The sequence below is a fragment of the Onychomys torridus genome, chromosome 5, assembly GCF_903995425.1.
Source record: "Onychomys torridus chromosome 5, mOncTor1.1, whole genome shotgun sequence".
In the NCBI taxonomy this organism is placed as follows: Eukaryota; Metazoa; Chordata; class Mammalia; order Rodentia; family Cricetidae; genus Onychomys; species Onychomys torridus.
Genome location: NC_050447.1, coordinates 18,452,659 through 18,588,467, shown reverse-complemented (window position 1 = coordinate 18,588,467; position 135,809 = coordinate 18,452,659). Strand labels below are relative to the sequence as shown.

The 135,809-nt window shown below is 43.7% G+C and overlaps 2 protein-coding genes and 1 long non-coding RNA gene across 4 annotated transcripts; 2 read left to right on the top strand and 1 right to left on the bottom strand.

The window, feature by feature from the left end:
• The first annotated feature begins 73,190 nt into the window (after positions 1-73,190).
• Positions 73,191-83,528, top strand: LOC118583897 (AKT interacting protein). Of its 2 annotated transcripts, none has more exons than XM_036187644.1 (10): positions 73,191-73,318; positions 75,889-75,996; positions 77,251-77,456; positions 80,161-80,225; positions 80,309-80,409; positions 80,807-80,895; positions 80,973-81,071; positions 81,160-81,267; positions 82,162-82,222; positions 82,412-83,528. In XM_036187644.1, exons 2-10 carry the CDS (start codon positions 75,955-75,957, stop codon positions 82,517-82,519), a joined length of 879 nt encoding a protein of 292 aa, XP_036043537.1. In that variant the 5' UTR covers positions 73,191-73,318; positions 75,889-75,954; the 3' UTR covers positions 82,520-83,528. The 2 variants fall into 2 exon arrangements, with proteins under 2 accessions (XP_036043537.1, XP_036043536.1); XM_036187643.1 differs by having other exon boundaries at positions 75,885-75,996.
• Positions 83,529-84,179: 651 nt separating this feature from the next.
• On the bottom strand, positions 84,180-135,343 carry Rbl2 (RB transcriptional corepressor like 2). Its single transcript, XM_036187642.1, has 22 exons — positions 134,997-135,343; positions 134,148-134,278; positions 132,303-132,503; positions 128,653-128,717; positions 124,551-124,679; positions 121,685-121,845; positions 121,539-121,603; positions 120,424-120,610; positions 116,566-116,732; positions 111,224-111,333; positions 109,243-109,346; positions 105,967-106,104; positions 104,600-104,764; positions 104,050-104,161; positions 100,515-100,781; positions 100,076-100,353; positions 99,812-99,988; positions 93,329-93,400; positions 91,859-91,964; positions 90,742-90,944; positions 90,018-90,182; positions 84,180-84,872 (listed from the first exon to the last, which is right to left on the bottom strand). Exons 1-22 carry the CDS (start codon positions 135,225-135,227, stop codon positions 84,702-84,704), a joined length of 3,405 nt encoding a protein of 1,134 aa, XP_036043535.1. The 5' UTR covers positions 135,228-135,343; the 3' UTR covers positions 84,180-84,701.
• Positions 88,995-93,652, top strand: LOC118583898. Its single transcript, XR_004944982.1, has 2 exons — positions 88,995-90,749; positions 93,288-93,652. It is a non-coding gene; the product is annotated as an uncharacterized LOC118583898 (long non-coding RNA).
• Positions 135,344-135,809: the final 466 nt, after the last annotated feature.

Here is a 135,809-nt window from a genome sequence, read left to right as displayed (position 1 = left end):
CTCAGATGGCCAAGACCTGAGACTAGACATGCCCTCGGCCTAGGGGAAAACCAAATACTATTGCTCTTCTAAAGGAGCAAAGCAATGAAATTATGCCTGACACCATTCTCCTATAACTACAGATCAGTGTCTTAGCCATCATTGGAGTAGCTTCCTCATGTAGCAAAGAGGAGCTAACAAAGAGACCCACAATTGGACAATGTGCAGAGAGTGAGAGACTTTGGAGCACTCAGTCCTAAATGGGATGTTTTCATCAAGCCCCTCCCCTCAGAGCTCAGGTAGCTGTGCTGAAGAGGAGATGGAAAGATTGCAAGAGCCAGGGAGATGACTCCAGGGAAACCATGTCTTCCAGACTGTTGCATAGACATGATGGTAGCATATACAGAGCCTGCACAGGTTCAAGCCAGACAGGGTCCCAGTACTGAGAGGGGGAAGTAGACATAAGTTCCCATCCCTAACCAAGACACCATCTCTAATTGACATCCACCTGCAAAGGAAAAGTTCGTTTTCAGTGAAATCTCCCTGGGAATATTGACCACATTTAAGGGCAGGCCCCATGCTCAGTAGTAGATGTCCCACACAAAATGAACTCCATTGTTATGTTTGTAGCTATCTGGTCTCACGTTGCTTTGTTTGGGCACACATAAGCCTCACATAAGCACGGCCTCTTTCTCATCAATCACATGCTTTTTGCCAAGATTACTGGAAAAGTGATCCTCTTACTTTTGGTTTTACTGAAGACCGCTGTTACTAAATCTGGGGATACAGGCATCTAGAGCTGTGAAGACAGGGTCATCTGGAAGCCACCAAGGTGAAGTTTTCCAGCACTGGTATAGGCTGGAAGAGTTGTGTCTGGAGCAAGACTCTTGAGGCAGAAGTTCACAGTCTCAGCAGCAGCAATGGCTGCCTTGTTCCTTCCAGTTGGAGTATGGATATTCTCAAGGCATCCAGAAAGTGTTCAGAGCACCAGGTTGTTATAATGACAGGCTAACCAGTTTCAAAAAGAGGGACAGCTAAGTTAACAGGTCCACTCAAGGCAGCTAGGCACAAGGGAGGGAAGGTCTGACAACTATCAATCAAAGGGTCATGTTCTCGAACATATCCCCCAACAGTTTAGTTTATTTGAAGAAAAAAAAACCTAAAAACTAAGGTTACTTTAAAAAGACTGATCATTCACATTCGCAACAGTGTTTGACAGTGCTGAGCTGCTAGGTGTTGAGTCTCAGAAGCATAAGAAATGGATGACATGTCTTTCAGACCCTACATCTCATTCTTTCCATTCAACTATTCACAAGAATTAACATTACGAGCAAACTCATGACCAATGAGATCAGGATGCCCTGGAAGAGTACGCAGTGGCCTTCTCCATTGTTCTGATGGAATGGAGATGTAGTCTGTGAGGTTCCTCAGAAGGTCTAGCAGTATCAAGCCACTGTCACTCACAGAAGTGATCAACTTAAAAATACAGCTTTACATTGGCTTCTACATCCAACCCTCTAATTCCCCACGGTCCTCCCTCCTGACTCCTTGCAGACTGTCTGCAAGCAAGCCTTGTTGAAGATCTTCCTTCCTTCAGAGAAGCCAGGCTAAGAGGGAAAACACCAGAAGTGACCTAGAAAGTAAGACGTAAGGGTGGGACTCTGAAAATTGGTCACTCACCAACCTGGGATTTCTAAGGTGGCAAATTGGCTTAGGAAAGGAAATGAAGAAAAAGAAAAAAAAATTAAGTTAGAAGTAACAAAGTTACAAGATACCTAAGAAGTGGGGAGAGGGGAATGCAACCAAAATAGACTCAGAAAAGATAGTGGATGGAAATAAGAGACAAGAAAATGATATGAAATGAAGTAGAAGTAATCAGTGAGAAAATAACAGACAGAGACAGGGACACAAAAGTATTATTGGAGATACTAACGATAAAAAACCCACAGACAGTGAATTAGAACTGTATGAAAACTACAGTCAGTGCCCCCAAGAGAAAGTACTGGATCTTGAATGGTGAAGGACCCAGCCTGTAGGAAAGCTGCTTCCAAACAGTCAGCTTTAAACCCTGAGCAGTTGTCCAAGCAAAACTGCTCAAAATTACAGCAAAAGAAAACAGGTCTCCAGCCTTCCAGGCAGGAGAGGAAGCTTTCACGAAGTAGAAATGAGATCTGCGTTAGAGTTCTCTAGATCGAAATGCCAAGCAGACAATAGTGACACCTGTCACGAAGCTCAGGGGCATGACAAGGGTCCAATTCCACCGGTCTCCAATAGAGAGGGTCTAGGGAAATGACTTGCGTTGCCATGAAATTCACATGACATAAAATCAACTCTGTGAAAGCGGACATTGGTGGCACTGGTTCATTCACAATGACATACAACCACCTCTTCCCGCTTTGCAAACACCTCCATCACTCCACAATGGAATAATCATTTACTCCCCGGTACCCACTTCCAGTTTGGGGCCAACCTGCTTTTTGTTTCTATGAATGTGCCTATTCTAGATATTTTATACAAATGGATTTTATATACCTGATTTCTTAAGTGTTTTCATGGTTCATCCACATTGTAGCATGTATCAGTACTTTATTATTTTTATGGCTTAGTAATATGCCATTGTGTGAATATGCTAATGTTTTCTGTCCATCAGTTGATAGACATCTGGGTTGTCTCTGCCTTTGGGATACTAATAGTACTACTATAAACATTTGGGTAGAAGAATCCATTTACTTCTTTTCAACTCTTTTGGGTATATATATCTAGAAGTGGAGTTGCTGGGCCATGTGATGGTTTTATGCCTACCTTAATCTATTTTCCACAGCTTTGAGCCATTTTCTAGTACATTACCAGCACAGTGTGTAAGAGTTCTGACCTCTCCACCTTGAGTGTGAAGTAGTGTTTCCTGTGGTCACATTTGCACTTCCCTACTAACTAATAGTACTAAGCATCTTTTCATGTGCTTCTTAAATGGGGGAGTGTTAGACCAATGACACCCTTTCTGAGAATTTACTGGAAGACAGTCTTCAGCTAAACAACCTTGAGGGTCATGAGCATTTACTATACAACTAAAGATGTTAAGCAAACCATAGATGGAGGTAAGAATAAGGGGAAATGGTCATTGTTTTGTGTTCTGAAAAAATAGAAAAAACTTTATTAACATTTATTAATTTGACCATAGATTATGAATGACCCAGAGGTATCATTTGAAGGAGGTAGAGCACCCCAGTGGGAGAGGGGAAGGGAGAAAGGAAGAGCATGTGAACACCTTCAGTTAGTGGAAAACAGCACAAACAGGAAGATATTCTGATCACCAGAAATTATTTTAATAGATACGGAAGCAGAGACGAGAGAATGGAAAGTGATCCATGGAATCTGCCCAGTAAATATATGCAAATGAGAGGGCTGAGACCAAGCTGTAATTGATAGCAATAATCTTAAATCGTCTCAGCACACTTAAGAAACAAATTTTCAGCTTGACTCACCCTATGAATTCAGCTCTTCACCGTGAAGAGGCACTGCTAAAAGGCAATGACTGAATCAAAAGGATGGCAGGAGTATCAGGCAGATGCTCACGAGGAAGTACTTGATAGAGAGCTCACAGGACCAACTCCATGGATATTCCTATCCATAGGCGCCTAACAGATCTCTGATTCTAAAGGCCATAATTCATAGTAAAGACCACAGCAGCAGCCTGCATGAAGCATAAATATGAGGCTGAGAAGAAAAACACAGGGACACACATTAATTAGAGAGGGTAGTCAGGTCCTGTTCAAGATAGGGCAGTAGGAAGGAGCGGGGGAGGGGAAGAAAGAACAATAGCCGTAAATGTTATAATGCATAAGCAGACCTTATAAATACATACTGAACTCTTCAGTCTTATAAAAGAGAAAGTGGTTTTTTTTAAAAAAAAAAAAATACTTGGGAGCATTCATGTTAATTGGCCATACATGCGGGATCTAGAAAAGTTTAATAAATTTTACCAAGAACTAATGAAATCAACAGTCTTGTTTTACTACAGTTCAATAAAACTGGAAATACATTTTTTAAAGTAGCATGTTTTTCTACCTAAACATTTTAAAATTATTGAACAGCTCATGGAAATAAAAGTCAACCTAAATAGCCAAAGCAGTCCTAAGCAGCAAGAGCAGGCTGACCCTGTAATACCTGATCTTAAATTATACTACAGAACTATAGTAGACATATAAAAAGACATATGAACCAATAGAATAGAATAGAGAACAGAAATAAACCCACACAGCTGTTGCCACATAATTTTGACAACTTTTTTAAAAAACAAACTGAGGGAAAGGTAGCCTCTCCCACAAATGATGCTGGGAAACTGGGTTTCCACAAAAGAAAGAAGACAGATCCCTTCCTATCACCCTGAGCAAAAGTTAAGGTGTAAGCTGGAACTGCAAAACTGCTGGAGAAAACCAGACAAAACCCTTGAAGATGTAAGCAAGGACTATCTATTAACTCCGGTAGCTTAGGAAATAATCCTGAGAATTGACAAAAGAACTGTATGACATTAAAAGGTGTAGCCAAGGAAGCCCTCAGCAGAAAGAAGCAACAGCCTACATAATAGAAAAAAAAAAATACTTGTTGATCATATCTCTGACAGGGGACTCATATCTAGGACATGTAAAGAACGCCAAGCATTAAATTCCAAAAGAAGAAATCATCTGATCAGTAAACAGGCAAACAAATTGAACATATAGTTAGTCCTCAAAAATAAAAATAAAAAAGGGAGAAATACAAAAGGCAATAAATATTTAGAAAGTCTCAACACTCTTAGTGATCAAGGAAATGCAAATTAAAGCTTAGTTGAGATTTCACACATCCCAGTTAGAATGGCCATCATCAAGACAAAAAAAAAAAAAAAAAAAAAAAGCTACAAAAATGTGGAGAAAGGAGTCCTCCACAACCCTGTGGATATGTAAACTGGTTCAGCCATCCCAGAAATCAGTGGGAGAGTTCCTCACAAAACAGGAAATGTACCTATCATATTACCACTTCATAGACCTCAGGTACAGACCCAGAAGACTCTAAGACAGCACACCAGAGAGAGATGCATATCCACGTTTATTGCTACACTGTTCACAACAACCAAGAAATGGAACCAGCCTCGACACTTCCCCACAGGTGACTGAATAAAGAAAATATGGTGGAGCTAGAGAAACAGCTCATCGGTTAAGAGCACTAACTGCTCTTGCAAAGGATCAAGTGAGGTTTGATTCCCAGCACCCACATGGCAGCTCCCAACTGTAACTCCAGTTTCAAAGGATGTGAGAGGCACCAGGCAAGTACACAGTACACAGACATGCATGCAGGCTGCCTTACAATGACCATTGCTGTGATGAAACACCATGACCAACAGCCACTTGTGGAGGAAGGGGCTCATAGCCTTGGTTTACATAGCCTGAGCCACAGTCCACTGAGGGAAACCAGAGCAGGAACTCCAACAGGGCAGGAACCTGAAGGCAGGAGATGACGCACAATCACTAATTTAGAAAATGCCCTCCCGACAGGCCAATCAGAACCTCAAGTGAGCTTCCTTCCTCTCAGATGACTCTAGCTTGTGTCAAGTTGACATAAAACTAGCCAGCACACAGGTAGAACAGTGTGTGAGTGGAATGTAACACTTACACTGGAGGACAACTACTTGGGAGGAGGAAGGGGATCAGCAAGTTGGGGATGGAGACGCAAGTTGGGGAGAGGGAAAATGAACAGGCCCACGAGGCAGCTCACAACCATCTGTAACTCCATTTCCAGGAGACCCATGCTCCTCTTCTGGCCTTCGTAAGTACTGCATGCACACGGTGCACAGACATGCATGAAGGCAAAATAGCCATTCACATGAAATAATTTGTTTTGTTTTATAGCACATGGTATTTGAGAGCAGTGGGGAATTATCCTCTTTGGAAGTAGAGTTCCCTTATAGACACTGTGCAGATGAACTTGGAAAAAAGTACACTTTTTTTCTGTGCTGGGAGTTGAATCAGAGCTTTATGCATGTTAGGGATGCAGTCTACCACTGAGCTACACCCCAGCCCCTGCCTATCTTTTAATCCACTTCCTAGATATTACCCTAAAGGTAACAGATAAGAATGCTGTCATAGCAGTGTTTGAGAAAAATCAAAATTGAAAACACTACATATCCAACAGGGCTCTCACTCACAGAAAACATATGTCGTGAAAGAGAATAGTATACAGCTGTGTAAAACAAAGTGGTACCTTAAATGCACCAATGTGTAACCATGACCAAAGGCCCATGCAGGGAAGCTTGCTTTGTGCTTAAAACAGGAATTTATTCTGTAGTTAGAGTTTTCCTGCCTGGCCCAGTCAGGACAAATCTCTCTTACCCGCCAGTCCCACAGTCGCTCAGACCCAACCAAGAAAGCACACAAAAACTTATATTGTTTACAAACTGTATGGCTGTGGCAGGCTTCTTGTTATCTACTTTTTCTATCTTAAATTAACCCATTTCTGCTTATCTATACTTTGCCACATGGCTTGTGGCTTACCAGTGTCTTTACATGTTGCTTCTCATGGCGGCGGTAGGCGGTGTCTCCCCCCAGCCTTCTACTTCCCAGAATCCTCTTCTCTCTTGTCCCACCTATACTTCCTGCCTAGCCACTGGCCAATCAGAACTTTATTTACACAGAGCGATATCCACAGCACTTCCCCTTTTCTTTTTTTTTTTTTTAAGGAAGGTTTTAACTTTTACATAGTAAAATTACATATAACAAAACAATTATCAAGCAAGAATTATAGTTACATTATTAAAGAAGATATCCTATCTTATATTGGTGAGTCTAAGGTTTTATATCTAACTTATCTTTTATCATAACTAAGCAAAATTATAACTATCTAGTCTTTAACCATATCAAAGACCTCAGAAGGATATAATATTACCTGAGAACCGGGAGAAGGATGTAAGCATTTTTCAGGAGCCTTGCAAGAGTAGACAGAGACAGCTGGCAGCCTGGACAGTCACCTAATGTTCCTTTGTAAAGTTGGGGCATTTGTCTTCAGCCCACAGGGCTAGAGTCTCACGGTCACTTCTCTCAGTGTCCTGTAGAATGTCTGGCAGTTTCCTCTGTGAAGCAGGAACCTGAAGGACCATTTTTTCAAGCAAAGGTCAGTGGTCACCTTTCTATGGGTCCTGCATGTCCAGTTAATCAAGCAGTCCAGGCAAGAACAGTTTCTTGCCCAAATGGCTATTTTTGCCAAGGTGAAGATAAGATATGAAGTGTCTTCAATGCCCATCCTCATCTCTGAAGTAAATCAGTGTTGCCAGGAGCAGACATGTCTCACTGTCCAGAAAGTCTAAATTTTAAAAATATTTTAAATGCCATATTCTGAAGGTCTTTGAAGTGTTTGAAGATTACCTATCTGAAATATCTCTATGTATACCCAGAAGACTTAACTAACATGGCTATGAGTATGATTATCACAGATGATTAATTATTAATCTATTTTTAATTATCCATTACAATTTTAAATGAGCTATACAAACATAGTACCTTAAACATGAGTAGAAATATATACATAGTATAACAACATTAACTTTAACATTAACTTTTGTATCAGTAGACTAAAATCTATACCAATGTAAAACATTTTAAACAAGTTGTTGCTCTTTAGAAGTAAGTTCCCTAATCTACCCTTTCATCCTATTATATCTATATCATATCCCCTTTTCTTCTTTAGAAAGAGATCACATTTATAATCAACCTGGTTTAAATAAAAATATTGTTTTTTTTTCTGTCCCACACCAGAGGGCTCTTCTGATTTGGGACACAAAAATCTCTTAACCTTTTCTTTTAGCAATATGTCTGGGTTTAGAGAAGGAGTGAGCCAATTCCATCTCCAAAGCCAGCTTGATAATTTTGGGAATGTGGGCGTAGTTTCTCTTACTACTTCCTGCTGGAGGGGGGCGCTGTATCTTATGAGGACACAAAGAAAATTTTAGGATTATGGAGTAGTCCATTAGGGTGAACCTCTGAGCCAGTTGCCTTGAAACCATTTTGGATGTTGGATCATCTGGGCCATGGTTTCATTGGAGACCTTTCAGGTGGTCTTGGCTGATCAAACCTGATATATCTTAATCTGGAACAAATCCACAGCCTCTGGATTTCTGTGAAAACAAAAACAGAGACTCTTTTCAAAGCAACATATCCTTATATCCAAATTTTGAAGTCAAGGTACCTTTAAAATTTACATATTTGTTTAACTCAACAGCTTTTACGATCAAATCTTTTTCTGTGGTTAAAAATCCCAAAGACAACATAAACCAGATTCTCTGTGTAATATCCATCTTTGTAAGACTGAAACACCACTGTGGCTGCTGGCTCCGCCCACCTCAGCTTTCCAACATGGCGGTGGTACAGTTTACCGACAGCTCAGGGTCTGGAGCCATGTGTACCATCAACTATCAGAAGCAGTTCTATCAAAGCAGCGCATAGCCCAGAAATCTTTTTTTTTTTTTTTTTAACTAGCAAAGGCTAAATCCACCACACAGCAGAGTAAAGTGTCGCTTATAGATTCCTATTCCCGCCACACTGCAGGTCAGACGCACACGCCAGGAACCCGCCATAGTAGCTCAAACCAGCAGGCTGCTGCTAACTTGAAAGAGACAACTAGGAAGTTCTTTTTAGCTCTGTTTTAGAATCTTTTTTCTCAAGTTTTAGGTGGAAATTCTTGCCAACACATTGGACGCCATTTGTAGTTAGAGTTTTCCTACCTGGCCCAGTCAGGACAAATCTCTCTTATTATTCCTTTTTTTTTTTTTTTTTTTTTTTCAGAGCTGAGGACTGAACCCAGGGCCTTGTGCTTGCTAGGCAAGCACTCTACTAGTGAGCTAAATCCCCAACCTCATGAATTTATTCTTATGTGGTCCTAAAGGCTAGAAGTACTAAAAGTGTCAGCAGGACTATCACCCCTGAGGGTGCTGGAGCAAGAGCTGCCCCTCACCCTTGTACTGGTGATGTCAAACCTTGGTATCCCTTATGCTGTTGGTCCAGCGCTCCAGTCTGCCGCTGTCTTCACCAGGCTTTCTCCTCTGTGTGTGCTCCCACAGCACACTTTGAGGAAAAACTAGAAGGGAAAGGATAATGTGGGGCATGTGAAATAAGTATTTAAGAGGGGGTTTGAGCACAGGATGCAGTGTAAACACGGGTGTCTCTGGAAATGCCACGACAGGAGCAGCAGCTTCTGGAGGAAGGTCCGAGACAGCTGATGACGGAAGTCCGTGAGGACTTGACTGTACTTGCAGCTGTATGTTACGGTTTGTTGAAACATATCTCACATAAAAGATTCATCCATTCAGAGAGTCCAGTGCGTTGATTTTTTAATATAATCCAACTCAGAGTAAAAGCACTTGCCATTCAAGCCTGACAACTTGAGTCCCATCCCTGACCCCTGTAAAAAGCTGGACACTGGGGCACACAGCTGTGACCCCAGCACTTACCACAAGGTGGGAGATAGGGACAGGAGGATGGTCTGAAAGCTCACAGGCCATTACGCGGCTCGGATGCAGGAACAATAAGAAATATCCTGCCTTGAAATATGTGGAAAGGGGGGCTGGAGAGATGGCTCAGAGGTTAAGAGCACTGACTGCTCTTCCAGAGGTCCTGAGTTCAATTTCCAGCAACCACATGGTGGCTCACAACCATCTGTAATGAGATCTGGTGCCCTCTTCTACAGTCATACATGCTGTATACATGATAAATAAATAAATCTTAAAAAAAAAAAGAAATATGTGGAAGGAGAGAGGCAGCCCACCCACCTCTCTCTCTCTCTCTCTCTCTCTCTCTCTCTCTCTCTCTCTCTCTCACACACACACACACACACACACACACACACACACACACACACTAAACTAACAGAAACCTAAACAAGTATCTACCAAAGAAGATACACAGATGACAAAGTATGGATTCAAACAAGAGAGACTTGTGTAGCACAGTGGCAGAGTGCTTGCTTGGCGTGCTCAGGACCTGGGTTCCATCCCATTACCACAAAACAACAAACACACAAAAGTAACCTGAGCCAGCAGAGAAACAGGTGGTGGAGAGTGCCTGTCGGGAGTGCAAAATGGCACGCAACCCTGGAAGATAGCTTGGCAGATAGATAGATAGCCAGACTACACAGTCTTGCCCTAAATTCAGCAATCGAATTATCTGATCCCTATCCAAAGAGACTGAGGACATGGCTACACAAAAAGCTGTGCAGGTCATCCACAGCAGCTCAACCTATACAGTCGTTAGCAGGCAGCATAGAAATGACGCGAGTGCTCAGCACTAAAATCATGCACTGTCAGGCCGCGAAATGACACGGCAGAGCCTTACACACCTAATAGTGAGAAAGGGCCTACTATGTGAAAGATGGCATACTGTGTGCATGACACTCTGTGGAGGGAAAACTCTGAAGGACAGCAAAGGAGAAGTAAGTGCTTACATGAGTTGGAGAGAGTGAACAGCGGCTCACAGAGGGACCCGAAGGCCGCAAGACTGCAGCAAGTGAAGCTAGCTGAGTGCCAGAGACCCTGTCTGTAATGCCAGCACTCAGGAGGCTGAGGCAGGGGATCTCAAGTTTGGGCCAGTATGGGCTACCCTGCATCAAAAGAAAGAGAAAGGAAGGAAGGAAGGAAGGAAGGAAGGAAGGAAGGAAGGAAGGAGGGAGGGAGGGAGGGAGGGAGGGAGGGAGGGAGGGAGGAAGGAAGGAAGGAAGGGAGGAAGGAAGGAAGGAAGGAAAAGAAAGGAAAGATGGGGAAAAGGAAATGCGAAAAAAGACTAGAGTGTTCGTATTGATCAGGAGGATAGAAATATATATTCCAAAATAGTAGGACTAGCTACTTGGGATTATGAGTTAATCCTTTATCTTCATCTTCTGATTCTAATGTGAGCGCATAGTATTTGTGGAACAAGGTTTTTAAACTGAAACAAACAAATGACAATGTTATGAGATATCCTCTCCTGGAGAAATGTAAACAATGTCCACTCCATCCTCATATGGTCCATTCAATGACCAACCAAAGTAAGATTCCACCCTAGAGACTAATGAGTTTGGGAGCTTATTTATTGAGTATGGCGGGGTGGGTGTTTACTGGCAGGAGTGTGGGAGATCCTTCACACAGCACAGATGACTGCTTCCCCACAGACACACATTAACCTCTTCCAGCCTACAACAGCACCTCCAAGCCTGGCCAATTAGGGCAGAATTGCATACAGATGGCTAGGAAGAGTGACTGAAATCTCAGATGAAGATCTGACAATGCCCTCCACCCCTCCTTCTGAGGGAATATCAGCCATCAACAGGCCCCTTGTCTTGGGAGCAGACTGATCTAATGAAGATGGTGGCTGATTGGCTTCAAGGACTGTGCTCTACAGACAACATGAAAAGGTGAGGTCTCTGCAGGCAGAGCCAGGGCTGTGCTGCATCATGGGTGGGAACGAAAGGCTATGCTCTGAGGTGGGAGAATCCTGTATGAATGCAGCCTGGGCTGTTTCTTACCCATTTGGCTGCTTTAGCAGGAGAGGCATGCGTGTTACACCAGAAGAGACACTCGCCTGGCATGCAATTTTCTATAGTCATGATGGTCATGTCAACATTTTTGGAACTGTCATGTGACTGCAGACAGAAGCTGTACTCTTCCCTCACCTTGACACCAACCACAGGTAGATTTTATCTGTGGTTAGGGTTCTTGTTGGGGCAGAACTCTCCTAGCCCTCTGCATGAAGTTGAGGCGTTTGAAAACACATACAACATGAAGGTGAGTGAGGCAGCCTTGGAGGGAAAGAAGCCTCGGATTGTTATTAGTATAAACAAGCCTTGATTATTTTGAGTGATTGTGGTGGCCCTTGTACCATATGCAGTGACAGCTAATGAAATTGCCCTTTTATGCAGCACTTAAGAGAAAAAGAAGTGTCTAGGTTTTGAGTGGTGATCAGTACTGTTTGTCAACTTGACACCTAGGAGGCAGGCCTCTGGGCATGCCTGTAAGGGACTGTCGAGATTAAGGTTAGCCTCTGGGAATATCTGTGAGGGATAATCTTGACTAATTCAGTTGTTGTGAGAGGTGGATGGGCAAGACCACTCCTGGGCAGAGAGCCTACGCTGTATAAGTGCAGAGGAGAGTGGGCCTAGAGTGCATGCATTGACTCATTGCTCTCCTCTTCTGACTCTGGATGTGAACAACTGCTTGAGGCTCATCTGCCTTGACTCCTCTGCCATGGTGGCACGTAACCTGGAAGGTACAAACCCTTTCCCTTTATATTGCATTTTGTCCAGGTGTTTTTCTCACAGCCACAGAAACGAAGCCAAGAGTCACCCTACAAAACATTGCTTATAAAAACGATCCAGTTCCAGCAGCAGCCAACCATCTGATCCAAGACTAAGATCCTCTTCTCTTCACAGCTTCGTTTTCGTGAGGATAGAATGGAGCGTACACAGCTCCGAGGTCAGAATGCTTTAAACCAGTCAGCCTCTAGACAGCAGCCCTCTCCAGGATGTATAGACCTTTCATACAAGTCTGTGGCCTACGCCTCAAATCTTGCTCTAGTTTGTTGCCTTCAGAAAATGATGGCTTGACATGAGCTTTAATAAGTAGACAGTAGGAGAAGCTGGTGTTGTCTAGGATACTAAACAAAATTCATTTGCAGACAAAGCCAGCCCTGTTTAGAGAGGCAATCAGTACTTCCTGCTGGGCCTCCCTTGAAGCCTTGCTCTCCATTTTTCTCACCGGCAGTAAATAGGAACCATTGATTACATGTGTAACAACTTAGTGTTTTTCCTCTAAACTTTTATCCACTGTTCAGCTAGGGATCCCATATTCCTTCCACCTGTCCTGATTGTCACTGATGTTAGTAAAGGAGAAGAAAGAAAACCTTTCCACTTGGGTTTATGCAGAGAGTTAACATCTGATTTTACATGGAACTCTTTAAAAGGAAAAAAAAAAAAAAAAAACTGGGCCTGAAGCACTCCTGGCAGAGGGCGGGGAAGTATTTGATGTCCTAGGGCCTGTGCATAAAGGAATGTTGTTTTTGAAATGTGCAGTGAAGTCAGGGAAAGATCCAAAGAAAGTTCCCATTAAGACAAAATCAAATCAACTCACCACCTCAAATGGACCAGTGGGCCCCTTGGCTAGGTGCCCAGCATCTGCATCCAGGGTCCCTTGAAGCCAGGGTGCATGCAGTGATGTGTGAACATATGCCATGTCCCAGGGCTGAGGCTCTAAGGGGACACTTTTTTTTTTCTCGTAGTAGTCAAAGGGTCTCAGGAAATATCCTAGAGATACCTGGAACTTTCTAACCACCCTTTAAACCTTTAGAGCAATGGTTCTCAACCTTCCTAAAGGTATGACCCTTTAATACAGTTCCTCATGTTGTGGTGAACCCCCCCAACCATAAAATTATTTTGTTGATCCTTCATAACTGTAATTTTGCTACTGTTATGAATCATAATGTAAATATCTGATATGCAAGATATGTGATCTGCAACACCCCCCCCCAAAAGGGGTTGTGACCCACAGGTTGAGAACTACTGCTTTAGTGTCTAAAGATTCCAGAATAAAATCTAAAAATGTATCTTTATTGGACATACAGGAGACCACAAATACAAAATGCAGGGAGAGATGCTGTGGATTAGAAGTTGTTTAAGTGTGTTCCACAAAGCATGGTCCCTGCTGTGGCAGTTCAGAAGCTCGGGTGTTAGGTCATGGAGGGCATGGCCTTGGAAGGAATTAATGTCATTCTCCTGGGAACTTGGTCGGTTCTGAAAGGATGATTATAAAAGAGCAAGCCTGGTTTTTTCCTGGTCGCTCTCAGTTTCCTGTCACTGTGTGGCCTCTCCTGCCATTGATGCCACCCACTCTGGCATCCTCACCAGAACAGGGCTGATATGGGAAGCATGCTCTAGAATTTCCAACTGTGTATCTCTTTCCTTTATGAAGTACTCAGAATCTGATGTTTTATTGTATGTTATAACAGATAATGGGCTCATATATAGGATCTGATGGCTGCAGCTTAAATGCCCCTTGAGGGGAGCAGGAAGTATGGGCCATAGGCAGTTTTGGAGGAGCAGATGAAAGGATGAAGGGCGCTGGGTGGTCAGCGGAAGAGTCATGGGCCATGGTTACCAGCGTTAGAATGGGCTTTATTAGAGGGAAGAGGGGGAAGCCAGGCCTGGTGGAGGGGACAGAGAGAGGAAACACAGGAAGAGAGCCGCAGAGAGAGCGCATGGGGTCCAGAGCATAGTCACCTACTGATGATGTGAGGCGCCAGGCAAGACCCCAAGCAGCGCAAGTACAGAACCCTAACAGGAGTAGGATTTTCAGGGAACAGATGGCCATCTAGGGTAGATGTCTCTTTGGGCTCTGAACATAGAGTTCAACTTTCAATCTCTGACTTTCTTGGTCAATGCAGGGTTCAGGGAAGGGCTTCATTGCAGTCAGTAGTAACACTGCTCTGGGGGAATTTCCCCTAGCCAGGCAAGCAATGCCTCAGGGAAAGTCTGCCTTTTCTTCCTGGAGAGGAGGAGTATCCAGACGCCTGGGGTGGGTGAGGGGTGCGGGTGTGGGGCGTCTGTGGCGGTTCACACGAGAAATGTTCCCATAGGCTCAGGTGTTTGAACACTTGATCCCCAGTGGGTGGTGCTGTTTGCAGAAGTAGCACAGCCTTGTGGAAGAGCATGTAATGCAGGGTGGGCCTTGCCTCTCTTCCAGTTCATCCTCTGCCTTGCATTTGCATTTGAAGATGTGAACTCTCAACTGCCTTCTCAGGCCACCTACTGTCAGGATGCCACTGTTATGGATGCCCCCTTGGGAACCATAAGCCCCAAATAAACACTTCTTTCTGCTCTGGATCATGGTCACGGCAGTGAAGAAATGAATACAAGGGGTGGCACCATCTTTGGCTCAGCATTCTTCACCCAAAGTGTCATATTTGGGGTAGTGTTTTCTGAGCACAACAGTATGCTGCAGGAGTATCACCCAGGTGTCTGCCTTGCCCTACAAACCCACTTAATCATGGGGTTCCTCCTCTACCATTCCTCTCTTCTCCCCCTTTTTCTTCCTTTCTTTTTCCTTTTCTTTTTTTTTGAAAGTGAGCTTTGTTATGTGGCACAGGCTGGCCTGGAACTCTACTTCTCTCTCTCTCTCTCTCTCTCTCTCTCTCTCTCTCTCTCTCTAACTTTTTAATAAAGATAGATTCTATGACACAGCATTGTTCAGCTATATTTGAACCTAAGGCAAAAGTCAATCATGATAACTCTGTCTTTATTTAAATTTTTGCTATTTTATTCATTGTGGATTTTGTATTAGATTTATGTATTTTTCAAATATTGCATTAGAATGTGATCTGTCTTAATTCTCACAAGGGAGTGTCCCACTTGCTGACCCTTGTCCCAGCCCAGCACGGTCATGAGATCTAAGCTCCCATCTTCATCCCACTCTGACAAGGGTGGCCTCTCCAGGATGGTGGAGGGGAGCATTGTTAATGGTCTGTGGTGGGCACAGGCTCTGCGGCCTCTTCTTCCACTGCCATGCATGTTCTGGCCAGCTCTCCCAGACCTGCCTCAGGGGCCCTCTACATGCTGCAAAGTCGCCGTCTTCACAGGCCCTACCATTGCATGGGGACTGTGTTTGGTTTAGGTCATTCAGTTAGGACTTAGCAGCACAAGGGTCTTTAGAGTCAGTTACCACGTTGATTGGATGTAGCAGGAGTCTTAAAGAGGCTTATTGATAAAATCAAACTCAGGGCCAGGTATTGGGGTGAATGCTGGAAGATCAGAGAAGCAGAACAAGCCACAGCCACCTCACCTTGCCAGTTCCTCAGCTGAACCTGTTTCCTCAGACTGGAAGCCTCTAAGTCCTCATATCCGAATGGATCTCAGCTGAACTGGGCTGCTCCAAAGCCTAAAAGCTTAACCAGCCAAGCTTCTAGTTTCTGGTCTTCATGCCTTATATACCTTTCTGTTTTCTACCATCATTCCCTGGGATTAAAGGCGTGAGTCACCATGCTGTATCCTTAAACAGATGGATTTCTGCCTCTGGAATGCTAGGATTAAAGACATGTGCTACCACTGCCTATCCTCTATGTTTAATATTGTGGCTGTTCTGTCTCTGACCCCAGATAAGTTTATTAGGGTGCACAATATTTCGGGAAACACAATACCACCACAGTTGGATGCTTCATGTTCCCTGAGTTGCCAGCTGGGACATTCCTCAGACCTTACACAGACCTGAGCAGTGTAAGACAGTACAGGGGGGTTGGGAGGTGAGGGAGCATTCACCCATATCTCTCTTCCAGGACCTTGAACTTCCTCCCAAGACCTTCCAGATAACTCCAAAAGTCCTCTGAAGACCCTTCAGCCTCTTTTTCTCTAGGACATGGTCTTGGGACAGTGCCTCTAGGACACATCCCTGGAACATTCCTTAGGCTAGCAGACCCATGGGAAAGAATTGGGTCACTAAGTCAACCAGTTCGCCAGCAGCCCATGCTCACCCCCAGTGATTTACACCTAAGCACCTCCCAGTGACTGAACCACCTGTGCACAGGTCTGAGTCACAGTGTAAAGACAATGTCATCGCCATCTCTGTTCTCAGCCTCAAGAGCTGGTTGAGGTTGCAGCAGAGGGGCTGGAGTTTAGTGGAGTGGACACATGCACAGCCATGAGGCAGCATGTCCTGTGTTATTTGCTTCCAGAACCTTAAGAGCTGTCCAGGAAGAACCTAGTCCAGTCCTCTTCCAGAATGTGCTCCTGCCTCATCCACATACCAAGACTCCTCCCGGAAGGTGCTTAGCTTCCCGTTCAGCAGCACAGACCCATGCCCCTGAGTTTGCCCAGCTGGGGAGAGAGAAGAGCCTTGGTGGAGTTCTCCTTTCATTGCCTCCCAGCCTGTGTCCCTCTCTGCAGATAGAATGTCAAGTTCATTTCTTGATAAAAACCATTCTGTAACCCCATGGGGATGGGTGGTACTCACTTCCCCTTCTCTTCTGTCACACTTCTGTAGCCCACATGTATATCAGCAGTTACCACCGTGAAGGGGATAGGATAAGATGTAAGCACTTAAAAGACAAAGTGGCCTGGTGTACATCCTACAGCTATCAGCCGCTCTTATTCCCTCGTGGCCTGTGGGGACTTCATCTTTTAAGGGAAGAGAGGCAGGCAGAGCAGCTGGTCACCAAAAAAGAAAAAAGGAAGGAAAGGAGAAAGAGAGAGAGAGAGAGAGAGAGAGAGAGAGAGAGAGAGAGAGAAGAGAGAGAGAGAAGAGAGAGGAGAGGAAAAGAAAGAAAGTGAGAGAGACAAGAAAGGAAGGAAGGAAGGAAGAAAGAAAGAGAGAGAGAGAGAAAGAGAGAGAATAAAGGAAGGAAGAGAGAGAGAAAGAGAGAAAGAGAGAGAATAAAGGAAGGAAGATGGATGCCTGAAGCACCAGTCACTCCTGGTTACCCCGAGCATTAGAAAATGGAGTTCCTTGGAAAATATCTCTTTGTTCCTTCGGTTCAGATGCAAATGACCCTGAAGGCCTGATGAGTGGGCATCAGGTATGCTAAGAACCCCTCCCTGTAATGGATCCCCACTTCAGAGACAGGAGCTGGTGTGCTGAAGTGACGATAATATAAAGAGACAGGAAGCTGCCTCCTTAAGTGTGTGCATCAAACTTGGACTGGAGAGCCTTCTCTGTCAGCAGAGAAGCCAGCCCTGTGGACACTGGGTCACAGAAGTCTTCCCAACTGTAAAGGCAACTGTAACACCCCAGATGGGACGCGCCCCTCGGGTTTGCACAGAAGGAGGACAAGAGCACTGCTGTTTGCTTCCAGGTCAGTGAGGAATTATTTGCGTCCCCCCCCCCCCCCCGGAAATGATGACTCACTGAAGCCCTTGGGACCTGCCTTGGCTGTAAGATCTGCTCCGCAGTCCACCCGCAGCCTTTCCTTCCTATCCCCCCATCTCCACTGCCTTGAAAAGCCAGAGCCTGCACATGTGCCCCCAGAAGGACTGTCGAAGCCCCTCCAGCAACACTCACATCACCCAGGCAGCAGCCCGACCCTGAGATGCAAGCCGATCGAAGCTTCTCAAAGCTCACAAGCCAGCTGGCTTCACAACCTCACAGCCCAATGCCAGGAGGACCAAGGGGCTGGGGACTTGATGACAGGTGCTTTTACCCCTGCTCTGGCTGGGCTCTTCCCCATCCCTTGCCCAGAACGGCCCATCTCAGCACAGCAGACATCTAGGCAGGTAGTCCTCATTCTGGGAAACCTGCTCCAGATTAGTGGGTTCTGGTGGAGGATGGGTACCAGAAAAACACTGGCTGGTTCTGGGTTCAAATGTGAGGAGATGGATGAGAGGCTGCTGTCCTGAGACCCTTGTCCAAATGGAAGGCAGGACCTCTCTTCCAACCCAAGGTCAAGTTCATTTCCTAACAAAACTCCACAGCCCCCTGCAGATGCACTGTGCTGTCTTCCCCTCTCGTGACTTCTGTGACCCAATGTATCTGATGGTCCCAGTCTGGAATCTGTACAGCAACAACAGGGCCAGATCTCAACAGTCTCCAAGCATCCCACAGCACAGTGTGCAAGGTCACGCCTCTGTCTTGTTCCTCCCACTTTTGCCCTGTCCCCAGACTCCAGCCTCACTCCCCCAGCGCTCAGAACCCCTTTGACATTTTGCCTGAGAAGAGCATGTACTCTGTGCAACACGTTGGTTCTCTCCCTCCAGGAAAGAAGCTTGCCATGGAAATTTCCCTTCTGCATTAAGCCTAGTCGCCCACCACATTCTCAGCTCCAGCCTTACTTAGTCCCTTTTTCAGAATCAAGCATGTTTTCTGTGGATGGAATAGTCCCCTCTGGAATCTTAATGAAGGCCAGTCACTTCTTAGCCGTTAACACTCTGTACCCACATAACTTTCGTTTATATTTGTGGGGAAAACACTCTGCCTAGGAAGGCTTTTCTGTGCTAATTCAGGTAGACAAAAGAAAGCAAGCTCATAGTGCTCACTGGTTTTATGTCAACTTGACACAAACTGAAGTCATTTGGGAAGAGAATAATAGGGAAAATGCCTCTGTAAGACTTGCCTGTATGCAGAGGACCTAGCACAGACCCGTACAGGGTGGTCCGTGTTTGGCGCTTTAGTCTCTGTGAGTTGCTATGAGCCCTGCTTAGATGACTCTGTGGGCTGTGTTCTCATGATGTCCTCAAGCCCTCTGGCTCCTGCCATCCTTCCTCTCCCATCTTCTGTGTGGTTCTCTTGGTGTTCTAGTGGGACACACAATGATGGGAACGGGAGTGTCTCTGGTCTTTTGCCTGCACTTGGGACTCTTCTCCTTCTGGGCTGCCTCCTCCAGCTTTGATAGGAGGCTTTGTGCCCAGTCTTATTGTATCTCATTAGGCCATGTTCAGTGGCTATCCCTGGGAGGCCTGCTCCTTTTTTTTTTTTTTTTTTTTTTTTTTTTTTTTTTTTTTTTTTTTTTTAAGGGAAACAAAGGAGGAGTTGATCTGGGGGAGAGGGGAAGTGAGGAGAGGAACTGGGAGGAGTGGAGGGAGGAGAAACCGAAATGGAGGTGTAGTATATGAGAGAAGAATAAAGGATTTTTTAAAAAAAAATAGCCTATAGGCAAGTCTATGGTGAATTTTCTTAATCCATGATCCAGAGGGCCCAGCCCATTCTGGGTAGTGGTGTCCTTGGGCGGGTAGTGGTCCTGGGATATATAAGAAAGTAGGGTGAGCTAGCAAGAAGTAACATTCCTCCTTGGCCTCTGCATCAGTTCCTGCCTCTAGGTTCCTGTGCTGTTTGAGTTGCTACCCTGACTTCCCTCAGTGATGGACTGGGATAGGGAAGTGTGAGCCAAATAAACCTTTTCCTCCCCAAGGTGCTTTTGGTCATGGTGTTTATCACAGGAATTGACATCCTAGTTCAGACAACTAAGGCCAGTCCCCACATTGGATGTCTTTCCATCAAGGAAATCAAAGAGGAGACTAGGTCCTCTTCACCCTGCCCCTTACACCCCAAGCTTCAATGGCAGGTTTGGGACCCAAGCTCTGCACCCAGCAAAGCCCAGAGCTCGGTCAAGGTCAGGAAGCCCAGGTCAGTGCAGGGCAAGGCACTAACTGTGCTCAAACACCCACTGAGTACCTGGAGGCCTTCCCTAGTCTGAAGATCCCCTGGAAGCCCTTCAGGTGTGGGTAGAAGAGAGCCTTCCCCAGCGCCCAGTAATGCCCTCCCAAGCCCATCAAAGCAGAAAAGCCAAGGATAATGGGGGCTGGCCTGGACATCACAGACTTTGAACCCAAATGAACAGTAGAAAATCCCACACCTGATATTAGGTGAGACAGAATTACCAGTAGGGGCAGGCAGTCAGAAATGTGAGGCCAAAAGACCTATAATGAGCAAATCTTATGCTGAGCAGGGGCACTGCACACCCAAAGGAATTCTAGAACTTTCTATGGTTTGCTGTGTGGGAGCACACTGGTGAAGTCCTAGGAGAGCATTCAAAATCATTTTCTCAGTACTTCGTAAGGAATTTGGTGCATGGGGCCCAGAAAGCCTGGAGAGAAATGAAGAGTGTCGTCACCAGGGCTGGCACTGTGCCGTGCATGCGTGGAGTGGCTGGCCACACACCACACACCCTCTTCTTTGCCCCCAGCTTCTCTCCAGATATGTAAATTCCACTTTTACATTGTTAACGTTTGTAACTAGAAAATATTTCTTCCAAATCCCTCAAAGCTTGAGTTACATTTTTAATAACTTTATATTTTTGAAGAATATAAAGGCATTCTGAGACCAGAATGTTTGTAAGTGTCTATTACAGGGATCCTCAAAATACGTCTGTAATACATACACTAAATTGTCCTTTAAAGATCTTTCTCCTTTTCCCATTTTCTTCTCTCTCTGTCTCTCTCTCTCTCTCTCTCTCTGTCTCTCTCTCTCTCTCTCTCTCTCTCTCTCTCTCTCTCTCTCTCTCTCTGTCTCTCTGTCTCTCTGTCTCTCTCTCTCTCTTTGTGTGTCTCTGTCTCTCTCTCTCTCTCTCTGTGTGTGTGTGTGTGTGTGTGTGTGTGTGTGTGTGTGTATGTATGTATGTATGTATGTTGGGGACTGAACTCAGGACCTTGAAATGTGTTAAGCATATACCCTATCATTAAGCCACACCAAACCAAAGGGTTTTTTTGTTTTTTTGTTTTTTTGTTTTTTTTTTTCCGGTACTTTTTTGTTTGTACATGTAAAATAATTAGTTTCATTATAACATTTTTATATACACATGTCATCATAGTGTGTGTAGTTACATCTAGGCTCAGTATGAAAAGAAACATTTGATAATTATCTCCATTATCTTCTCTTCCCCTCCCTTATACACTTTCCTTCTTAAGAAAGCAGGGTGTACATTGTTTCCACACAGACCAGCGCTGCTGGAGCATGGGGGTCCCTAGAACTGTAGCTTGCCTGCATAAGCCAGGCCACCTCCAGCAACCAGAGAAAGGCCTAGATGGAGATACCCAGGCACTAGCAGCTTAGGTGGGTGTAAGGCCTGCTAGCAAGGAGAAGGCTCAACCTAGGGCTGTGAGGTTAGGCACCCTGCTGTCTCTGCTGTCAAGCCAGACTCAGTGCCCCGAAACCTTCATTACCACAGGCTAAAAAAGTCTACAGGACTCCCAGGCCTTTTCTCCCCAAGCCTAGAGAAGGCAGCCAAGGTCAAGTGGGAGCTGACAGGGTGGAGGGGCAGGGAGTTGGGGGAATAAAGGCTAGCACCCTAATGCCACCCCCAATCTCCCCTCAGGCCCTGTAAGCTGCACAGAGAACACAGAAATGTCTGAGTTTTCTGGTCGTTCACATTCAGAAAGAACAGCCAGAGGGGTGCCAAAGATCTGCCTTTTACAGCCCAGCACCCCCAGTGTGTGCACTCTGATGGCCTTTTGTAATACTATAGCTCCATCTACAGCCTGAGGAGGGAGCATTCTCTAGGAGCAGCTTAGGGGCGGAGCGCAGGCTCATTGCAATTAACACTAATACAGCGTTTTCCTCTCGCTGCACTGTTTATTCAGTGCAGACACAGACTATGCTGGAAGTTATTTATTTTAGACTGCGTCTACAGCAACAGCTGTTCAGAATATACTAGAACCCTTTTAGCCAAAATTGGCTTGGAATCTCTACTTTAAACCACTGTTTGTTATGAATTGAGTTAAATAGCCTTTTACCACTTTGTTTTTCTATTGTAACGATGAAACACATACAAGTCTTTAAAATACCAAGATTGCATGTTCTTTTATTCACTCAACAAACATTTAATTAGCACCTACTGTGACGCTGGTACAGGGTTGAGTCTGAACCCATCCCAATTATCATCAGAGAGGGCTCCTCTTACTGGGTGGAACATTTTCATATGGATGGAGACAGACAGAAAAAGACTCAAACTATAAGAGAGTCCTGAACAGAGACAATGTAGAGACTGCAGACATGGATTCTTTGGTTCATATACACAAGGGAAGGTGGAAGTCAGCCTTGTATATCAGCAAGACGTTCATTTTTTCCCTCAAAAGTCTAGTTAAGCTGGGCATGGTGTTACTCACCTGGAGCAGGGGGACCATGAGGTCAAGGCCAGCGTGGGCTCAATAGCAAGTTTGAGGCCAGCCTGTATCCAAAAATAAGATGCTAGTTAGCTTTTTCCCAAATAATTAACAAGGTGAAAAGAAACCTGTAAAAATCCTACCAAAGCTAAATTGTGCCTTTATAATAAACATGGTGTGGCCTTTCACTGGCCTAGGGAAAGGAGTTTTCTCCTGTCTGCCTGCTCCATATGATGTTGAGTTACTATGGAGCATGTGTGAGCACACCATCACTTAAGCTATATGTGGTCCTTGGGCTTTTCACAGTTGCAGGCTTTGTATAGGTATTGCCACATTCCCAAACAGATCTACAGATCAAGGAACGCACAAGAGTTTCCAGCCCTCTGTCATATGTCCCTCTGCCGGCAAGGCTCAACCTCTTGGACATCATGTCTGAACCAAAGTCTGCCCTCAGGAGCCCTGAGTGCTCAGCCCCAGAGAGACCTGGCTGAGTGGCAAGTGGTGTTCCTTGGGATGGGGAGGGGCATTGGTAGCAACACAGCAGAGGCTGGCTGGAGTAGCCCAGACTGGTGATGTCTCTGGGGAAACAGGGAATGTGGCATGCTTTTGACCTGGTAAGCACTGGGTCAGTGGACAGTTAGCTGGGGTTCAGGAAATTACGGAAGACAGGATTGTTTTTACCTGTCTTCAGCAGCCCCACCCCCACCTGTTGAAATTAATGTCTTCCCCGTTTTGCTTTTCCTTCTCCCATGTCTTCTTCCCACATTCTGCTCCAGAGGCAACTACAGTTGTTCCTCTGAATCTATGGCAACTGGTTCCAAGACCCTAAATCCAAGGTCACTCGTGCCTCTTACAGAAACCCTGAGGGTTTGCATAGAACCCCTGTGTATCCTCCTTCGTCTCTAAGCCACCCCTGGACTTCATAGGACACTCAGACAATGTCAGGGCTATGCAAATGCTTTGTTTTACTCTACATTTAGTGCATAATTACAAGGGGGAAAACATAGTAAATATTCACTTCAGACACAATTTAGTTCAAATGTTTCATATCCATGGTTGGTTGAATCCAAAGGTGTAGAGACTTTGGACATGCAGGACAGGTTCCTCTGGTCTTTGAAAGGACCCAGGCTGTTCTCAGGTTGAGGTAAGATCTTGGGTACCTGGGCACAGCTAAAGGAGGATCTATCTTTGGAATGGAAGCATTTTCCACATTGCCACCTTCAGTCACTGGGTTCCTGTGAGTTGAAAAAGCATCTCACCCGGTTTAGTGAAAGGCAGATCTTACAAGGATGGGACCACAGCAAAACCAAAACCAAAACAACAACAAAGACCCAGGAAGGTCTTAGAGACTCCCAGGAAACTGGAGCCAAATATCCTTTATGAGTAGAAACTGAGGCAGGGCTGTCCCAGGCTGAGGCTGGAGTAAGAAAGCACAAAGCTCTCTACTACTGATCCAGGAATTCCTCCAAAGAAGGTGATTTGCCCTTAGACAGGCACATCAGATCTGGGTGGGACCAAGAGAGTTAGTTATCAGGAGTCTGGAATCTTCAAAGAAACTACCTGCTGTCTAGTTTTCTCCAGCACACTGGACCAGGAAAGTGGAGACCAGACCTCATTCTTCTCTCCCACTCAGACTACTGCTGGTAAACACCACTTAGGAGGAAGATGAGTAGTTACCCTCAAACACACCATCCCAGCCCTAGCCATAATGCAGGGAGGTGGCACAGGTCTAGGCCTGTCATGGTGACATCCTTAGTTCCCCCACAACATGCACGTGACACATTGAGTATGTATGTGACTACATTGGGGTTCAACTTTTCTACCTGAGCCCCATCTTCCATGGGTTTCTTGGGGCCTGGGGTGTAGGAAAGGGGCACAAAGGAGCTGAGTAAGCAAGGGTACTGTCCTACAGGACACCCTTCCTCTATCCTTTGTGCTCCTGGGGGATGGAGCTATCAGGATCTCATCATTCTGATTCTTCCACCCCAGTGGAAAAACTGAAAATGTCTTAAGACAGGGCCGGAGGGAAAGCCCTAGGTGGAGCCTAGCAGCACCACTGTGGGCCATTGAACACACCAGATAAAACAGCAAGGCTGTAACAATGCTGGAAATGACTATCTCCTTCTGTACGCCTCTAAACCGGCTGAGCACTCTTTTTTTTTTTTTTTTTAATGTATGTGAGTGTTTACCTGCATGTGTGTCTATGTACCATGTGAGTGTCTAGTGCCCTTGAGGCTGGAAGGGTCATCAGATCCCCTGGGATTGGAGTAATAGATGGTGAGCCACCATATGGGTGCTGGGAATTGAACCTAGGTCCTCTGGAAGAGCAGGCAGGAGAGGCCATCTCTCCAGCTTGAACTTGAGGCTATTTCTTTATTATGGGGGGCACTTTTCTAATTCTTAAAAGATTAATTTTTATATGTATAAGTATTTTTCTAGTAAAGAGCATTAGATACCCTGGAACCAGAGTTACAGACAGTTGTGAGCTGCCATGTGAGTGCTGGGACTGGAACCCATGTCCTGTGCAAGAACAGCCAATGCTCTTAACCACGGAGCCATCTCTCCAGCCCATAATAGAATATCTGAGACTGGCTTTTCAGTAGATATAACATATAACTTCTGACCGTGTTCCTGGGCCTTGATTTTCCCAGCTGGAAATGAAGGTGAGGAATTGCTCCTGACCTCCACAGCTGTCCTGACCTCTCTCCAAAGGGTTTTCCAGGTTTGTTCAATGCCAAACCTCACCTGGAAACATGGTCACATGTGGAACACATGCTAGGCTCCCTGAGGTCAGAACTGTAGGAAGGGCCTAAGCATCCTTGTGCTGAGGATCCCAGCTAATCCTTGATCCGGTGATCTGACAGAGGGGGAAATGTTGAGTTAATCATGGAGAAGAGACCAAACTGCCCACTCTCAGGAATGCCAATTATCATTATGACAGCACACTTGGCAAATAAAAACACACGTTCGTTTAAATTTTAGCTTCAGACAAACAAGGAATTATTTAAGTCTATCCTGTGTGATTTGGAGGACATACTTATATTAAAAATTGACTTCTACCTGGCAGCCTGGCAGATGCTCTGAGCCTCGTGTTATAGCCCAAGCAAAACCATCTCCCTGTGTTGTCTAGACTGGTCTCAAACTTCTGGGCTCCTATGATGCTCCCTCCCAAGCCCCTCGGGTAGCTGGAACCACACCTGATGTGAAATGTCTAATTTTGGAGGAAAACACACAGCAGCACCAGCCTCTTGGCTCAGCACTTCCGGTGCTCATAGTTCCCCAGGGTCTCGTGATGCTTAGGCTGGCCTCCAACTCAGTATGTAGCCCAGGATGACCTTGAATTCTTGCCCCGCCTACATCCATCTTCCAAGTGCACGGGACAGCCGTGCGCCACCATGCCCAATGCACTCTGCTTGTGTGGTTGCCACACACCTGTCTGCCTAGAAGAGCAAGCCCCAGCCTGCACTCTTCCTCCTCCTCACAGCTACTGTTACTACAGAAAAGACAGAGAAGATGTAGTCCTTGGGATACAGAAGTTTAAAACACACCTCGGCTTTTCAATGAGGCTGTGAGGCGGATTTGAGCATCAGTGCCATTGACTGCCCGGCATGTTTATTACTGTCCAGATGATTTCTTCCTAAGCCATATGCATTTTTTTCCATGACAAAAGTTTTCCAAGCTCCTCAGCCCTTCAGTGTCTACAGCTGTGAGTGATGACACCTGACACCAGGCTGGGGGGCCTCCCAACACAGAGAGGGATGGACCAGTCTCTGCTGCCGAGGTGGGAAGTAGCAAAGATTTGGAAATCTCATAGTCATAATTATAAAGCAGACCTCCCTTGAGGTGAGAGAGAGAAAATTCAGAGACGAATATGAAATTCCATAGCACTGTATGGTCTCAGAATGAAATGTTTTCTAAATCAAATTAAGCTACATGGTGGAAATTGAGGCGAAAGTCCTTAAGGTGACTTTTAAATGAAAATGAAGTGTCGGTTAGTAAGTTACAGGGGTACGGTGATACCATGTGGCAGGCTGGTGTCTCATTAATTTCAAACATAGATTTTTATGTGAGCCTATTTGATTATAATTTGATTATCTGACCCTGTAATTAAAGTTTATTGCCAATTTGGAGGCATACATGTAAAATGAGCTGGTTTTCTTCAAAGCAATATACAGCCTTTTGGACTCATTGACTTCTGCTTTTGCATTTAAATGGAAAAGTCAGTTCTAACGTGACAAACAGGCTGGGGTTTTGATCATTAATCCTGCTAAAGCAATATTCATAAATTCAATTCTGAATCAGTTGGAATACTTTTCTTTTATTAGTTTCTGTGTTATTAAATGAGATTGTTTCTGACTAATATATTTCTGGACTCAAACTGTAGCTCCAAGCTGTTATTCAAATCAAATAACATGCCCCTTACTTGTGCCTCGCACTAATAAATGCCAACTTGTGATACATTTGCAAGAAGCTGTCAGCAATATTAAAGGAGGCAATAATGCCGAAGAGGTCTCAAAGTGAGCTGATTTTTCTAAAGACTGATCTTCCTCGTTTTTCTTCACATACACACAGACACTCAAACCTTTTGTCTTAAAGTAAAAAACGTGCTTTGGGTCACAGGATTATTTCCAGCACTTTCTTGGCCAAGAGATTGGCTTAGAAAACTCTGAACTTGAAGACCCTGAGCATGAGAAGTGGGAAGTGGATTTCAGGGTAGTTATCTTCAGGAAACCAATTGGGGAAGAGGTGGGGGTTTCTTCCAATATGCAAGAGCTAAAAAGAGGCTACATCACTTTTGAAATTAGAAAACTTCTTTACAAGTCACCACTGGGCCCCAGAGCAGAGAGGGATCTCAGACCCTCTTCTCCATTCTGTTTTATAGTAAGGGAGCTGAGCTTGACCCATCGGCAAACGGGGCAAACCCCAAGTGGAACCACTCTTGATCATCCTGTCATTTTCCAGGACTTTCTTTACCAATCAGCCTTGTAATTACTTTTAGAAACTGCACAGGAGCAGAATTCAGATGGCCAGCACTGCTCTTCAGTCTTTTGGAGCCCCAAAAGATGATAGCCTGAACCCCAGAAGCAGCAGCCACTCATTACTGTTCATACCGGTCCTTTCTCCCATTAATAAGACCCTACTATAAAGTTCAAGAGACAAACAGCCTAGACATGCTGATCTTTAAAATACAATATCCTTCCTGGATAATTAGAATGGCGGTGAGGTTAACACTGCTCTGGAAATTTTCCCTGAGCACCCATAGTTGGGCCTCAAAAAAGATCCTCCAGACAAGGATACTGGCTATGCCCTTTTCTTTTCTGAGACACCCCAGTTCCACTTTCTATGGTTCCAGATCCTTCCAAGCTTCCTCCTTGTCTCACCATCACTGTGGGCAAGAATTGTCTCTCTTGCCCCAGAAAGAAAAGATTTCAGAATCTTTGGTAAAATTCAAGTCTCCATATTGTCAGAAGCCTTGGAGTCCATCACCTGCTTTCTAAACCATGCCACCCACTAATAATGTCACCTGGAGCTCAGCCACCCAGCCTGCACACAGCAAGGGCCTGGCCTCCTCTCACTTTGGATCCATGGCTTGGGTGACTGAGTCAACCAGAGAAGCAGTTCGTCCCAGGGGCTGTCTGTTGTTCCCACTGTGAAGCGGGCACACTGCCGAGCACTCCTCCTGATCCCCTAGTACCTCAGCTGGGCCATTTGCAGAAGGATAAGGGAGACAATAAGGCCTGGAGAGCTGGTTTCTGAGAAGCGGGCTTCCTCTATCCCTTTCACCTTGCTGGCAGCTGTACCCCAAGGCTGTGGGTGGCACAGCTCAGGCAGGAGGTGTCTGGTGCCAGCTCTTTTGGTTTTGTCATCAGAAATGGGTCACCTGTCTTTCGTGGTTCTTGCTGGCAGGCAGTGTTGACACCTCTGATAATGTCTGGTAGGGAAGAGGCCCCAGCCTCAGGCTAACCATGCTCCTGGATGTGGCCTCTGGGGCAGGCGCCTCAGCAGCAGGTTGTCGTGGGTGTTGCTGGAGGACAGCTCTAAAGTGATGGCTTCGCATGGCACGGAGCAGAGGTAACTGGATGTGGTGGTTAATCTTGGTTCTCAACTTGACATACTTAGGAAGAGAGAACTTCATCTGAGGAATATCCTCCACCAGATTGGCCTGTGGGAGCATCTGGGGGCATTTTTTTGATTGCTAATTGATGGAGGAGAGGCCCATCCCACTGTGGGCTGTGCCACCCCTGGGCAAGTAAGCGTGGATTGTGTAAGAAAGCTGGCTGTGTGGAAGCTGAGTTAGCCTATGAAGAGCTTCCCCCCCTCCCCCGCCTCCCCGGGGTCCTGCCTCTGCTTCTGCTTGAGTTCCTGCCCTCACTTCCCTCAGATACACTGTTACCTAAGGGTGTAAGATGCAATAAACCCTTTCCTCCCCAAGTTGCTGTTGGTCCTGGTGTTTATGGCATCAACCAAAAGCAAACCAGAACACCGGACTCCGTGGGTCTTGGCCCCTGTTGCTCACTGCGTGCACTGGCAGCTCTGACAGACCGTTGCCTGCAGGCTATTTCAGGTGGGCAAGGGGGAAACTCTTTCCCCAGCTGTGGTGAAGAAGAGGCCCAAGTGTGGAAGCCTTTGGTGCCTACCAAACACACAGGTCCTGCATTTGGCTGCGTGTCTACAGAGTGAGCACTTGCTGTGACTCTCTACCCTGTCTTTGTGTAAAGCTGTGAGTCATGTACCACAAACTCCACCACTGAATGTATAGCATTTAGAAGCAGTGAGGCCATCCTCTCTAATCCCTGAACATTCCATTGCTACCAAAATCACCCTGCCTTCTGAGCAGCTATCAGAGGCAAGGTGGACCGTGACTGTGGGCATGGGTGGTGATAAACAGTGGTACCATAGTGATTATGTGCACTCTGTGGGCAGGGGTGTTGATAAACAGTGGTACCATAGTGATTATTGTGCACTTACTTCCACTTACTAAGTGAGTGCATGGGGGCATACATTTATGAAATATGCGTACATATTCTGTGCAATCAACTACACAACCCAAATAGGTGGATGATATTGTTACATGGTTGGGATCAGGTTCCAGATGGTGTGTTTTTCCTTTCCACTGTCTATTAGATCTGGCTGTATGGATTTAGGGGAAATCTCCCTACAAGTGACATGCCCACTGTACCTACTTTTTTTGTTTGTCTGTTTGTTTGGAGGCAGAGTTTCTTTGTGTAGACTTCACTGTTCTAGAACCAGCTCTGTAGACCAGGCTGGCCTCAAATGCACAGAGATCCACCTGCTTCTGGCTCCTGAGTGCTGGGATTAAAGGCATGTGCCACCACTACCACCCAGTTTACCTAATTCCCTTTTAACAATTTCTTAAATATTTTCAAGACAAGGTCTCACTATGTAACCAGGCTGGCATCAAACTCACAGAGATCCACTTGCCTCTGCCCCTTGTGTGCACCACCATGCTCAGCCATATTAAGATTTTTATTATGACAAAATATGCATAACTTATCACCATTTTTGTCATTTGAACTGTGCACTTTGGTGACATTGAGGACAATTACAATGTCATACATCCATACCACTACCCATTTCAGCATCCTAAATAAAAACTTGGGAGTTGGAGAGGTGATCAGTGATTGAGAATAATAGCGTTCTTGACAAGGACCTGAAGAATGACTCCCATACTCACATTGGGTGGCTCACAACTGCCTATAACTCCAGCTCTAGGGGAATTCAAAGGCTATGACCCTCAGCAGTGCACACTCACACACACATATATACGTTCAAACATACTCACACACTCACACACACTAACACTTACTCATATGCACACTCATACACACATACACACACTCATGGACACACACTCACGCTCACATATACATATACACACTCACAGACACACATACATACACACACTCACATACATACTCACATACACACACACACACACAGTCACATATACACACTCACACACACAGTCACATATACACACTCACACACACACACTCATATACATACTCACATACACATACACACACAGTCACATATACACACTCACACATACACACTCACATACACATACACAATTAAAAAATAAAGAAGAAATTCTGTACTTCTCAAACACTGAGTCTCTTCCTCCCTCCCTCCAGCCCTTGGTTTGGATCTAATTTGTCCCCTAAAGATTTGTGTGATAGAAATTTGACCACAGGGTAACAAGTGTTATAAGATGGTGTGGCACCTCCTGGCAGCCCTGCCCTTGGGAGGGCATGTACAGCCCCAGCCTCTCCAGCCTCCTGGTCCACTATGTGCCCTCTCACTCCCCTTCCTGAGCTGCTGGCCATGAGTGCCTGCCACGAGAAGCCCTCATCGGAGTCAGGACTGCATGGCGCTTGTAACATCCAACCTTCTTGTGAGGCATTTCATTTCAGGGATGAGAAGCAGGCTGCTACAGTGATTCATTAAGCTTTCTTTAAGAATTTCTTATTCTCGTTGCCTCCTCCTCGGTGGAATCATCCAGTAGCCACCCATTTGTACTTAGCTGGCTTTGCTTAACAGGACATTTTCAAGGTTCAGCCATCTTGTAGTTTGTATGAGAATGCCATTCTCTTTATGGTATGTATTCAGCATGCTTTGGGGTTCTTCCCACCACCCCATGTCCCCACTGTGCTGTATGCTGTGGCATACCATCAGCAGTACACTTTCTCTGCATTCTTGTCAACATTATTTTGTGATCACAGCTGTTCCTATACCTAACTTGTGTTCAAAGTTCATAAAATGAAGATGATCCGTGTATTTGTGTTGGGGGTGGTAAGGTGTTATCAGTGCTGGGATTACAGATGCACACTACTATGCACAGCTGAGTTTCTCTTTATTTGGGAGTTCTGTATCCCAGTGCTCACCATTATCCCTGTCTGTAAGACTCCCTGGGGAAATTTTGTTTTTTAAGATTTATTTGTACTTTATGTATTTGGATGTTTTGCCTGTGTGCATTTCTGTGTACCATGGACACGCAGTGTCCATGGAGGCCAGAGGAGGGCTATGACCCCTGGAACTGGAGTTACAGATTGAGCTACCACGTGAACTCTGGCCATCTGTGAAATCAACCAGTGCTCTTAACTGCTGAGTTATTCCTTTGCCCTTGCCAGAGGAAACTGTTAGGACTGTGGAGGCTTGCAACACCAGAACTTCTGCTGTAAAAAGCCTAGGTGGGGTCAGATGGGGACTCTGAAGCCACCCACCATGGTTCTTACATGCATCCAGGCCCACAAGCACTGCTCTATACAAACATCATCAGGATGTGTCACCCGCAACCTGCTCCCCAGGCTCAAGCCCAGCTGATTCACAAAGCTGTTTAGTTTTTTGTAACAACTTTACTCATTCAAACCCCCATGTCATTTACCCATTTAAGTACACCAGTCAATGTAAGACCCTATTGTTGAAGACACCACACACTTTAGAGTTGCAGGCCATACAGAAATTAATCTGGAACTGACTGGAAGCTTCTTCCTGCTTACTGGTGGAAGGAGTTATGCAGGCCACTAGAGCAGAAAAATCAATAGTGTTTTCTTGGGAGCCAGACCGGCCCAAGACCATCTCAGAGGCTCTGATGAAATGATAAAGGGATCTTTAGTTTTCTATCTTTGCTCAGGAGTGGACTTGGCAAGGCCAGTGTGAGGCTGGAGCCAGTGTCTCAAAGGAGTCAAGGCTGTGGTTTCTGGGGACCCGACGCTTCCCCCTGGGCTGTGGTTATCATTCCTATGGCAGCTGAGTCTGAGGTATCCTGTATTCTCTTTGTCAACACTGTCTGACTTAGCTCTGCTGGCCTTAGCCATTTTCCCTGCTAATAGTATATAGAATGCTTGCTTCTTAATAAACTTGCTTGGCGCAAGTCATCAGCTTATGCAAGACCTCCTGGTCCCAGTTAGTGCTTTTGTCTCTTTATTCCCCAGTGCTCGGTCCTCCCGCTCAACACCTCCCACTGAGGACCCTTGTTCCTGTGAGTTTGGGTCAGTATTACCCACATTTGGACCCTGCATGCTATAATACCCATTTTACAGGCAAGGTGTGTTCACTGATACAAACAGTGGCCTGACTGTTAAAAGGGTAGCCAACAACTTTCTGGTTGGATTTGAGGCCTTCTCCATAGGAGGGAGGTCATGCTTGGCACTGTAAATCTAGGCAAAAGCCCATGACTGAGCAGTCATAGGCTCTAGGGGCGTAACTGATATTGTTGTTTCACTAAATTCCCATGTTGACAAATTGCATTCTAAATATGTAAGCATGTACCCACAGACTAGTGACCACAGCCTTGGTCAGAGGGGCTAATTTTTACAATGAAGAGCAGTCAATGCAGAGCCTCAAAGCTGGTGGAGGAGCTGAGAATAAGTGACTATTGAGTGTTCAGTCTACATGGGACATCTATATCAACTCCTCCCCTTCAAGACTTGGGGAACATTATGGAAGAAGGGGAAAGAAAGCATGTAAGGGCTAGAGGATGGAGCAAGTGCTATGATTTCCTGTCCTCTGGACATGCCATGCCCCTGCACTCATGTGGTTGTCAGTATAAGACCTGCATAAATCAAGCCAATCAATATTCCACCTTTGCGGGGAGGAGCACTTAAGGGCCCATTCCTAGCCGAGGAGTTATTGGCGGTTGATGGCTGCTGGGCATAGAGTCAACCTTTTTTTAAGGCTATGGCCTTGTAGGTTGCCCCTGATCCAGTGATTCATTCCACACAAATGCACATGTATGCAACACCAACTGAACTCAGTGAGTTGTTTTTAAAAACGTTCATGGGACAAGGATGTATTGAGAAGGATCTAGGGGAAAAGGATGATAATGGTTAGATATGATCAAGATACATTGTATATGTGTGTGAAATTAATAAGGCTGGAGAGATGGCTCCGGCCATGGCCTCAGAGGGAGAGTTGTTAAGAACATGTACTCCTCTGTCAGAGGACCTGAGTTCAATTCCCAGTACCCACCACCTAAGGGGTAATACCCTCCTCTAGCCTTGGTGGTCATTTGTATTCATGTGCACATACCTACATACACACAATATTAAAATAAACATTTAAATATGTTTGCATAATTTGAATATATGTTTATATACTTAAATATATGTGTATATGTCAGTGGCTTTTAATATATTCAGAGTTTTTGAACCATCATCACAATCAGTGTTAAAACACTTTACTGGAAGGAGAGAAAGAACTCCCACAAGTTCTCCTCTGACCTCCACTTAGGTGCCACAGTATGCTTTCCTCCATGCCCCCCAACACACATACAAAATAAAGAAATGTTATTTTTGATATTTTTAAAGTTTTTGAAATTAGTATATACATCATTTTCCCTCTTCCCTTTCCTCCCTCCAGCCCTTCCCATTGTTGATGTGTGTGTGTGTGTGTGTGTGTGTGTGTGTGTGTATGCGTGTGCATGTGCGCGAGTGCACATGTATGTATTTTGTGTGTAAGTATGTATTCATCATCTCTAAAGGAGATCCTCTGGCCACCACCCCTAATCCCATCCTCCCCACATAGACAGCCGCACCTTGGACCAACACCAGAGGCCAGCTGGCCAACGGTCATTTCCCTCTGCTCTTGACCCGCCTCCCTGAGGCTTAACAGAGCTAAACCCTCTGAGAGGAGGTCAGAGGAGACACCTGGTGGGAATGCAGAGACAATCAACCAAGGTCCACCTGGTTCCTCACTGGGAGCTCAGTGCAGGGAGCAAAAGAATAGATTCATAGATAAATACAAAACATGCCAAAGTCAATGTGTTTGAGTGGGAACGGTTTATCAGCAGCTGACGGGAAGTACCATCAGGAGACACACAGACCAGGCACTGAGCCAAAGCAAGGGGAACATCTCAGTTTGGTGCTGATAGGTCTTTAGGAATACTTAAAGAAAGACTGTCCTAAATTCAAGTCTGCCAGCCTGAACCACTGGCACGCCATTGTGTTTATCTTTCTTTTCCAATTGGCTAGTATTGCTGAGCACTCCCCCAATCCATTTACTATTGTAATATAAAGTTTACTCCTCAAAATACACATTTAATTTTAGGTTTTAAAACCTGAGTTTACTTGAAAACAGCAACAGTAGAGTCGATCTGCCAGATGTTTCCCTAAGGACCTAGAAAGCACCCATGGTGGGCTTCTGGGGCTGAGGATAAACCCAGTTTATCACACAGGAAACCACTTGCTGTAAAACCACAAACTGATGGCTAAGCATCTACAGTGGTGGGGACCTTAGCCATCAGGTCTCAGACACATTCTTTACAGGTAGGGGAGACTAAGGCCCTGAAATCCAGGGTCCTCACCATGTCCCTGAGGGAGCAGCCCCAGGCTCTGTGGCTGTGGACTCTGCAAGGCAGGCATTCTGCTGCCAGTGGCAGCCTGTGTGTCAGAGGGTGTTCCTCTCTTCCCAGCTGTCTCAATAAGATAGCACATTTTGCTTCCAGTAATGTGAATAATGAGTACTGTGAATCCCTGGGCTCTGTCACTGCGGCTTCAGAAAGCTCCACGGACGAGTCTCATTTGTGAGGAATCACAGAACTTTCCTGAAAGTAAGACAGCAGCTTCTACACGCTTCCTTTCCAGATGCTGGGTGGGAGTTTGCTTTCCAGCTCCTGCTGGCTTTAGACATCATTTTAGTGTGCAAGAATAGGCAACAGATAAGAACCTCACCTTTTCTTTTCCCTCTTCAGGTGCTGGGCATTGAACCCATGCTTTGCATATGCCAAGCAACTGCCCCCCCCCAAGACACGCCCCTGCATCCAAAGTCTGCTTTTGTCATTTAGCATACAGTGTGTGAAATCCACCCACATGGCTGCAGAGCAGCAGCTCTTCCTGTTGTTGTCTGGGGTGCCCTGGATGCCAGGGGCACGATGGTTAGCTGCTCTCCAGCTTGAAAATACTTCTCTGCTTTTTCTCTTCTGAAAGTTGTGTTAACTTCAAGTTTAACATGATGTTGATATTTCCTTCCGGTCCTTGAGGCCTGGTGTGAACTGGTTCCACTCACGCCTCTACCAGGATGCTCCCCTCTGTTGCCCATCATTACGTCTGGGCATAGGCTGAGCAGTCCTCAGGGACCTCCTGACACCCATTTAAAGGCCCCTCCTCTTGGGCGCTCACTGGCCCCATGTCCTGTATTTACCTTGTGACTCACTCTGAAATGTCTTGTTCACTTTTTTGTGTCTCCTTTCTAGGATGTACATCTTTGATAAAACTGTCGCAGTTACACCGGTACTTAACGGGTATTTCTCTGATGGAATGAGTAAATGTGTGAATAAGATCCAGAAAGGGGCTTGGGGTTGGGCATCTCCTTGGTCTCCAGGGCTGGGTTACAAGGTTTGACTCCATAGACAATGGGAAACAGAGCTTTCAAGGTTCCTGGGGAAAATGGTCTGTTATCTAAAATGAAGTTTTGGTTTCAGCAGGCCATAAAAGCAAGGATTAGGGGACACATATCTCATAGACATTGAGTATCTGACACTGTGAACCAGGGATGTGTCAGTTAGCATTTCAAATAGGTTAGACTGATTTTAACCCTTAAGATGTTATAGAATTTAGAGGCCTGTTACCCCCAAATATCCAGCTTTATTTCTCCTTTAGACCAGTAGTCAGAATTAAATAAGGGTGGTGATGTCATTATGTATATTCTTGAATTGATGGATTGTAACAAGTATTTCTCTGTCTTGCCAGCCAGTTCCGAAAGACGACATGGAGATTTCTTGTTCATTATAAAAGCTTGGACTTAGCTTAGACTTGTCTCATTAGCTCTTGTAATTTAAATTAACCTGCTTTTATTAATCTACATTTTTTTTACCATGTGACTTTTTACCTTTCTTTCATTCTGTATGTCTGACTCCCTTCATGTCTCACTGGTGTCTCCCCTGCATCTCAATTGTCTCCTCCTACTTCCTCTCTCTGCCCGGAAGTCCCGCCTATACCTCCTGCCTAGCTATTGACTGTTCAGCTCTTTATTAAACCAATCACAGCAATATATCTTCTCACAGTATGCAAATATCCCACAACAATGGATAGAAAATATATTAGTACATGTGTATCTCACTTTTACTGACAGTAACAGGATACATGTAAAGACATGATAAAGAACACACAATACATGTTGTATTGTATGATGAACTATACATTCATTCTGATTTGTTTTTCTTTGATAAGACAGGGTCTGGCTATGTAGCCCAGGCTGTCCTCAAACTTACTTACCTACCTCCATGCCTCCAGAGCACTGGGATTAAGGTCTGTACCACCATGCTTGATTCTGTGAATTCATATTAATTGGTGGGCACCTAAAATACTCATCCAGAACAGTAATGAAAGTGGAGAAAATGTTGTCGACAGAGAAGCTTGGAGGCACTCAGTTTGCCTCAGTTTTCAGCCTGTTGGCAAATTCATAAAGGAATGCACAAATGGTATTTTGGATTTTTACTGATGTGACGAGTTGAGCCCCCAGTCTGAGACACCGTCCCCAGAACCACTACAGAGACATTCAAGAGGTCCGCATTCATTCATTCTTAGCAGCTTTGTCCAGTGCCTACCAAGTGGCCTTGGTTCTTTGGGATGTGGCAAGGGAGACAGACTCTCAGTCTTCTACAGCTTAGTCTAAAGGAGGCAGATGGCAGACAACATCCTGAGGATGGCCCCAACGTTGTCCTGGGAACAGGAACCTACCAGTCATTTGATCTAGTTTTCTTCACAGTCTTGTGGACCTGTGTATTAAAGCATGGGTGGTGCTTGTAGGCATCGAGACAGAGGATGGGACCCTACCTAGTGTAACTCTGAGTTGTTCCCAGGGGCTGTCACATACACTACAGGAGAGGCAGAATCTCAGTACAACAGGTGCAGACAACAAAACACTCCCGAGAGCCTGCAGTAGAAGTCATTAGAAAAACATTAATTACCTTTTCTTTGCCTTTAGAATATGATCTCTCCCTCATTAGCAGGAGGTGTTAGACTTCCTGGGGGAGTGCAAAAGGGTCACAGTCACTTGCAGAGGAAACACAAGAGAAGAAATTATGCTCAGTTTGATGTTCAGAATTGGATTTTGCATGGCAAGCCAGGCTTCTCAGGATGGATCTGTCTATCTATCTATCTATCTATCTATCTATCTATCTATCTATCTATCTATCTATCTATCTAAATATCTATCTATCCATCTATCTATCTACCTGTCTGTCTGTCTGTCTGTCTGTCTGTCTCTCTGTCTATCTATCTATCTATCTATCTATCTGTCTGTCTATCTGTCTGTCTATCTATCTATCTATCTATCTATCTATCTATCTACCTGTCTGTCTGTCTGTCTGTCTGTCTCTCTGTCTATCTATCTGTCTGTCTGTCTATCTATCTATCTATCTATCTATCTATCTATCTATCTATCTATCTACCTGTCTGTCTGTCTGTCTGTCTGTCTGTCTCTCTGTCTATCTATCTATCTATCTATCTATCTATCTATCTATCTATCTATCTATCTATCTATCTATCTCTTCTTCCTTCCCTCCCTCCCCCCCTTCATCAGATCAAGCACACAGCCTGGAAGCCTCAGTCTTTGGACATCTCCCACTATGGAGAAGGTGCTCTACTGCCCTCTGGCATGTAGTATGCCACTCTGTGCTAGCCACGATCCTAGCTCCTCCAGAGGCTGGGGCAGAAGGACATCAAGTTTTAGCCTGTTAGGGATACAGTGTGAGGTTGAGCCATCTCTGCAGGCCCTCTGTTTTATTTCTTATTGATGTTGGCCATGTTCCTACCTCCCCCAGGGCCAGCCTCAGAGTTTGGGAAACATGTGGCCGTGTGGCAGTGAAGGCAGGTGAGGAGGCAGCTGGATGTGTCTCCTGGACCCCGGCCCCTTAGTTGGCCCAGAGAAGGAATGCTGTGACAGAAAGCAGTGTGTGAAGGTAAGGAAAAGGCATTTCTGTTCAGCATCCCCTCAGAATGCAGATGGAAGTCCCTGGGTTAGTCCTCCTGAATTAGGCCACCATGAGGAGCGCTGTGGCTGTCCACTTGACAAGGATGAGGCTGAGACAGTCAGGGAATGACCAGGTCACAAGCCTACTGGGTAGATTGCCATAAGGGACCTGTCCTGCTGAGCAAGGGAGCTGCCAGGGCAGACGGAACACAGAGAACACAAGTTCCTTCACCAATGGGCAGATAATATCTGAGATGCTTTGCAACGGTAATATTCAGCGGGACTTTGTCTAGCCCCCCTGCCCCCTCATTTTGTACCATATTGAATTTCAGAAAGACATATTGGTTCTAGACAAAATAAGCCACGTTCCCACGCCCCTGTGGCATAAGGGTTGGACTGCAGGGACACCGAGACTCAGTGAAGGTAAGCTTTCTTTACCTTGCCCATCACCCACGGGCCAGGGGGATGCTTTATAGTGTTTGCCAATTTCTGTGGTGTAAATTCCTCTCACCATGGTCAACTTTAAGCTTCCAGCGAGTTCAACAAAAGTAGAAAGACCCAACGCTGAGGCACCTGTGGGCTGCGAGGTAACTGGGGCCCATTGGGCTCTTGGCCCACCCCATCTTTGCAGCCTAGGCTCGTCATTCCCTTGAGTGACCACAGACCACATAAACTTTCCAGCACTTAAAAGTTCATTTCTCCAGAAGCGGGTGTTACCGCCTACAGACACGTCTCTCTGGCTCAGAGGAAAGCCCTTAAGTGGGGTGACCAGCCATCATCCCCAGTTCCCATTTTCTTCTCCAAGCTCTTCCCAGGGCCATTTTCAGGTCCCACCCACTTACCTACCCAGGATACTCTTGAGCCAGCCCGCCTGACAGAATCAGAGCAAACCACCCCCTGGGGGAAGCTCCAGAGGTCACCCCAGCTGGCCCCCTGCCTCCAGGCAGGTCTCTCCCTAAATCGTCCTAGACAGAGCCCTGCCTGGGCTGGGCCATTTGCTTGGAGCGCCCCGGTAGCCGGGTAAAGTTTTGTGCTGACGCCGTCTGGGAGGCACCGGTGGCGGCAGCGAGCTCCACCTGCTCAGAAGGGAATCATTAGTGGAACGCAGGCATGCGAGGGCCCGAAGGCCTGTGGCAATTAATCACCTCGCCTCACCAGGCAGCCTCAGCTGTCTCACTGCAGCCGTCCTCAAGGTAGCCCTTTAATTGTCCCTGGAGAGAGGGCAGGTGGGTGAGGGCCAGCTCAGCTGGTGTTAGCCAGCAATCCTCCCAAATAAATAAATAATATATATATATATATATATATATAAAATATAAAAATAAAATAATTTTTTTAGATATTCAAATATTTCTCCCTTACTTCCCAGAGTCTGTTATTGGTATAAAGGTTGAAGCTCAGACAGCTTAACTGTTATGTGGGATGACCTTTAGTTTTAATATTAATATATTATCGTAAAGTCTGTGTGAATCATGAATGCAATTTTGGTATTCATATAAAATGCCACACGCTGAAGCCCATGCAACTTTTCTCCCCTCCCGTCCTCCAGTGGGCTGCAAACTGGGTGAATTAATATGCGTTCTACTCCTCTCCCCTTTATTTGCGGAGCGAGGGTGGCCAGGCAACTTTACCAAGAGTAACATTATCAAGAGCTTTTCTGCAGGCTTCTTTATCATATTCACATCCGCGTCTGCTCGACACTTGTCAGTGTCAATCAAATCGCAATAATACGCAGATGATTTGCTCATTTGGTTTAATAAAATCTTTCTGCTTATTTGCGCTGCCTCCATTACACCACGTAATTGCTGAGCCGCGGAGGTGAAAGGCAGCCGGTTGCCTGGGGGATAAGAGGAGACGATTGCTATATGAAGGATTTGTTTCTTTCCTCTGACTCTCCCCAGTCACTCATATCCCTAAAATTAATATTGTATTTGAATCCAGCCCTGCTATTCTTATGCAGGCTAACATTGTTATTACTTATTATTTGGATGTGAAGTCATTTATTTTTAGTTTTATGTCCAAGCTGTCAAGCTAAATTTCATTGTGAACTGCCACATACAATTTTTAACTGCCATTTAAAACGAGATTCAAACTCTAAATTATGGAGTGAGCTTGTTCAAAGGGTCGGCCTGACAGGAAGTGCAGCAAGGAGTCTCGATGGCCCTGGAAATCAAAGGGGTTTGGTGATTATTTTTTCAGGAACGCACGAGGCTTTAGTACTTTATCACTTCCTTTACTGTGGTTGGATGCCCAAGTGGGCGTTCAGAGGGGAGAGGTGTGCAGGTGGCCGTGGAGCCTGAGGCTGCACTCTGAGCCCACTCAGCGCCCGTACTTGATTTTGCTTGATGCTTGGATAGAGTTGAAAGTCTGGGAGGCCGATGGGGGTCTCTTGCTCCCAGCCAGGGTAACTTCACAGAGGGATTTCGGTGGGCCACAGCTGGGTGCCCTAGGACGATGATGTCTTCGTCGTGGCGATGGGGGGAAGCTATTGTGGGGCCCTCTCGGGAGTCAGGAACCCGGCAGGGTATGGCTGGAGAGACCGCACAGTGAAGGCCAGAGTTGTTCATGGACTCTGGTATTTCCAAAGACTTGTTCTTCATGGAACATAAACAGGTATCTGGAAGCAGGGCTTGTCGCCTGAGACAGTACCCTGCCTGCCTGACGAGAGCCTAGGCATGCGAGCAACAAGGAGCCGGGAGACCACTCTGCTCAAGAATAGCTAGGTGGGACAAACTTACCATCCATAGCCGTCTCTCGGGTCCTGCCCAAAGTGGTGCAAAGGAGAAGGGTCTCACCAGCCAAGGCTGTAAAGATGCCACAAGCAGCTTCGCAACCATATTCTTCCCACTAGGTCACCCCTAAGGACCTAGGCTTTCTTTGCTCTCCCAAAAGGTCCAGTGTTCAAAGGAGCCAGGGTCAGGCCAACCCCAAGGAGGATCCCTGTCAGCCACAGTCTGACAGAACACTAGACCACTGGTTCCTAACCTTTAATGCTGTGACCCTTTAATACGGTTCCTCATGCTGTGGTGACCCTCCAACCATAACATTATTTTTGTTGCTGCTTCATAACTGTATTTTTTTTTAATGATTTATTTATTTATTTATTATGTCTACAGCATGTATGAGTGCAGGCCAGAAGAGGGCGCCAGATCTCATTATAGATAGTTGTGAGCCACCATGCGGTGGTTTTGAACTCAGGACCTCTGGAAGAGCCGTCAATGCTCTTAACCTCCAGCCCCATAACTGTAATTTTTGCTTCTGTGACTTCCAGCCCAGCCAGGGCTACATAGTGAGAGCCTGTCTAGAAGTGCAGAAGCTACTGTACCTGGAATCAGGAAGGAGGAAGAGACTGTCTAGAGTACTGGTTCTCAACCTGTGGGTCTTGAGCCCTATGGGAGGGGGGATTGATTAACCCTTTCCCAAAGGTCACCTAAGACCATCAGAAAACACAAACATGTACATTATGATTCATAACAGGAGCAAAAATTACAGTTATGAAGCAGCAACAAAAATTATGTTGTGGTTGGGGGGTCAGCACAGCATGAGGAACCATATTAAAGGGCCACAGCATCAGGAAGTTTAGGAACCAGTGGTCTAGTGTTATAGGACATACACAGGAAACACTGGGAGTTTCAGCAAAGAAATCCAAGTTAGGTTTTAGCAAGATTCTGTTGACAGTGTTTGCAGAGTGTACTGGTCTTGAACTCACAGAGCTCTGTGGGCCTCTGCCTCCCAACTGATGACATTAAAGGCAGGCACCACCATGCCTGGCTGGCATCTGAACTCTTGCTTGAGTACTCAGAGACAGGACCTTGATGTTTGCTCTGCTCTCTGCCAGGAAGCTCCTTTTTCCAGACTGCTATGAAGCTCGCCTCCTGACTCTCTTCAGACAGCACATCAGAGGTCTTGGGGTGCTCTGCCTATACCCCAAGTCTTCATTTGCTCTGCTCCTCGTCATCTTCACTCACCTTCCCTCCTTTCTGGAAGTCCATCTCAAGCAGGGAGCAAACCACACATTCACTCACCTACCTTGTATATCTTCTGCCTCCGGGACTGGAAAGCCCTCTCTGTGAAGACAGGAAGGCTTGTCTGTTGGCCACAGTGGGTCCTTCGATCTGTAACAGTGCACACACTGAATGAGAAGCTTATCATGCTTTAGTTCTTAACTGCCTTCCAAGGCCCATGTGTTGACGACTTGGTCCCTGAGGGTGATGCTGTGGGGAGGTGGTGGCAATCTTAAGAAGTGGGGCCTAGTAAAATGAATAAAAACAATTCCTAAATTTAAAAAAAGAAAAAAAGAAAGAAAGAAATTCAAAGCCGGGCAGTGGTTTGGCATGCCTGTAATCCCAGCACTTGGGAGGCAGAGGCAGGTGGATCTCTGTGAGTTCGAGGCCAGCCTGGTCTACAAAGTGAGTTCCAGGACAGCCTCCAAAGCTACAGAGAAATCCTGTCTCGAAAAACAAACAAACAAAAAAAAAAATTCATAAAGAATCAATAAAAGTTAAAGAAATTTAAAAAAGAAGAAGAAGACGACGAAGTGGGGCCTAGTTGGAAGAAGTAAGTCACTAGAAACATAATATTGAAGAGTGTCTTGTCCCTAGACCCTTTCTCTGTCTCCTGCTGCCGTGGGGTTAGCGTCTCTGCTCCAACACACACTCCTTCACGATGCTCTGCCTCACTACGGCCCAGGAACAATGGAACCAGTGACCATGGGCTGAAAACTATGAGCCCAAATCTCCTTCCCTTAGGCCGACTTTCTGAAGTGCTCCTGTGACAGAAGGCTGATTAATGCAAGGTCGAAGCGAGCATGGTCCAAGTGAGCAAGACGAGAAGGGAAGATGAGGAGCAGGCTGGGTGGTGAGCGAGCTTGCATTCTGGATGTAGGTAGGGCTGACAATTAAATGTGGGGTGTGAGGGATTAGACCTGCCCAGCTGGCAGAGTGGCACCCCCATGTACCATTCAGGGAGCCATGGAGATAACTGGTTCTGCTTGTTCTGAGATGACAACATCCAAGGGAAGATGTTGAATGAGCCCTTGGTTATGAAAGCCAAGTTCCCGGGGGAGGTTTCAACTGGATACCCCAACTGGAGCCCACCAGTGCACATACTGGCTAAGACCACCAAGCATGTTAACACAGACTGAAAAGAGGTCCCAGAATGAACCCTCTACTCACCAACACACTAGAGGGCCTACATCAGCTCTAAACCCACTGTCGACTGTCATGGAAAATCCACTTGTTTTCCACCATGTCTTCTTCCCTGCCCCTCCCAGGAGATAGCCTTGGAGTTTGATCCCCAGTAAACCTCTCTTTCTACCCATGGAATGGTCCCAAAGTTTGGTGGGTCACTGCACCCTCACTCACAGTTACCAGGGCTCTGTAACTCAGGTTGTCAGGCTTACCCCTCAGCTTTCCCCTCTGAGCAGGGTGTGTGTGTGTCTCAGCATGTTTCTTAAGAGGGTTAACTAAGGAGGGAAGACCCCCCCTGAACGTGAGAGGCACCATCCCCCAGGCTGGGGGCCCAAAATGAAAGGGGGAAAGGGGAAGCCGGCATTTTCTCTCTCCTTGCTTCCTGTCCAGCAAGAGGTGGGTTTCTCCACTGTGCTTCCTGCCATGATGAGCTGAATATTCCACAGCTAGAAGCCAGCGTGAATAATCCCTCCTTTTTGTTGTTTGGTCAGATATCTTGATCACAGATACATAAAATTAACATAGCCATTACGTGACAATAATGGCATGCTCTTACGCAAGCTTAGATGCCTTTTGACATTGCAATATAAAATTATCATCTACAAGTGTGGTGGCTTTATTTATAGCCAACTCAGTATGCACATGGCCTGAAGATCGCAGGTGAGCCACACCAGACCACAGGTGAGCAGTCGCTCAAGTGCTCCTTGATGTAATCGAGAGGTGTGGTGAGTGAACCAGGAGGCTGCTGCTGCCAATAACATGATAGTGCTAGTGTTTTACAGTAGACTTTTTGGAAAAAGTATAAACAGGCATACAGTCAGATGTGATGGCATACATCTGTAATGCCAGCACTCAAGACTGAAGCAAGAAGATTGTGAGTTCAAGGCCAGCCTGGTCCATATAGTAAGTTTCAGGACAGCCTGGATTATACAGAGAGGCCCTGTCTATTAAAAAGCAAGCAAACAAAAACAACAGCTGGGCATGGTGGGTGCACACCTTTAATCCCAGCACTTGGAGGCAGGGGCAGGCAGATCTCTGTGAGTTTGAGGCTAGCCTGGTCTATATAGCAGTTTTCAGGGAGCCAGAGCTATAGAGTGAGACCTTTTCTTTCTGCTTCCTGACCACCAGAGGACTAGTGTTCTTCCTCCATGCATGTGACAATGTCACTCTTCCTCACTACTTGAGTCCTCCAGCCACAGAGCTGAGTGACCATGAATGAAGTCACAAGCCAAAAGAAACCTTTCCTCTCGTTAAGTTGCTTGTTTCAGGCACCTTGTCATAGCAGTGACACAGCTGAGTTGAGGACAGTCTCATTTATACCCTTGCCCTGTTGGGCTTTGAGGAAAGGACAACGTTAATCTGTCTACACTGAGCAGTTAGAATAGCATCATGTGAGTCCCAGCAACTCAAGAAACTGAGGCAGGGGGGATCACTTGAGCCCCAGGGTTAGAACTCAGCCTGGGCAGCAGTCAGACCACAGGTCTGGAATAGAACATTCTGGACTTGTTTATGTTCTATTCCTTCCCTGCCTGCCTGCCTGCCATGGACCTTGTGCATTCTAAACTTATAGCCCTACCCTGATGTGGACCCTCCACATCATGAAACTCCAAGATGTCTGTACCTCTCACCAGAGGGCTGATCTGCTCTTTTCTCCAATGTCCTTCCCACAGCCTGCCTGCCTTTTTTGCAAAGGGGCATAACACAGCCTTAAGTCTTACTTTTCTTTTAACAATGAACTTGGTCTGTTTTTTAAGGTTAATGTCATACATTATTGTGTGGAGAACATCTAGAGCACAGTAGGAAACCCGTCTCTACACACTACTGGCATTTCCCACTCACTGCCTGTCTGCTGCATGTCGACTCTGTCACCATGTGGGTAACCATACCCACTCCATTTTTGCTCCTTTAGTGACCCATTCATTGCCTCTGTGCCGGGAACACCATGCGTGGGAATGGAGGTGCTGGCTCTGTGTCGTTTCCATGTCTAATTTAAGGAAGGGATGAGAAACTGTAAACCATTTTCTCATGTCTCGCCAGCCTTAAAGTGTTGAGATGATTTTGGTCTTTGTTGGCCAACAAATAAGTGAGTTTTCACTTGGGGAAATATCCTTTTGAATGCCTTTCGTTCTGGCCTGGCCCCATCCCACAGCTCGGTTACTAAGGTAACTATCCTCAGTGAGGAGACACTGGAAGCTGTGCATCAGAAATTGTTGGCTAGAGTGGTCAGCAGCATTTCCGCAAGCCACCTGACAACAGCTGGTCACATTTGACCTTCTCAAATCTTCTCGCACAAATTGATTTTTTCAGAGTGTTGTTTTTTGGGTTCTTTTTTTTTTGGGGGGGGGGTTGAGAAAGGGTTTCTCTGTGTAGCTCTGCACCTTTCCTGGAACTCACTTGGTAGCCCAGGCTGGCCTCGAACTCACAGAGATCCACCTGGCTCTGCCTCCCGAGTGCTGGGATTAAAGGCGTGTGCCACCACCACTGCTCGGCTCAGAGTGTTTTTAATACAGGTTTGTCTACCTGGCTAATCCATCTATCCTCAGATCCACCTGTGAAGTCTAGAAAATACTGGAGTGATATTTAGGTGATCTCCTCCACCGTTAGCCCCTCCCCTTGCACACACGCAGGTACACACTGCCTACTCAGCAGACAGCTTCCTTTAGGTATAACTAATTACCAGGGCATGATCCAAACCTCCATCTCCTTCTACAGAATCAGCGAAGTTTCTTTGAAGTCCTTTCTAGCTTGAGATGTTGTCTATGAAGGGACCTACCCAGGTAGCCCACAATGGCCTCAAACTCACAGTCTGCCTGCCTCAGCTTTTCAAGTGCTGAGATTTTAGGTCTAAAATACCATATCTGGTTCTAATTCAGTATCTTTAGAACCAAAGATGATAGAGTATAAGGAATAAAAGAATCTAGACACTCCCAGTTCACTCCCCACAGTGAGAAAACTGGAGCTCTTCCTATGAATGAGGTGACTCATTCGTGGGTCACAGCAGCAATCACGGCAGAACAGCACTGTGACCCCATTTCTCAACTGGGTCTCCCCTTCCTTCGCCTATGAATGTTTTCTAGCATGTTTCTCAAGAGCAGAAAGAGCTTACCTCACAGAAACAGAGACATCTCCCTGCGATCTCCAGCAAGCCGGTCCACTGACAGTCTCAACAATGGCTGCTGGGACAATGGGTTAGCTAGCGAGACATCGAATGAGGAAAAAACGTCTTTTCAAACTATTTAAATCACATATGGAAGATATAAGCAGCTGTGTGAAGAAACTGAATTAGGACTTCACTCTCCTAGACTGCTCCAATCATGGGTGTGTGAAGTAACTACTGGAAACCGAGAAAGCAGGCTTCATGACTCTCACAGTGCACAGTCAGCCTGAGGGTGGATCCGTGATCAGATATATCCAATCTGTGTCTAGCCTCCCACCCTTCTTTGGGTCTAAGCTACCAAGTTAGTGACCCGTGGACCTGGCCCACCTAGGAAGTTGACAGGTCCAGCTCCTTCCGAAATGGCTGCTGATCGCCTGCTTGTGCTAGGAGCCAAAAGGCGTCCTCTCTCGTGATCTCACTTCCAACAGGTTGTCCCTGAAGCCTCTTCCGCTATTGGGTGGGTTTCCTGCGTGAGTGATTTGCAGGAGGGAGGGGACAGTCGGAGGGATGTGCGGCACTGGAGACTTTCCACTGTCCCCTGTCTGTCACAGAGGGCCTTATTGTTACGAAGGCTGTTGTGTGCTGACATTCATCTTCCTCAGCTTCTTTTAACAGAGCTGAGAGCTGTGACCTATGCAGGCAGAAAAGCACCCTGCGGTCTGGGGCCTCCCTGAGGCTCCGAGAAGTTTTCACCAAGCCACCACAGCCTCCCATTAAGACCTGTTAATTGAGAAGTTCCCCTGCATCAGGTCTAGGTGGCAGAGCCCGGCAGGCTGGATGCACAGAAGGCCACAGCTGATTGACAGGCCCTTTTATTCTTCAGTGCACTGTTCTCTCAGTTTTTGTGAGTTGTGTTGTAAATGCCAACAATGGTGCTTTGCCCATGGGTTTGTTTGCATAGTGCAAATTAACAGTCAAATCTGGCCCTGCTCCTGAATGACAGAGAGAGGTCACAAATACCTTTGGGGGGCGGGGGTCACACAGTCAAACCAAGAGAATTATGGTGCAGAGAGCTTGGAAGACTAACAGATGCCTCTCTTCTCTGACAGGTGCTTCCCACCTGGGCAAGACCAACATATCAAATTAAAAGTGTGGCCAGTGTAGCTATCTCTCATGCCTAAAGAGAGCCCAGCATGGGCCCATCCTGGAGGGGCAGCTGTGGTAACTGTTCTCCTCTCTCTCTCTGTCTCTCTCTGTCTCTCTCTGTCTCTCTTCTGTCTCTCTCTCTCTCTCTCTCTCTCTCACACACACACACACACACACACACACACACACACACACACACACGCACGTGCTTATCACTGCTCTCTGACTCAGAACACAAACAAGGTTCTAAAGAAGGCAAATGCTATGCCCACTCCTCCCTTGCATTGAAAGGGCTGATGACTTGGTAAAGGAATGAATGAGTGACACTATTTTTCCTTTTCTGGTCACAGCTATGTGTCAGTCCAGAATTTACACTTACACCACATTGAATGTTTCCTGACTTTATCCAGAGCTAAGAGACTGGTCGATTAGCTGACTGACTGGTTGGTTTATATTTTATTTGTATAGGTATCTCACCTACATGTATATCTGCACCATTTACATACCTTGTACCCACCGAATCTAGAACAGGGCATCAGATCCCCTGGAGCTGGAGTTACAGAGCACTGGGAGCCACCACATGGGTGCTGGGGAACTGAACCCAGGCCTGCAATGGCAGCCAGAACTCTTAGTCACTGAACCATCTCTCCAGCCGCCTAGTTTTTATTTTCTTCTTTGTTTGTTCTTTGGCATGTTTGTTTTTAGTTTGTTGAGACAAAACCTTGTAGCTCAAGGTGGCCTTGAACCTAATCCTCCTGCCTCAACTTCCTGAGTGCTGGGACTGTAGATGAGATTCACATGCCCAGCTGGCCTGTGTTAGTTAAGAGGTGGTGTTCATACATGGCCTGGCTCACCACTGGCTGGCTTCACACATTCTCATTACTGGTGGGGCTCCCATAGGCGGGTGCCTTTGCCTGCCATTTGGATATAGGCAGAGACCATGAGGAGACCCAGTTTTACTCTCTGAGGGGTGGCCATCTTGCCCGTCATTGTATCATTCTGTGGTTTTGTAGCATGGGTCTTGATGCTAAGTGGAGCTCTAACTCAGTGACTTTTCTGTTGCTGTGATAACACACCATGACCGGGGCAAACTCACAAAAAGAAAGAGTTTGATTGGAAGTTTATGGTTTCAGAGGGTTAGAGTCCAGGGTGGTAGAATAAAGGCATGGTACAGGAATAGTTGAGAGCTCACATCTTGATCTGCAGGTTGAAGACACAGGGCGACACACTGGGGATTGCTTAAGTCTTTTGAAACCTCAAATGCCTGCCCCCAGTGACACACCTCCTCCAACAAGGCCACACCTCCTAATCCTTCCCAAAGAGTTCCACCACCTGGGGACCAAGAATTCAAACATATGATGAGCCTATGGGGCCATTCTCTTTCAAATCACCATAGGCTGTATGTGTGCTACCCTATCCTCACATAGTTATGGACAGTGGGGGATAATGGGAGCCCCTCACATGGGGTATAGCCATTAGATTCTCCTTCCCAGAACTGGTGCTACCAGCCTGAAGATGGTCCAGTCTGTTGAATGGAGTCCTTTTACTTTACATGGGAGAGACTGTGGCAGGTGGAGGGAGCTTTTCTACTGCATTCTTCAGAAGGTTTTGTAAGCTTGGCTCCTTGGCAGCGGTGGAGTGGAGCAGGGGTGGGTGGAGTAAGGAGGGGGCATCGGTGAGGAGGGGGGCAGCAATGGGTGGAGCCCCCAGGACAACCAGGAACACAGGCATTTAGCCCTACAGTAATGAGTGTGTAAGCCTAGACAGACAAGTGTTGCTGCTCCCGGGCCACCACGGCCGTAGCTGAGGTGTCTGCCACTGCCATTGCTGACATGCCGTCACTGTCTTCTCCACCACTCTGCTACGCTGTGGCTGGTGTCACTGCTTCTCTGCTGTCTCTCTTTCCAGCCCCAGCTCTGCCCTATCAAGGCCACCAGCAGTTGCCGTAGTTCTACTGCGACTGCCATCTTGGCTCACGACTCCCATGGCACCAGCTCTGTGGCCATCGAGGTCACTAGCCAGTCCCAGTATTTCTGCACCTGTCAAAGACACAAACTCAAGCTCTGCTTCTTCGGTAGCTCTCCAGCCAGATGTTCTGCCGTCACTCCAGCATCTGCACCACCACCGCTGCTTCCGTCTGTTTATCAGATCCCCCCACTATAGGTGGCCATCGATAGTAGAGAAGAAAGACCCACTTGAGAGGATCAGTTTGTTGGGGGGAGTGTCACAACACCAGGAGCCGAACAGACAACTTACTGGCTCACACCAATCACCAAGAGGCCCTTGTGCAAATGAAGGGTTGTGTTTACACTGGTCATGATGAAGTCACAACCATCCCTCTGCTAGGCCGCCAGAGCCTATTTCCCCTTTGCCTGGCGTGAGAATGGCTTCAGGGAAATTCCGTGCAGCCATCGTAGCTGGGGCAACTTGTCAGCAGTAAGTAGCTGCAATTGTTGTGCAGCTTCGTCAAGACAGCTGTGGAATGTTCAGAACAGCTGGAGCTGTAGTGTTAGTCTAGCTGCCTGCTTGATCGGCACGCCTTGGTTCAAGGCAGCCAGGGTACCAGGATAAGAGTGTGTACAGCTGTCAATTAGGAAGTCAAATCACCTCATCCCCCACTATAATAAACATCAGAAGGCATGCTTACAAGAAGGACTTATCATTAACACTAACTTAACAGTCCTTTTAGCACCAGGAAGAGGTGGATCCCCTGGTGGTTGGAATATGAAATGTCCCTCATAGGTTTATGTGTTGAACACTTGTCCCCCAGCAGGTGGTGCTGTTTGGGAAAGTTGTTGGAATCTTTAAGGGGTGGAGCCTTACTGGAAGAAGTAGACCGCTGGGAAAAAAGGGGGGCCCTGGAGCTTTATAACCCCGCCCCACTTCCCATTCATTCACTCTGTTTCCTAAGTGTCGCTGCAGTGAGTATAACCAGCCACCCTCCTGCGCCTGCCACCATGCTCTCTCGGCCATGTCTTTCTGACCATGGTGGACTATATCCCCCTGGGATTGTCAGCTGAAATAAACTCCTTCTCTTTTGAGTTGCTTTGTCATGGTATTGTAGGTGTAAGGGTCTTATTAAATAAGAACCACAGAGCCAAATGCAGAGTTAAAAGCCCAAGAGGTCAGAGCAGTAGTAAGAGCTGAGACTTAAAGCCTCCTTCTTACCCTTCCTGCGGCTGCCGTTCTTCCCCTCAGCAAAGAGGCCTACTTCCTGTGTGTCTGTCCTTTTATTGACTTTCTGTTCTGCCTTCTCATTGGTTGTAAACCCAACCACATGACCTCCTCATCACTGCCCATCTCTACAGACCTCCAGGTCTTCTATGGTTGGTATTGAGATTAAAGGAATGTGTCTCCATGCTGGCTGTATCCTTAAACACACAGAGATCTGCCTGTCATGTGATCAGGATTAAAGGTGTATGCCATCACCGCCCAGCTCTTGCTATGGCTTGCTATTAGCTCTGACCCCCGGGCAACTTTATTTATTAACATACAAATAAAATCACATTTCAGTACAAATAAAATATCACCGTGGGGCATTTTATGACATCAATAAGAGAATAACCAAGACACTCCTCATCTGTCTCAAAGATGTGAAGAACTAAGTCTTGCTGAAAGTCACGTTCAGGGCTAACAGTCTAGCAACTTAGTGATGGGAGTCTCTTGACCCTAAAGCTCCTGCCACACTACAGATGGTCCCCAGCGTACAAGTGTTGAAGCTAAAAATCCTCAGCGGCTGCTTCTCTGGCTTGGCCACCAGATCATTCTGTCTCGGTTGCCTTTCACCTGTTACTTCACATCACCAGTTCGGCCTAGTCTACTGCTGATGGTTAGCAAGAGAAGACAATGCAGGGCTGGAGAGATGTCTCTCTAGTTAGAGTGCTTGCTGCTCTTCCAGAGGACCTGGGTTCAGTTTCCAGCACCCACATGTGGTTTACCACTGTCTGTAACTCCAGTTCTAGGAGATCTGACGCCCTCTTCTGGCCTCTGCTGGTACTGCATGGGCATTGGTTGGGATTTTTGTGGTTGGTTTTTTTTTTTTTTTTTTTTTTTTTTAAATTTTACATCCCGACTGCAACCTCCCTTCCCTCCTACCCTCCCAACTCCCTCCCTTCTGCCCCCCTCAATCCACCCCTCCTCCATATTCACTCAGAAAGGGGCATGTAGGCAGAGTTTTCCTGTGCCAGCAGCTACTCTTGAATAATTACTCAGAGTGTTAATATTAATTCTAAATACTTTGCCAATAGCTCAGACTTATTACTAACTAGCTCTTACAACTTAAATTAACCCATTTCTGTTCATCTACATTCTGCCACATGGCTCATTGCTTTACTTGTCCTCCAGTATGTCCTGCTCCCTCTGTGGCTCCTGGTAACTCCAGACTCCAACCTTCTTCTGACCAGCATTCTCCTAGTCTGGCTCTCCTGCCTAACCTTATTCTGTTCAGCTATTAGCCAGTCAGCTTCTTTATTAAACCAATCACAGTGACATATATTTACAAAGTGTAAAGGAATATTTCATAGCAGGAACAGGCCTCCCATGGGCACCAGCAAAGCATGGCACACCATGCTGCCATAAGACCAATCACCTCCCCCTGCATTCAGGCTGGGCAAGGCAACCCAGCATGAGGAATAGGTTCCCAAGAGCCAGCAGCCAAAACACCGGGGACAGCCTCTGCTCCCACTGCCAGGAGTCCCACTAATCCACCAAGTTACACAACTGTCACATATATGTAGAGGGTGTAGGTCGGTCCCATGCAAGCTCCCTGGTTGTCAATTCAAACTCTGAGTTCCCATGAACCAGGCTAGCCATTTCTGTGGGTTTTTCTACAATGTCCCTGACCCCCACCCCTGTCTCCTACAATCCCTCCTCCCTTGTGGAGGTCCATAAAGGTTTCCTAGTGAGATCTTAGCTTGCTTTACCCAGCAGGGCTGCATTAGAGGATCACTTGACCATGTGCATGGTTACTAGGTGATTGGAAGGGTCTGCACTTGGCTGAGCTACAGGGAGATTTTTTTGCTCCACCCCTTGGCATTCCTATAAATAGCCTTTTAGAAGAGACAGGAGGGGACAATGGACAAGGATCCAGGCCCTTCCGAGGCTATCCTGTGTTTCTATCTGTTTCTCTGAAGCTATCCTGTGTTTCTGTTTCTCTCCCCTCTATCTTTCTATCTAAATCTCTTATCCCTCTCTCCTCAAAAGCACCCTGGAGTAAAATGTGGAAGCCTGTCTCCCAGCTGGCCTCCCACACTCCCTCTCCTCAGCAGGACTACCTGAGCTCAGCCCAATGTTTGGCCATGGGTCTCTGAATCTGCTTCCATCAGTCACTGGATGAAGGCTCCCCAATGACAACTGGGGTAGTCACCAATCCAATCACAGGGGATGGCTAGTTCAGACTACTTATTCACTGCTACCAGGAGTCTTAGTTGGGGCCATTATTGTAGATTTGTATAGATTTTCTTTGCATCAGGCTTCTACCTGACCCTATAAGCGTGCACACACACACACACACACACACACACACACACACACACACACACACACTTTCCAGTCATCTCTCAGCACTCTCCCCTTCTGTACCCACCCTCTAATCCAATCCCTCAAGTTCCCATGCCCACCCACTCCCAGTCTACCCAGGAGATCTCTATTTCCCTTTCCCAAGGATATCCGAGTGTCCCCACTTGGGTCCTCCTTGTTACCTGGCCTCTCTGGATCTGTGGATTGTAGGTTGGTTATCCTTTACTTCACAGTTAATATCCACTTATAAGTGGGTACATACCATGTTTGTCTTTCTGAGTCTGGGTTACCTCATCAGGATGATTTTTTTCTAGTTCTGTCCATTTGCCTGCAAATTTCCTGATACCATTGTTTTTAACAGCTGAGTAATACTCCATTGTGTAAATGTAGCATATTTTCTTTATCCATTAGTTGGTTCAGAGGCATCTAGGTTGTTTCCAGGTTCTGGCTATTACAAATAAAGCTGTTATGAACATAGTTGGGTGTCCTTGTGGTATGATTGAGTATGATTGACAGTTTTCCAGCATGAACTGTCACTTGTGTGTAGTGGGTAGCCATCCCAGCCTTGGCCTGGAAGTTACAACCCCCACTGAGGCTTTGGTAATGGTCACGCCCACAACGCGGGGCTGAGGGAGGAAGCAGAAGACCCAGGATTGAGAGGAGAGGTCTCTCTTGGTTCTGGGACCCTGGAGGCTGGAGGTAAACCGAGCAGAGTTCTCCAGAGAACACCGCCGGACTGTGCACCATACCTTTGCCAAACCCTACAGCCTATCCCTTCATTTGTAAGTTACCACAAAATAAACCTCCCTTTTAACTACGTGGAGTGGCCTTAATAATTTCACCAATACTTGTGTTTTTGATCTTAGCCATTCTGACATAAAAGACAGATAAAATCTCAGAGTCATTTTGAATTGCATTTCCCTGATGGCTAAGGATGATGAACAATTCTTTAAATATTTCTCTGCCATTTGAGATTCTTCTATTGAGAATTCTTTGTTTAGGTCTATATCCCATTTTTCAAATTGGATTATTTGGGGGTTTTTATGTCTAGTTTCCTGGTTTCTTTATATATTTTAGAGATCAGCTCTCTGTCAGATGTGGGGTTAGTGAAGTTTTTTTTTCCCATTCTGTAGGCTGTCATTTTGTCCTATTTACAGTGTCCTTTGCCTTACAGAAGCTTTTCAGTTTCATGGGGTCCCATTTATTAAGCATTGATCTTAGTGTCTGTGCTATTGGTGTCCTGTTCAGGAAGTTGTCTCCTGTTCCATTGTGTTCAAGGCTATTTCCCACTTTCTCTTCTATAAGGTTCAGTGTAATGGATTTATGTTGAAGTCTTTGATCCACTTGGACTTGAGTTTTGTGCAAGTTTTTTTGTTCAGTTTCCATGAGTATATGGGCTTTCTGTAGTTTGTGTTGTTGTTGAATTCCAACTTTAATCCATGGGTGATCTGATAAGACACAGGGGGTTATTCCATTTTTTGTGTCTGTTAAGACTTGCTTTGTGACTGAGTATGTGGTCAGTTTTGAAGAAGGTTTCATGAGGTGCTGAGAAGAAAGGATATTCTTTGGTGTTTGGATGAAACATTTTGTAGATATCTGTTAGGTACATTTCAGTCATAACATCTGTTAGTTCCATTATTTTTCTGTTTAGTTTCTGTCTGAATGACCTTTCCTTTGGTGAAAGTGGGATGTTGGAGTCTCCTGCAACTAATGTGTGGGGTTCAATACGTGATTTTAGCTTTAGGAATGTTTCTTTTACAAATGTGGGTGCCCTAGTATTTGGGGCATAGATGTTCAGAATTGAGACATCATCTTGGTGAATTTTTCCTTTGATGAAATATGAAATGTCCTTCTCCATCTCTTTTGATTAATTTTGGTTTGAAGTCTATTTTGTTAGATATTAGGATAGCTACATCAGCTTGCTTCTTCAGTCTGTTTGATTGGAAAATCTTTTTCCAACCCTTTACTCTGAGGTAATGTCTGTCTTTGATGTTGAGGTGTGTTTCTTGTATGCAGCAGCAGGATGGAATCTGTTTTCATATTCATCCTGTTACCTTGTTTTGTTACAGTTCCACTGCAATGTGGGTCACTCATGGATTCTGGCTTGTGTGGCCTGGGCTTGCTTGGTAGATGTCTTCTGGGGTTGGGAGGAGAGCTCAGCTGTGGGGCTGGGGATTAGCTGGGGCAGCATGGCCTTGGGGAATCCAGCATGCACACTGTACAAAGCCTAACATGCAGGCAAAATATCCAGAAACATGAAATGAAAATAAATGAATAAAAACTTCTAAAAAGAAGGCAGTACAAAAACAAAACACTGCCAGGTGGTGGTGGTACACGCCTTTAATCCCAGCACTTGGGAGGCAGAAACAAGCAGATATCTGTGAGTTCAAGGCCAGCCTGGTCTACAAAGTGAGTTCCAGAACAGCCAGGGCTACACTGAGAAACCCTGTCAAAAAAAAAAAAAAAATGAAGACAACTTAATTTGTTTTTCTCTTGTTATCAAACACTGACCAAAACCAACTAGGGAGGCAAGGGATTATTTTAGTTCACACTTCCATGTCACAGTCCATCCTCCAGGAAGGCCAAGGCAGAATCTGAAGCAGACCCTGGAGGAACACTGCTTGCTTCCCTGGCTTGCTCAACTACCTTTCTTATACTTCCCAGGCCCACCTGCCCATGGATGCCACTGCCCACAGTGGTCTGGACCTTCTCATATCAATTGGCAATCAAGAAAATGCTCATAGGCCCACTTGATGATTGTGTCAACCTGATGGAAGCTAACTATGGCACAGGGCTAGTGATAGGTAGCCCAGTCTGCCCTCTCACTGCTGGGCAGTGGCAGTGCTGCAGTGGGCTGTGTTGTCCAATGGACGTTCAATAGGTTATGTGTAAGAAATTCACTGTGTACTTCTACTTCCTACTTACAGTGGGTTGGCCTGGATAAGCATGTATTAGTTAGTGTTTTGTTGCTGTGACAAAATGCTTGACATTAACAATTTGGAGTTATTTCAGCTCATGAGCTTGGAGGTGTCAGTTCACAGTCACTTACGGCCTGCAGGGACACAGAACATAACAAAAGGAGCAGATCTGCTCACTTCATGGTAACCAGGAATCAAAGAGTGAAAAGGAAGGAATGTATTGGGGATGTCCCCAGGGACCGACTCCCTCCAATTGGGCCCCCTTTCTAATAGCCCATTTGCTAATGAACTCATCAATGAGTTAATCCATAGTGAATTTAGCACCCCTACGAGCCAGTCACCTCTCAATAGTGCTACCAGTTGGGAACCAAGGCTTCAACTCCAAAGGCTCTAGTCATCATAAGTCATAGGGTATGACAGTCCTTGAGCCAATGAGGGGTTGGGAAGAAGATGGATGGAATATACAACTGATTGGTCAGTTCTTGTTTGTGTAGGACCAGAGCTGAGAGTGCAATGGAGTCCACGAGCATGGTGGCACCTGTAATCTAGTACTCTGGGGGTGGAGGCAGGAGGACTGAAGCATAAGGTCATCCTCAACTACATATCGAGTTTTGACATAGCCTGAGCTACATGATGCCCCCATCTCAAATGAAGAGCAGCTGGAGAGATGGACCAGGACCAAGAGTATTGATTACTCTCATAGAGGACCTGGGTTCAATTTCCAGCACCCATATGATGGCTCACAACTATCTGAACTCCAGTGCTGGGGGAATCTAGTGCCCTCTTTTGACCTCCAAGGGCACAGCATGCTTGTATATGGTGCACAGACACACATGCAGGCAAAACACCCATACACCTAATATCAATCAATCAAACAACAAGCCGGAAGCTAGGGAGCATGGTTCTCCAGGGGAGGTCAGAAGGGTGTGATCTGGAGGAGGAGGAGCAGGATGAGAGAGGAAAAAAAAGAAATGATTCGATTTCTGCTTCCTCTTATAGTCAGCTGCCTCCTTCCTTGAGCCTAGTTTTTCCTTTCACACACAGATGAATCCCAGCAACGGAGATGATAAATAGTCAACGTGTGTGTCAGCTATGACCGCTGGTGGTGTTGCAGCCACCAAGACAGTGACCATTATGGGTCCTCTGACTCGTGGGTACAGTCAGAATGATCATACACAAAGCTAACTCCACCGACCCTGCAGGCCGGTAGCGTAGTCATTCTGAGACCCTCCAACATGATTGCCCTACACTGTGTACAGAGTTTGAAATGGAGGGGAAAACATCTGCATTTCAAACCAGCTTTTCCCGGTGAGAAGGCTACCCAGTGGGTACCCTTCATCCTACAGAGAACAAACCATAAGGCTGGTCCACTGTAGTGAATGAGTGAAGTCCTGACTGAACACGTGTTTTTAACATAGACATAGCAGTGTCAAGGACCTCAGACCCATGGGAGTGACAATCCTTCCCTGGTAAGGCTTAGAGGGAGGGCAAAACCTCTGGTATGAATGTCAATGTTGATGGTGTGAGCAGAGAATGCCCATCTAGCTCTCTCCCTCAGATGTTTACAGCCTGAAGACCGCTCCCCTGCAGAGATAGCCCCTACCGAGATCATCTAAGCACACCTCCTTTTCAGCTGCATAGAATAAACTGAGCTTCCAGGGTGCTGCCCCTCTCCATCGGAGAGCCCAGTTTACCCCAGCCCAGCTTTCCTGGGTCTGTGTGTCTGTCCTTTCTTCATTCTCTCGCTGCCCCAGTTAGGTCAATCCCCGGAGCCATGCATCACTGTTTCTGATCTCCCCAAGGCAGCCATCAGCCACCAAGTACAAACAGGGTGTGTGACTCCCTTAGTTAGGGTTGCTATTGCTGCGATGAAGCACCATGACCCAACTTGGGGAGGGAAGGGTTTATTTGGCTTATACTTCCATAGCACTGTTCATTTTTGAAGGAAGTCAGGAAAGGAACTCAAACAGAGCAGGAACCTGGAGGCAGGTGCTGATACCACTGAGGAGTACTTACTGGCTTGCTCCTTATGGCCTACTCAGCCCGCTTTCTTATAGAACCCAAGACCACATGCCCAGGGCTGACTCCATCCACAATGGACTGGGCCCTCCCTCATCAATCACTAATTAAGAAAATGTGGGCCAGGTGGTGGTGGCGCACGCCTTTAATCCCAGCACTCGGGAGGCAGAGTCAGGCGAATCTGTGAGTTCGAGGCCCTCCTGGGCTACAGAGTGAGTTCCAGAACAGCCAGGGCTACACAGAGAAGCCCTGTCTCAAAACAAAACAAAACAAAACAAACAAACAAACAAACCCAAAAGAAAACGCTCTACAGGCTTACCTACAGCCTCATCTTATGGAGACATTTCCTCAGTTGAGGTCCCTCCTCTCAGGTGACTTTAGTTCGCGCCAAGTTGACATAAAACTAGCCAGCACAATGACTTTACTGACTTCCTCTCACATGGGTGTCCTCCTGTGGGAACAGCCTGATGCCACTCAGTACTCAGATATTTTCTTCCAACAAGGACATCAGTCAATATAGACCTGGCCCACCCACTTGACCCTGATGTAGCCATAACTGCTCTATAAATGCCTTGTCTCCAGACATAGTCATGCTCTGAGGAACCAGGGACTAGGCCTCACATGTGAACTCTGAGGGCAGGGTCAAAGTTCAACCAAAAATGTGTGTCTGTCTTGCTCCATGATTGTTGCATGTTCCTTGAATGAATGTTAAAACTAGATAGGGTAGGTTTGAGGAGGCTGAGGCAGGAGGATTACAAGTCACAGGCCAGGCAGAGCTGTAACTGGGACCCTGTCTCAGAAAGTCAAAGCAGATAAGCAGAAAAAGCAAAACTAGACAGGTCTGCACGGCCGCCTCCAGAGCGGTTTCTGCACTGGGTGATAGCAGAGCAACGTTTTAGACAGAAGTGCGGTGGGGACAGGTGCAAAACAAAAGGAAAGGCCAACGTGAAAACCCGCACCCTTTGCCTTTTCATGCTTTGTGGGTGAGGAAGACAGATCATGAACTATTCCGTGTGCTCCAGGGTGATAAATGCTGCAGAGAGACATAAAACACGTATTAGAGAGGGGGCAGGGCGGCTCTTCTTAGTCAAGTGATCAGGAAATCTGAACGTGCTTTGGGACTGAGGGGATGGTCAGTACACAGGCCTGGGGCAGGAGTGTGTCTGGCACGCTGCAGTAACAGCCGAGGCTATGGGCTGGAGGAAAGACGTGCCAGGGCAAGCGCTGAGACGGAGCAAGGGACACGTGGCAGGTGACGTAGGGATGGGCTTCCAGGACCTCATGGGTCTTTGGTCCACTTGTGATAGGAAATCACTGGCTGTTTTGAGGAAGGCATGGGCCACCTAACCAAGGTGCGTGGAGGACTGAGAAGAGCTGAGCAGCTGCAGATAGAATCCAGGGAGAAGGCAGAGGTCAGAGGCCTTAGTGGCAGAAGTCAGTGACTTTCCCCGAGTTGACTCTTGTTCCCCCCAGAATCCATGTCTGGCTGGCCTTGTACTTTGGCATTTCTGGTCAGGAAGCAAGAGCCACATGCCATCTTATCAGCCCACATTTATGGAAGGGCGGGGCCTGGCACAGCTGGCTCAGGGTTAAATGACTATGGTTCTTCCAGAAGGTTGCAGAAGCTAATTGGGGCCTTGTGCCGCGCCCTGCCCTATGATTTATGGTAGAAAGCCCCAGTAACTCTGGCAGCCATCCTGAAGCTGTGGGTGGAAGGTGGCCTGGGGGTGAGGACTCTTCTTAGGCCCTCCTGGAAGCTATGACAGCTGTCTCTATCTGGACTGATGAGCTCCAATTAGCCAATGATTAAAGCAACCATTTGTCCTAAGAAGCTGGGTCACATGACCTACATGCCTATCACATGGTAGTCAGAGCTACCATGCCAGCTTACAAACCTCTTTCTCACTCTGGCAAACAGGTCCAGGGCCAACGTCACCCTAGGTGATACCAATACACTCCCACAAAGTTCAGTGTGGGAGCCAGAGAAGAGGGTAGCCACCCCGCCCCCTTCATCCCTCCCACCTACATCTCTCCAGGGTAGAACCCCTGATCTGCTACGGGTGACCCATCATTAACACTACTCTGTCCCTTTGATTAGTGGCTTGGGCCCGGGTGTGTGTTGACTAGTGAACTCTAATGTTATTTGTATCTAAGGGAGTAAAAATTGTTAGTCGTCTGGTTTGGGTAATTAAAGAAAAAAAGTGGAGATGGGAAAGCTAAAAAGTCATGAACCTCCTTAGGCAGTTGTGGGGAATGAGTTTTGAGATAGGCTGTTTAGAGTGGCTTAGGAGGCAGGCTTGGTGAAGACTTCCCTTGAATCCACCTTGTACCTCCGTTACTGGAACAATTGCCCCATAGAGGTGCTGCCCTGTTTAGGACTTTTTTTTTTCTTTCTTTCTTTTCTTTTCTTCAGGACAGGGTTTCTCTGTGTATCTTTGGTGCCTGTCCTGGAACTCACTCTGTAGACCAGGCTGGCCTCGAACTCACAGAGATCTGCCTGCCTCTGCCTCCCGAGTGCTGGGATTAAAGGCGTGTGCCACCACTGCCCGGCCTGCTTAGGACTCTTAAACACCTTGCTTAACCAAAATTCAAAGCATGAATTTTCAGGAACTCAAATGTAAGTTTTATTTTTATTTTTTTACTTAATTTTTATTCCATGTGCATTGGTGTTCCATCTGCATGTGTGTCTGTGTGAGGGAGTCGGATCCCCTGGAACTAGAGTTACAGACAGGTGTGAGCCACCATGTAAGTACTGGGAATTAAACCCAGGTCTTCTGAAACAGCAGCCAGTGCTCTTAACCACTGAGCTAGCTATCCAGCCCATTGGGATTTTTTTTTTAAAGCATTTTTTGTTTTGTTTTTGAGACAGGCTCTCGCCCAATAGCTCAGACTTGCCTTGAGCTTGTAATTCTTTTACCTCGACCTTCCCAAGTGCTGAGACTGCAGGTTTCCGCTGCCATCCTCTGCACACAGATTTAAGATTTTCTATGAGAAATACTCGGGTACATTGATTTTTGCTTTGCTGCTTGCATTCTTCCTGACGCCCACCAGAGGGCACTCAGCGATTCAGGAGAAGCAGCTGTCAGCAGCTCTTTGGCTCTAGAGACTCACCCAGGGTTTTTTGCAGACCCAGTTAGACAAGTAGGGGAAGCATTACCTGTTACCTGCCAGCTGGAAAGGGAGGAGCTGTATAAACAGCTGCAGCCATCGCTGGGAAAATACAAATTACATACCGAGGGGCTCATGAAGGTGCACACAAAGAGCAAAGAGTATGAGCGTGTCAAGAAATACTCACCTCCTTTTTCTGAACACACTGTCACATCAGAGAGATAAACAACAGCAACGGGCATTCTTTAGACAGTTCACAGTGTGCCAATTATCAGGGACCAACGGGATCAGCTCAGTTACCTACGGGGCGGGGGCGTGTGGTAAATGTTTGAGTGCGGAATGCGTGACCCCGCCCCTTGCGTCCTGCTGTTTCCCGTTCACAGATGTTGTTAATACTGTAACTCGTGACCGCTGTTTTTAAACTGGATGCAACTTGACTGGCATAAACTACTGAGCAGTGGCCATGGGAACAAGTCTGATTTGCGGGCTCACTGATATTTGCAAGAACAAACTAGTTGGAAGTAAATCAGCATTAGAGTGGGGTAGAAATGCCCACAGTTTCCAATGGGATGCTTCAAACTTACTAATCTGTACAGTCCTTGGGTAGTGAAGTAACTTCTGTTAGCACAGAGTGTGCCCAAGAGGCAGATCTGTTCAAGGAAGTGTTAGGGACTGATGAAGATAGGTGGTTGTTCTAGAACACAGAGTAAAGTGAGATAACAGTTAATCAATGGCTGAATCTTGGCTGGATCCTGATTTAGAAAACTAGAATATTCCAAGCTTATTTGGGATCAATAATGAAATACTATACAGTCAGCTCTTGCCAGAGGGACTGCAGACTGGAAAATAGGTCGGTGGTAAAGTGCTGGCTAAGCAAGCCTGAGGACCAGAGTTCAATTCCCAGCCCCCACAAACCTGCAGGGCACAAGTGGTGTGTGTATGCCTAGAGTTCCAGCTCTGGGGAAGTGGAAGCAGGAGGATGCCTGTAGCTTGCTGATGACCAGCCACAGACCAATCAACAAGCTCCGGGTCCCAGTGAAACGCCTTGTCTCAAAAACAAAGTAGCCAACTCCTGAGGAATGATACCTGAGGTTGATGCCCACGTGTGTACATGCATGTCCACACACATACACAAGAATAGAACTTCCTCACAGTTTGGAGGCTGAGAAGTTTAAGGTCCTGTGTGTGGTGTGCCTACTTGTTCATGCATAGCTGCCTTCTCCTTGGGTCTTTACGGAGTAAATTGATTGGGTGGAGAACATTTCAAGCTAGCAAAGTATTCGAGCTGTGGCACAGTTGTTGTTTGCTCTTCTTAGCCCAATTTACAGAGAGAAAGAGGGAGATGGGGAGGGAGAAAGTGGGGGCTTTAACAAGGCTGCCTAGAGCATGGGTTCTCAACCTCCCTAACACTGGGACTCTTTAATACAGTTCCTCATGTTGTGGTGACCTCAACCATAAACTTATTCTGTTGCTACTTCATAAGTGTAATTTTGTTACTGTTATGAACCATAATGTAAATATCTGATATGCAGGCTATCTGATATGCGGCCCCCGTGAAAGGGTTATTCATCCCCCCTAAGTGGTTGTGACCCACAGGTTGAGAGCTTCTGGCCTAGAGAAATGTTTGCCCTGTTCAGCCACATAGGTGCTCAGAGGCTTCTCTAATCTAGTCCCAAGTGAGCTATGTAACACCTTGAGCTGGCAGGAAATTTGAGGCAGTGGCCACATGGTGCTCTTTGGCAGGTATGCAGGATGAAGAACTACAGGGTCCTGCCAGCTTGCTGTTGAGGTGAAGCAATGTGTATTTGGGGTCAATGTGAATGCATGGAGCTCTTGAGTGGGCCATGCCTGAAACTGTGACATCTAGATTGCCATGCAGACCCCAGGACACCAGAGATGCAGGGATGTGGGATTCCTGCCAAAGGCAATTTCAGGCGTTTACTGGACAACTCAAGAAAGAGTCAGCATGTGCTGCAGGTATCAGTGTTGGGAAGGACAGGGCAAGCAAGGACATTCAAGCCCAGGTAATTCCACCATGAGACTCAGGTGCCAGATGTGGAGTTGTAGGGTGTGATGTCTGCCCTGCTCAGCTTTTGTTTTTGTTGAGTTCTGGTTCTGCTATCTGGTTCTTAGGTCTGCTCTCCTCCTATGCCACCTATTTGGAACAGCAGTGTTTACCCTGCACTATTATATATTGGAAGTATGTGACTTGTTTTTTTTTTTATTTTAATTTTTTAAAATTTTTTAATTTAATTTCATTTGTTTTTATAATTTTTTTAAACAGGGCTCACAGTTAAAAAGCAACTGTTAGTGTTAGAAGACACTGGAGTTTTGAACACTATTTGAAGTTGATTTAAAAGCATTTCGCATTATGAAATGCCCATGACCCAAAGGGGACCAGAGTATGTTTGGATATAGAATGTCCACGAGTGGCTCATGGGTTTGAACACTGGGCCCTCAGCTGGTAAGATCTCTAGAAGATGGGGTCTAGGAAGTGGGCCAATGGGAGACGGCACTAAGGACTATGGCCTGGTTCAACTTCGGTCCAAGCTGCTTCCTGACCCACCAAGACGTGAGCGAGCAACCTCATGCCTCTACCTCTGTGGACAGAGGCGGGCTCTGCTGCCACACTTTCCACACTGTGATGAATTACATCCCCCTCAAACTGTGAGCCAAGTTAATGCTCTCTTCCCTGGAGCTCTTTCTTTTGGGTAATGAGATGAGCAAAATATCTAGGCACTAACCTCATGACCAGCTCACCTCCCTAAGTCCCCAGCCCTATACCCATTATATTGGTGATTAAAATTTCAATGTATAAGTTTTAATGAGGGACATACATATTCATCCCATACCAATGACTAAAAGCACTTGGCGTGTGGCAATGAAAATTTGTCTGCTCTTCAACTGTCCAGACGTGTTGAGCAAATGTTGTCAGGTGTGGCTGTGGGGAATACCCTTGTTTTTGGGTGATCCACACTGGAAAAGTGTTTAGAGCTGAGGCTCATGATGATTATAGTGTATTTTTAAATAAACCAAGAGAAAAAAATATCAGATGAGAAATTAGTCCTATTTTTGGTAGGACTCAAAACTTCCCCACTAAGATGTTGCTGTTGCGTCATCCCCATTAGTTGGTGACTTTCAAAATCAGGTGATGACCCTAATGCAAGACAGAAGTTTCTGGACTATGCTGGGAACAGGCTTCCCACGTAGGCCTTTTATCCATGAGTGAATGTTTCCTGTAGTTGGGTTTTTGTTATTGTTGTCGTTTTTGTTTTTTAGTCTTTGGGGGCCCACCACCCAGCTCCCAAATAAATACATGGAGACTTACTCTTTCTTATAAATGCCTGGCCTTAACTTGCTTGGCTTGTTTCTAGCTAGCTTTTCTAACAAATTATTCTGTTTCTCTTTAATTACATTTTAACTCTGGACTTTTTAACCTTTCTTTATTCTATATATCTTTCTTTCCTTCTTACTCCATGGCTGGCCATGTGGTTGTGTGGCTGTGTGGCTGGCCCCTGGTGTCCTCCTTTCTTTCTCCTTTTCTCCCTCCTCACTACTCTCCTCTCAAGCCCAGATTTCTCCTCCTATTTATTCTCTCTGCCTGGCAGCCCTGCCTATCCCTCTCCTGCCTTGCTATTGACCATCAAACTCTTCATTAGACCAACAGGGTGTTTTAGACAGGCAAAGTAACACAGCTTTACAGAGTTAAACAAATGCAACATAAAAGAATGCAACACATCTCTGCATCATTAAACAAATATTCCACAGCATAAACAAATTAACACATCTTAAACTAACAGTCCACAACAGTTCTCTCTCTCCTCCTCTCTTTCTCCCCATTCATTTGTTTGTTTGTTTTGAGATAGGGTCTTACTCTGGCCCAGGCTGGCCTTGAACAGCAATGATTCTCCTACTTCAGCCTCCCACATGCAGAGATTACAGGCAGGAGCCACCATGCCCAGTTTTCTGTTTCTTACTCTTCAGGTTTGGTTATATGCACACTAAGCGCTTAACATTTTAAAAGCTCTAAACCACAGACGGAGGTGGTTTCCACAAAATAAAGTCAACCAGCAGATTGCTCCTGTGGCTAGTGATACAGTTGTCAGCATTGAAAGAGAGGGTGGTTATTTGCAAGCATTATGTCATGTTCAAGATGCTGTTTGATTACAAAGGGAAATTGATTCTCTTCCAGCCTAGTTGAGCATCAGTATTGTATGTGGGTTGCTTTTCTTTAAGCCACAAATATTCAATTGTCCATAAGCTACTCTAACTTAAAAAAAACAATGCTGTTGTCTGTAAATTTGTTTTTTCAACTCTCCATTCAGCAGTCCACCTACTCACTCAAACCTGGGGGTCGTGGGGACTATTGTAGTGATATAGAAAGAACAACCATGGCATGATCTCCCCATAGCAGTGCTTCTCAGATCTGTGGTTTCCTTTGCATCTGAAGACCATTACTGTTGGCTTCTGAATTCCTATAGAAAAATACCTGACATAAAGTGACCTAAGGGTCTTAGGGTTTCTATTGCTGTGAAGAGACACCATGACCATGACAACTCTTATAAAGGAAAACATTTAATTGGGGCTTGCTTACAGTTTTAGAGGTCTAGTCAATTATCTTCATGGTAAGAGGCAAGGCAGCATGCAGGCAGACACAGTGCTGGAGAAGGAGCTGAGAGTTCTACATCTTAATCCATAGGCAACAGGAAGTGAACTGTCACACTGGGCATGACTTGAGCATATGAGACCTCAAAGCCCACCTCCATAGTGACACACTTCCTCCAACAAGGCCACACCTACTCTAACAAAGCCACACCTCCTAATAGTGCCACACTCTATGGGCTAAGCATGCAAACACATGAGTCTATAAGGGCCATACCTATTCAAACCACCAGGAGAAGGAAGGATTTGTTTTGCTTATGGATTCGCTTTATCATGGTGTGATGGTTTCAATGAGAATGGTCCCCATAGGTTCATATGTTTGAATGCTTGATCCCCAGTTAGTGGAACTGTTTAGGAAAGATAAGGAGGTGTGACCTTGTTGAAGGAGATGTGTCATTGGGGATAGGCTTTGATATTTCCAAAGCCTGTACTAGGCTCAACCTCACTCTTTCTGCCTACAACTTATGGATCAGATGTAAGCCTTCAGCTACTGTTCCAGTGCCATGTCTGACTTCCTGCTACCATGCTTCCTGCCATGATGGTCATAGACTAATCCTCAGAAACTATAAATAAGTCCTCAATTAAATGCTTTGTTTTATAAGTTGCTTTGGTCATGGTATTTTATCTGAGAGATAGAACAGTAACTAAGACACATGACAAAGAGAGTCTAATGGAACACAGCTGTTTAACCTATATTTGTTAGAAATCAGGAATGAGCTCTGGCAGGGAAGGGTCAGGGCAAACTGTAAACCTCAACACACCTCCAGCAAGGTACTTCTTCCAGTCAGACCACACCTCCTATAATTTAGTCAATGTTGAGATTTTTACATTTCTATTTATTTACTGTGTGTGTGTGTGTGTGTGTGTGTGTGTGTGTGTGTGTGTGTGTGCACATCCATGCATGCACCCATGCCATGGCACACGTGTGGAAGTCAGAAGACAACTCACAGGAGCCAGTTCTCTCCTGCTACTATGTGGGTTCTGGAACTCTAACTGAAGGTCATCAGGCTTGGCAGCAAGCACCCTTAGCCACTGAACCATCTCAACAGCCCAGCATGAGGTATTTCTTAATCCAACTAACTTGTCAGTCAAAACTGGTCATTACAATTATTAACAAGAGATTCATTGCTTATTTAATATCCTCCTATAAATCCATTCAGTTAAAAAAAAAAAAAGAAAAGCTAAATGCCTACTCTGATCTCACTATCCATAAAGTCTTTGATGTCTTAATTTTATTTTTTGCAAGCTGTTAACTGATTGTCTGGCGTGTACTAAACAAATGTGTAATCAGCAGTACAGACATCAGGCTCCACACTTCATGGAGAGCTAGGGGCAAATGGCCCTAGGGAGAAAACCAACTCATCATTTCCCTTCTTCTTTCTGTTAAGATCTTAGATAGGAAATGAGAGATTTAAATTATTTGTACAATTAACTTCTGGTGACCTGAGTTCCATCCCCAGGACCCACGGTAGAAGGAGAGATCCTACTCTACCCATTCCCACATAAATGAATGTAAAAAGGGTTTCCTAAGAGAACTTCTTTTGAAATAGGTGTCTTGGTTGCTTGTCCTTGCTGTGATAAAATACTGAGCAATAGCAACTCAGGGAGAATGTGTTCTGTCTCATCCACCATGGCAGCGGAGTAAAGCCAGCGAAAGCTTGACTCGGCTGGGCCTGCTCTGTGAGCAATGAATGCTTGCTTCTGCTCAGCCCCTTTCCCCGTTTCTATAGTCCAGGATGCCCGTCAGGGAATGGGGCCAGCCACAGTGACCAGGCAAGCTCACCTCAGTTAATATAATCAAGATAATCCCACACAGGCATACCAAGAGGGCTGTCTCCCAGGTGATTCTAGCCTGGTCGAGGTAATGATTAGCTCTAATTGGCCCAACAGGCAAAGTCTAGGATGGATTGTTTTCTGAGCTCAACATTTTATGACAATTTAATGTTATTTGAGACTGCCTCCTTATTTGACGCTCTTTAAATAAGCCATCCTGGCTTTTGTTTTCTTTTGTTTTTGAGACAATACATAGCCCAGGCTGACCCCAAACTTTTGATCCATTTGTCCAGATGACAGTCATGCACATCTGTAGCCACTGTCCTTTCTGAGTGCCTTCTGTCTTCGTTTGCTTGCTGTTACTGTAATGCCATGCCTGAGACTGGGTGATTTGTATAGGGTAGATTACCTTCCTCGTGGGTCCTTAGGCTGAAATCCAAGAGTGTGGTTGGTGCTGGTGGCTGAGGAGAGCTGGCACTGCTTTGTTTCATGGCAGAAAGCACAAAGGCAATCAGGACAGTATAGAAAAAAGACATGCGGCCACACTGTGTAACAATACATCATTGTGGTGGCTGTAAAGGAACACAACTGATAGGGTGAGCACACACACACACACACACACACACACACACACACACTTTATGATACCCCATATCTCTATATATAACATAATACACACACACAGATATATTTATGATACCCCATATCTCTATAACACACACACACACACACACACACACACATAGTTACTCCATAGCTAATGTATACATTTACCTTGCAGTTTTGGACATCCGACAATGGCTGTCTCGCACTGGAGAAGCTAAGAACCCAGTGGTTGTTCAGCCCTCAGGCTGTGTCTCCGCAGCCCAGATCTGGATCTGTGGTACTGGGGAAAGCAAGGCTGGCTTACCATGAAGAGTGAGGAATTGCAGGCAAGACAACAGTTTCCTCCTTCCCCGTCCTTTTATCTGAGCTGCCAAATGTGGCCCAGATTTAGGGTGGGTCTTCCAGTTTCAAATGATCTGACAGAGGGAAACGTGCCCCCAGCGTGTGGTTTAGTGGACTGCAGATGTAGCCATGCTAACAACACAGTCCACCATGGAGTGGCTAATGGAGTCCCACAGGAACTGTGCCCCTCTGAACGGTGCCTCCCCTCCGGACACAGTCCCTTTGGGAATCAATTTCCTGCAGAATTTCAGAAGGACAAGCCATTTCCACCCATTTTTGGCTCAGCGAAGAGTGCACAAACACACTTCACTCGGTTGTTCCTTGGCGGTTTTTGTGTCTCTACTCCATCAGCACGAGGCTGGATACAGGAAAGCAATGGAGAGCCCAACAGTCATGGTCCTCCCTCACAGAGCTCACTGATTAGTGTGAGAGATGGACACTTGTCATGGCAGCAAACAAAGAAACAGCATTGCATTGCTCTGCAACAAACTACTGAGAGAGAAGGAAGAACATAGTACAGCAGCCCCTCTTGTGGAGAGCAGCACATCTCCAGGTACTGGAGGAGGGGAGAGCCGTGCCAGACACAGCCATCATGAGAAGTCTAGGCTTTTCCTATTAGGAAACCAATGGAAAATCTCAGAAGGGCTTAAACTCAACAAAAGCAAAGCTGTGTTAGCGACAAAGGAGGAGGGAATAGTATGTAAACAGATGTTTCCTGCCCTGTCCACCTTGTCCCAAATAAATACTCGGCTGATAGCTCAGGTTTGTTACTAGCTAACTCTTACACTTAAATTAACGTATTTCTATTTTTGCTTTGCCACATGGCTCATGGCTTGTTAACTCTTTTTTTTTTTCTTCCAGTTTTTCGAGACAGGGTTTCTCTGTGTAGTTTTGGTGCTTGTCCTAGACCTCACTCTATAGACCAGACTGGCCTTGAACTCACAAAGATCTGCTTGGCTCTGCCTCCAAGTGCTGGTATTAAAGGCGTGTACCACCACCATCTGGCATGTAGTTACCTCATATTTACACATCCTGCTTGCTTGGTGGCTGGCTGGCGTCTCCATACCCCCCTCCCCTGACTCTGCCCTTCTTGTCAGCATTCTCTCTGTATCAGGCTGTCCTGCTCAATCTCTTCTTGCCCTACTGTCAGCCAATCAGCTTTTTATTAACAGTGAGCATAATCCACAGCAATGATAACCACTCATTTCTTTCCCACCCCTACCAAACCCCTCAACCCCCAACCAAACCCCACACTCCCCCACCAACCCTGTTCCACTTCTCATTTCACAGAGAGGTCTGACCAGCCAGTAACTTATCCAAACATCCACATCAGTGGTTCTCAGCCTTCCTAATGCTGCAGCCCTTTAATACAGTTCCTTATGTGGTGGTGACCCCCAACCATAACATTATTTTTGTTTCTACTTCATAAGTGTAATTTTGCTACTGTTGTGAATTGTAAATATCTGTGTTTCCCGGTGGTCTTAGGTGACCCCTGTGAAAAGGTCATTCAACCCTTCAGGGGGGTCTTGACCCACAGGTGAGAACCACTGATCTAGATCACCACCCTTGAAGCCCCCTTTCATGGCTCTGTATCTAATCCATGGCTTACTTTTCTCCACTCTAGCTCTTAAATACTCGGGAACTGATTCAGCTCTCCAGCTCTGTCATTAAACTCATGTGATTGTCTCCTGCTGGCCTCAGGTTGCCCCTACATCTGCTCTCCACAGAAAGTGACAAGTTCTGAACTCCAGTGGCATTGTGTCTCTCCTTTCCCTGAAGTCCAGGGATCCAAGGTAAAATGACTCTGCCCCTGATTGTGGCAGCTTAGTCCCTGGCTTTTGACTCCTTTGGGCTGTATTCAGAAACCCAGTGACTCCTGTCTGGTCAACTGAGATATTCCGGCATTTCTTCTGATGAAAGGTGTTTATGTCCATCAGAAGAGACTCCTAGAAGACATATTCACTTTATATTTTGCTAGACCTTGGAACCCTCCTGGCTACGGCCATTTTACTAAGAGCCACACCGTGAGAAGTATAGTACCATTTTTAGTGCCTGCCCATCTCACAGCAGAAGGAGCTCTCTTGCTATGTAAAGTAGCTGGAGTTGGTGGCTGTTCAGCATATTCAGGAATAAGCACTCTGGCATTGGAATTATGTGTCTGGGCATCCAATGTGAGATGGGCAGGTGGATACATGCAGAAAGAAACTCAGTGGAGAGATCTGCACTGAGGAATGTTTGTGAATTGACTCTCAGTGAACGGTAAATTGGGAAAGCTGGAAACCAGAGATAGTCTCGGAGGAGGATGGCGCCCTGGGAAAAACTGGGCTAAAGAGATTCCGAAGGAGATTTTCTGTGGCCAGGGAATCCAGCTCTCCTTCCTTTTAAGACCAGTACTAAGGGGACCACAACATTCTTAAATGTATCCAAACTGATGAGAGGAAGCTGCTCAGGGTTGTTTTCAGCTGGGGGAGGAAGTTGGAGATCTGAACCGATCTTTGGGATTGCCATCATGTGTTTGGCTTCCTGCCACTTAGTAAGTCATTTACCAGAATCTCAGTGGCAACCGAAATGGAAGAAGTGAACTACTCAAACAAGACTTCTCCTGAGTGGAAGGCAATCCCTGAGGCCACAGAAAAGACCACGTCTAAAAAGGGGTGTGTGTGTAGGAGAGAATGGCCGGGATTGTTCAGTACTGTGTGATGATGGATTTGGAGGCATTAAAGCCAATGGCAGCCTTCACAGAATTGGAGAGACCAGAGAGAAGCCCGAAGAGGGTGCCTTGAAAGCCAAAGGAGTTTGGGGTTTTACTGAGCTTGAAATGTGCCCAGGAGGAGGCATTTGAGCTGGAAAAGTCACAAGTGTTTCAGGTCAAAATGAGAGCCACATGCAGGAGCTATGCAGGAGTGGGCTACACAGTGCCATGGAGACCTCTGACACTGTTGTTGCCTGGTTCTCAAGGTGCCCTAACAGGTCAGTGGAGGGGCTCCTACTGGGGGCTAGAACCACCAGCTCCCCTGCCTCACCTGCCAGAAATGGGTGTGCCTCCGGAAGCAGAAGAATATGCTCTCCAGTGAGAACTGACTCTATACACTCAGGAAAAACACAGAAAAGCGGTTTCATAATAGTGTGCTTGTGGCCCTGGCTAATGCTCAAAGAGAAACTTGCCTCCAACAGAAAATGTTACTAACTTCTGTAGGCCTTAGGCTTATACGTTTCGTTTATGCTGTCATCCTTAACTCTCTTTCAGGTCCTGGCACCAGGGTTACATTGTAAACAATTTAAACAGAGACTATAGGCTACAAGTCTGGCCACTTAGCCAGATGGGAGATTTACACAGCGAAATAATACCAGAATTATTTTTCCTTCCTTCTTTTCCTCTTTCCTTTCCTTTCCTTTCCTTTCCTCTTTCTTTCCCTTCCCCTTTTCCCCCCTTCCCTTCCTTTCCCTTCCCTTTCCTTCTTTTTTGTCTGCCTCCCGAGGCACCACCACCCATAGTTGTTACCCAGGGTCATCTTGTCCACCTGGCAGAGTTATGCTTCTCCAGAAGAGAAACCGGGCTTTATTTCAGGCCAGTCCTTAAGGACGTTTGTCCCTCTGCCCTACCTCCCTTGAACTGCCTGTTAGAGGCGTGTTCTCTGATATGGCAATGGGCTTAATGGCTGATTTACAATGGGTTGTAAATCAGAGTTGTCTTTTTGGGTTATGGGCAATCCCAGGGAACAAACATTGATAGAATTATTTCTAACAAGTCTGATTAGTATAGTACTGCTCTTGGAGTTAGTTTATTAATAAATCCAGTATATCATCAATTCTACTACTTCGAGTTTCTCCTACATCACTCCCACCAGGGAGCTACCAGCCCTCCCACTCCAGCCACTGGCTCAGAGTCCCCGGACGTGGAGGTCCAGCCCCTTCCAGGGTACCAGGCAGCGCCCCGCAGAGCCAGGAGCTAGCTGCAATCACTGCCAGAGAATGGCGCCAGTGGCTGCCGCATAAACCTCTGGGCGGATCTCCATGGTGACTGGCACACGCCGTGTCCAATGGTGGCCCCGGGTGCCTATTGTTCCCCCCCCCCCCCCCCTCCCGACACACACACCCACACACACACACACACCTCCCCAGGGATGGAAGCTTCTTTGATTGACAGCTTGCCTTGAGCACTGTTACGTAAGGGGAGGGACGAGCGCGGCCCCACCCGAGCGGCGCTGATTTGATTGGCAGGACGGAGCACCGACCCCCAGCGCCTTCCGGAAGCACGTCCTTGATGGACATCGAGAGAGCCACTTGGCATGGGTGTCCAAGCGGAAGGTCCCAGGCTGGGGGCGTGTCCAGGGCGTGTCCCGCCGAGGGCAGGGCGGGGCGGGGCGCTGCGGGAGAGGAGCGGCAGGGGCCGGCCTGCGCTGCGGCCGGAGATGCTGTCGGGTCGCGGTGGCGCTCGGCCGCCGGAGCTCCGCAACGAGGGCGTCCAGGTGAGAGTTCTGCCTCTTGGCCCGTGGCTGCTGAGCCGTCCAGGCTGAGGGGCGCTGTCCGCGGCCCGGCGTTCGGTTCCCTGCGGAGCGCTAGGGACTCGGGCGACGGCGGCCGCGCGGGGACACGGGGGCGGGGCCGCACCTGTGCGCTCCAGGCACCTGCTGCGCGGCCCCGGCGGACGACCGTGGAAGAAAAGGGAGGCAGGCTCGGTGGCTCTCCCGTCGGGCCTCCGGGCCCGCTCTGAGTCCCGTCGCCCCGCCGAGGGGCTGCCGCGAAGCCCCAGGCCTTTTGGCCTCAGCTGCAGACTCGCGGGCCCGGCCGGCCTCCAGCCAGCTTAGAGGCTAGGGCCGGGCACCAGCCTTGCATCACCTCGGGACAGGTTTGTCCAGATTCTCTACGTGCTCCGAGACGGGTTTGTGCCCCGGGCGAAGGTGCCCGGCCCAGCTAGCTGCCCGGCCGGACTGTCCGAGGCCCGGGCTGTTTACTTTCCTTGGTTCTTCCTGGTGGTCTCTTAACGTTAGATTTCGTAAACCCTGTTTTGCGGTGATACTTTCATTAGTTAGTGCCCATATTAACTCTGTGTCACAGAGGAGGAACGACAGTAGCCAGGTCTCATTTGCCCTCTGCGGTATACCTTCGTCGCACAGGGTATACCGCAGAGGTTTGTCAACTTCGCTCAGCTGTGCGCTGTAAAGCCACGCAAATCATTTTTTATTCTTAGAGCCAAAAGAGCAGAAAGTCTGATGGTGTTTTCTGAGAACAAGAATGGAGCCTGTTTTCCTTACATCTGTCGTTACTATTGGACGATGTCATGCTATGACTATGGTAGATTGCTCATCTAGCAAACTATGTAGTTTCTGAAAAGTTGGCTACAGTTCCCTGTGCTTATGTTGCTACTGGAACCATTTAGTTAAAAATATCGCTGCGATGGATGGCATATGGTACCTCTTGGAGGAACCGAGGACAGTGTACCGAATTTTTAAAGGCAAAAGGTACAGACTTGAAATGTACCTGCTGCCTGTATATTTACAAGTAGGAAACGCCAAGTCGTAAAGGACCCCGGCAAAACAGGTGTACCTAAACAGTGGAGTCCTGGTCCTGAAAATCCAGTGTGGTTTTCGTTTGAGCCAAACAGGAACATACCCCCTCCCCCATTTTTGATATACTGTTGTGTCAGCCACCTTTAAAAGCAGGTTTGTAAAGTCTATTAACTGGCACCAAGCCAGCAGGTTAGTGGGGGAAATGGGATCCCTGTCCTCTGATTTAATTATTGGGTGACATTGTCTCCTGGAAAGCACAACAGCACTTACAGGCACTGGCTGGGATGGTAGAGCTAGTACTCACCCATGGATGCTGTAGGCACACCAGAGAAAATAAATCACTGCTGATTAGAGATATTAGGTACAGCATTGCCTCTTAGGAATTTGAGGAAATGTTGCTAAGTTTTGACCCTTTTCACTGATAAACATAATTCAGATAAGGAGCCATACTTTAAAACACAGCAGAGCCTCGGAGCAGTTTACACCTGGGCTGGCTATATCTTCCTGTGAGTCTTTGTATGTTTAGTGTGTGACCCACTGACCCTGTGACCTTTGAAACCTGCTTTCTTATCCACTATCTGACGCTTCAAGCATAAGGTTCAGGAATTGTCTCACTTGAACCCTCCCTCAATTTATACGTTCACAATTCTTCGAGTACCTAATCCTACAGAATTCCCATATTTTTAGTACTTTAAACAAACCTCCTTTTGCTATGAACCTTTGCCTGTAACCTGTACTCCTAGTACTTTAAGACAGAGGCAGGGAGATTGGGAGTTTGAGGGCAGTCTGAACTGTATAATGAATTCCTGACCAACCTGGACCATATAATGAGCTCGTCTTTCCTCTTCTTTCTTTGTTTTGTTGTTGTTTAAGGGGAATTTCTTGGGGTAATAGGGACAGGATTCAATCCCCCTTTCCTGATGTAGGTATACTTGATCTCCCATGTTTTTTCTTACCTTGTTGGCTATTAGTTTAGTACTGGACACAGCTCATTCAGGACATTCTAGTCACCACCCTTGACCCTGGGAATAGTGAACACAGCATTTGTGTAGGTGGTCAGTGCATCCTGAATACAGCCTTCCCATCAGTCAGGTGCCTGGATACAGTGCCAGCAATGATGGCTGGGTGCTAAAGCAAAGCTCAATCTTGTTCTTGACTATTCTAAATGCTGGTCAGGAACCTGGTACACAGATGATGTTTTCGTTTGCTTGTTTTTATGTGTGTCAGTGGGTACCACTGTGTAATCCAAACTGGCCTCAAACTCTGGATCCTCCTGCCTCAGCCTCCCCAGTACTGGGCTTGGCATGCTTGGCTATGGTGCACACTTTCATATAGCTATCTGATGGTGTGAGAGGAACTGGAGCCTGCAGTGGAAAGGTGTGGAGAGGGATTGTTACCGTTGAGCTCTCAGATGCCATTCCCAGGCCTCTCCATCTGTGGAGAGTTGGCATGATGTGTGTCCAGGGTGCTAGGCTCTGCCTTAACTGTTGGTGTTGGTGTGTTGTATTCTTTCCATTTGTTCAAGGCAGCGTGAATGCTAAGGACAGAAGAGTTGGATGCCACAGCGCTGAAGTTCTTTGTTTGGAGTACACGTTATGAACCCTTTGTGGAGCATGTCTGCAGGCTCTGTGCGCAAAGTAGGTACAGTCAATAAATAACAATCTGATAGAAAGGAAGTCTAACAGTCTCTATCAAGGTCGCCTGTAATCTTTAGCGAAAGTTACCAGGTTTTATTTCTGAGAAATCACTTTGTCCATTAAAATCAGTTTCTCAGGCTGAGTTCACATCAGCAGGAGTTCTGATGAATCACTATGCTAAGATTAGTTCATTTAACTTGTATGTATACTTGATGAAATTTGTGACATATTCTAATGTTTTTCTGTTGAAGTTTCAGGATTTGGTTTCTAGAGAGGCTGCAGTCAAGTCACCTAAAAGTTGGTCGTTAAATAAGTTACCTAAATAAAATGTCTTTATTTTTTGGAGAAGTCTTACTGTATAGCCCAGAATAGTCTGGTATTCTGTAGCCTACTTTGCCTCAAAACAGCATTCTTCTTGCCTTAGCCTACTGAGTGTTGGGATTATAAGTGTGAGCTATCATGCACAGTTTTATTATATATTATATATATCATAATTATAAGCTGGCAAAATGGCTCAGTGGATAAAGGAACTTGTTGCCAAGTCTGAGTTTGTCCTCTGATCATGGCACACATGCATCCCAAATAATGTAATAAAAAATCTTTAAAAAATATATTTTCCTCTTATGAAAGATTAAAATATACAAGCAATAATTTAAAAGCTCAGTTCTACCTGTAGATCAACATCATTATTACCTTTTTTCCTATGCACATAAGAGTTTTTGTACAACAAATTAAATAGGCTCTGTTGTATTGGAGGTTAGGAAGCACCAGTGAGATGCTAGTTTTCTGGTCATTCCGAGTTCTGACTGAGGATAGCAGTGTATGCTAGTGATGCAAGTGTGGGAACCAGGGTCATATGAGACCTAAGCAAGTGAGATAATTGCTTCATTTCCTTGTTCCTAGCCCTGTGCTTGCGTCAGGGAGCAACTCATTTCAGTCACCTACACTACTTATTTTGAACTCCGTTTCTACAGTGTCTGCATGCACATGAGGCCTCTCTAGTCTGTTGTTAATGGCTTTCCTGCTTCAGTTGCTTGGAAAGGCTTGACTACAGTGTTCTGATGGGATTCTTACTGCTTTAGTCATGCTTCAGTCTTACTTGCTCCTTCTCTGACTGCCTTCTCAAGGGATTTGAAGGCATCTTGATCATGGTGTGAGAATTCCTATGTAAAGAGTAACTCTAGCTAGGAGGGAGTTCTCACTGTGCTGTTTTCGGAGTTGCTATAAATCCTGTTACAATTTCATTCCGAACAGCGAGCTGAAGGCGAAGAGAAGACGTTAGCAGGGGATGTGAAAACCAGTCCTCCACGAACTGCACCCAAAAAGCAGCTGCCATCTATTCCCAAAAATGCTCTGCCCATAACGAAGCCTGCATCTCCGGCCCCAGCAGCACAGTCAACAAATGGCACCCATGCTTCTTATGGACCCTTCTACCTGGAATATTCGCTTCTTGCAGAATTGTGAGTCCTTCATGGATGATTGGTCAGTTATGAATGATTCCCTGAAAGTTACGAATGAAATCATGTCTCATAGATTCATAGACTTGTGAATTATTCAGACTTATCTCCAGCTTGCTCCTCTTTGGAGAATAGGAAGGAAGGCAGGATTTTTGAGAACATCCAGTGGATTAGGGACTTGGTAGATTAATTTCAGTCTTCCTTTCTGTGAGGCATTTCACTGGAATAGGTTTCTGTATCAAGTGGGCAGAAGCTGGGTGGCATTCTCTTGAGTCACACACATTGGGAAGTTTAGGCTCCATGTTGGCCCTCACTGTTTTAGGAAGCATCCTGACAGGCCTCATTGCAGTAGGAAAGGTCAGGAAGCCAGCCAGGAGGTGGAGGGACTACAGACATTGACTTGAAGAAAAAACTCAAAAGAGCGCTTACAACTTTAAATTACATTTTAATTATTATATATGTGTTGGGGCGGGGGGGGGGTAAGAGATCAGAGGACGTCTTTGTAGTCAATTCTCTTTTTCTATCATGTGGGTCCCAGGGATTGAACTCAGATCATCATGCTGGGTGCCAGGTGCCTTTACCGACTGAGCCATCTTGCCAGCCCTCAGGAAAGTACTTAGAATGTTGTTTTGTATGTTGGAAAGTCTGTTATTAGAAGATTTACTTGGTACAACCCTCAAAGATCCATATGAGGAGAAAGGAGAGAAAGGTTAGGCTGCATGTCACGAGCCCACCCTCACACTGGAGGTATGCCTGTCTGAGGAGAGCGAGCTAAGCACTGTGTGCCATGCCACTAGTGATGACACACTGCTCGGCACATACAAGAGTTCAAGTACCATGTAGTTTTGGATTCTTTTTTTGTTTTTGTTTTTTTGTTTTTCGAGACAGGGTTTCTCTGTGAAGCTTTGCGCCTTTCCTGGAACTCACTTTGGAGACCAGGCTGGATCATTTTTTAAAGGGACAGAAAGTCTGGAGAATTCTTAACTTCCATAATCTTGAAGTTTCTCTGTAGTTGAGTTCTTTTCAAAGCATCTGATCACTCTTCCCAGGGTACTGATGCCAGAATGGTCAGAGGGAGTGAGGCCCAGTGTAGTATAGCAATGGTCTGTCTCTTCAGCTCTGTAATGGATGCCTTGTGTTTTGTGGCTGAGCAGTGAGGTAGACAGGCTCCTACTGTGGTGACTGAAAGTTGGCTGTGTGTTAACACAGAACTGCCTTCTCTGACAAACGGCTCTGTGGGTAGCCATGTTTCTATAGACCTGCTAAGTCTCAGGGACTTGAAAAGGTAATGGACTTACCTGGTACGCTTGCAGTAAGATTCACCCTGCATTCAAGGTCAGCCTGGAGTACATAAGTAATTTAGAAAATGTTTGTAAGTAAATGTGAGGTAGTTAGGGAGTAAACAAGACCCCAGGGGCTAGAGAGATGCCTTAGCACCTAAGAGCATTTGACACTTTTGCAGATAACCTGAGTTCAGTTCCCAGCACCCACATGGTAGATCATAACCATTTGTTTCTTCAGTTCCAGAGGATCTGATGCCCCTTTCTGGCCTTTGTGGGGATCAGGGACTCACATGGTGCATTTACATACATGGCAGGCAAAATGCTCATACATGTAAAAATCAATCTTAAAAGAAGTCCCTTAAACTATTTCTCTGTACATTTTGGGGTTTGCAGGTGACTTTGTTTAGAGTACTTTGGTCAATACTGTTCTTTTCAGTGTCAGGTCATAGCTCATAGCTGCAGCTTCAGGGAATCAATGAAAATGGCTGCAAGTGGGTCACTGGGTCCCAGAATAAAAACAGTAGCTTCTTTCTGCCACGATCCTGTGTCTTGCTTTGTAGCAGCATGCACCTTCCCTAGTAAGGCCCAAAGAGTCTGAGTTGAGGGTGTTTGGGAGCTCAGAATGATGTCTGCTTCCACAAGCAACACTGTACACCCAGAAACTCACCCTCCCACTGAGCCAGTGAGGCTAACTCAAAAGGACTGACTGCGCCAGGCGGTGGTGGTGCACGCCTGTAATCCCAGCACTCGGGAGGCAGAGGCAGGTGGATCTCTGTGAGTTCAAGGCCAGCCTGGGTTCCAGGAAAGGCGCAAAGCTACATAGAGAAACCCTGTCTCGAAAAACCAAAACCAAAACAAAACAAAAAGGATGGGCTGCTAAGTGATGGCAGCTCTGGACTCTGATTCAGTACCTGTGACTGCACTGAAAACAGTTTGCTCTTCATTCAGTAGTACAAATGTAGGATGCTGAAGCCCAAAAGGAAAATACCACATTTTTAATAGTGAAAAATAATTTTTGAATGTGTGAACTCTAATTTATAATGATAAAAGCATATGTAGAAACTTGACTCATAAAGATCTATCATTCTCTACCCCTAAGTGCTGGGACTAAATGTGGGGGCTACCACATCAGCTCATTTACCTCAATCTAATGTTCAGAATTACCTGTTTCTGAGAGTAAAACTCAATTCTTGGTCCCTGTTTGGCTTTCTGAGTCTGAGACCATGTGTTGGCTCGAGTTTCTCTGGGCTGGTTTGGAAGTAAGTGGGTGGGTGGTGATCTAGGAGACTTGGGCGTAAGACTGGAATGACTGTTTATATAGTTTGAGCACCGGCTGCTGCTTGTCTCGGAAAATGTGGGAGGGATGCTCTGACTTCTGTGTATCACTGGCCTCTGCACAATCTGTTACCCGGCTCTTGTTTTAGTACGTTGGTGGTGAAGCAGAAGCTACCAGGAGTCTATGTACAGCCATCGTATCGCTCCGCATTAGGTAAGATGTGGGTTGGACCTTCCATTTTGGTGTGGGGTCTTCTGACACAGATGGGACTCTAGCGTGTGTATGTTCTCCTGCAGTGTGGTTTGGAGTAATATTCATACGACACGGGCTGTATCAGGATGGCGTGTTCAAGTTTACAGTGTATATTCCCGATAACTATCCAGATGGCGACTGTCCAGTAAGTGGAACTGCAGCTGAGCAGTGCAGACAGAGCTTCAGTCACTGAGGGGAAGTCAAGGCTTACAGGCTTCTTGATTCTTCTCCTGACCTTACATGTTAGAATGACGTTTCCTCAGGTGTCTGTCTCCCACCGCCAACAGGGGTGGCGCTGTTACCTGGGGTCCTGCTCCCTGCCTGCAGCGTCATCCTTTCTCTGCTGGGGGGTGTGGGTGAGGTTGGGGGCTGTGCTGCACCATTCACTGCATGCCTGGCGATGCCATGCTGCAGGAGGAGAGCAGTATCTCTCCCGTCGCCAATCTGTTCACAGGAAGTGGTTGTAGTTAGGGCCCTTGCTGGGCCTGATCTGACTAGCAGCATGGCATCACTCCCACTGAAGTGTTTCTCTCTCCATACAGCGCCTGCTGTTTGATATCCCCGTCTTTCACCCGCTTGTTGATTCCACCTCAGGTGAACTGGATGTGAAGAGAGCATTTGCAAAGTGGAGGTTAGTGTATCCAAGTTTCGTGTAGTGGCTTAGCCATCAGGAACAAGGTGAAGTAACTGTGCCTGGTTTCCTTGCAGGCGGAACCATAATCATATATGGCAGGTCTTAATGTATGCAAGGAGAGTCTTCTACAAGATCGACACAACAAGCCCTCTGAACCCAGAGGCTGCAGTACTGTATGTGGTTTTTACCTTGTTACTTAGGATAAGCTTATTGTTTACTAGTAGTTCAGATAAATTGGTAAATTTTTGAAACTTTTAACAGGTATGAAAAAGACATTCAGCTTTTTAAAAGTAAAGTGGTCGACAGTGTTAACATATGTACTGCTCGTTTATTTGACCAGCCGAAAATAGAAGACCCCTATGCAATCAGGTAAGTGGTGTGTCACCTGGTCCCTTATGTGTCTGCTTTAGAGGAACATATGTAATGTCAGCCTGGAGCTTTTCACTTTGTCACCTCAACTCCTAATGCCACTTGGGCTCTTGACCTTACACCAAAGGCTTTGTGTGTCATAATGAGGTATTTAGTGACTGGTTTCCTGAGAATCTGTGTCAGGTGCTCATTCATTTTTTCGTGTGAGGACTTTTCAGAAGGCAGTGTGAGTTGCTCTCTACCCTTCTTCATGGCCTAACATGCATTTGCCCAAAACCACCAACTTCAAACTATTACACAGTGCTCATTTCTCTCTGCTTTGTTAGTTTAAGGAAACACAACTTACCTCTAACGTATTCAGAAAAAGACATCTCAAGGTGCATAGTAGTTTGGAGTACTGAACTAGATTCAGCCTAACTCCTCAGCATTTAGATTTGGTGGAGAGAACACGTTAGAATAGAGTGAAGGGTCCTAAGTCCGAAGCACACTGCAGTGCCTTTATGGGCTCAGCTGATGGACTGCTTGGATGACTCTGCTTTGTTTTCTTCATCTTTAACATTTCAGGGTGCTATGAGGTTTGCAGGGCTAAGTCTGTTTACAAGAGGTAATTATGATAGGAAAAACTTTAAAGATTGTTCTTTAGCCAGGGTGGAGGGGGTGGGTGGTGGGGTGGTGCACACCTTAAATCCCAGCAGTCGGAAGGCAGAGGCAGGTGGATCTCTGAATTTGAGGCCAGCCTGGTCTACAGAGTGAGTTCCAGGACAGCAGGGGCTACACAGAGAAACCTTAAAACAAATTCTTCCCTCTTAAGTTTTATTAGAATTGTCTTACTTGTTGAGATGCTGTACATGTTTTAAAGCTGTGAACTATTTTTAATATTTTCTGCCCTTCAAGTTTTTCTCCATGGAATCCTTCTGTACATGATGAGGCCAGAGAGAAGATGTTGACTCAGAAAGTAAGTACATAACCGTTTTTGAAATGGCTATCCTGGTTTCTCAACGGTCTGCATTTGAGGCCACTGGATACATACAGCTATCTTGGGGAAACTAGTCAGTATGATTCTAAACTTGCTCATCAGTCCTTTGTTTTTTGTTTTTTGTTTTTGTTTTTGTTTTTTTTAATGTCTGTTTTTGATTGTGCCTAGAAGCCTGATGAACAGCACAATAAAAGTGTTCATGTTGCTGGCCTGTCATGGGTAAAGCCTGGCTCAGTACAACCTTTCAGTAAAGAAGAGAAAACAGTAGCAACCTAAGAGATGGTGGATCTGGTGCACCATGCACTTTCCTGCTGGACTCTGGCCTAGTTAAAGCTGACTAATGGCAAAGGACTGCCTGAAGAGTAAACGGCGTGACCAGTGACTGCCTCAGTGTTGTGTATGCGTAGGCTCTAACAGCAGGTTGTGGAGACCTCATTAAGTAATGCCTTACTTCTGTCAGAAGTGTCAGGGGGATCTAGTTCAGTACTCCAAATGATTGGGGACCTTGAGGCTTAAGTATTTTTCTGAATATGTTAGAGGTAAGTTGTGTGTACTTTACCAGAGAGAAATGAGCACTGTGTAGTAGTTGGAAGTTGGTGGTTTCAGCTGTACCTATGTTAGGCCATGAAGCAGGTGTAGAGAAGAGATTTCCAGAGGGCAGCACTTTCAAGTAGAAGACTGGCTGTCCAGCTTCAGCCTGCTGACTTGCTGTAAACGTCTATCTCAGAAGCATTAGGAAAGTAGGCAGAACCAGGATGCTTGTTCTTTTTTTTTTTTTTTTTTTTTTTTTTTGAAGCAAATTACTGTATTTTTATGGCAGGAGGAAGAGAAAAGTGTTCAGTTTCTAATGAAGTCAGGTATTTAAATGGTGAATGACCGATGTGTTAGTAGAGATGAAATAAACCAATAAATGATTGTCATTTATGCAGGAAACACATGCTCTTTTTCAATATAACTAGACAGAGACTAACTTATAAGTGCTTTATTGAAAAATACACATATTTTCATATAAAATTACTGTAGCGGTACCAAGAGGTTTTATAAGTACTTTGCACAGCACTACTCTAGTGGACAGTGCAAGGTCTATTTAGAGCAGTATGAAGTTACCTAGTAACTTTGCTTATAACGATCCAATTTACAATTGAATTTTCTCCTTAGGATTATTAATCCAACTTAAAAACAACTGGAACAATAGTGATTAATAAAGATATGTGTAGGTAATCAATAGCTGTTAAATAATTTTCTAATTTGTATAAATGTACTAATAAAAACCTAAATTCTCCAACCTATTTTTTTTTTTTTAACTTCCAGGAATATCCTTAAAGATAACTTTCCTTTGGATAGTAACTACCTCCAAAAAGAAGTAGTCATAATTTTTCAAATTCTCAATTCAACTTGATTCAAAAATCTTTACTTAGTCAGATGATCCCTATGTTTATGCCTCTACCACAAATTGGAGCGTTTTATACATGGCCAGAACTTATAGCTACATCAAGTCCTTTAAGAAAACATTGGCTGTTTAGCCTAGAAGTCTTGTACCTACTAAAGTCCACACTATAGAAAGTGCCATCATAAATATACAGCAAACTCTGGTTACAGCGCCATGCATTTTACAGCCCTAAAGTGCCACCAGTTACACAGGTTCATTCAGACATTGCACAACTTTCGCACTGTACCATATCTACTGGGGAAGGGATAGTGCACAAAGGGAACAGGAGCTTTAGGCAAGTGCCTGGAGACTTCCAGGTCTGGGCCATCCCCTCTGTTCTGTTTCATGAATGTAAATGTCTCAGGGGTTTTCATCCTAAAACATATGGTTGGACCTAACCATATACAAGTGGGAATGAAAGAGACAGGGTTTAACTGTGTCACAGCCCTGGCTGTCCTGGAACTCACTCTGTAGACCAGGCTAGCCTCTAGCTCACAGAGATCCGCCTGCCTCTGCCTCCCGAGTGCTGGGGTTAAAGGTGTGCACCACCACCCAACTAGGAATGAATTTAAAAACAGTTCCTCTGCTGGGGCATACCTACACAGGCATTTACTAAAGATTTGTTTTCTGTGGTACTTGTAAAAGCTTACCAGAGTTAAAATCCAGGTTTAGATTCTGGGCAGTGTTGAAGGATAGGCATTAAATAGTAGGGGAGAAGCAATTGGGATGAATAAAACTATCCCAAAGTAGTCTAATTTCTCACCAAAACGTCCTTCCTTTTTTTGCTTTTGAGTCAGGGTTACATATAGCCCAAGTTGGCCTCAGACATGCTATGTAACCAGGAGGGCCTCAAACTCCTGGTCCTCTTGGGTGCTGGAATAACAGGTATATACCGCTACACCCAGTCAGAGCTTCCCTTTCCTGCCAGGCTCTAATAATTGCTGGATTAAGGAGCAAGGTTCCATAATCCTGCATGCATTAACTGCTAAGCAGTTCCTGTGAAGACAGTTTCCATACTGGAGACTAATCTCAGTGTGCCCCTCGGTCATTTGCTACATCTTGGAGACGACGTAACAGAGCAGAATGGTTTTCTGGACAGATTCTCTTTGCCGGTGACTCACTGCCATCATCTAGGAGAATCCCTCTCTTTTTAGTTGGAGTCTCTCCTGTCCGTATCATACTGTTGATTTCTCTCAGTCTCTGTGGGGAGGAAGAAATAGATACAAAAACTTTAAAATGCTAAAAGCACATTGCTCAGTATTAAGTTAAAGAGTCTCAAGTGAATTCAGCAGTTTAAGCATTTGAACACCTTTGCAGAAAGAAAACCTAAGCAGATCCGGCCAGGACATTGATGACTCCAGGTCCCACAGAGCATTTCCATTTTTAACAAACTTCCTTGGTGACTGTGATATCTACAATACACATGCTCAACAACTTGTGATTGATAGTTCTAGAGTATCATAGTTAGGCCATGTTTAGTCACACATCCACTTTGAGATTTGTGTGGGTGCTTGTGCATGGATACATGGAGGTCAGAGGACAACTGTGGAGTTTTTTCCTTCTACCTTTATGTGGGCCTCCACCCACAGGCATCTCGACAGCCTCACGTACACTCTTTAAAAAACAGCATGACTTGAAAGTTCAGTGGCTCACTCCTGTGATCTCACCACTTGGGAGGCAGAAGCAAGAGGGTTGCTGTAGGTTCAAAGTCAACCTAGCCTACATATTGAGGACAAGGTCAGCTGGAGTTATACAGGAAGACCTTGTCTCAAGCTCGACCCACCTCTTTTCTTGTTTTGAGACAGGTACCACTATAACCCAGGCCATCTTGTTACACACTTTATAACCTAAGCTGGCCTCAAACTCACAGCATCCCTCCTGCATCAGCCTCATTCATGCTAGAATTAAAAGTGTGAGCCACTATGCCAAGTTTCTTTTTCATTTTGAGACTAGCTTTGAACTCTCAGGACTTGACCTTGTGATTTTCCTGCCTCCGTGTCCCCAGTAGCTGGGATAACATGCTTGAGCCACTTGTTTTCTGGCAGTCCTTCTCAACTACAGTGTCACTAGACAAATACCCTTAGTTCCTGAAGGCATTCTTTACAGGTAATGCATCAGCGGCCTCTGGGGGCATAGGTTCTTCTAGGGAGAACTGGGGAGTTATTAAAATTATTTCTCATGTTCAGTGGCTTCGGTGAGCAATCCAGTGAAGAAAGGCATCGCCAGAATATGTCATCAGCATTGTCTCTCAGGGCCTCAATGTCTGCTCAGAAACTATTTTCTTCTGGTGCCTGTTGGCTAGAATTTTGTTCATGTTTTTGATTTAAAAGGGATATTGAGAATGTTAGTATACACATAGTTTAAGCAATATCAGAGTAGTGAATGAATAGTGAATCCTCACACCACCCTGGTTGGACAATTCTGGTCACTTCTCATTCCTCAGATTTTAAAATGTATATCCTAGGGCTAAGGCTCTAGTGCAGTTGATAGCATGCTTTAGCCTAGCATGGAAAAAGACCCGTGTTCAATTCCCAACACTGCATAAATGGTATGCAACACCAGCACTCCCAAGGTGGAGGCAGAAGGATCAGAAGTTCAAGGCTATTCTCAACTACACAGCAAGGTTGAGGCCAGCCTGGGCTACATGAATGAGACTAAAGTCAAAAGAATAGTATATCCTAGACATAATTCACTTACCTTCCCCCCACCCCACGTTGTGGGGATTAAACCAAGGGCATAATGCATTCCAGATAAACATTCTACTACTGAACTATACTCTAGCCCATCATTTTAATTCTTTACTCTGAAATAAATTGAAATTTTAAGTTAAATCAGTGTTTTTTTTGTCAGCATATGTATTTCCAAAAATTTAAGTGTCATAAGCAAAGCTTCCTTTGATCTCTTCTACCCTTTCCCTTCTTAAAAGAAGTCTAGTCTGCATTTGCTGTCTCTGTGGGTCTCCAATTTACCTCAATATTCCTCACAGTTCAAACATTCAAATTTTAACATTTTTTGGTGGGGGAGGGGTACCAAGTTGTATATGTGGGATCAGAGGGAAACTTTCATACTTCTTGGTGGTTTTTCTATAAATGGTGCATACATGGCTTCTTTATTGTGCCTTATTACAATGACAGAATCTCCAGCCAGAGATAAACAGCAGTGAGAATGGACACTGGAAGGGAGGCTTTCAGGGTCTCACCGTTAGAGATGATGTGTTGGCAAATCTGCACCAAATCACTTCTTCCAAAGATGTTTCTATTGAACTACAAAATGATTTATCTTTACATTTTTTTGAAGAGTTTATATAGAACTGGCATTATTTCTTCCTTTAATGTCTTATAGAATTCACCATTACAGCCGCCTGCAGCTACAGTTTTATTTGAAATGTTTTTTTTAAACTAGAAATTTAAGACTGGTATGGTAGCCCTGCTTGTTATCCCTCCACTTAGGAGGCTGAGGCAGGAAAATTGGCAGGAGTTTGAGGTCAGCTTGGACTAGTGTGTGAGATCCTGTTTCAAAAACGAGTGGGCTGGAGGGATGGCTCAGAGTTTATCTTGCAGAGGACCTGGGTTTGATTCCCAACACCCACATGGTGACTCAACCATCTTTAACTCCAATTCTAGGGGATCTGATGCCCACTTCAGACTTCCCCAGGCACCAGGCACACAAATGGTATACATACACAAATAAAGGCAAAATACTCATACACATCTAAAAGCAAACAAATTTAACATCTAAAAGCAAACAAATCTAATCAATACCAGGCTCCTAAGGCTACTTCTTAGTGTAGGTACATCACAGAGTCTGTCTATTTCTTCTGTGCCTCCACATTATAGGTATGAAAGTTACTCCTTAACCCTCAGCTACTTTTCGTGTATTGGCAGTGTGTCGTTTAGAAATGTTGAGTGATATAACATTTACCTGTAAGCACTATTTCAGCTATAACCTACTGCGGTGGTTGGAATGAGAATGGCCCCCAGAGACTCATAAATTTGAAAGCTTGGTCACCGGAGAATGGCTTTCTTTGAAAGGATTAGAAGGTGTGGCCTTGTTGGAGGAAATGTGTCACTGTAGGTGAGCTTTGAGTTTCAAAACCCGATGTCAAGTCATACCACGCCCCCTTCCCCTGGGTGCCCCCCCCATGGCTCATGATGTAGAACTCTTAACTACTTCTCCAGCACCATGTCTGCCTGTGTACTGCCATGCTCTCTCCATGATGAGAATGGACTACCCTGTGAACCCCAAATTAAATGCTTTCCTTTATAAGAATTGCTTGGTCATGGTGTCTCTTCACAGCAATAGAACAATGACTAGACACATTCAATTTTAATATTGTGGATTCTCATTAATATAAAATGCTTTCCATTTTTCTTGTGATATCTTCTTTGACCCACAGAAATCTGATGTTTAGCTTCCAAAACTTTGGAAGTTTCCAGATAGCATTCTTGTTAATAATTTCTGATTCATTGCCATCATGGCCAGAAAAAAAAAAGGTATTATTTGAAACCTTTAATCTACTAAGAATGTGGGGATGTGATTCAGTGGTAGAGCACCTGCCTAGCATGGCCAAGTCACTAGACTGGTCCTCAGCACTGTATTAAGACCTGTCTTTATAGAGTATGGTCTATGTTGGTAAAAATGTTCTAATGCAACTGGTGCTGTTAGTTATGTTCCCATCTTTTTTATATTTATTAATTTTCTCTACTCTTAAATCTCCCCTCTCATCTCACGTCTCTCCTAATTGAACGTAGAGCTTCATACATGCTAGGCCAATGCTTTAGCACTGAGCAATATTCCCATCCCAGGAAATGAATCTCTTGTACATGTATTCATTGCTCTGAAGTCCAGTTTTTCTGTTACATAGCTACCCCAGTTCTCTTTTTACTTGGTGTTAGTATGGTATTTTAAACATTTTCTTTAAAACAGCCTTATCAAGATATAATTTATGTACCATATAGTTCACCCATTTGAAGTGTGACTCCAGTGATGTCTGCATAGTACAACCATCTCCACACTCAACCTTGTTGCTCCTAGAGAAATCTTTCCCACTAGGAGAAATGCTTCCTTTTCTCCTAGGCAATCACTAATCTACTTTCAGCCTCTGCAAATATGTACCTAAGTAGAATCATATGTAGTCTTTTATAACTAATCTCACTTACTGACATGTTTTCAAGGCTCACCCACACTGAATCATGTACTAGTACTTCATCTTTGGGGGCCACATATTTTATTCATCAACTGCTAGACATTTGGATTGCCATCTTGGAACTTGCTCTGTAGAGTAGGCTGGCCTCAAACTCAGAGATCTGCCAGCCTCAGCCTCCTGAGTGCTGGGATTAAAGGTATACACCACCACTGCCACACAGGATTACCATCCTTTAAACTGTTTGTGTCTTTACATTTGAAGCAATTGCATTAAGTTTTTACATCTAACTTCAGGTTGTCTTAGTGGGGTTATTTGTGAAATCTACAAACAGATTGACAGCAGTTGATCACAAAAGCAATTGCAGTGGGATGATCTTTTGATATTGGGACAATATTTCCTATAAAACTGGGTTTGCAGTTTTAACCAAATACATTCCCAAATGGATTATGGGGGGGGGGGGATGAATAAAACAAGTAAAAGGGCTGGGGAGACGGCTCAGTCAGCAGAGCTGTAACAAGCCAAATATGGTGTCTGACCTCCAGTGTCAACAATGTAGGCACCACGCCTGCCTTGTATAGTAGTACGGTTCCCCAGCACAACCCAGTCAAGAGGGCGCATTTGCATTTGGTTCGTCCTAGCCCCTTCAGTCCCCTCTGAGCCTGTCTACGCTACAACCAATGAGATAGCCTTTTCCTTAAGGATGTCACTTTCTCCCTCTTCTCTGCTTGTTGGCTGCATTTCTACTTCTCAGGAAATATGTAATTCTTCACCGTCAAGCCTCAAGCTTCCCAGCTCTCAGACTGAGGCAGATGCTACCATATGTCTAACAATGAGCTCTCCATTTTTTCCTCAAATAGAGTCCAAAAGACAGACACTCTGTTGCAGAAACAGAACTTGGTAACCAGTTTAGGGGTCCAGTGTTTCTATTCTGAATAGAAAAATAAAATCTTACAAATAAACAAAACTCCAAAATAGGAATAGGAAAGGAATCCATAAGAATGGACTTGGTTCCCCTACTTTATTTCTAACCCTGATGTCCTCAAAACTCAAGGCAGTTCACCCTGGGTTTTTTCCTTTGTGACTTTCTGCCTTCTGTTGCCCGGCAGTTGCTAATGCTCTAGGAAGTACTTACACTTAGCAAAAACTCCCAGCTTCCTAATGCATGTTAGAGCTAGTGAAAGCCATTCATGTAGTCTTACCTTTGATGGGCTGTCGCTGAAGTAGTAAAAAATCTTCTCTCGCGGAGAAAGCATGGCTTCGTTTTTATGTGGGGAAATGTAGATAGGATGATTTTGAGATAACTGTATTCGGCGAGGGGAGCCTGTTCTTACAAATGGATAGGGAGAGAGGGGAGGAGTGTCCATCTGTTGAAAATAAAATAGTAATTCTGAGAAAAAACCTTCTCTAGCCAAGTTGTATTAAAAGTCATCTATTTTATGGAATGAAAAGGCATAATAAAGCAGAAGCTGACCAGCAGTGGATCAGCAACAACAAAAGAAACTTATAACAGCTAACACCTATGGGGCTTGGTTTCTGCCAGTTCCTCTGTTGAGCATTTTAATACATCATTTAAGCCTTACAACAACCAGATAAACTATTAACTACTAGTCTCTTAATATATGAGGTGACAGAAAGCAGAGTTTAGTAATTTGCAAGGCCATCGCTGTTAAATCCTGCACAATCTAAGCCCATGTGGTTGCTGTCTCCTGTTCTACTAGATGTAGAGAATGCTACACATTCTTATTCATACTACTGAGCATCAGCAGAAATTATGTTGATTAGGCAAGGTACTTGGGTTGGAGACTTCCTTAGTTTTATTTAATGAAAGAATTATCTGTTTATAGTTTGTGATGGAAAAGGTCAAACGAATGATTCCTCCCCCTCAAGAGTAAAGCAGCATCCAGTGGTCCCTGATGCACTTACGTTTGCCTGTGAGTACTTCATGGCAAATGTTTGGATTTGTTTTATGTAGATGTTGTTGTAGAACTGAATGAGGTCTCCTCTTTCCTCCTCCTCAATGTCACTGTTGGCACCTGTGAGCCGAGTTGGTGTAGGAGGGGCACTGCTGGGCTGTGGAACTGGTAAGGTGCTGTTTGACCTCATAACTGGACTGGAGTCTCTACTGGCTGCAGCCAAAAAAACAAAGGATGTTGGTCTGGATTGTTTGAAAAGACACTTCACTAGGAAAAGGGGGAAACAGCTCTATGTGTGCATTAGTCATCAATGGCAATAAGCAGGCACTCTGGGTTTAGGGGTTTGGTGTGTGTCATTCATGTGTATGCAGGTGTACATATGTGTGGAGGCCACAGGCCAACCTTGGGTACCATTCCTTGGGAGCTGTCTACCTTCTTTTTTTGAGCCAAGGTCTCTCAGTGGGACCTGGGGCTCACCAACTGCACTAGCTGGCCAACCAGCAAATCCCAGTGATCCACTTGTCTCTGCCTCTCAAGAACTAGGATTACAGTGCTTGCTATCATGCTGGCTTCTTCCGTGGGGACTAGGGATCAAATGGGTCCACACCCTTGTGTAGTACATAATTTACTGACCGGGCTATCTCCTCAGCCCTTGGTTGTATCATCATCATCATCCAATGAGAGAAGGTCTCACTTTACAGTCCAGGCAGGTCTGGAGCTTACAGTCCTTCTGCCTTAAACTTAGTATAGATGAGATTACAGGCATGGGCCTCCACTACTGGATTTTGAGCTCTGTTCTTTATATTGAGAAACAAAGCTCAAAATACTAATAACTTTATTCCCTTATCATAACTGCACCACAGGTTGACTGTGTAGTTACACAGAGAGTTTCTATATCACAGGTCTAACCAACAGGCAGGCTCTTTGTGGAATTCAGGCTAGAAATTCCTGTCTGAAACATGTTATTCTCTAAGTGCCTCAAAGCACTGGAATAAAGGACAACTGACCACTAAGTTTATTCCAACAAAAAATTTGAGATAAACTACTTCTATGCATATTTTTTTATTTTATTTTCTTAGTCTTCTTGGCCTAAAAATTAAATGTTCCTAAAGATCTGTCTTATTTACCTCGGTCTTTACTTAGTTCTGTTGGAGAATTCTGGTGGCTTCTGCTGTCACTGCTGCCAGAATTTCTTCTTTTCCTTTTCCCTTTGATCAGAACACTTCTGTACACCTTTAAAGAGACAGGGAGAAGAGGACAGAAGCTAGCATTTACTGACTCTACGCTAGAGGGTAGGACCTTAACATATGACACTTGCTTCTCATGAAAATATACTTAGTGATGGCTGTCTTCAGGGAATGTTAGAACTGCAGCCAACTTAGGCATTGTGCATGTCTGTCATGCCAGCACTCACAAGGCTAAGGGAGAAGTGTTGCAAGTTCAAGGCCAATTTGGGCTACTATCTCAAAAGAGAATAAAATAACAAAACCTTTGATCTAGCCAGACAGACATGGGTATATGTTCGCACACACACACTACTTGCTAAAAGCAATAAATACTCTGATTCTCTAGAATTTGGTGTGAGTACACCCTTTAATATCAACACTTGGGAGGATGAGGCAGGCAAAGCCCTGTGGATTCAAGACCAGCCTGATCTACTCAGTGTGTTCAGGCCAGCCAGGGCTATATAGCCTGTCTCAATAACAGTAACAAAACCTTGTGATCTGGGTCACAGAAGCTATTCACTAACAGTTGGCACTTATATTGGAGCCTATCTCACTTCCAGTTCAAATACTGCCTAAAACACTACAGAGCAGTATTAATACCAACTATTAATTCAAGTCATTTTAAGAAACAAAGATCTAGGGTTGGGGATTTAGCTCAGTGGCAGAGCGCTTGCCTAGCAAGCTCAAGGCCCTGGGTTCGATCCTCAGCTCAAAAAACAAAAACAAACAAACAAACAAAAAACAAAAACAAAGATCTAACAACATTCTTGGGTCAGTGACAAAGAGCCATGTACAAGATAAAGTGGGAGTTTAATTTTCAGTCGTCATTGTCTTAGTTTTATTACTGTGCTTTTACTAAACCAGACTTAAAGGTGACATAAAAATCCATTAACTTCTAAATTTGTATATAGTTTATGATTCTCTGAATTAAGAAGTATGTCACAGGCTAGAGAGATGGCTCATTGGTTAAGTGAACTACAGGCTGCTCTTCTAGGGGATCCAGGTTTAATTCTCAAAAAACCCACATGATGGCTCACAACAGTCTAACTCCAGTGCCAGGGGAGGCAATGTTCTCTTCTGGCCTCGAAGGGCACCAAGCACCCATGTGGTACACAGATACACATGCAGGCAAAACACCCATATTCATAAAAGTAAATATTTCCCATCATTGCCTTTGGAGGAAGAGAACTTTAAATAATTTGCATGAAATTGTATGCCAGTGATGTAAAAAATGAAAATAGCCAATCCTATTAGATTCTTACTTATAAATCCTAGCGGGGATAAAGGCACAAAACTAACTATAGCTAATTTTTGTTTTAATTCATCACAGACCTAAGCTTTACTTTCAGCCCTGAGAGAAAACATGGTTACCTGGCTCCGGGCCTGTGGCTGAGTCCTGTAACAACGCATGATATTCTGGAAGGATCTGTCTTCTTTTGTGACCTACAAACAGTGAGAATACTTAGAGAGATCCACATCAGGCATGACAGTGAACAGCTCAGTGAACCTGTTGCCACTATATTCAGAGACTCTGTAGAACAAATGAACAGCCATCTATTCATGAAAACCTCAAATTTAGTGTGCAGCCTGGTATGGAACCACAGCCTGGTATAGAAAAATACAGTAACTAAAATGAGAAGTTGACTAGAAGTGGAAGTTGGTAGATCTGAACTGGAAAAGAAAAAAAAAAAAAAACCATCAACAAACTTGCCTAAGGAGTATATTGTCTGAAGAAGAGAAAGAAAGATACACAGCCCCAGAAAACTGTTGGACATGAGGAAGCACGTCAGCTTTCATGGAACAAGAATGTCAGAAGAAGATAGAGGCAGAGAAGCAAGACAAGATGTTCAAAGAAATAAAGACTAAACTGAGCACCATGATAGGCAGAGGCAAGAGGATCAAGAGTTTCAGGCTAGCCTGGGCTATATAGCAAGACACTGGGGTAAAGAAAGACTGATAGCACCCAAGTTTATGTTAAAACGTTAATGCATACATTCAGGAAGCTCATCAAACAGCAGACTGAATAAGAGATCCACACCAGGTTTATCAGATTAAAAATGTGTAAAGCTATAGAAAGTATTGAGAAAATCATTTTTCCTTTACAGGGAAAGTCAAATAAGGTAGGAGCTGACTTCTCTTCAGAAACTATATAAGTGGAACAACAGATTCAGAAAGGTCAAAAAGAAAAGCCTCCTGTATACTGCAGAGCATTCTTTCAGAAGTGAGTAAACATAGTAAACCCTCATAGAAAGGCCATAGAAACAAGTGATACAAATACACATGAAAAGGGCACTTGTAAAGCATTACCATATTGCAAAGACAGGGTAAATGCATATTTAATTAAAAACAGCAATTACATAAAATAAAAATGTGTATGATGTGTTGTTGTAGCTGTAACAGAATATACATTTATCAAAAATATACAAAGGAGGTGGGTAGGTTATTACACAAGTGACTGCAGATGCCACTTAAACCCACAGGAACCAATAAACAGAAATGTAAGTAAGGTTAATATGACAGCAGCTATAAATACATACCTTTTCCTGACTCCTTGAAAAGTCATACCATTGAATCAAGGTAATAGTGGATTTGCAGTACCTCCAATGGAATATATATATATAAATATATAAACAAGACCTTCACAAAAGATAAATGGGAAAAGAGAACACTAATGCATATAAATGCATATATATCTTGCTGACATGAATTTGAAGCTAAGTTCTTTTTTTTTTTTTTTTTTTTTGTGGAGCTGAGGATTGAACCCAGGGCCTTGCACTTGCTAGGCAAGCACTCTACCACTGAGCTAAATCCCCAACCCTTGAAGCTAAGTTCTAAGAAGTTAAAGTGTGTGTGTGTGTGTGTGTGTGAGAGAGAGAGAGAGAGAGAGAATATATATATAGCAAAAAGTAAATAATACCTAATGCAAAAAGAGAAATAAAGGAACAGAGACATACAAAAAACAGAATGCATGTATATAAAATACCTAGAAAACAAGTAGCCAGGTGTGGTGGCACGCCTTTAATCCCAGCACTCAGGAGGTGCAGGTGGATCTCTGTGAGTTTGAGGCCAGCCTGGTCTACAAAGCAAGTTTCAGGACAGCTAGGGATAGCCGTTACACAAAGAACTCTGTTTTGAAACACCAGAAAAGAAAAAGAAAAGGCCAGAAAAGAAAAGAAAAAAAATGCAATAGAGTCAGTAACAATAAAAATGGATTAAACACAAATTGTAAGACTGGGAATAAATATCAAACTATATTGTTTTGGGAGACACTTTACTTTAAAAATCCAAATATGTTTGACAGTAAACAACACATAAGTTCACTATACAGTAGTCAAAAGAGCTGGGTATCTATAAGCTATTAAACTGTAAAATGGGTTTTAGAAACACAAATATTAATGAAGAGTTAGTTCACTTCATAATTAAAGGATCAATCCATTAAGAAGCTATAAGTAATAAACATAAGTGTATCTATTAATACAGCACCAAATACATGAACCCCATAACAATATAAAGATTTCAATATAGAACTTTTAGTATATGTGCTGCCAAAGCGAGCACTCAATATAGAACTTTTGACAATAAAAGATCTAGATAGAACATCAAAGAGAATGTTTTAACAAGTCTATTAAACAACTTGACCCAACAGACATTTAGAAAACACTATTTTCCTGATGGCAATAAAAGAATTACTTTTGTTAAATGTGGAAGGCTAGAGACACTGCTCAGTTGGTACAGTGCTTGCCTGTCACACACAAACCTTGGGTTCAATCCCAGCACTGGGTAAAATGGCATGGCTGTGCACACCTGTAACTCTAGCACTTAGGAATGGAGGAAGTGCAAGCCCCTTTTGGGCTATATGAGACCCTGTCATCAAGCAAACAGAAACTCTGGATACATTTAAAAGAACTGAAATATATAAAATGTTTTTCCTACAGTGAAATGAAACTAGAAATCAGCAACAAAAGTCTGGGGAACTCACAAAACTGGAAGTCACATGGCCCTACAGATGAAATAGAATTAAATACAAATTAAATAGAAGTCATGAAAATCAAGTGTAATTTGAGATAAACTACATGCCAAATTATGAGATGCAGCTAGTAAAATGCCCACTTTTGCAGTTAGTGCCCATACTCACAAAGGATACTGAGATACTGTTTTTTAAAAGACACTGAAAAAAATATAGCATTAATCAGTTACCTAACCATCTAATGCATTAGGGAAAAAAAAAGTCCAAGATCCTCTGAGATGACCCAATGGGTAAAGATGCTAGGATACAGGCCTAATGACCTAAAGGAAGAGAGAACCACCTCCTGGAAATTGTTCTTTGACCCTGTCCACATGCACACACTCACATACAGAACAACAAATAAGTGCAATTTTAAAAAAGGCCAAAGTTAATTGAAGGGAGAAAATAATGCTAGGGTATGTGTTAATAGAGAAAATAAATGAAACCAAATAGACTTAGAAATTTTTAAAATTTACAACCTTTAGTTAGATAGACCAAGAAAAATAAATGACTACAATCAGAAATGAGAGAAGACCTTACTCTAGACCTTACAGGACAAAAAGGATTACACGTCATTAACTCAGGAGACAGACAATGTCTTTGAAAGATGCACACTGCCAAAACTGACTATAGAAAAGACAAGTGACCTGAATGGATCTATAAGAAAAATGAGGCTGAATTAATCAATAAATTACCCACAAAGTAAAGACCAAGCTCTAGTGGCTTCTTTGCTAATATAAGCTTCACAGAGAATAAGAAGAAACATTTCTTTTTCTAAAAGGCCAGATTTACCCCAGGAACAAAACCAGACAAAGCCATGCAATAAAATTCCAGACAACAGCTTGTGAAAAGCACAATTCTTCAACAAAGTAGTAAACCATACATGAAAGCCAAAATTAGCACCATAATTAAAAAGGATTTGCAAAGAGAATGCAAATGATCTACCATGAAACCCAACCAATGAATATACAAATCATTGGAGTATCAAAACGCACAATGAACACTGAAAAAAAAAAGGCCTTTAATAATATCCAACACCTTTTAATGAAACAACATTCAATAAGCTAGGAAGATAAAGTAACTTCTTCACAGGATGAAAGCGGTCTACCTGAGGATACAGGTGAGGTGGGGGATATACTTAATACCATATTCCAATCGTGAAAGACTAGTCATTTTCTCCCTAAGACCAGGGACTATATAAAGATTTCTCCTTTTAACATTGTACTGGATGTCCTAGCCATGGTAATTAGGAAGGAAAAGTAATTTGGACAAGCAGTAGTACAATTATTAAAACTGCATAATCTGAACATAAAAAAGTCAACACAGAGCCAGGCAGTGGCACATGCCTTTAATCCCAGCACTTGGGAGGCAGAGGCAGGTGGATCTCTGTGAGTTCAAGGCCAGCCTGGTCTCCAAAGCAAGTTCCAGGAAAGGCGCAAAGCTAAGCTACATAGAGAAACCCTGTCTTGAAAACAAAACAAAACAAAAAAAAGTCAACACAGAATAGGATTAAAATCCACTGCACTAAGAAGTTCAAGTCTGGAGATTCAGCTGAGTGTAGAGTGCTTATCTAGCATTCTAATGGCCCTAGGTTCAATCCCTGCACCAAAAAAAGCCAATCAGCTTATCAAAGTTGCTGAATACTAAGTCAAGATAGAGAAACCCAACTGTTCATTTGCTTGCAATGAATACATCAAAATTGAAACAGTTGTATTTACAATACCTTCAAAAACATACAGGAAAATTAACAATGCAAGAGTTTACACTCTGAAAAGCACAAATCATTTTTAAAAAATTGAAGACCTAAATAAATGTGAAAACATGCCATATTCATGAATGAAGACTGAAATTAAGATGATTAAACTCTCCAAACTGATCTACAGACTTTCAAGTGACTCTTCTATGACAGTGACAAACTAATTCTAAACTTTGATGGAATTCCAAGGGACTCAGAATAGCTAACATCATTAAAAGAATTATAAAGTTAGGATTCACATTTCCCAATTTCAAAATTTACAAATAAGCAAGAGTCATCAAGAGTGTGGAGTACTACGTATGATGGGTGCAGATCAACATAATAAAATCGACAGTCTTGGCATAACCCACATGTCCATAACTACATATTCCATGGAGCATTCATTCAGAGGGGACATGTGTCTTAAATAATGGTGTGGCAGCCAGAAAACAACACAAAAAGACGGAAACTGGACTTGAATCTCAGGATAAGTCAGAAACTAGAAAATTCAGAAGACAGTGGTAAAGCTTCATGATCCTGGATCTCAAATTTGGCAATGAACCCCCCTCCAAACATTAATAAATCTTTTTTTAAAGTATTAATGAGAAACTAGAGGAATTAAGAGTTTCATATGTATATAGGAATATAAAATGGAACCATACTTTGTAAAGTAGACTGGTAGTTCCTCAGTGTTTCAACAACAGTTCCCATATGATCCACAGACCATTACTAGGCATTCACTCTTGAGGGAAATGAAAGCCTGCAGCTACATAAATCCCATCCACAATGCTCTCCACAGGTTGTTCAGAGAGAAACAACCCACCTGTTCATTAATAGGTGGGTAAAAATACTGCCCAGTATCTATCAAACAGATTATTCTAAAACTCCCAAGTATGTAATGACTGCACATAGTTGGAAATGTAAGTCTCAATGAATAGCTATTAAAAAATATTCTGGATTATCCTGTGTGAGGTAATCCAGTCTGAGAAAGACAAACATGGTATGTGCTCACTCACAGGTAGATACTAGCTGTAAAATAAAGGATAATTTATTCTACAATTATCCTTTGATATGCTACAATCCACAGACCCAGAAAGGCTAGGTAACAAGGAGGGCTCATGGGGGGATGCCCAGATCTCCCTCAGAAGGGCAAATAGAAGAGATTTCATGAGTGGACTGTGGGCAGGTGGGGATGGTTACATGAGTGATGAGGTTGCAGGGGTGGGCAGAGGAAGAGTACTGAAAGAGACTACTAGAAGTGGGGGTGGGGGGGGGGGGGTCAGGGTCAGGTGAAAACCTGGCAGAAGAGAATCTCCCAGGAATCTATAAGGATGGCCCAGCTAAGACTCCTAGCAAGAGCAAATATGTAGCCTGAACTTGGCCATCTCCTGTGACTAGATTGGTGCCTAGCCCAATTGTCGTCATCAGAGAGGCCTCATCTAGCAATTGGTGGAAACAGATGCAGAGATGCACAGCCAAACATTAGGCAGAGCTCAGGGAATCCTGCAGAAGAGAAAGGATTGTAGAAGCTACAGGACATCACAAGAAAACTCTCAGAATCAACTAACCTGGGCTCATAGGGACAACTAGGGGGCCTGGATGGGACTGGCCTAGGTCCTCTGCATATATGTTACAGTTGTGTAGCTTGTTTCTTTTATGGGACTCCTGACAGTGGGGCAGGACTGACTCCGACTCTGTTACTGGCTCTTGGGACCCTATTCCTCACACTGGGTTGCCCATGTATTAAGCCCAGCCTTAATAATAATACATGGGAGGTGCTCAGTCTTCCTGCAACTTGATACACCATGTTCTGTTGCTATCCATGGGAGGCCTGCCCTTTTCTGAATAGAAATGGAGGAGGAGTGGGTTGGGGAGGAGGGAGGGCAAAGGAAAGGTGGGGGGACTAAGAGGATAGGAGGGAGGGGGAAACTGTGGCCAGGATGTAAAACAAATAAATCATTTGAAAATGTTCTGGAACCAAAAGCAGGACTGTGGCCCCAGAAGTTACTCCTTTGGCCTTTGGCTAGTCATCATAATAAAGCCTCAAGTCTTGTGGGGAAAAGATCGTGGGGAACAAAGAGCACCTCTGCTCTCCGGCTGTGACTGTACTCACCTTTGCCATTACGTAAATGGCACACATTAACAACTGGTCCAGATGTCTGTCCATCATCAGTTCAGGACACTGGATTATAGAGAATTCAAAGCAGGTCCAAATTTTTTTCCTCAGTTCATCTGAAATATCTAGTTTTGCACAAAGATCCCGAAGGCGGACACCTGCTAAGTGATAAACCTAACGGAGAAACAAGAATATTTCAAAGCTTATTTCATAGTTACACTCCCCAAGCTTATACCCCAGGAAGGGTATGTGAAAAATCACCTTTCTAAAGAAGAGTGATAACGAGCTCATCTTCCGGCTTCTAAAGCTGCTGGCTAAAGGCTGGCCTTGCTTCTGCGGTTGTCCACCGGGGGCAGTCTGTTGGATGGCCACCTGACCAGGGACTTGCAAAGTTGTTCCTGTTACCTGCTGGGAACTCAGGCTTCCAGCCAGGGCTTGAGCACTGAGAGGCTGGAGAGAGCCAGTCACCGCTTGGGCCTGGCCCCCAACATTGACTTGGACCGGGAAGAACGTTATCCCTCCATTCTCGTTGGCAATACCTAGTTCATTACAAAGGAGGAAAAGAACTGTTCACGTGAGGCTGCCCGTTCTTTCCTCCCCATCTTCCATCCTTGCAATTTTTTACTGAAATTCTTTCAAAATCTTAAATGACTTTCTGACAAATGCCAGAGAACTCAATACCTAACTCTGTCTTCCTTACCTTGTACAGGAATGGTCACTGTTTGTCCATTATTGGCTGTGACAGTAGCTGTTGCCATGGTGACCAAGGTCTGTCCAGGAACTGGTGTGACAGAAACAGCCTCCCCAGATACATTCTGCACAGGGACAGCATTGACTAGGGGCTGTGGGGGGATGCGCCCAGATGTGCCTCCTTCAGAGGGACTATCATTCTCAAATAGTCGCCTTCTAGTAGTACTGACTGTTGGGGAACTGTACCTCTCAAATAATGAGGTTGGAGATGTTATACCTACAATCAAAAGAAACAGATTATTAAACACAGAAACAGATCTGACTCCCACTTAAGCTCTTGTTAGAAAGGAAATATAGTGTTTTAAATCTTTTTTTTTCCCCGAGACAGGGTTTCTCTGCGTAGCTTTGCTCCTTTCCTGGAACTCGCTTTGGAGACCAGGCTAGCATCAAACTCAGAGATCTGCCTGCCTCTGCCTCCCGAGTGCTGGGATTAAAGACGTGCACCGCCGCCACCACCACCCAGCTCCTCTACCATACTTTGATGTAGAGGTAATTTAAGGAATTGTTTAATTTCCCCCATACTCAAATTTTAACAAAGACATTATTACCTGGCCAGGAGACATGATGACATGTCATCCAGCAGTATTCTCCCTCAGCTCCTATGAATATTCCTGTCTTTTTCCACATAGGGAAGATTACCAACATTTCATATTTTCCAGTAAGGTAGACATGTATGGTTTAGATTTAATAAACTTAGTCTTAAATAGCTTTATTGCGATATGATTCATGTGCCATACATTTCATCCACTTAAGTTATATAATTCAATGGCTTGCATATTAAATAATTTTTAAATTGTTGCAAAATGTAATATCAGCATTGGCCATTTTAAATACATATATACAGTATTGTTTAACTATTAACACTTTCTTAAATGTTCATTTTTTTTGTTTTGTTTTGTTTTGTTTTGTTTTTTGAGACAAGGCCTATGTAGCTCTAGGTGTCCTAGAACTCACTATTTAGTACAGGCTGGCTTCGAACTCACAGATATTCACCTGTCCCTGCCTCCTAAATTCTAGGATTAAAGAAATGTACTGTTGGGTGGTGGTGGCGCACACCTTTAATTCCAGCACTCAGGAGGCAGAGGTAGGCAGATCTCTATGAGTTCGAGGCCAGTCTGGGCTACAGAGTGAGTTCCAGGACAGGCTCCAAAGCTATACAGAGAAATCCTGTATCAAAAAGAAAGAAAGAAAGAAAGAAAGAAAGAAAGAAAGAAAAAGAAAGAAAGAAAGAAGGAAGGAAGGAAGGAAGAGGGAAAGAGGGAGGGAGGGGGAGAAAGGAAGAAAGGAAGAAAGAGGGAGGGAGGGGGAGAAAGGAAGAAAGAGGGAAAGAGGGAGGGAGGGGGAGAAAGGAAGAAAGAGGGAAAGAGGAAGGGAGGAAGGAAGAAAGGAAGAAAGGAAGAAAGGAGAAAGAAAGGAAGAAAGGAAGGAAGGAAGGAAGGAAGGAAGGAAGGAAGGAAGGAAGAAATGTACTGCCATGCTCAGAATAACTTTTCTTTCTTTTAGTCACTCTAAACGAGAACTAACTGTTATGGCTTAGTTTATTTTTAAGTATTCTTACTAATGTGTGCATTTTTGAAATGTAACTATTCTCCCAGGTCCACCTATAAGACCAGCATAATAGTAGCTCTTTCAAATTTAAAAATAAAAGTAGGGAGATCATAACAGATACCAACAGGAGTGAATCCTGAAAGCTGTGTCTTAACATTCCCTGTGTTACAGGACATAAAGACTAAGACAAGAACAGACCTAACCATGTAGATTCATAGAGAGAGAAGTAGCAAGTGCAAGAAACACAAATTTAATGTCAAATTTTAATTCACAGACTTGGGAAGGGAAAACTACAAAAAGGGTCTGTGTGACTAAAAGTAGTTCTTTGAGAAATGAGAAAGGGCTAGAGATGGCTCAGCACTTTAGAGCACTTGCTCTTGCTGAGGGCCTGGATTTGGTTCTCAGCACCCACATGGTGGCTCACAACCATCCATAACTCCAATTACAGAGGATCCAACACTGACCTCTGCAGGCACCAGGAACATACATGGTGCATAGACATTCATGCAGTTGAAACGCTCATAAATCTAAAAACAATTTTTTAAATGAGAAAATTTCATAAAGCATTTAATTAGTGAGTTAGTTTTTCTGTTATTGTTTGGAGTCAGCATCTCATTATGTAGCTAAAGCAGACTGGCTTTAAAGTTAGGATCCTCCTACCTTAGCCTTCTAAGTGCTGAGAGTATAGGAGTGTACACCACACCCTGTATCATCTATGTTTACTGAGTAGGAACTTAGAGTAAACGACTTTAAAAGTGATCCTTTTATAGCTAAAGCTTATCAAGTACATTATAAAACTGACCCAGTAATAGCAATGTTCTAATGGAGTCCGATCTCTCTGGAGCTATATAACTGCTCTTTGAAAACAGTTGTGGAGCTGGAGATCTGTTCAATAGTAGGGTGTGTGCTTTGCATTTGGAAGGCCCTGGCTTCAATCTCCAGCACCAAAGTGAAAAGTAGAAAAGAAACTCAAAGAAAACAGACCCCCTACATAAATATAAACCTTGCACCTAGGCAGTCCCCTAAGAAGCCAGCACACCACAGGCTGTATTTTCTGTCCTTCTTGGCCAGCAGGAATGTCACATTTACCTAAGTAGCACAGCTCTAGAGACAAAGCTGAACATGGTCCAGCCATGGAACCACCGTATCTCGATGGCTTATCTGTATCAAACTGGATCTCACGGCTCCATGGTTAAGAGTCAGGTGTGGTGGTACACACCTATATTCCCAGCTATGCCAGATGTTGAGTCTGAAGGACCAAGGATTGGAAATCAGCCTGGCCAACATAGTGAGACGCCTATCTCTAATAAATAAAACAAAACCATAGAAAGGAAGAGATACTTGAAAGAATGAGAGAATCCACTGAGAATTCTATAGTTAGCAATGTAGGTATTGTTAACAGTTTGTTTTTCCAATTTCTGCCCTTTTGTGTGTTTACAGATGAAAATTCACTTACAAATGAAGACCAAATTAAATGTAAAGTGTTCTAAAAAGATAACTGTAAGCATGACATGGTGATACACTCCTGTAATCCTTGTATCAGGGATGTGGAGGCAAGAGGATCTAGAATTCAAGGTCAGCCTGGCCTATATAACCAAATCCTCTCTCAAAAATTTTTTATGCTCTTAATAGTCCTTAAAAGCATATTAAATTAGGTATGCTGGTACACACCTGGAATCCAGCATTTGGAAAGTGGACAGTCAGGAGTTCAGGGTCATCACTGGTTACATAGCAAGTTCAAGGCCAGCCTGGACTACACAAGACCCTGTCCCAACCCTCTTGCCCAGAAAGAAGCATTGTTAAGTGATCAATATGTCACTAAAAGACAGACTGTTCTTTGCTCTGCATGGCCTATTAACTCTACTTACAGGCTTAGATGAATTTTAAGTATCTAGATTCAAGACTCAAAAACATTCCCCTTAGTATTTTAAACTTACTTCTTCCAAGTCCTCCAGCATCAGCACGTACTTCACTCACCCTTCTTGGGGTTAAGGGAGAGCCAGCAATACAAATTTCATCTGTCCTTTCTAGGTTTTGAGGTGGCATGACCTATAAAGAATTGTTTGCACACAATCTTAATAGTCAAAAAAGATTTCGCTAGAAATACAATAACAGTCTAAGGCAAAAGGAAACAATTTTGTCTGATTAGTTATTTCTTAATAAAATTACTAAGACTAAAATCTTCAGTCTTAAAAGATTCAAACCAGATACTAAATACTCTATCTGAACCAGTGTTCCTTACTGACTTGAAAGGTCAGAATAGCAGCCTCAATTTTTACTGTCTTGGAAATCTTGAGTGCAGTTCCAGGTTCCTCGAAGAACCGGATTCTGTTTCCTCTTTGATACAGAAAGAAACCATTAGCCACACTGCAAAACCCTGCCCCACAAAGAGCAGACCCCAGCTCAAACTGCTCTCTGTAGCATGGGGACTGTAAACAATATTGATGTGCTTCTCTTCCAAACAGATGTTAAGATGCTGTCACAAACCTCTTCACATGTAGGGACTCTGTTTTCATTATCTCTAATTCTGTCCCACAGTGGGGACTCTGCTCTCCATGCCAAATGATCTAAGATTTGTTCTTCAGTCTGATTGAGGTGTCTGACCACTTCTCTGCAAAGGCCATCTTCTGCTCTAATGAATATCTCTATTACCTGGAACAGAGAAAATCCCCTCTTTAACTGAGCAATAATTGCTATGATCTTATGAGTATAATATTAAAATGAAACATCTAAATGCTTTTTAAAATAGCCATAAAATTTATCAGAAATGACAAGTTTAAAAATGCAATACCACATGTAGCAAGGTGCTCTTCCTTTTATAATCTCTGTAAATAATCTACACATATGAATAATATAAAATATTTTGTACAATTGTATATTTCAAAATTTATAGACCCAAAATATACTTTATACATTAAGCCTGAAAACCGTACTCTTAAATTTTTATATTAAGGGGTTGGATGTATAATTCAGAGGTAGAGTATGTACTTGTAGGCTGAAGGCCATGGGCTCACTTTCCAGTATCAATAATACAAAAATAGTATTAAAAGTCTCTGAACACAAGCTGAGTGTGGGGGCTCTTGCCTGATATCCTAGTACTCAAAAGTTTCAAGTTATCCTTGAGTTTGATGCCTGCCTGGGCTAGATGATACCCTGTTTCAAAAATAAATAAGTAGGATGATACAGAATTAATTTTTTCCTGAAAGCTGTCTTCACTAAGCTTTCACAAATATGAAAGGCTGATGTACAAGATACACAAAATTAGTCACATGAATGCTGCTGTTTTAGAAAGACTGATTTTTAAGTCACGTGTGTGTGTGTTTATGCCCTGTGTATGGATGGGAAGGAAGCCAGAAGAGGGTCTCAGGTCCTCAGAACCTGGAGTTGACATGGGTGCTGGGAACTGAACTCAGGTCCTCTGTAAGAATAGGAAGTGCTCTTCACACTTCTCTCCAGTCCCAGCATCCCCTCTTCTACCCCGCCTCCACTTCCCCGCTCTTCTTCCCTGCCTTCCTTTCTATGTAGCCCAGGTCAAGCTTGCAATCCTCCTACCTCAGCTTCCCAAGTACTGGCTTACAGGTGTAATCCACCACATCCAGCTGCTCTGAGCTCTTCAGTCACAGTATTCTGCAGCCCTTTGGCAGATGCTAGAAATCAGATGAATGTTTCAGCCAAAAGGGATCTGCCATACTATTGTATATTACAAGAATTTATACATGTCTTAAGACTGTTTCTCCTTTGTTCCCTACATAGAGATTATTAAATATTTAATAGGATGGATTTATATGTTTAATATGAACAAGGTGTTAGCAAGAGGTTGGTCTTTCATAATCATCAGTATAATTTTCAAATACCTTATAAAAATGATAATGTGGTACATCAAATATTTCAGCAATAAATGGAAAATTCCCAGGAGGCTTATAGGAAAAAGTGACAACCTCAAGGCAGCAGGCCAAGAGTGACCTATGGAATGCATCTTGTTCCAGAATACCCTATAAAACAAAGTAACATTTAGAAACAGTAGCTGACACTGAAAACACATTTCATATCCAGTTAGTTTAAATGCAATTATTTTTTATTAAAATATAGATTAAAGGAATATATAAGAACTTCCAAAAACTTATGTTATAAAATACTTTTTAAAAGGTACTTTAAAATGATAAGCAAGTCTTTTGAGGATACGAGAAAACTGCAACCCTATGTATTGCTGGTGGGAATGTAAAACATAAAATGCTGCTATGGAGAACAATATGATGGCTCTCAGAAAGTTAAACATAAAATTACTGTATGAGGTTAGGGATGTAGCTCTATGGTAGAACAATTGCCTCATCTAAGTGAGATTCCAGGTCCAGTCTCCAGAGCTATGGTATGATACACCAATTCTAATTCTAGTAATAAAGAGCCCTAAAGGACCAAAGGCAAGCACTCTAAACAGACGCCTGCAAACCAGCGTTTGTAGCAGCATTGTTCACAACAGCCAAAGGCAGAATGATCCCAGTGTCTATCAACAAATAAGTCACAAACAAAAGGTTTAAACACAAGGAAAGAAGTTGTACAACTTGCTAGAACATAGCTAAACAGTGAGAGCAAACTTAAGTCAGACACAAAAGAACAAATATGATTCCAACTATGTGAGGAACCCAGAACAGGTAAACTCAAAAAGCTGGAAGACAGTACACAGAGGGTGAGAGAGAATAGAAAAGTAGTGTTTAATGGGCGGAAGATGGTGGGGATAATGGCTACACACCACTGTTAATGTAGATCAAATGTAACCTTCAAGATGATTAAAAATGCTTTAAGTATATTTCACCATAATAAAAATATTTTTAAATAATCATTTAGATGAACATACTTAATATTAGTCCCCAAATTGTAGCTATGGTTTATATGCTATTCAGTATGTGTTTCACACAGAAAGTTAAGTTATAAAGCAGCCCCTTAGTGCATACAGCCATGTAATATACATCAAGAGCACTTGTTAGTGTTGCAGAGACCTGGGTTCAGTGGCCAGCACCCACATGGTGGCTCACAACCATCTGTAACTCCACTTTCAGAGGATCCAACACCCTTTTCTGACCTTTGAGAGTACCAGGCATACACCTGGTGCATATACATAAGCATGCAGGCAAAACACTCATACACATAAAATAAAAGCCAAAAAAAAGTTTAAAAAAACAAAAACAAAAACAAAAAGAAATGTAAGTCAAGCATAGTAACTGGGAAACTGGGGCAGGAAGATTAGAAATTTAAGGCCAGTGTGGGTTACACTAAGTTCAAGGTCTACATGTACTACATAGTAAGACCTTGTCTCAAATTTTAACAAAAGAAAAAAGGGCTATTAAACAGTTACAAGGAATTCAAACTAATTACTCGCCAATTTTATAACTTGAAAAATGTCATTTTAAAAATTAGCTCTTTTTAAAAATTGCATTTTATATGTCTGATTGTTTCACCTACATGTTTTCTGTGCCCCAGTCTCTGGTACTCTAGTGCCTGTGGAGGCCAGAAGAGGGCATGAGATATCCTGGGGCTAGAGTTAAACAGTGGTCAGCATGTGGGTGCTAGGAATTGAACCCACGTCCTCTGCAAAAGCAGCCAATGCTTTAAGCTGCTGAGTCATCTCTTCAGCTCCAAAATTAACACTCTTTTTTCTTTCTCTTTTTTGTTGTTGCTGTTGGAGACAGGGTTCCTCTGTATAGCCCCAGCTGTCCTCAAACTTAATCTGTAGACCAGACTGGCCTCAAACTCAGAGATCTGCCTGCTTCTGCCTCCCGAGTGCTGGGATTACAGGTGAATGCCAGCAACGCCCAGCACAAAATTAGCACTCTTAATTGTAAAGATTTCTCTTCTAAATTAATGTGAATTAAATGTAGACAACCATGAAAGTACTGTAGTATTTTCACATATTTCTCAAGTTTCATGTTCCTAGCCTTAATTTTTCAAATCGAACAGTTCTAGCCTTCCCTAGCTTTATCTTTGTAAGAGATTATTTTTAATTGCCACATAAAATTATGTACAATTGTAAGACACTTGTGTTTACAAGGCACTTTGTTGGTTTACTAAAGATCATTTTGGAAAAAAAAAATCTTTTTTTAAATGAGAGTCCCCAAGACCTTGCAATGCTAAGCAGTCACAATGAAATGAAATTCATCCCCAGCCCCTCTTTGGGATTTTGTTGTCTTATTTTAAATCTAGGCATGGCCTCACAAAGTTGCACAGGATGGCCTCAAACTTGTTATGAAGCCCAGGCAAGCCCTGAAATTGTGATTCTCCTGCTTCAGCCTCCAAAGCAGGTAGGATTAAAGGAGTAGACCATGATGCCTAGCTATTTATGTTTCTCACTTAGAAAATATAAGAAAAATCATCATCTTAGCCAAAGAAAAATGGTTGAATACTTATGTTGAAGTCCCATCTAGTCAACAATCAATGTTTTCCTTCTATCAGGCTTGTATAAAAACTCCATGTTATTAAACAACCCTGCTAAGGTCAAATCTGAGTATTTTAATACTCGACTACTGTGGTAGTTGTGAATGAGAATGTCACTCATACACTCTGTGGTTGGAATACTTGGTCTCTATTTGGTGGTACTGTTTGGGAAAGATTTAGGAAGTGTGGCCTTTTTGAACCAAGTATGTCACTGGAGGCAGGCCTTCCAGTTTCAAAACTTCACACTGATCCCAGTTTGCTCTCTCTGCCTTGTGCTTGCTGTTGAAGATGTGAGCCTTCAGCTTCCTGTTCCTCTCAGTATGCCTTCACCCAGCCATCATGGAACTAGCCCTCTGGAACTGTTATCCCAAATAAACTCTTTCTTCTGTAAGTTGCTTTGGTTGTTGTATTTTATCTCAACAATAAAGAAGTAATTAATACATCTGCAGAGTCCTCCTATTCTAAAATCAGTGTTATAATGTAATGTATGACCTGCTGCAATGAGAATCACTACTTTATTCCACTCTACACACCTTCCATTGTTAAGACAGGGTCAGAGGGCTCCACATACAAGTTTCCTTAGGTGCTCATCATATTCCCTAAAGAACACATCATTTCTTTATAATGGCCTTTCGTTGGGGGTAACGGGGTGGGGATGAAGCTATGTCTTACTGTGGTGATTAATACATTACTATTGTACTCACAGATAAATCCATGTCTCCCAATCTCTTTTGTTCCTGCTCAATAACAGACTCTAATACTTTATAGTAAAGCATTTCTGCAAAACGAAAATATTTGTTGGCAATGTCTGTCGAAATAAAAAAAAATCACAAAAATTAAATACAAATTAAGTAAATACCATGGAAAAGACTCATCCCTCCCTACTCTAGCCACAAAATAAAATCTAAAAACCAAGTCCATACTTTCTTTTATTTTAATTAATTTTACTTATTTAATGTATATGGTGTTTTGCTTGCATGTATGTCTGTGTGCCGTGTGTGTGTGCTTGGTTGCTCAAGAGGCAAGAAAAGGGCACCAGATCCCCTGGGACTGGAGTTACATATGTTTGTGAGCCATTGTGTGGGTGCTAGTGATTAAATCTAGGTCTTTTGGAAGAACAGTCAGTACTCTTAACTGCTAAGCCAGTGGTTTTCAACCTTCCGAATGCTGTGACCCTTTAATACAGTTCATGTTGTGGTGAGGAAAATTATTTTCTCTGCTACTTCTTAACTGTAACTGCAGTACCGTTATGAATCATAATGCAAATATCTGATATGCAACCCCTAGGAAAAGGTCACCTGAACACCAAAGGGGTCTCAACCTGCAGGTTGAGAATCTCTCTTGCACAAATCCATATTTTCTATAGCTGATGTTTCAATTATCCCTAAAAATTTCTCAGTATTCCTTTTTCCCTGAGTCGGGGCTCACTCTGTAGCCCAGGATGGCCTTAACTCTAATGACTAGTCCTGCCACAGCCTTCCAAGTACTGGGATTATAGATGTGAGCTCCCAGCTGGCATCTTTAATATATTTCATGTTAACATTTTCATATTTTCTAAAACTAGCATGAGAGCAGCACATAAAGAACTTAGTATTTCTATATCAGACTCACACACTTTATTGCCATCTCTGCATCAGACACACACACTTTATCATTTTGAACACAACAGTTCCATGCTGCTATGGCTTGGGGTTGGAAGTTCTTCAAAGACCTACGTGTTTAAGATTTGGTACCCACAGTGGCACTGTTGGAAGGTAGTGGGACCTTTAAGAGGTGGGGCCTCAAGAGAGGTTCTTAAGTGACCAGAGGCATGACCTCTAAAGGGATTGTGGGTTCCTTGTATTGTTCTTGCTTCTGGACGCTTGATGAGTGGGTACCACCTCATTCTCCCTGCCATGACAATTCACCTCACCGAGGTCAAAACAACTGGACTACTCAGTCATAAGCTGAAACTTGCAAACCAGGAGCTGAATAAACTTTTTGTTTTAGAAGTTAATTATCTTAGGTATTTACAGGTACAAAAGCTAACTAATTCATTCTATATTAGCTGGTATATAACTGGTTTATTATTCTAGTATACTTGGTTCTGATTCATGACATGAAGAAATTCCCAGGCCAGCTTTAGGCCTGTACCAGCTATAGACTGAGAACTGCTAAAGCAAAAATCCGAAATCTGAAACTTTTTGAAAATCAGCATCATGCCACAAGATGTGTCAGTCAGATATAAGTGCACTAAAAAAGGTGATATAAAAGGATTAGACTATATTATATATAGTATACATGAAACATAAACTACTTTTGTCTTTAGATTTGAGTTCATATATGCAACACGCTAAAGCTGAAAAACACCGAAATACTTGTGGTCCCATGCACTTCAGAGAAGGGAGACTCAAGCTGTGCGACCTCCAGGTTTGTTTTTCCTATGTTGAAGAATCCAAATATTTATATTTTGTTTCCAACTTACAAATGAAAACTTACAAATCAAAAAGTACTAAAAGTCCAGCATAATAAAGATGCTATACTAAACTTTCTGTTTCTGAAAAGGGCCCAGAAATCACTTTACTGACAGACAAGACGGACAGTTACACCATAGCCTTCAGCTTATACTAAGTCTTTGATTGTCTTTCTGACTCCACATAATCAGATGTCTAAGTTAGGAGTAGTCTGGAAAATAGTAAATCTTACCTTTAGCACAATTACTAAAATCCTCATCCGGCTGAGAATGCTGAGAATATATTTCATACATTTCTTTCAATCTGTTAGCAATAGCCTGAGTTGGATCTCGGGAACATGTCCTAAAAAATAATATGAGATTATCTAATGTAACATGTTTTGGTCCACAAAGAGATACAATGTCTAAAACATAAATTTCATTAACATACAGATAAAAAATGCTTTGAACAGACACTATATACTTTGCAGATGACTGAAGGAAACCCATACTGACTTTTCAAAGATGGTGGTATTACTATTTCAAGTGGCAGAAGTATTGGCTATGTGGAGCTGTACACCTGACTGCACTAAGTTCAGTGGACTTGATGTGGTGCTGTGACTGACCCATAACCTTATAGTTCCCACCATTAACACCAACCAAACTGCCCTCAAGTGACTGTCTAATGGGCAGCAAAACTTCCAGGAAGAACTCCTAGGAAAAAAATTAGAATAAAGGGGTACAGAAGCTATACTAGAAACACATATAAGCCAATGTTAACTTTTTTTTATTCCCCCAAATGAGGTTTATTTCATTGATTTTAAATTTTTTATTTGTATGTGGAGTGTTTGCATGTGTGTATGTTCAAATTATTTATGGGCACACATGTGTGTGGGGAGCTGTACAAATGTATGCTTATGTGTGTGAAAGCCAGGGATCAACCTCAGAAGTTGTCCCTCAGTGGATATATACCTGTTGTTAAAACAGGGTCTCTCACTGGAACCTGGAGATCACAATTAACCTAGGATAGCTGGCCAGCAGCCTCAGGTGACAATATCTACCTGTCACCAGCTTAGTACTAAGGTAACAAGCCTGTGACACCACACTGTCACAGGAGCTAGGAATAAAAATCAGGTTCTCATATAAAGCAAGCTCTTTATCAGTTGAACCATCTCCCTCACCCTCTTGTTCATTGATTTCTTTTTTTATTAGCAATATATATTCAATGCAGAAGTGTCATACAAATGATTACCTTTGGAGCTTTATAATGATTGCTTTAATCTGATCACACATATGTAAATGATCAAATTATAACAACTATGCTGTGGGATGTCTTTCTGTATGCTGTGAATATGTGTTGCTATGATTGGTTAATAAAGAAGCTGCTCTGGCCTATGGTGAGTCAGGATATAGCCAGTCAAGAAATCCAGGGGAGAGACAGGAAGAAGAAAGTAGAGGCAGAGGAGATACCATCTTGCCATCCAGGGAACTGCATATAATGGCACATAGGTAAAGCCACAGAACACGTGGTGACATATAGATTAATAGAAATGGGCTGAGTTTAGTTATAGGAGCTAGCTAGCAAGAAAATTGAGCCATAGGACATGGCCATGCAATTCATAATTGATATAAGCCTCTGTGTGTTTACTTGGGTCTAGGTGGCTGCAGGACCAGGCGGGACATAGGAAAACTTCCAGCTACTCAACTGTATAGCTATGTTTTAACTTTATCATATACATGTATATAACTAAATATATATGATCAAATACACACATAGCAAAACGTTAGCCAGTTTATAAAATTAAAAAGTTCCATACTTGTGAAACATAACTGGAGATAACTATATAATATACTAGAGTATAACAGAGTTTTTTATTTATGGACATATACATATACCTTAAAGTATGCCCCCAAAAAAGGTTAGCTTTACCTAGCATCCACTGGTAATATATTAGTAATATCTAAGATTAAAGCTGTCATGACTAGAGATTATAAAAAGATTTGAAAGATATAGCTACAAGATAGGCTTTTATAACATACATATAAAATGCTTCTCTTAGCTACTCCAGAAGCTGAGGCAGGAGAATAATGAGTTTAAGGCCAACCTAGGCTACATGGTAAGTTCAAGTCTAAGTCCAGCCTCAGCAACACAGACTCCATTTCTTTTTTTCTTTTCTTTTTTTTTTAGCTGAGGATTGAACCCAGGGCCTTGCAAAATGCTCTACCACTGAGCTAAATCCCCAACCCCAGACTCCATTTCTAACATAGCCTCACTCTGTAACTCAGGCTAGTCTTAAATTTGTGATCCTCCTGCCTCAGCTCCAAGTGCTAGGATCATGGCCATGTATCTGGCCAAGACCCTGTTTCAAAAATGTAAATAAATAATTACTCCTTTGAAGCAACATCCACACTGGTGTTTACCAAAACTAGGTACTATAACCTAGTCAAACTGATACATAAAATTAGCTACCATACCATATACAATTCATAAAGTCATATCTAAGTATTATATTCTACAGACCAATTTTCTTTTTTTTTTTCATATGAGGAAGCAGATGAGAAAGAAAATGCACTCGGACTATGCAGGGGTTCACAGGGCTGTGTGCACACCCAAATTCCCAGAATGCTTTGTAAATTGCTCACTACCAAATAAATTGGAAAAACAAAAATAAAATGCTTCTAAATTCAAGGCATATAAAGGCCATCTGAAAAGTATGACTAAGGAAGAAGTCACAGAAATGTTAAATGTTCAGTGTTAATCATAATCAACTTTAAGAATAAAGAGGACCGTGAAATATAAAGGAAAAGTAATCATCCTTGAACTTCAGTGAACCTAGTGGAAACTGTTGAGGTGTATAGATACTGTCTTCTTTATTCTATATTGCTAGAATAAGCTAGCTGGTATCGCAGAGGATCTATAAAATCAAACCATAAAGTCTTAGGAACTCTGGAATCTGCTTTCTCAAATCAACTTGCCAAAGTTATACACAGAAGTATATTCTGAGCTGGAGATGTCTCTCAGCTGGTGAACATGCAGGAATCCCTGAGTCCCACCAGCACTGCATAGAACCGGTGGTACAGGCCAGTAACTCCAGCACTAGGGAAGTGAGAGCAGGAGATGCAGAGGCTGCTTCAGGTCACCCTCCACTACTCTGCATTGGAGGCTAGCCCAAGTTACAGGAGCCCTTGTCTCAAAACAAACAAAAGTTACATCCAGCCTACCGTGTTGTTCTTGAAAAGCCACTGATACTCCTATCAGCCTTGGGCACAGCAAAGAACTAAAGCAGGTCTTTTCCAGGTTAGGAGTATTTTTCAGAGCTCACAGAAATTAGGTGACTGACACATTGAACGTCCTCAGTCTTTTCAAATCTGAGCCACCCTTCAGAATTTTGTCAAGACAGGTCCCCCCACCATCACTGACACTCCACTCCCTCCTTAAACTTTCAAAACAGTTGGGACTGGGACACTATGAAGTTTTTATACCACCATGTACCACCACCACTCTCTTACAGCAATGCCACTTCTAGCTTACCAAGTTCCAGCAGGAAGAGTAAGTTAGAAGTCTCTATATTGTGTTTTATACAAAGTAAACTGTCCACAGATCCACTAGGGGGAAGTCACAGGTAACAACTGGTTACAAGAATCACTCACAAACTGTGGCCTTTGCTGGAAGACTAAAGAGATCTTACTGCGGTTCTGTGGCTCTTGGTGAGCTATCACAAGTTCACTGAATCTCTGACTCACAGACTCCCCTCTTTCCAAGTATGAGAAATTGCTCAAGACTTCAAAATAAATATGTGCTTCCATAGCAGAGCTGTTAGTGCCTTGCAAGAGGCAAAGTGAACTCATCCGGTTGATCTATTTGACGGTAACAACCTATGTGTGCTGTCCATGTCTAATATACAACAATTATGCCCCCCAAATACCCAGCTAGCACAGTGCAGATGTGGGCCATGTGCTTTTGAATCCACCATGAGACATAAGTTTATGCCTATACTCCTAACATGTGTGAGTGGAGGCAGGAACATCAGGAGTTCAATGTCATTCATGACTACTTAGAAGGTGGAGGTCAGTTTGAGCTACATGAGACCCTGACATACAAACATTTTTTCCTACTCTTCCTTCATCAATAGTTCCAAATGGGGTCAAAAGTACATAAGCATATGGTTGTGAGCAGTAAAATGAGGCAGAAACAAAGTATTGGCTATTTCTTTCACTTTCATGTATGTGTGAATTTTTAATAATGTAGAGATAGATGTAAAGTATTGATGCAAGTCAAAATGTTATCGTGGTAAAGTTCTAGCAGCTCAACCTCATAACAACTGCAAAAAGTACTTCTAGTTAGGAAAAACATTTATCCTGGCTTAATGTCATATGTGTTCATAATCACAGTTCTCAAGAAGCAAAGGCAAGACCATAAGTTTAAGCCCAGTCTGGTCTATATAGTGAATTCTAGACCAGCCAGGACTGCATAGAAAGGACCTGTCCCAAACAAACAAAACAAACATTAAACAAACAAACAAAAAACCTCAAAGTTTGCAAAACAAAATTTAAAAAACAGATTTATAACAGGATAATAAACCTGCTTTTTTTCTGGATAATGCCAGAATTTTAATTTTTTAAGTATGTAAATTTCCTTACTGACAGTAACTACATAGAGTTTTTGTATTTTTATTATACAGTAGATTTCATCCATAAACTGTATTTCCCTGAGTTATCCTGCATGTAAGCACATGTTTTTTTGCTTGGTTGTTTGGTTTGGTTTTATTTGAAGGGGGTTCTTTTTAAGACGGGGTTTCATGTAGTCTAGGCTGGCCTCAAACTCTCGTGCTGGAGGCCGACCTTGAGTTCCTGCTGATCTCCCTGCTTTCACTCCCAGTCCCAGGATGGAGGCACGTGCTGGCAAACACATTTTTACCATCGTCAGTCTTCTGGGCTATCCCTTTCCATCTGCTGCTAACAAACACAGAACTATTGTTTTAAGGCTGGTATACAGGCTCTACTGTATTACTGTCTCCTATACCACATTAAATAAAGTCGAGCAAGGGAGATTGTCTACTTATATATTTTCTTAAAAGTTGCTTATTTAGGGGCTGGAGAGATGGCCCAGTGTATTAGAGCACTGACTATTCTTCCAGAGAACCCAGGTTCAATTCCCAACACCCACATGGCAGCTCACAACTGTCTGTAACTCCAGTTTCAGGGGACCCAACACCCTTAAACAGGCAAAACAGCAATGCACAATAAATAAATAAACAAACAAACAAACAAATAAATAGATAAATGACTGACTGACTGACTTTTAAAAATTGCTTATTTATTGATGAGGCAAGGTCTCACTCTGTAGCCCAGGCTAGCCTCACACTTGTGATCTGCCTGTCTCAGCCTCCTGAATCATGGAATTACAAGCAAGTACCAATATGTATGTCTACTTATACATTTTATATTGCTATATCATTTATTTCCTAATAAGACTAAACTATATAATTAACATAAAATTGTGAAAGGGCAACATAAGCACTGATACTGAAAACTTTAAAAAATTAAAAAATGATCAATAACTAACTCTTGAAAGGCAGACAACACTAAAACCAACCTGAGCATCTGCTCCAGCTTCTCACTGGGTGCATTCTTGAGGCCACTCAGCATGGCGTGAAGGCGACTTAAGCTATATGCAGCTGTGGAGACGGGGGTCACACAAGGGCTGTTCTCCTGAACGTACCTTACGCCAGTCAGTGGTGTGCAGATTCTAAGTGCTTTAGACTAGAGAAGAAAAATGACATTTCTTTAAATAACACCACAAACAGGAATTCAAAACAATGAGACTTTCTGTTGCTTATTTTAGTATCTCAAACATCACCATTTGGGGAATTTGGACATAATTCCACTCAGAGGTTCCATTAACTAAAGATGTTCTTCCAAAGAAGAATAATACACACTCCAGGCAACTAATAGTTCTCGTTAAGTAAATCTTAAAGATGAGGTCAATGTCAGTGTAGGGCTGAACTCAACGGCAGTGTGCAGTTACACTTACCTTCTAGCTCTCCAGTAGCTCTCCTTCCGAGCCCATGCTCAGGGCAAAGGGGAATCACACTTGAAAACATTAAGAACATCATGCCCATCACCGAGAAACCTAATTTCACAGCTTTAACCCACTGCTGTGACTGACATTCAGAGATGGACACATGAAATCAATGACTTGAATCTAATTTAAATAAAAATCCATGTATCAAATTTACTTCAGAAGGTAAACAGTTCAAAAAACAAATAAAAAATAAAAATCCAAGTCCTCATCAGTCATCCCCTGACTTTGATTCCTAGAACCCACGACAGTTTTTCTCAAGCAGACAGACCCTCAGAGGAGCCAGTTAGCCAACATTCTTGAACATACACATGAAAAATATGTGACCAAGAATTTAAGCATGAGTACATATGCTAGCAAATCAGTTTTTCTAACTTCCCAAAGAAACTCTGAAAGTTTGCTAGCTTAAAGCATTTTTAATATTCAAAATTCAGAATTTCCCCAAGTATTGAATATATTCATCCTAGACTTTCAAAAATGCCTAGCAAAGCTTTTACTTAGTAACAGAACAAACTATTCAACTCTCAGGACACAGAAAAACCCAAAAGATTCACTAACTAGAAATAAATATGTGTTCTATATGTCTTAACTGCAAAGCTGAGACTTTTGTTTTGTTTCAAGGAAATTCATATTATTGTTTAAAGGCAATAAAATGGTCTGGGTGGATTAGGTGCATCGGGGGTTGCTGCTATCTTGGTTTTCTTACAATGCCCACATCCCTGCACATGAACCACTACCTGCCTGTACTGTGAGATAAAAATGTCTTGGATGCATATGAAGAAGTTGCAGCAGCCAGCAACACATAAAACAATCTCACTCACAAGCAGCATTGGTTTCATAGAAACTAGGTGTGATCAACCACAGCCTCCTGCCCAAAGTCCTCAAGGTCAACATGGGGCTTCCCCGTGTTGTAGCACTGCTAAGGGGCCAAGCTTTACAGTTTCCTGTGCATTCTCACTGAGAGGGTACTTTCCTTTAACTCAGGTCTGAATACAGAGATGATACAACAAAATACTAGGCCAGGTATGTTGGTGTACACCTTTAATCCCAGCACTCAGGAGGCAGAGGCAGGTGGATCTCTGTGAATTTGTGCCCAGCCTGGTCTACATAAAGAGTTCCAGGACAGACAGGGGTACACAGAGAAACCCTGTCTTGATAAACCCAAACTACAACAACAACTAAGATATATCTTCTTCCAGTGGGGACAGGGTTTGGTGTGCTCCAGAACTCTGCCTCCTTTAGATCTTTATTCTCCAACAACTCACTGATGGGAATGTTCATTTTGTGATTTTAACAATCCACACCCAGCTGACTCCAGAACATACAACCACAACTCCAACCTCTCTGGGAAGCTCCAGCAATACATTTCTAAACTGCCCACTCACTGAGTCAACTAGGATCCCCAAAAGACATCTCAAATGCAATGTGCTAATAATCCTCACTTTAAATCCAGCCCAGACTTGCTCTTCCCTCTTGGTAATATCCAGAGGGAATTGTAGGGATAGCTACTACATGGCAAGCACTGTATATGGCACCAGTTGTAGCCCTCCTGAAGCTTGTAGTCTAACACAGGAAGACAGAACAGACAGTTCAATTACCTACTTATCTGCTGTCAGGTGCCATGATACCAAGAGCACCAACAGCAGAGTATGAGAAGTCTCGAGGGTGGAGGTGTGTTGGGCTATTTTTTTTTTTTTTTAACAGAAATCAACTTAGCAGAGAACAGAAAAAATGAGGAAGTAAGCCACATGAGTATCTTGAAGAAACGTGTTTAGGCAGAGACAATAGTGAGGGCAAAGGTGCTGAGCTGTCATTCTTGGCATATCTGAGGAATGAAAAAAGAGCAGCAGGGCCAGATCACTTAGGATCTTACAGGCATTTATGAGGACTTACATCATTCACCCAATGATCATCATTGGCTTATTCCTCCAATACCATAATCCAAGTATCAGTCAGTCTTGTAGTCCAAATACAAATGTTTCTATAAACCAAGCCACCAGGAATAGTTGCTCAAATAGCCTCTTAACATCCTCTTGCCATGACCCCATCTCTCCCAGGATCTTTAAAAATGTTCATTACATCACACAGGGGTCATCTTTTCAAATACCCTCCTGAAAGTTTTCATATCAACTACAGCTGAAGTCCTTACAATGGCTTCCGAAGACTAAATGACCTCCTTGTCTCCTACTCCTTGCATCTCATCTTGAGACTCTTTCCTTATGAACTATGTTCTTATTACACAGGCCTTCTCATCATGCCTCCAACATCAGATATGTTCCTACCTCACACCTTTGCAGTTGATAGTCTCCTGGCTTCATATCAATTTCTATCTATACCCAAGACTTGCTTTCTCAATTATCTCAGGAATCTATTAATGCTAGCCTCTCAGAGACATTTCCAGGAAGCACATCTACAGTGGGCCCCAAGGTCCATCCATTCTGCCCCACTCACAATACTATTTTATCAACTTTGTCTTCAGGTAGCATCATCCAACATATTATACATTCAATTATTCGGTTAGCTATTGCCTGTCTTCCCCAACTAAAATGGAAGTTTCTTTAGGACAGGCTGTTTGTTGCTATTTTGTCCACTGATGTATTTCCCAGAGTCTGGAACATAACCTAGTATATGAAACCATTTGAATATTAACAAATGGTGGATCATTTCTATAATCTCAGCACCTAGGCAGCTGAGGCATGATCACTATGAATTTGAGGTTAACCTGGGGTGCGTTGTGAAATCTGTCTCAACAACAACAAAAGAAAAAAAAAGGAGTAAGAGAGAAAGAGAGGAAGAGAGGAAAAGAGAGAGAGAAAGACAGAGAGAGAGAGAGAGAGAGAGAGAGAGAGAGAGAGAACGAACGAGAACAAGCAGACCAGTGTCAAGTCAGAAGCTTCTCAGTTACAGGGAATGGGAAATTACAGTCACCAGTTTTCATCATCCTAAACTTTGGTTTCAGTTCAACAGAATTTTCTTAAAGACTGACCACAGATCCACAGGCCCCAGTCAGGGTTAATTAGTATTTCCTAAATGCCTTCTGTGTCCACTGTGCAGAGTATATACCACAGTCCATCTTTCCAGAAGCAAAGACTGCCAGCAGGACATATCTGTTCAGATTAACAGTCAATTCCCCTCTCAAGCCTAACTAAAACCTTTGAAAGCTGGTATTAAACAAAAAATAAATAATAATAAATCAGTAAGATACCTTGAATTTTCTTTCCCTTCCCAGCATTCCAAGCACACATACACTCAGGCTTATGAAAAGAGGACAGCAGGCTGTCTTCCCCTTGTCCCAGCGCCCCTCTCCCAAGACCTTGAAATATGCTCTGACATAACACAGGGCTCACCTCTCTTCTACTTGGCTTGGCTCACCTTGTCAAGATGCTGCTGCAAGATGTCTTTCACCTGTGTTCGGTCAGCTCTCTCTGTACCCGAGGCAGCATTCAGACACCGGGGGAGAGTCCCAACTTCCTCCTCAGCATCCTCGCCAAGAAATATCCGTTCATCCAGATTCCCAGCGGCTAACACGTATTCTTCATAAGCCTTATTAACAGCCTTACTATGGGGAAACAGGGCCACCATTTCAGCTCATGTTCCACACCACTTACTTCATTTTTTTACTATAAAATCTGGTAAGTTTCTCAAAGTCATATTTCAATAATAGCATAATTGCTCATTACAAAAACTGCAGAGAAGATGGAGCTTGCTTTACTCCGTGTATCCAGCACACACTGAGCATAGTTTTTCAATAGTGTGTCAAGGTAGGGACTCTGAACCAATCTGCATTCAATAAGCTAATAATAACAATAACAAATAATAGTAAGCATTCAATACACTCAATTATACTAAACTGAGTATAAAAACAGTAAGCCTGGGCAATATATAATTGGTATATATGATCATGTAGGAACACTTCCTCAGCTGTTCTTGGCACCTCTGAAGACCTGGTACTGCCACATTTTGTCACCTCTATAGTTCCAAAAACCTGTCTTCTGTTCCTTTTTCTTAACTTTTTCTTTCAGTCCTGGGATGTCAGTCGTGTACCTGATGGTTAGGTACAAAAGCATTTCTTTTTCCTCTCTCTCTCTCTCTTTTTTTGTTTTGTTTTGTTTTAGTTTTTTGAGACAGGGTTTTTATGTGTGGCTTTGGCTGTCCTAGAACTAGCTGTGTGGACCAAGTTAGCCTTGAATTTTGATCTACCTACCTCTGCCTCCTGAATGCTGGGATTAAAGGCGAGTGCCATCATACCCAGTACAAAAACATTTAATTTCAAAGTTTATAATCTAAAATCTTGACTAATAAAACTTTAAACAGAACAAAAACAAGTTTCGTTGGGCTTAAAGACATGAACTTATAGTAGAAGTTTCCAGAAGTGTTGTGTTTTCTGAGTTCTACCATAAAGCATTGTATAAACAGTCCAAAGGCTGAGCACTGAGGTCTCCTCACAGATAACTTAGTATCACAGCAGTCGGCACCACAGTACTCACAAACTCTCCCCAAAGTTGCCGGGCTCCAGGAAGCCAGTAAGATTCTCTTCCTTCCCCTTGAGGAGCTATGATGAAAAGAGGGGTTCTTATATTACATGCAGCCAAGTCTTTTTCCAGAGAGCATTCTTATGTCATTGTTTACCAACCTTTTTTTCAAAAAGTTTCCTGATATAGGGCTTCCAGAAATGCTCCTTTATCCCCTTTGCCTCCAGCACTAGGCCATCATGTAAGGAACAGAGCTTGTCAATGACACAAGGTGGGTCAGAGGAAGGCTTAGAGTCCTTAGGGTGACAATCCTCTGACAGGCCTGTGACGTATGAAACCACAAAACAGACACCAGTCAGCACCAATCAGCTGAGACATAGCTAACTAGTAGTGAGTCTGGTCATGATACGACTGACATGCGTAACTAATTTATATATACCTCAAAACTGACAGAAAATCTGAATATGTGGCATCCTCAGTACAAGCAAAAAAGGACACTTTAGCCCAGACACATTGCCTCACACCTATAATCCACCGCTCTGGACTGTCGGGAATTGGAAGGACAGCCTGAGCTATAACATCCTGTCTCACATAAAGAAATGACTACATACATTATAAATTAAGTACTTGTTTTGTTTGTTTTTTGAGACAGGGTTTTTCTATGTAACAGTCCTGGGCATCCTGGACCTCACTCTGTAGACCAGACTGGCCTCGAACTCAGATCTCCTGCCTCTGCCTCTCAAGTGCTGGGATTAGAAGTGTGCGCCACATTGCTCAGCTCAGTACTTTTGAAAACGGAGATGAAGATAAAGTATATAACTACTCAAAAGGTTTGTTATGTGACTAAAGATTGCTAGAAAACTTTAAAAAAGCTGTTGCAGGAATATCTGAAAAAATAAGAATTGTACTCAGCAAATAAGCCTTACATTCAAATGAAAGAAACAAAAACATCACTTAAAAAATTACACAGTTCTGCCAGTGTGGTGGCACATGCCTTTGATCCTAGCACTAAGGAAGCAGAAGCAGGTGGATCGCTGTGAGTTTGAGGCCAGCCTGGTCTACACAGAGAGTCAGTTCCACAACAGCCAGAGCTTCAGAGACCTTGTCTCAAAAAAACCCAAACAAATTAACAATAACAGATCATTCTAATATAATATTGTTAATATATTAATAATTAACATTAAGAATGCATTATTATTATTATTTTTTTAACCACCCAGTTCAGGCTGATGAGATGGCACACACATCAGGTAAAGCTCTGTGTCCAAGCCTGATACCCTGAGTTTGGTCTCTATGACAATTGATTCCCTCAAGTTGGCCTCTTACCTATACATGTGTACTGTGGCATGTGTACTCACATGTTCTGTGGCATGTACATGCATCCTTCCCTCCCCCAACTAAAAAGTAACAATTTTTTAATCACGCAGCTCAAAGATCACCCACTCAAAGATCATATCAGATGTCTTTATACTAATTTATAATGTACTTTCATAAGAACACAACATTTTCAAAGAAAATTAAAGGAGGTAAAACCAGTAGAACACCATAAAAAATACCACATGTGGTAGGATACCTTGCTCAGCCTTGATACAATGGGGAGGGGCTAGGCTCTCCTTCAACTTGGTATGCCAGACTTTGTTGACTACCAAGGGAGGCCTTACCCACTCTGAGGAGTGTGTGGGGGTAGAGTGGGAGGGAGGTGAGGAGGTGGGAGAAGGGGAGGGAGGGGGAACTGGGGTTGGTATGTAAAATGGAAAAAATTTTAATAAATAAATATATTTTTAAAAAATACCACATGGAAGCACAGATGTATCAAGGGACTAGGGCGTCCTGGTTCGGTTCCCAGTAAACTAAAGGGAAGAGTAAAATGACATGAAGAGAGAAAGGAGGACAGAAAGGGTAGAGGTCAAGTGGTCCTTGTCCAAAACGCTTGACCAGAAGGTTTGGAGTGCAGCCTTTTGGAACATCTGCACCATTTATTAGATGGACATACATAATCAAAAGACTCTCAAATGGAATCTAGAATTTGATTTTGGTTTTGTTTTTCTACTTTTTTGTCTGTTCTACAGTACTGAAGATCAAACTCAGGGCTAGGCAAGCAGTCTGTCAGGGAACTCTAGCCCTATGTCTCAAATCTTTTGAGCGGCAGGTAATGGTAGTAACTAACTCCACTAATTTTGAAATCAACCCTGATAGGGAAGTTGAAATTCTAATTGAAACCATGCCCCAAATGACAATCCGAATTTTTTCATGGTGGTCTTCAAACAGAATCAGCAGTACGGGTTAGACTGCACACCCTGAGTACTGACATGTACGGCTCATAGAAATGACATCACTTAAAGTCTAGAATATGCATTGCCAAAACGAGTGTGATTCTCATGCTTGTTGCTCAGAGTTCTGTTTCCCTGTAGCAAAGAACTGAAATGATGTGCTCTCAGTAAACTCTTTTTTGCTACCTGGAGTACACAAAACTTGCTAACAGTGAAAATACCACCATGACTGAGAGTTATCTCTGATACTCTGAGTTTCTAAGTTCTTCACTTTTGAAATATATTTTTCAAAAACGTCTAAAGTTCTCATTTAATACTAAATTACATTTTACTGGTGATACTATCTTTTGTTTTAAAAAGAGGGGTAACTTAGGGACTGGAGAGATGGTTCAGCAGTTAACTGCACTGGCTACTCTTCCGGAGGACCCGGGTTCAACTCCCAGCGCCCATGGTTTACAGCCATCCTAAGTCCAGTTCCATAGGATTTAGCACTCTCCTCTGGCCTCTGAGAGCATCAGGCATGCATGTGGTACACAAACACGCATGCAGACAAAACTCATACACATAAAATAAAACTTTAAAAAAACCGGAGATACGCTGACTCTTCAGTGTATGTACTCTGTATGGCTCTGATGGTGGAAACATTCCCATACCCACATTCTCTGATGCTAGCAAACCTGGATTTGGGGATGCAATTCCCAAGACTAAAATCTTATAGAAGCATGGGCTGTCAAAAATGTTTCACATAGAAACTTACCTTTGAAATTAGGGTTCACAAGTTCTTTACGATTAGAACATTGCAGGGCATTTCCATACACTAGATCTAATGCACAGAGCAGGAGATGGTAGGAGTTCACCAGGTCATCACTAATCATGGGGAAGTTGCCTATGGGGTCACATAAAGTCATAGTGTTACCTCAGCATCCACTTTACAAGATTTTAAAGAACAGCTTCCTCTCATTCTAATGACATCATATACCATCGTACCATGTAGGTTCAAGAGTGATAAAGTGTTTTGGCAAATTTATATTTTTAGGACTGATATTTTAATGTATGTCTAAGAATTTAATGAAAATTAAAACTTTACTTAAGTTCAGTATACATTTAATAGGCATCTATTAAGTAGCTAGTAACTAAAACTTTATTACTGTTCTAGTCTTTGGAATTCTGAACACACAAAAAATTTACCAACTCTCTTAAACAGTAATAAATTATTTCACATAAAAAAAGTTTTTCTGCAAGTAAAAATTACTAGAAATATTTAGAGGTAAACCACCAGAAAATGATTCATATATGATTTTTCTTATATATGTACTCTAAAAAGAAGAGAGCCTTTCTTTAGAGCCCTAATGGTAACAATTTAAAATACTTTTCTATATAGTAATAAAAGTTCATACACATTAATTCAACAGAACACAAATATAGACATTTGAATTCAAAAGCTACTATCCCAAGGATAACTGCCAATGCTTGTAGCAAAAAACAACAACAACAACAACAACAAAACACAAGCCCAGGCCTACAAATGTGCAGTGCTGGGTTAAGAGAGCACTGTACAACTCCAATGAAACTGCTAGTGAGTATGTCTGAAGAGCTGTTGTTACACCTCTGCATTTTCACACACACAGTGCCGACCCAAAGGCACGCACCACACTTTTACAGAGTGCAGACTCATAGGCACACACCACACTTTTGCGCATAGTGCCTACCTGAATGCATGTATCACACACACTTGGTTTTGTCTCATTTGGGTCTGCCTTAGACTTTCCCCCTTTGCTTCCTTCCAAAGAAAGTTACTGCCTACCTTAGGTCTCAGGATATATGATGCTTTTTCTTTGAGGGATAAGTTAAAGCAAAAAAATAAATAAGTAAAAGGCCTGCTGCTGCCAGAAAGGCAAATGGTTACTAAGAGACTAAATTCTGCAATGATAGCAGCCAGCTAAGTTGCTTGCCTCTACTATAAAAGGTCAAATATTAAAAACCTGCTCCTATTCTTGTACATAAAACAGGAAGCCACACCTACTGGTTATAAGCTACAAAGCCAGCAGCAGCAGCAGCAGGTCTGAACTTGCCCTGGGTGCACTTGCAGCAGGGGGAGAAAGTGGCAGCGCTGTAAGTCCCCCACAAAGGCTGAGTCGCTTCTAAAGAGTGCACTCTAATTGAAATTCCAGCACAGTCCCAAACCCTGACCTCACAAATGGACCTTCCTTTACAGGCTATTTTATTGTTTAAGTAAGAGATAACAGAAAAATGGAAAGACTTGACCTGTAGATCTGGCTTACTTGTTCAAGAATGTGATTTTATGAAAACAGGAAGTGGTCTTCCGCTCAAAAAGCCCTTCATGTGACAGTTGCCATACCAAATCAACAAATATACAAATAATTAGCTTATTATTGGGAATGAGATGATCTAAAATGTCCGCATGCTGCAGGCACAGTCTATCTTCCCCACAAATAAACCAAGTACAGAATGAAAGCAACTAAGCTACCCATAAGAACTGAGCTGTGTTGTGCACCTCAACTCAATACTTGGAAGTTTTAACTCAGCCTGGGCAACAGAGACAGACAGACTCCCATCTCAAAAAACAAAGCTAAGTGTGGCGTCTCCTGCCTAAGTGAGACTCTGCCATTATTTTAATAGTCTATACACTAGCAAATACATTCGCTTCTAGGCACACAAAATAGATCAAAATCCTAGAAGTCACACAGCTATCCAAAACAATCATAAGATTACTATCCTATGTAATACCAGTCACACAAGCTAATGTGGGAGCCTTCACAGGAAGTTTATGTATGCCTAAGCTTTTATTTTATATCATTGATTTATGTCACATCTATTTCATTTTGTTTTATATTTGTGGTGCTTAGAATCAAATTCGGGGTCTTGTGCACACTAAGCAAGCACCCCACCCCCGGGCCACATCTATCACTTCTGACTGCACTAAAGAATGCTGCCAGCACTGTTGTTATGGAAAGCACAACTAAGAAGCTCACAAAGACTCCCCCTTCAGCTAGGGCACACAGCTAAGATGAGGATGGAGGACTCCTGAGCTAGAGAGGACCAGCTGCAATCACATCACACCTGGAGACACCTTCAGGTTTAGCATCAAACCCAGAGACAAGAGATCCGGATTCAAATCCTAGCATTATTGAGTTGACACAGTTGATCTGATAAAGGGAATCTCTTACACAGTAATTTTCCTTTACCCATGGTTTTATTTTTATAATTTCAGTTACCTTCGATCTACAGACCAAAAATATCAAATGGAAAATTTAAGAAATAATTCTCAGATAGGCAGGGACATCTGCAATCTAAGACTAGGGAGGTCAAAGCAGGAGGGTCACAGGTTCCAGGTCAGTCTGGCCTGCATAGCAAGCCTCAAACAAATAAAACCTAAGTTTAAAATTGCATTTTTTTTGCTCTGCCCAGCAGCTCTGCGCCACCTGGGACATGAATCACCCTTGTGTTCTGCATATCCAGGCTGAATATGCTGTGTATCCTTAGCCTTTTGCTTTCATGGTTATCTGCTCCACTGTCTCCATAGAATAGCGATTGTATTCAAGTAATCTGTATTTACTTAACAATGACCCCAAAGCAATGCAGCACTCGCCAAAGAAAAGCCAAACAGTGGAAGTGTTTCCATTAAGTGAAAAGATGAGTGTCCTTAATTCAAATAAAAAAAAAAAAATAAGTTTTTACAAGGGCTAGAGAGATTGCTCAGTGGTTAAGAGCACTGGCTGCTTTTCCAAATGCCTCAGGGTTTGGCTCCCAGCACCCACATGGAGGCTCACAACCATCTCTATCTCCAAGTTCAGGATATCCAGTGCCCCCTTCTGACCTTTAGTACTGCATGCACATGATGCACAGACATAACATGCAGGCAAAATATCCATACATATATAACAAAAGTAAATCCTTAAAAGAATCATATGCTGATGCTGCTAAGATTTAAAGTACAATTGGTAGAGACATTTATATAACCTCTACTATACCAACATAATGGCTCTGTTCTTTTTTTTTTTTTTTTTTTGTAGAGCTGAGGATCGAACCCAGGGCCTTGCGCTTGCTAGGCAAGTGTTCTACCACTGAGCTAAACCCCCAACCCCAGCTCTGTTCTTATTATAACTAATGTCATTTATCCCTTATTGTGCCTAATATGTAAATTACACTTTATGTAAGTATGTATAGCAAGAATCATAGTATACAGGGGTTGGAACTATCTTTGGCTTCAGGTCTTAGTATGCATCCTGAATATATAAAGATGGGATTATGGTATGCATGAAGTTCCTTCCAGTTCTGACAATTTGCAACTTATTGAACTATCTTAGTGGCAGCCATATGCCACAGTCTATAGACAAAAAGCTAATGAATATAACTGTACCTTCTCCTTAGACTGTTAAGAATTATCCCTATATAGAGCATACCAATAGAGATGTACGTCAGTGCATGCAAACCTTGAATAGAGTAATGGAATGAAGAGAGGAGAGGAAAAGAGTCTAAGTATCTGGTTAAGTTTAGACACATGTTACCTGTGGGAAGTCATCAGAACTACTCTGAGGACTTCTACTCAGTGAATCAGACAGGTCTTAGGAAGAGCAGAGCCCTAGACCCAAGCTGACACAGAGTGGGGTGGTTCCACTCACAATTCAAAAGGACAGCTCCGCATCAAAGAGATGTAGAACAAGAATAAAATGAAAGGGCATGTCATTTAATTTCAGGAAATGTGGATACTGTAAAGATAGTCTAAAGATTCTCTTATGAAAAGTGAGGCTTTCTTCCTGATATATAATACAGCTGATAAAATCAGCACCTAAAATGTAGGTTAGCTAATTCCTATCCAAATATTACTCTTCTCTTACCTCTTGCATATATAAAAAGCACCCAACAGAAGTGGAAAATTTCAGACGTGGTACAGGGCTGTCGCCTGGAGGGGGGAAAACAAAGTCACAAGGTAAATACAAGAATTACAAAGAGACATCCCAAATGACTCAAATCAGGTGTGAAAGAAGCCCACAGGGGAGGAGTGAAACCAGATGACACCTCAACCAAACCCTGAGAGCAAACAGCTGGGAGGCAGAAAAGGCAGCTCAGAGGAGGGGAAAGCTTTCTAAGTTTTGGGGGTCAAGATACATAACAAAAAGAAAATCAGCCATTCTTGTGATGACAGTACAACTAATCCTGCTTCCAGGTGGCAGGCAACTATAGCCTCTCCATTAGATACTCCACACTATCTATGGACAACCACAAAAGGTCACTTTGAAGGCATTCTATCCCTACACTTAGGCCTTACTCCATCTATTAAGAGACCTGTTCTATTTGACCAAGCTGTCTGCTAATGGGAGTTTTGGACCTGTGTTGGCTTGGCTTTCCTGCCAACATCTCTGCCAATGCTTATACCAGACTTCTATGGTGTCACATCACAAGAACCTCAACTTTTGTTTAGTTTTTGTTTTCTGAGACAGGCTCTCCATAACCCAGGCTGACCTTAAACACCTGACTCTGCCAAGTGCTAGAGTCATCATGCCCAGCTTTGCAGAACCTATTTTAATAAGGATCAAGAAGAGCAGGAAACTTGGTTTAGTTCTGGTGCTGACATGAGCAGGCACTTGTTTCTCTTGGCCTTTGTTCTTCAATCATCAAAGTTCCTGTATTTAGGAGTAATGCTGGACTTGATCTACTAGGCCACAGTCAGAGTGAATAGTGAGAGGTGTGATTCTAAAAGCAGATTCTTGCAGCACTCAAGTGGGGCAAGCAGAAGAATCTGAAGTTCACGGTCGTACTTGGATGTTTAACATGTTCAAGGATACCTGGGCAAGTGACATCCTGTCTCAAAAAAAAAAAGATGGTCTTTCTGCCATAGTACACGATAAACTACTTATGACTTTGACCTCAAATATAAAATTTAGGGTTTTTGCTTGTAGTACATACAATACTTTAAACTTTAGCTCTGTAACATTAGGACTCTGGGAATACCTTGACTAACCTCTGCTTCCCAATTCTCTCTTGCTTCCCTCCTTCTACGCCCATTACTATTTCCTCTGTACTGAAGGCCCCACCTCGATCCCCAAAGTCATCTGCCCAAATCCTACTCATTTCTACTTACTCCACAGAATGCCATCAAACTGGCTCATCTAGATTTACTTTTGCTCAGAAACCCCACTTTTCTGTATCCATTGCATCCCACGGCAAGCATGTCACTCCCTCTCTCTCGCTTTACTGTCGGCCCTCAGAAGAGAGACCATGGGTTCTGCTAGGTCCCCATCCCCTGCATGACATCTAAACAAGTATTTCTTGTTGTGTTTAATACACAGTGGCAAGCTTTCCTATCACAGTTGTGCATCAGTCATCCTCAAGAAGCGGTACAAACATGGTAAAGTGTATGGATTCTGCAGTAAGTCAGCCCACTCAGCAGGGGCACGGATTGCCCTTTAAGAGTTTATTTTCCCATACCTAACAAGTCGAAGACCCATAAGGTTGTCATATTACATGTTCACATCTGAGAAGAGTGCTCGCCTCATAACACACACACAGGTAAGTGCCATACATCACTTGTGTGACTGCTAGCAGAAAGTGCTTGCAAATGCCAAGAGCCGATAGAGTAAGCTGGGTGTGGCAGGGCATTCCTGTAATCTCGGCACTTGGAAGGCTGATACAGAATAGCAAGTCAGACACCAGCCTGGACTACATAGAAGACCCTATCTCAAAGAAGCAAAAACAACCGAAAAAATATAAAAGTGAGGCTATACATGAGTCTTAGAGAATGTGTCTAGCAGGCATGAAACCTTGGATTCAGTTTCCAGCACTCACTGCAAGTACAGAATAGTATAAATGTAAAATTCTTTTTTTAATAAATTATTTATTTTTGTGTGCTTTGCTGTTTTGCCTGCATGTGTGTCTGTGTGATCCCTGGAACTGGAGTTACACACAGTTGTGAGCTGTCATGTAGGTCCCAGGAATTGAACCTGGGTCCTCTGGAAGAGCAGTCAGCACTCTTAACCACAGAGCCATCTCTCCAGCCCCCATAAATGTAAAATTCTTGAAGAAATATTACAAGCCTCTTAATTAGAACCGGGTGATACACACACACACACACACACACACACCAAACAAGTATGATTTGAAGTTATTTTTAGACACTCTAAAGAAAAAAACAGCTATTTTGTATTTTTCTATAAATGATCATGGTAGCCTTACTAAGACTCAAAGAAAGCTTGTATCCAGAGTTCAGAACACATCCCACAAGGCTGGGGACTGTGGTGCCAAGGAGACCTCCACTCAGGAGACTGAGATAGGACAGAACAAGCTTAAAGCCACCCTGGGCTACCTAGTAAGTTGAAAGCTAGCCTGTCTACACAATGATATTCCTTCCCTGTTTTAGGGGCTTTTAATTTTGTTTTGTTTCTTTTTGGCTTTCTGAGACAGGATCTCTCTTATACAGTCCAGATGATCCTCCTGCCTAGGCCTCCTTAAGGCTGGAATTACAGTTGTGTGTAATTATACCTAGCCTCTTTTACATTTTTTTCTTGTTTTGTTTTCGTTTTTTATTTATTTATTTATTTATTTTTGTTGTTGTTGTTGTTGTTGTTTTTCGACACAGGGTTTCTCTGTGTAGCCCTGGCTGTCCTTGAACTCACTTTGTAGACCAGTGTGGCCTCAAACTCAAAGATCTGTCTGTGCCTCCCTCTGCCTCCCAAGTGTTAGGACTAAAGGCATGCACCACCATACCTGGCCCTCTTGTACATTTCTTATGAATACTATTTTAAGAGGAAATTTCTTGACATACTTTAAAAGCAAAAATTCCCTCTCTGTTTTAAATGAACTCGGATGTTAAAGGACAGTTTTTATCTTGTAATTGCCCATAGTTGTAAAGACAGAAAACACTAAACCAGAGAAAGCTGGTTTTGTAGACCTTGACCAGAAAACAAGTTCACAGTAGTTGAATTCCCTTAATCTCACTGGACCTAATTTCTCTGATGTTGATTGGCTATTTTCAGGGACTATTCTTCAGTTTGACAGAAAGGTCAAATAATAGAAACAGAAAATAACAGCATCTGACCTATACCCAAGAAGACACCTGGAGAAAGATCTGATTTGTCAATCTGTATTCTTGGTTGCTTAGATAAAAAGGGAAAATTTATATCATCATAAAACCCAAACATTTTGCATTATAAAAGAAGCCAGACAACTTCTAACATACAGCAAAGAACAACAACAAATTATCATTTAACAAAACAAAACACACAAAAAACGCTTTAAACCAGGCGTGGTAGCATATGTCTTTAATCCCAGGACTGAGAGGCAGACTCGGGCAGATCTCTATGAGCTGGAGGCCAGCCTGGTCTACAGAGTGAATTGCATGCCCCTCAAGGCTACATAGTGAGACCCTATCTCAAAACAAACAAAAAAACCCAGCTTCTTAGGAAAAAGTAATTTCTGAACTCGTTTCTTTTAATGAGTGTTGACCTGTACTCCAGAGAAAGGCTGTTCCCAAACACACACAGAAGCATACCTCTGCTTTCGTCCTCTTTGCTGGCGAGGTTGTTCTTCTTGGGGATACTTAAAAATGTCTTGAAAAATGGGTTCATATTTCTTAAAAATCACAGCAGAAACAGTGAAGTTTCTTTCTAATCTTTCAGTACGTTCTCTGAATTGTGGGGGTAGATTTGCCATGTCTTCCCACTTCTTCATCTTGTTAAAAAATTCAATTAAGCTGATATTAAAAACAAAAAGAGGTACTTTAATAACACAAAGGTGATGTTATGCCAATACAACAGTAAACCAAAATCACTTCATCAAATTGACAATGCCGTAACTCAAATGTGTGCCTTTGACTAGCTCTGCCTCCCAACATTTGTCTTATTACTCTCACCCTCCTAATCTACTTTGTTCAGACTATGATAGGTTTGGGTTCTTTGTGTGTATGTGTACACATTAACGTAGGCCATGTGGGGACACGCACAGGAAGCCAGACATTGATGCTGCATGGCTTCCTCAACCACTGTCCACCTTACCACTTAACATTCTTCTGCTGGGCGTGGCAGGAGTTTTTACTCTTGGCATCATCTCACTGGCCCTGGCTCAGACCTTTTAAATGCTAAAACTATGGTGCTGGAGATATGGCTCAGCAGTTAGAATATTTGCTCTTCTTGTAGAGGATCTCAGTTCAATGCCCAGCACCCACAAGTAGCTTATGATCATCTTTCACTAGAGTCTAAGAAGATCTGATGTCCTCTTCTGACCTCCTTGGGCGCTAAACATGCACATTGTGCACGTACATGCATACAGGCAAAATACTTCTACACATAAAATAAAATGAACCTTAAAAATTTTTAAAAACAAGACACTAAAGTTAGCATAGAAACAGTCAAAATTTCAATTTATACATCTTCCTAATCTCATTCTTCACTCCCTCTATTTTAATCCCCATTGTGAAGTTAATTTTCCATACATATATTCATAAAAAATAAGTAGTATCTTTTGTCTGCTTTTATATTTTATGTAAAATGTATCATATTATAAGAAGCATTCTGCAACTTAGAAACATTAAATGAAAATTGAGATTCATTAATTTAATTACTAACTCATTTGATCACTAAAACCATCCTTCCTATGAACATACAATAATTTTCTGCATTCACTCAGCAAGAGAAATTCAGGTTACTAATAATTTTCTTTTAAAAAAAATGGTGTAGGGCTGGAGAGGTGTTTGTTGTTAAGAGCACTTGTTGCTCTTGCAAAGGACCCAGGTCTGTTCCAGCACCCATATGGCTACTCACAACCACCTGTCACTCCAATTGCAGGGAATCCCATGCTTTCTTCTGGCCTCCACAGACACCAGGAACACATGTGGTACACATACATACATGCAGACAAACACTCATGCACATATAAAAACCATGAGTTTTTAAATGGTGCAATAAATATATTAGTATGTATGTAGGAATTTCTTTAGGGTCAGAGAACGTGCAGCTTCAATTCTACACAAAATGTACATTAAAACACAAGTTTCATACATATGTATCTAAGTATAATGCCACATAATCGATATTTCATTTACCTTTTTGATACATAGTATCTTCAAAAGCTCAATATTTATATTTAAATTTATATTAACATTATACAATGAGTCATAACCTTTAATGCATTAAAATGCAAATATATTCAAGTTAGTAAAACATGATCCTGACTCTGAAATGGTAAAGGAAAACCTTGACTCAGTTTCTGAATGCAGCTATCTACCTGTTAGATGCTCAGAAAATAGTAAACAAAGAGAATTTTCATTATCAGTCTGATTTGTAAGTTTTTTTTTTTTCATTTTAGCTACATTCTACTTTTCAAGCTCTAATATAGTTACCTCTGCTCTGAACACCGAAGGATTCTAGTTAAAGACACATAGTTTCCTTCAACAGTCCCTTTGCTTACAGTAGGAACAGATTTTCTGCAAGCCACATATAAGGCACATGCTAACCAATGAAGATCGTTTCCCTGAAAAAGAAAATAGTGCTTAAAAACTTGTCCAGAGTCACTCAGATGGTTAAGGTCTGAAGCCGCCGCATTTCGTTGTTATCAATGGAAAGGGGGGAATTCGATGTGTGAACTGATTTAAAAACATATGTATCAAAATACACCGACTCAGCAGAACGACACAGGCATAATCACCATATTATGGTTAAATAACACCTTGCTTAACTGACTTCCAGTCGTGGGCCTCTTTACCCTGCTCCTTTCATAAGCTATATATATAAAATTAAAGGGCCATAAGCACAAGCAGCTGATAAACAATCCGGACTTCCGTGTCACTTCCTATTGGCCCATGCAGGGGAGGTGCCTGCAGAGTTGACAGGCACTGGCCCGAATGGCCATTTTTGTCAACCTCAAGCCCCGTCCCAAGAACGGGACACAACAAACCTAAAGCTGGGTGACAGCCAAAAAGAGTGCCCGAGCTCAGCAACAAACGCTGCGTGTCTACTCCGGTTTTCAACCGCCGGGGGTGGGAGTGGAGGTGTGGGGGTGTGGGGTGTGGGGGTGTGGGGGTGTGGGGGGTGACAAATCGTAAGCCGTTCTCGTAAGCAAGCCCGAAACTTAACTCGTCTCCTCTGACGGCTGCAAAGTCCGGGCAGGGGCAGTGGTGCGGTGCACAGGACCAAGCGACCCCAGAGCCACACCGAGTCCCCCGACCGCCCCGGATGGTCTGCGTGCGCACCTCCAGCGTGTAGCTCTCACTCATGCTGCGGTAGCTGCCCCAGGCCTCGGCGCGCGCCGCCTCGTCCATGTTGAGGCGACTGCACAGCTCCTCGAACCGCTGCTGGATCTGAGAGCCCGGGGACCCCGCGGGCTGTGCGCCGTCAGCGGCGTCGCCATCCTCCTCCTCCTCCTCCGAGCTGGCTGCGGCGGGAGGAGGAGGCGGTGGCGACTGGTTGCCTCCAGAAGGCATGGCGCACCCCGAGGCCGCGGCTCTTCAGACGCGCTGAGGGCCGGGGCCGGCAGCTATTCAAACCGCGAAGCGCCCGCCCGTCAGCAGCTTACAACACGACTGTGCCGCCCCTAGAGCCCCTGGGCCCCATGCGGGCACCCGTAAGTCTGAGCACAGCCTTCTGGGAAATGTAGTGTCGGCCGGGATCTCAGGGGGACCAAAAGGCGTGGAGGAAGAAAGAGCAAACCAAGCCGTGCTTCATCTAGGGGCGATTGAACACGCCCTCCGGTTTTAAGAATCTCTCAACAGGGAGACCATTCAGAAGGCTCATTTGAAGAGAAAATGACCAAGAAATAAATAGAGAAGCTTTAGTATCCAAGCTCTTCATCCAAACACTTCCTCCTCACCTAGAGGTCGATAATAGTTCAGCAGCTTGTTCTAGTTGCTCTGTTTCTGAGATGAACACTGAAACCAACTCGGAGAGGAAAAGGCTTCTTTCATCTGAGACTTTACAGTCCATCATGGAGGGAGGCTAACTCAGGACGCTGCTTACTGGCTAGCTCCCCCTTACTTGCTCAGCTATTTCTAATACAGCCTTTCCCC

What these genes read in the sequence shown, in the direction of transcription:
- Rbl2 (XM_036187642.1), bottom strand. Translation starts at nt 135,227, where the DNA reads ATGCCTTCTGGAGGCAACCAGTCGCCACCGCCTCCTCCTCCCGCCGCA. An exon ending in GGAAACTTTTTGAAAAAAAG is followed by an intron (nt 121,604 to 121,684) that starts GTTGGTAAACAA and finishes TTTTCATCATAG; the next exon opens with CTCCTCAAGGGGAAGGAAGA. An exon ending in GGCAACTTTGGGGAGAGTTT is followed by an intron (nt 120,611 to 121,538) that starts GTGAGTACTGTG and finishes GTTTCCCCATAG; the next exon opens with TAAGGCTGTTAATAAGGCTT.
- LOC118583897 (XM_036187644.1), top strand. Translation starts at nt 75,955, where the DNA reads ATGAACCCTTTGTGGAGCATGTCTGCAGGCTCTGTGCGCAAA. An exon ending in ATCCAGATGGCGACTGTCCA is followed by an intron (nt 80,410 to 80,806) that starts GTAAGTGGAACT and finishes CTCTCCATACAG; the next exon opens with CGCCTGCTGTTTGATATCCC. An exon ending in AGAGCATTTGCAAAGTGGAG is followed by an intron (nt 80,896 to 80,972) that starts GTTAGTGTATCC and finishes GTTTCCTTGCAG; the next exon opens with GCGGAACCATAATCATATAT.